This window comes from Aphelocoma coerulescens, chromosome 19 (genome assembly GCF_041296385.1).
Source record: "Aphelocoma coerulescens isolate FSJ_1873_10779 chromosome 19, UR_Acoe_1.0, whole genome shotgun sequence".
NCBI classification, from domain to species: Eukaryota; Metazoa; Chordata; class Aves; order Passeriformes; family Corvidae; genus Aphelocoma; species Aphelocoma coerulescens.
The window spans coordinates 6,695,058-6,808,594 of record NC_091032.1 but is presented as its reverse complement, the minus strand read 5'-3'; the positions used below and the strand labels follow the sequence as shown (position 1 = coordinate 6,808,594).

The following is a 113,537-nucleotide window of genomic DNA, read 5'->3' as shown; positions in this document are numbered from 1 at the left end:
CAGCCCGGGGCCACAGTTGAGCTTCTGAGCGAGGCTGGAGGTGGGATACAGCTCCCAGACCTGCTCCTACCAACAGCAACTCGTGTCCCAGCCATCATTCACAGCAGGACATGGAGGGGCTGCCCTGAGCCCCCCACGCCACAGGCACGGAGGGGACACACGCTCTTGTGGCTTTGTCTTGCTGGGAGCTCACGCCCCAGGCTGCAGCCAACAGCCTCCTTCCAGCCACGGTTTGCAACTGAGCAAGAGCCCGGAGGAGGGAGAATAAAAGCAAATCTGTCTGGCTCCAGCCCCCTCGTCACTCTTTCAGAAATCAGAGCAGCATATGGGAGTATTTGCCCCTTTCCCCAGAGATGGAGCCGAGCAGATGACAGGCTGTGAGCATGTGTTAGTCCCACCAACGCTCACTCCAGCCAGCTTCCCATTAAGGGTGGCAGTTGCTCCAGACCCAAATGTTAGCAGTTTTCAATTAGCAAATGGCAGAGGAGCGGGATTCCTGGGGGACACGCTGAGCAAGTCGAGCTCTATCACTTGTCACTCAAGGAGCTCACGTTACCCTTCTCCCCGAGAGGCTCTGCTTAAAATAAAACCCTGCAGCAGCCCGGGGGGAGGCAGCCTGCTCGCTGCCAGAGCCGCCACGGAGGGGATGGGTGGCTCATTTCTGGGGTTACTCTGAGAGATGTGTTAGGAAAATCCACAAACGCCAGAGGTTTATGTCCAAAAAGGAGACAGAGGAGTCCTTCAACTTTATTCGAATACAGGGAGAAAGGCCACTGGAGCATACGCCTGCGGGGTTTTCTCTCTCTCGAGTTCGGAGGGCACAGCCTCCCTTTTATCCCAGCTCCCGGCCGCACGTTGCCCTCTTCCTTTCCCCATCGGCTGAGGTACCAGGAAGGTACAGCCTTCCCGAACCGCCTACCCCATATCCCCCCTTGAACCTACTGTTTTACCCCAAAGTTCAGAAGTTCAGCCTTGTGCAGACCCTTGCCTGTTTCCGGAGCCAAGCTGTCTGGGCCCGGTAAAGAACCTGCTGCCCGAAGTCAGTAGGGGCATAAAGACCCATTTCAAAGACATTAACACCCATCAAACTGTTTGTAAAGACATCAGCACACACCTTTCCCCTCAGACGGCAGGTCGTTCTGACCTGCACTGAGGCTCCCAAATATCAGGGAACCTTGTACTGGGGTGCACTGTGCATGAGCTGCCATCAGCAGGGGATTTTCTAAGAGAACGTGAGTCGCTGCTCGGATGATGGAGAGCGCTGAGCTAAAGTTTAACCAGCTCCCAGTGATACTGGAAACCCGACAGGTAAAAACAAGTGACAGTGGGCAACTGTACAGGGAGCAGTGGGGAGCCAAAGGCACCTTGAGCCGGGGATGAGGTGCTCCTCGGCTGGGTTTGCTCAGGGCTGTGACCCCCCCAGGGCAGGATCTACCAGCAGCCCCATGGTCCAGCTGGTTCTGCCACTCTGTGCCAGCACAGCCCACAGCCAGGCTGTCTCCAACAAGAGAGTAGGCACTACCCAGACACTGTCCCTGACATGCTGTAACCTGGCCCCGGCTAAAAACTGTCCCCGGATATCACTATGGGACAAGGTTCAGGCCAAAAGGACAGGTCCTTGGTATCCTGGGGGGTGATGGGACTCCAAAGACAGGACACATCAGTCCTGTAAACACAGGCAGCCTGTGACTCCGATGACAGCCACGAAACAGCCGACTTTTATCATTATTTACTGCTTCTCTTTGATGTTTTTAAAATTATTCTTCCCTAACCTCACTGAAGAGCATCTCTGCTAATTAGCCAAGAGCTGACAAAGCCATCAGAAGGTGCTGGCTGTGCCGGCAGGGCGGCTGGGAGGTGTCAGACCCTGCAAACAAAGATCCCTCCTTTTCCCCTCTCCCTAAGCAAAGCCCTCCCCGCACTCAACATCACAGCCAGGCATTTGTCTCACACAAAGGCGACACTCAGGGCAATTCCCTTTGTGGAGGTGATATGTTCCCTGTCCCCCATGATGGGTCACTTCTTGAACCCATCTGGGTTCGGAGAGGCTTCTTCTCCTGTTCCCCAGCCTCTCCCTGCTGCTCCATCCCTCCGCCTTGTATTTAACTTAAACTGGAGGGACAGAAAACCGACGCTCCGGCTTCTAAAGAAGTTAAGGTGGAGCCTTTCGCCCCGGGGAAAGGAGTGGGGAGAGTCCTCTCCCGGCTTCTGGGGCCTCGTGCCCAGGGAGGGCAGGGGTAAGGGATCGAGGCAGACGGACAGAGGGACAGCAGCCGCACCTCCTGCCGAAAGCCTCGTGGGAATGAGGATACGACCTCGGCAGAGGTGCCGGAATCAAATCAGCTCCGGGATCAGCAGGCGGTTTGGGCTGTTTCCTGCTACAGTAATGGCCCCAAGTCAGCAGGATCTTATTTGGAACAGGGACAGCCTTTCCCTGGGTGACAATGGCCAGAGGCGACTCGCACCAGGATGCACAAGCGGGGGGACCAGGCAGCCTCATCCTCACATCACCTCCCCTTCCCACTCCCCTCCGGCCCTGCCTTTCCTTAGCAGGAAGAGCCGCGGGGACACTGATCCACCACCAGCCCCACAGAACACAGGAACAAAACAAGGATAAAGGGAGAAGCCCTGAGACCTGCAGATTTCACCGGGAGCTTCTGCAGGGAAACAAAGCAGCAGACGTGAGGAATGCAAGTGGCCTATTTGCCCGGGCTGCTCTCTGCCTCCGGCAGCGCGGACATGCCTCGGCTTGTCGTTCCAGGAGCTTTTGTTGCTCGGGGCTGGGGGCCTCTTTGTTTCCTTTACCCTTTCGCCAGGCTTGGTCACAGCCCGGTATTAAATTATTCAAATGATCTCGCTGGGCTTCACAGCTGAACTCCTGTGCGGAGAGCCCAGGCTGCAAAATCCCGAGGGCTCCAGCCCTCGCCGGAGCCCCCGGCCCAGGACAAAGCACACTGGTCCACAGTGGTTTCCCCAGTTTGGAGCAAAGGATCCCAATGTTCAAGCTGGTGACACCTCCAGCCCCGTCACGGCAGTGCAAAGGTGTCATAAAGCCATAAAACCATCTACCTAACACCAGCACACCGATAAGAACGGCGGGGCGAGGGCCGCACCCCTGGATTTGGCAGCCCAGCTGGAGCAGGAAGAGCTTGGCTCCTGAAGCAGTGGCATTTTGGTGCCACTGCTGACAAGACAAAGGGTGTCACACCTCTGTCCTGCCTGCTGCTGTCCCAGCCAGCCCTCAGCCCTGGCAAGGCTGCAGGAGGAACACCAGCCCCTTCCTATGGGATGTGTATGAATGTGGTGTGGGGCGAGGGGAGCCCTGAGAGCTCTGCACAACAGAGGTAAGAGAAATCTGATGCTGGAAGGAGCTGGAGCTGCTGCCAGCTCCACACAGGGAGGAGAGGCAGCAGCCCAGAGGGGCTTTGAGGCAATTGAACCCAGCCACCCAGCCCTGCAATCACCCTGGTGCCCAGGCTGGTCTGGGAGGGGAAAGCACCTTCCCCAACACCGGGCTGAGCCGTCCCCTTAACCTGCAGCGCAGGAAAGTGCCAAAGGACTGGCAGAACCTTTGAATTCCAGTCAGCTTCCTGGGATAGCAGGGTGTAATCACTTGAAAAGGCAGCTCCACAAGAAACAAAAAAGGCAGGGAAAAACCCATGCACCCACCCTGCCAGGAGCCAAACAGGGAGGCTGTGTCTGCAGCCAGGGCTGCACACGCCTCTCCCGGCCGGACGGGACCTGCTCCCTTCCCCAGCTGGAGCCTGGGAGGAGAGGGAAGAAAGGGCAGGAGACCTGCAGAAATTCATTACCTTCCACATGACAGAGGGATCAGTTGGCTTTTACCAGAGCCCGTCGAGGTTTCCCTCATTGAAAACAGGAAAGAATCACAAAAATAATTAGAGAGATTTCATCTCAGCCAGCTTATGAAAGCACCGACTTTATACACAACAGATTGGCAACAGCACAAAGATGGATGTGAAAGGCAAGAGCATTTGCAATGTCAGACAGATCAGAGACAGAAGCTCATCAAAAAATGGCCCAGGGCACATGTAAGTTAAAAAAAGAAAAGAAGAGGAAAAAAAATAAAGGAAAGGAAACGACCCTTCTGGAGACAAAAAACGTGACTCCTGTCCGTAACACATGGATGTGCCCCTCCTGCCACAAAGATCCCTGGTGAAAACTCATCAGCTCCCTGGAAAAATCTGGGTTAAAAAACTTCAAGTACTGACAATCCCTGGCTGTGTTTTGCTGCCTTCCCCAGCTCAGCTGGGAGCCAGTGAGCCGGTCAGCAGTAGGACTGAGGGGCCCGAGGACAAATGTCAGCTGGAAGATCCTCCAGCGAGCTCCTGGGGCCAGGGGATGCTGTAATTGGAAAGCTCCAGGCGGCATTTCAGGAGAGCTGTGCAGCACAGGGAGGCTGCTCGTGCAGAGCTCGGCCAGCCGTGCAGGCAGGACCCTCCAAAGTGTGCTCAATAAATGGGTGAAACGTTTTAGAGGGGGGATGGGAAAGGACAGACTTCTCTAATTAGCACAGAGGTTTGCATTTAGTCACCCAGCACAGCGCCTGGGGCCCTGACTCCAGACGCTGCTGTGCAAAGGCTGACAGCTCTCTCTCAGACACGGAGCTGTCAGCCTGGGCTTCATAACCAGAAACAGTTTCCACAGAGGAAAACAACCTCTGTGCTCCTCACCCTTCCACACAGGCACTTCCAGCAGGGAGGGGAAGAGCCACGGTGTGACCCCCCGAAGGCACACAGGAGCTCTGGGGATGTCCACCCCATGGCATGTCCAGGGCAGCGACTCTCAGGCACTGGAGGTTCACAGTGACAATTCAATAAGTGAGACCAGCTCTGGTTCCTTGGGAACCATCGTTAGGAACTCTCTATTTCCAGACTGCTGCCTTCAGAGTGCAGCTGAGGAGCTCTGGAGCCTGGAGTGTGTCTGAGCCAGGCCACCGTGGGCAGCAGGAAGAGCAGGATGTGGCTGCTCTCACTCACTGGGAAGGCGATTCCTCCACAGCAGCTGAAACACAAAGGGTAAAGACCAAGATTTAGCTGGAAGCCCCACTTTGATGAAGCTACAAGAAGCGTTCTGCCCCACACAGGCCTGATACCCAACAGATGGGCACCACAATCCCTGTCCCCTTCCCTACAGGAAGCCATTGCAAGACCTCAGTAGTGGCACAAGGGCAACACCCAGCACACAGAGCCCAAACAGGACGAAATGCAGTCTCTTGAGGCTTGTGCTCTCCTCCTCCTCCTCTCTAGCCTGGCTTCTCCCAGTTATTCTGTGTTTGCAGTGGGATTGAGAAGAGGGTGCAGCAGCAGCTCATGATAACCTGGGCAGCAGCCCAAGCCAGTCAAAAGCAGAGTTATCCCCACAGGAGGAGCAGAACGGCTACTCCAAAGGTGGAGCACAGCTCGCCTGTGCCAGCACCCTCCCAGGCCAGATAACAGCCAGAGCTGACAGCAGCAATGACTTCACATGTGTCACTGGATCTCATGTTTTCGCTGGAGAAATTTCCAGGCAGATTGAGCTGTGTGAAAGTCCAAAGTCAGATCTCAGCTCTTTACAGAGCTCTTGATGCTTTTTTGCACACTGGTTGCTGAGGGATGCTGTGGCAGGCGAGGCTGCTGCCCTCACACCGCTGAGTTTGCACTCCCAGTACTGGGACAGGACAACGTTTCAGGCAGTTGGATAGCAGTGGGGCTACACACTCAGTCCCTGCTCTTACAGTGCTGCAGGTGGGAGCCCATAAACCAGCTGCCACAGAGTGCAGGGCGACTCCAGCAGCGGAAGGGGAGAGCAGCCTGCAGTCTTCCTGTAGAGACAAAACCCTTTTACTCCCATGACAAATGCCCTACTTGTTCCCGAGCCTGGGGACTTGGCCATTCCCGTCCCCTTCACGTGGCAACACACATCACGTGAGAGCTGGGCACTCACAGGGGAGGAACGGGAGCCAGGGCCGATTCCGCTGTGCCTGGGCCATCAGCCGGGCCTCCTCCCCTCTGGGCTGTAATTAGCCTCCTTGAAGTGGGCTGAGACTGGAATCCCTCAGCCCAGGCTGAGGCCATAATCAGCCCAGCAGAGGAGGAAGAAAGGCCCCTGCAGCAGTCTGGGCCAGGCTCCCGTTGTACATCCAGGCAACGGAAGGGCAGGTCACGCCATGGGCACGTTTTAACTGCGCTGCGATGCTGCCTTTGGCCCAAGCAGAGAGGAACCACAAAACCATCGCTATCTTTTCCAAACCACAATGGAAAGGCAGCAGCCAAAATGACGCCTCAAATCTCAGCTTCTATTTCAGCAGCATCAATTAGAGAACTGCTCTTTTTGGATACTCTGTGGGCTGCTGGCACGCCAGCTCCCCGCCGGCCACAGCTTGGCCAGCCTACCTGTCTGGGAGTGCATGAGACAGCCTCTGCCATCCCTTTGCTCCCCTGGCCCAGTGGGAGAGGCAGTGTCACAGAGCTGAAGAGAAGAAGGGGAATTATTTTGGGCTTGAAGTTATTTCCATTCATCTACAGCTCGAGAGGGACTGGAATAACACAGAGCTTACGTGCCAGGGTTACTCGGCACAGCTCCGGTCACAAGGCATTGTGTCTGGCCGGGCCCTCATGGCAGGAATCACAGGGACAAAGCCTTTACTCACGCTTTACTGCCAGCAGTGTGTTCCCGTGGCAGCAGGCTACGGAGGTCACCAGGTATGGATGTGTCTCCTCCAGCTGCACCGGCCTCGGCACTCCCGTTTCCTCGTCCTTCCTGCCCAGGCGTCCCCGGGCTCCTTTCCCCCACGTGCACACCTCGCCGTCTGCAGAGGGATGTAAACACCTCGCTGCACACCTGCCTTGACCACAGCAGAGCCAGAGGCCAGCCAGGGCTTGCTGCAGCTCAGGACATGGTGGCTTCAGCCTCACCTGCTCCAATGGCCACAGTGAAGGCATCCCCACAAGCCACCACGGTGACCTTCATCGTCTCCAGCCCCACAACCAGGTGGGGCACGCGGCTGTTGCGGGAGGAGTTGGTGCCCAGCTGCCCATGCTGGTTGCTCCCAAAGGTGTAACAGTGGCCAGAGGCTGACAGCAGAGAGGAGAGACACAACTGGCTGTCACTTGGGACACACTAAAACCCCTGAAGCTCTTTGCTGTCTCCACACTGAGCATCCTGCTCCACAGAGCTTCAACACTGTGAGCAGGGTGTTTCTTGAGAGACTGCCCATGGGAAACAGGCAGAAGGAAGACAGGGAGAACACAGGTGTCCCCCCTCTCAGAATTTGGGCACACAGCCTCACCTGTGACAGCAGCCGAATGTGCTGTACCGATGTCAGCACACACAATGGGCTCCTGGCTCAAGGGGGCTGACTGGGCACACACAAACACAGTGGCCTCCTCCACCTGGTCCTCTGGGGAGGGCTCCTCTGCTGAGCTGATCCGGTCTAGGCCCAGCTTGTTACACCTGAACAAGGAAAATCTCAGGCTCAACACAGCCTGGCACAGACACCCCAGAGACACGTCCTGCCCTGGAATAACCACACCATCAGCAGCATGATGCTGAGGGGTAGGATCACACAGGGATGTTTTCTGGAGCTCCTTGGTCACAACATGGACAGGCCCAGGAGGGTAAAATGTAGAGCACAGACCCTCACCCCTCTTACCTGTTGCTCCCACAAGCAAGGATCTGGTTCTTCACTGTGAGGACCATGGAGGAATCAATGCCACAGATGACCTTCTGAGCCTCATGCTCTGGAGGGACTGTGACCTGCTGGGGGCAGTTGTGGCACTCCAGGGTGCCCAGCCCAAGGCGACCTGGCAGGAGGAACAGAGCAGGGAACAGCTGATGGCAACACACACCCTGAGCACAGCACTGACACAGCTGCTGCAAAAGCCCAGCCTGGGATCCCAGAAAGCAGCAAAACCCAAAGCACGGGGGCCCTGGTATGCAGCAAAACAGCTGCAGCTCTTCCACACCCACCCACCCTGGCACATCTGGAGGGGACTGAGGGCAAGCAGGGCCAGCAAAGGGAGTGGGAACAGGCACAAGCCCTGTTCTGCAAAACAGACATCTCTTACCATTATCCCCCCTGCCCCAGGCAAACACTTCCCGTTCGTTGGAGACCGCCAGGACGTGAGACGCTCCACAGGCCACCTGCACCATCTCGTAGCCCAGCAGAGCCTCCACAATCTTGGGCTGGCAGGGGAAGAGCAGCAGCCGTTAGCCGAGACCTCCCAGCCTGCCCGGCTGCTCCCATTCCTCCCACCCGGCCCCCCCAGACTCAACACAGCGCTGGCAGCATCCCAGTTTTCATCCAACACAAACAACAGAGAAATTTCTTTTTTTCTTTTTTGTTCCAAACAGTCTTCAAAGGGATAAGAGACTACGTGCATGCAGCACAGAAGATAATGCAAACATCTCTGGGGCGGAAGAAAGCAGCCAGCACAAGAGTTTGGAGAGGGAAGAGGTTCAGCAAGGGTTGGGATTCGCCCCCCTGCCCATGTGGGGAGTGCCAGGGGCTGTGAACGCCTGCTCTGAGCAGGCAGGGGCTTGGTGCAGGATGTGTTGGCTCAAAGGCTCTCAAAAGCTCTCCTACAGAGGAGCTGTGAGTTAACAGCTCAGATTCATTAGGGTGTGGAGGGACCAGGATCTCCACATTTCACCCAGCCCCTGCTGTGACCTGCTGTTAGATCTGACACCTCGCCTCATACTCATTATCCTCCTCAAGTGAAAAGCACCATTTGTTGGGATCTGGCTGCTGCTTCCAACTGGTCTCCCCTCCCCAGCCATAAGCAGGGAGCAGCTCAGCTCTGGGAGGAGCAGGAACAAATGGGCCAGCTGACCACAGTGACAAATGGCACCAGTCCCCGGGCTCGGCTGGAAGCCATCGGCTGCTGCCACATCCGAGGGCAGGCGAGGAAGAAGCTGGAAGGGAGCAATGAGCCCTCAAACCCAGTGTTCTGAGCCAATCGGAAACACACAGCTCTTCTTTAAATACTGGCTCTTTTGAAAAATAACTTTTCTCAGTGAACCCTGGCAGCTGCAGGCCAAGAGTGAAGCAGGCAGGTGTGTGATTGGAGGCAGGCTCCAAGCTGGGAGCCTGCCAACAGCAACCACAAGGCAGCTCTTGACTTCCCCCACGCTCAAAGGGATCATTGTGTAGGGGGGGGGAGAGAAAGAGAGAGGCAGGTTGGGTCTTTTAAAACCCGCAGTGACAGGGAGAGGAGGGGGAGGGGGTCAGATGCCAGAGCATGCCTGGGATGCACATCCCTGGAGCTGGGATGAGCCTGCTCACGTGGGGCAGAAGCCACGATCTATCCTTTACCCTGGAGGAGCAGCACGCCCAGCACCCTTTCCACCAACCTGGCTCACATCCGTGAAGTTTCCGTGCCCCAAACAGCCATTGCTGCCGCTGCCGAAGGTCATGATTATCCCCCTGTCTGGAGAAGCAGAAAGAAGCCTTGTCAGTGGCACACGTGAGGCCCTGCACGGCACACGTGAGGCCCCACGAGGCGACACAGCCGAGGGGTGGCCGTGGCTCCCAGGACATTGGACCCACTCTGACTCAGAACGAGCTGCAGGAGTCACAAGTTTTGAGCGAGCTTCCAAGGAGCTGCAGGAGCTTCCAAGGAGCTGCAGGAGCTTCCAGGGAGCAGCAGCCTCACCATGCTGCAAGGGCTCAATGAACAAACAGCAGTGATAAGAGTGCTGAGATAACACTGCTGCAGCTGTGTACGCAGGAGCTGCAAACCCCACGGTCTGTCAAGGTGTTAAAGTCACAGACGCACTCCCTGAGCAGCTGCCCAGCAGAGGGGTGGCAGGAAACATCACGGGAGGTAGGATAAACACATGCCCATGGAGTTTGCCCACTGCATATCTCTCGTTTGCTGACCCCTGACCCCAGCAGAAGAGCAAACAGAGCTCCCACGGGACCACTGGGAGGGCTTTGCTCCTCAAACATGGCCTTGGACTGGTGTGCGCGCTCCCCTTCCACCCAGAACACTTCCTGGACTGTTCTGAGGGGGCTTCAAACCCTGCTATCCTGCAGTTTGAGCACAACCAGTCTTGCAGCAGCTCACGCTGACTCCTCACTGTGACACCAGTCACTGCTGGTCACTGCGTGTGCCCGTGTCACGCTCACAGAGTATGTGACAGAGATGTTCCTCACACTGCAGTCCCCATTGTCAGTTCTGGTTCCAGGTAACACCAGTGCAACCAGGACAACAAGCACAGGAGATTTCACAGAATCATAGAATAATTTATGAAAAAAAGTAATGGAAAAAGACCTTTAAGATCATCTAAAGTCCAACTGTTTGTAGCCTTCCCCATACCAGGCAGTTTGGGACCAAGTTGACCAGTGTGGCATCACAGGAGAACCATGTCTGCCATTTCTGACCTCCACCTGATGCTACATGAGAGGCCAAGAGGCCCCTGTGTCACCCCAGCCCAGAGCATCTCTCTGGTTCCTCTCTGAGCAGGCTCCCCGGGCAGTCCCACTGGGTTTTAGGGGGTTCTGGGACTCAGGCAGGTGAAGGCAGGAGGCAGCAGCTCACCTGTGAGGCAGGCTGTGAAAAGATCACCACAGGACACGTGTTTGATGGTCACTCCAGACTGGCCTTCCAGAAAGCGGGACACAAACTGAGGCTGGAGCTGCTCGGTGGCTCCTGGGAGAGAAGGGCCCCCAGCAGCACCCATGGGAGGAGCCTGATGGAGAGAAGCCATAGAAGAGCTGGCTTGGAGAACACTGATGAACCCCTTCCCACAGGTTTATCAGCATTACCCACACCCTGGCTGGGACTGAAGTCCTGGAGGAGGCAGTGCCAGGGTCTGTGAGTGAGCAGAAATTCCTCCTTCACAGAAATCACACATCGAGGCCTCCACAGCCACTGCCTGCCCCAGGTTCCCTGCACTCACCTCCCACAGGATGAGCCTCCCGGATTTGGTGACCCCAGCCTTCTGTGTCCTGCCAGCAGAGACCTGCACCACCTCGGTGTTCAGCATGGGTAGGCGGAGAGGGGTGGTGATCCCACTGCCCCACGTGTAGATGGATGACAGTGGAGGTGGGATTCCTGTCCTGGCTGAACCACATCGGACACCTGTGGGGCACACAGAAATCATTAGTGTGGATTCCTGACTCTCCTCCCACAGGAAAAGTGATGGCACCAGCCAGTCCAGGTGCCAGCACAGCTGCCAGAGCCAGACCAGTGCTGGTCCAAGGGGCTGCAGGGCTCCTTCAGGGCTCAAGGAAGGTGACACCTCTTAAGTTCCTCTCTCCAGAACCTTGAGTGCCTCTCTGACTTGTGTCACCCAAAGGAAAGGGTCCTTCCAAACGGAGCTGAGTTGAACACACCATGCCAGAACTCACCCCTTGGCCTGGCACTGCTCGCCCGTCCCCCTGTCCGGCTGTGGGTCACTGTTGGCACTGGAGCCAAGGGTTTTTCAGGCCTGCCAAACCAAAATCCAGCCTTTAATGTCCTGCAGAGCTCTGGATCACAGAACGTCTGGGCAGAGCTACAGCAGAAACCATGGCTGAATCACCCACAGCACTGCTCGGTGCTTTGAGCAACCTGAGAGAGGGAGAGAGTTCACTTCCCCCTGTGCTCACAACTCTCTGTTTGCTGTCACTGTGATGACAGGCCCACACCTGCTGTGGCACCTGCCTGGCTCTGAGCCCCTGGGCGAGGCTCAGCTAGCAGCAGCTGCACATTGGGCAGCACAGCAGAGCTGCATTGGGAAAATGCTCTTTTTGGAGCTCAGAACAGAGGCAGTGAGCTGGTCAGACACGCTGTGGGCTGTGGCAGCCCGTCCCAAGGGACACTGAGGTGGCAGTGTCACTTGCCTCCTCATTTTGACGCTGCCCACGTCTGTGTAGAGGTTCAGGAGGGGCCGAATGCAGATGGCCTGGGCCATGATCTCATTCAGCTGGGGCCGCTTGGAAGGATCCAGGTTGAGCATGCTGAGGATGAGCTGGCGCAGGTCGGGGCTGTATCGATCCGATATCGGGGCAAACGTCCCGCTCATGATCTTCAACACTAAGGCAGGAAGGTTCTGGAGAGAAAACAAGAGACAAACAGTGGCTGGGCAGTCAGGGGCGAGGCCAAGGAGGAAGGAGCTCTCAGCACTGCCCTCTGCCTTCACACTTCCCGGCTCGCTGAGAAGCGATCCCAGCATACATTTGCACCTCTGTGAGGGGCCACAGCTCCCTGGGCTACGTGTAAACCATAACCCTCTTACCGCAGCTTCAAAAGCCCTCTTGAGGCTGGCGAGCTCGTAGAGCACACAGCCCAGGGCCCAGATGTCACTCTTCTGGTTGTAAGGCTTCCCTTCACAGAGCTCTGGGGAGATGTAGCACGGCGTTCCCACCACCTACAAGAGACAAAAATTCACCACAGTGCAGTGAAACTGGGGCAGAGAGGTGGAAAGAGGAAGGCATGGTGCAGAGCTGGCTGGAACACCACCACCTAAAGCTCCACAGAGCTGGGCTTTTGTTCCCTTGGCATCAACAGCTGCCTGACAATCTCAGTGAAAAACATGAGGATTTGCCTTTCCAGTGACACATTCAGTAATTGCCTCTAATTTTGCTTCTATCCACTTGAGAGAATCAGAGCCCAGAGCGCTGAGCGTGATACAAACGTCTGGTCAGATTAGCCCAGGTAGAGAAAGACGCTCAAATGTCAAGCAGAGAAAGGAGATTAAGGCAGGACGGGAGCGCACAGGCAGGAATTTATTTGCCAAGGATGTGTCAGACGAGTCTGCAAACACCACCCCCAGCAGGAGCCACCCTGTCTGCCCTCACCAGTGGGCCCAGACACCCCATCCTCTCCCAGCTTTGGGCAGGTCTTTCTTACCTTTCTGCAGCCCACAGAGCCACAGCAAACTCGGGCATGAAGATAGCAGCCCGTATAAACTCCAAGGAACAAAGCAGCATTGCCTAAAGCCACTTCCAAGAGACTACTGTGAGCCAAATCCAGAGTTTCCAGCCTGCTGCCATGGGATAAGAAGCTCCCCTGCCACTCACCGTGTAGGCTTTGCTCTTGCTGCTCAGGATTTTGGAGATGCCAAAGTCTCCGATCTTGACGATCATGCGATGCTTGTCCAGGAGGATGTTCTGGGTCTTCAGGTCACGGTGCAGGATCTGCTTGGTGTGCACGTGGTGCAAGGCCAGGAGGATCTGTACGAAGAAGTGCAGGATGGTGTCCTCATCCAGCAAGGAATTGCAGCGTTTGTGGATGAACTCTGCCAGAGTGCCCCCTGCAAGGAACAACAAAGGGCTGTGGGTATGGGGGGCTGCACAGGACAGCACAAAGCTGGCCTAAAACTGGGGGGATTTTGCCATTTTGGCATCCTAACAAGCCAAGCATGTGGGAAAAACACATCCTGGTGGCACACACGGCACATCCTCCAATGCTCCTGAACAATGGCAGCACAGCTGGTGGGAGGAAGAAACAGCCAGAGAGAAGTTACTGTTGACATATTATCAAAAGCAGCAGGAAAAGAAACACTAAAATTACAGCTCTTGGAACAGGACATAAACCTCGAAGGCAGAACAAGCTCAGCCTGTTCTGCAGAGGAGAATTCCTGCAGTCCAAGAGGCCACGTGGCACAGAGAGGCCCCTGTCAGGAAGGGGAGGTCCAGATTCAGGGCTCACAAACAGCTTTTAGCAAACCCTCATGCAAATGTGGATTTCATCTGAAACTCCACAAGAAATCTTGTTAGAAATGTGGGGCCAACAGAGTTGAAATGTGCCTGAAACCTCAGCCAAGATGGTAACATGCTGATCAGGGACAGAGGGGTTTGAAATCTCCTTGTTTTGGATATGATTAGCAGGTGTAAAGCATATAATCATGGAATGGCTGGGGTTGGAAGAGACCTTGAGAGGTCACTGCTCAAGCAGGGCCACTGAGATTGTCCAGTTCCAGGACCTCTCTTCTGGGTATCTCCAAGGATGGTGACTCCACAACCTCTCTGGTAAACCTGCACCAATGCTTGGTCACTTGGCTCACAGTCAACTTAGTGTCCACCAGGAACCCCAGATACTTTTCTACAGAAAATATCTGCTCAAGAGAGACATGCTTGGACTCCTGGGGGGCCAAAGCACAGGATCTTTACAAGGAACACAACATGAGGCCACAGCAGCTTGACCCAAAGAGAGCCAAGTGCTTGGCATCCCCTGGACCTGCAGAGGAGCCAGCACTGGGGGACAGCAGGGCCCACCTGGGGCGTATTCCATGGCAATCATGAGCGCCTTGTCCTCCAGGAAGTTCTCGTAGTACTTGATGACGTTGGGGTGGCTGAGCAGCTTGAGGACCTGGCACTCGTTCTGTGCTGCCAGCCGCTCATCCTTGCTCATCTGCTCCACCGGGATCTGCTTCAGGATCACCAGCTTCTGGTCAGCCTTGCGCAGACACAGGTGCACGATGCTGCGGGGACAGGGACGGGGCCTCAGCGCGGGGACGGGGCACACGACGCAGGGCCTGGCCACCACCCTGGGGTGACACAGATGGCCTGCAATCCCCGCGCCCCGGGGTGTCACACGCTCCGTGCCGTGTCCCCCCCGGGTGCCACACCCCGGCCGACCCCCGCATGGCCACAAGCCCTTCGCTGCCAAAGGGGCGCGGCTTAAAGGCCTCCCGCTCTGAGGTAAAAAGGCTGGAGACCTCCCCATCGCCCATCCCCGGCGCCCCTCACCCGAAGGCCCCTCTCCCCACCACCCGGATCCGCTCGTATTTCTCCATCCCTGGGCCCGGCTCCTGTCGTTTCCATGGAGACACTTCCGCGCTGCTACGGCGTCCGCGGGCAGACAAACCGCGCCGTGCGTGTGAGGCCGAGGGGGCTCCGTGTTTCGGCCGGGAGGGGGGGAGGAAACGCCACCCCCCGCTTGGGTGGGCATCCCAGTGCCACCGGGAGCCAGACCCTCTTGGGCAGCACACAGGGAGGGAGGTTTGGGGTGCGCTGGGCTGCCCGCCCCGACTGGGGGATGCCAGCAGGACCCCCCGCACCCCCAGAGAGCGGCGGCGTCCCCAGCAGCCTCCAGCCCCGAGTCTGGAGGGGCACCCATTGCGGGGGGCTACGCTGCTGCACAAGGGGCACGAGTCCTCTCCGTGGCCCCCCCAACCTGCTTTAGACCCTCAGGACCATCAACACTCCCGGGGCCAGCCGTGATAGCTGCTGTAGCACGGAAGGAGGTCCTGCCCTGCACCCAGGAGTGGCAGCCACTGTGCTGGAGTGGGGACAGTGACAGTGGTGGCACTGCCACGTGGCCCTGCTGCCATCTAGCGACAGCCAGCCCGGCTCACCGGGGAGGGGGGTCAGCCCTCCTCGAGCCAGCCAGCGCCCTGCACCGTGAGGCAGCGATGGGGCAGCATTCCCCCACCCAGGAACCAGCACGCCGCCGCGTTTCGGTGCCCACAGAGCCGGCCTCACTCTACTGCCACGCTGGTATTAGGGGGCACCTTTGCGTGCCCCAGCCCACCCCGCCCTGGTTCCCCCCCTTGTCTTCAGGTGAGCGTTTGTGGCTGCTCCCACTACTTTTCCAAACACCACGGTTTCCCCCACACCACGCGCTGCAACCACCGGCGACAACCACACCGTGCCGGCGACACACACACGGCGCAGAACAGATGTGCTTGGGCCCACGCCAGCTGCGCACCACCGTGGCAGATGTGCAGGGCCCAGCACAGATGGGCAACGTCTGCCACTCATACGCTGCACCCACCTTCCCGCGCTGCCCAGCACAACATCCGACACCCACGCGCGCGGTGTCGCGCACACACGTGCAATTCCACGCCCGTTCAGCAAACAAGCGCACAGCCCGCACGGGTGCGAACCCCGCACGGGTGCGGCCCCGGGGCAGCGGCACAGCCCGGGCAGGGGCACACCCGGGGCAGCGGCACAGCCCGGGCCCCGCCGCGCTCCGCACACGTGCGCGCCCCGCCCCGCGCCTACGAGCGCTCACACACGGGCGGGGGGCGTGGCCAGCGCGGGGGGAGTGTCCAATGGGAAGGCGTGGCTCCGCAAGCGCGCGGGGGGGCGTGGCCAGCGCGGGGGGGGGAGCGTCCAATGGGAAGGCGTGGCTCCGCAAGCGCGCGCGCGGGGGCGTGGCCAGCGCTGAGGCGCGGTCGGCGGGGAGGGGGCGCGGCCCCGGGGCTCCGCCCGCCGCCGCCGCGGCCGCGCGCCGCCGGACTGGGCGCGATGGGCCCGGGCTGGCGGGCGGCCTCGGCGGCGTTGGTGGGCGGCAGCGTGGCGATCTTCGGGGCTCTGCGCCGGTTGGCTCTGGCTCTGCCCCAGCCCGCCGCCGTGCGGAGCCGTCCCGGCCGCGTCTGGCGCTGGCGGAACCTCCTCGTTTCTTTCGCACACTCCGTGCTGGCCGGGCTATGGGCCCTCCTTAGGTACCGGGCAGCGCGGCGGGCGCACGCTGCGAACTGGGCACCCTGGGGAGGGGGCTGGGGGTCCTCGTGTTCCCCGTTCCGGAGCCTAGGCTGACCCTCTTCCTTCTCGCCTCACCCCCAGCCTCTGGCACTCTCCGGAGCTGCTCTCCGACATCCAGGACGGCTACAGCGTCTCAGGGCACCTGCTGGTCTGCTTTTCCTCAGGTAAGGAGCCAGGCAGGGCAATGGCCGCAGCCACCCCGCCGGGCTCTGCCCACTCCCTGCTCAGCCTCGCCCGGTATGCTGGCTCGGGATGAGCCCCCGGCTCAAGGGCCGGGCAGCTCCATGCCTCCTGCCTTAATCACGAGCGTGGAGCCCACAGGCTGCCAACCCCCAGGGAATAGCCGTCTCTCCATACCCAGACGGGGTGGAGGTATTTCCAACACCTGGAAAGCAGTCATACCACCTTCCTCCTCCTCGCTGCTCCTCCTTTCCACAATGGGTCACAGTGCACAAGCCAGACCCCTCTAAATGCTCTCCTTCATCCCACAGGCTACTTCATCCACGACACCCTTGACATCATCTTCAACCATCAGTCCCGCTCCTCTTGGGAGTACCTGGTGCACCATGCCATGGTGAGTATGGCCAGCATGGGGGGGCTACCACACATCTCGGGGCTCAGCCCACCCAGGTTTCATGGGCTATGGCAGGGCAAGCTGGAGCCCTTCCCTCTGCCTCACCCTGGCTGCCAGGTAGGCTCTTCATCAACAAGGCAAGGGCGCCTGGCAGGGCAGGACGCCTGCCAGCATCGGTTCCCAGCGCCTGGAGCCAGCCAGGCTGCCGAGCTGGGAGGGGGAAGAGCTGGAGGCTCGTCCCAGTGCAGGGAGGTGTAACTGGTCCTGGGGGATCTGGCTTTCCAGACTGGTTTTCTCTCTAAGCTCAGGTGCCTGGCTGGGATCTCTGGGTGGGGGGAACAGCACTGTGTGCTCTCGCTGAGGAGTGGGGAAGGACTCGCTTTCCCCAGGGCAAGGTGAGCTGACCCTGCTCTGTGTTGTGTGTGTGTGTGTGTGTCCCAGGCCATCTCTGCCTTCGTCTCACTCATCGTCACAGGCCGCTTCTTGGTGGCAGCGGTGCTGCTGCTGCTGGTGGAGGTGAGCAACATCTTCCTCACGGTGCGCATGCTGCTGAAGATGAGCAACGTGCCTTCCCCGGCGCTCTACGAGGCCAACAAGTACATCAACCTGGTGATGTACTTCGCCTTCCGCCTGGCGCCCCAGGCTTACCTCACCTGGTACTTCCTCCGCTACGTGGAGGTGCAGGGCCAGGGTGCCTTCCTCACCGCCAACCTCCTGCTGCTCGACGCCATGATCCTCATGTACTTCTCCCGCCTCCTCCGCTCCGATTTTTTCCCTTCCCTGCGCAAGGGCTCTGCGGGGAGAGACGTAGACGGTGAGAAGTTTCTGATAGACTGAGACGTGCGCGCCGAGAGGGACCCAGGCTCCGGCTCCTGGAAGTTTTGGGCTCTCCAAAGCTGCTCTGATGTGCCTTAGGGCTCGCTCCCTGGCCCCAGGCCCTGCCTTCACCCGCTCTGCTGCCTAAAAGCGCTTCCCTGCTGGACCAGCCCGACAGCTTCACTGAGCTGCAGGGATGCTGCCAAAGCCAGAGGCACGGCCGATGGAGAAGGAGCCCAAGCCGGCTTCCCTGCAGGCAGCTGGAGGGCCAGGGGCGGCTGCGCTTCGCAGTTGATGGCCTGGGAGGGTTGTGAGGGAGGGGACGAGGCCCTCCCGTGGTGATGTTGGGTGTTCTGTGCATTAAAATCGGTCTGTTTACTGCTGCCGCAGCACACCTGGGCTGGCTCTTCTGTGGGGCAGAGCAGGTCGGGGACTCCCCCTGGGCCAGGGCTCTGGGAAAGGATGTGCCCCATTCCCAGAGGAGGGCTGGCAGTTCTTGGGGAGGGAGAGGGCACATTTCTGCTGCCTGCTTTGTTCTAGGGACCCTCGAGCCTGCTGGGTCCTGCCAACCCGGCTGAGCTTTGAACAGCACAACTCCGTCCCTCTCGTGGATGGGTTCCCCTCCTCTTCCTCATTCCTCTGCTCTTCCAGAGACCCAGGGTTGTGCAGGGAACAGTTGAGGGGAAGCAAGAGCGGTACCAAGCCTTGTGGCAGTGCCTGACCTGCCTGTCTCCAGAGGAGCCTGGCTGGGCTGTGTGACTCACCCGGTAGCCACGTGAAGTGGAGCTGGCATGGAAAAGCCTTGTGAGGCCATGAGCTCTTCCTGGAAGATTGCTGCATGCTTGCATCCCCTGGAGCGATCTTCACTGGCACAGTGCAGCTGCAGCCCCGTGAGCATGCTGGCCCCTCTCCTGCAGCCACAGGACCAGGACGGGTCCAGCAGCCCTCCAGAGCAGTGGGAGGAGAAGGGGGGTTCAGGACCCCAGGGGAGCGGGGCCAGAACTGGCCCAGCCGGTTCTGTGGAGTACCAGGGAGGCAAATCCTGCTGACGTGACAGCTCTGGGACCGCACCGGATCAGCACTAGCAGCAGGGCTTAGAAGGACTACTGCCCAGCCCCTGCTCCGGGCAGGACCTGTCCCACCCAGCCCGGCACCTGCCCAGATCAGGCAGAGACAGGCACTGCAGTTGAAATAAGCCGGCGATTAAGGGGAGGCAGTGGGGGATCATCTTTCCACCAGAGAGCCGGGAAACACCCCACAGGATCAGGATCCTGCTGAGACTCCCTGGTGGGCATTGACACCAGTCCCAGGAAGAGCCTGGCAGCTGAACAGAGATGTTCAGCTGGGATACCTGGGACAGTGTGGGCAGGGATCAATGCCAGCTCCAAACCTGCTGCCTCATCCCCTCCTTACTCAAAGCAAAGCTTAGCAGCCCTGGTGGGGCACAGCCTTGCTCTCATGTGTGTCTTCCAGCTGCAGCTTAAGCCCTGTGGCCTCTCTGCAGTTCAGATGACTGCATCTGCAATCACCCCACACCATTAAGCCCGAATGTTGATCTCCCCCTCACCCCTATTGCTGCACATTTCCCCTTGTCTCTCCACACGAAGCAGACACAGCTCTGTCCCAGCAGGTCACAGACTCAAACCACCCCACACTTCCAATGTCCTTATACCAGTGTGGAAGGCCAGGCACGACAAAGCTTCCCAAAGGAGGGAGCACAGCTCCCTGCTGTTCCTCTCCTGGCTTCCAGCAGGAGCATCCCCCAGCAGTGCAGCTGTGGATCAGGCAGGCTGCCAGTCAGGAGCAAGAGGCAAATGACGTGCCAGGGCAGCACCACTGGGCTGAGTTAAGGCCAGGGCTGACTGCAAGTCATGCTGATGTGGAATCCCTCCCAGCCTCTGGCTGCTGCACATCCAGGCTTTCTGTACCCAATCCTTGCCCAGCAGTGACACCGGCTTTGCTACCAGAGGGGCAGCTTCTCCCACATCTTTCTTGGGGCGACTACACGTAAAAAGGTGGCCTGGGGCTCAGGGGACCCTGCTGCTGCTCATCCCCAGGCAGGAGGCTGGGTTGGTGCCAGGGAAGCACACAGGGAAGCAGCACTCCTCCCTCCAGGTAGTTTTTCATCCCTTACAGCAGTCCCCAAGCCCAAATGAGGGGTGTCAAGCCAGGAACACACAGCCCAGCATGAATCTCCACCAGAGTCCTGAGAGCAGCTCCTGCTTTCCATCCACCACCATCCTTCACACTGCAAACCATGATCCTGGGAATCTGCCACCCTCCACAAGAGGCCTGAAGGAACTCTGTGTCCCAAGAGCTCAATTACCTAATCAATATTTGGTCACGGCTTTCATCACCTTTCTCAGTCAAGCCTAAGTATGTACTTAAGCTCAAGTACCCCTGAAGACTTTTTTATAATTCCCCCATTCCCTGCTCAGCCAGTGCACCACATTCTCCTAACTCCAAACGCTCTAAAAGCTGGTTTCATCTACAGACTTACAGCCAAACACTGCAGAAGCAGCAACAGCAGCTTTTGGGAACAGCCCTGAGGACAGCGAACCCTGTGAGGAACAGCAACAGGGAAACTCACGCCACAAGCACATAGAGCAGAGATCATGCCAGAAAAACCCACAAAGCCTCTGCTGCTGGATTAGCAGGAGGGTTCCAAGTGAACCTGCAGCATAAGCAGAGAGCTGATACACAGGGGAAATGGTGTGACAGGTCACCTGGGTCACATCAGAGCCACTGGCAGGTTTTTGTTGTGGCCACCCGTGGTCTGCTCCACATGGAAGCGACGTAGGACACCCAAAACACCGATCACAAACACATCCCAGTTATGCTGTGCAAGAAAATGCAGGACACCAGAGCTCTGGGGGTAAATGCAGAGATATTTGAGATTTGGGTATCACCTCATGTTCACCCACATATTTACATGATCTCAGACACCCTCTGAGCAGGACAGCACCACTCCCATGTGATCCTCTGGTGGAGCAGTCAGCTGTGCCCACCCACTGCCAGGAAGGGAAGGAGGAATCCCTGTAATGAAATGAAGGCCCAAAACTCTGCTGGGCACTCTCTTTCACACGGGCTGTGCTGTCACAAAACACAAGAGCCCTCAGTGGTGTCACAATGTTTATTAGTCTGTACAGTCCTCGGCAGATGCAGTTTAGATGATTCCAATCTGGAAAGAAGCAAAGGATGTTAAAACAGATGTTATGGTGGCAGAAAGGCAGAGCCTCCACCACAGACATCACTGCCATGGCTGCATCTCCCCAGGATTCCTATCCTCCAAGGACTGGCTTCCTCCTCCCAGAACTGCCCAAGAGCCTTACACATCCACTTTGTACATTTATTCCAGAGTGATCCTTGTGCTGTACACTCCCCTACTCCACTTTGTACCGCCTCTGCCTCCTGCCTACCTCAACCACCTCGAGGACTGAACTGACTGAGAACGTGGCTCCTAAACACTCAGATCCTGTCTGGCTACAAGGACATGGAAGTGCCACCACACTTGAAGCACAAGCATCTCAGGAAGAACAATCAGTGCAGGAGACACAACACAAGTTGCAAAAAAGCTTCCAACTTTCAAAGACATCTCACCTTGTTGGCCACATCCAGTGCATCATAATCTGGAGCCAGTCGGACATAAGCCTTCTTCTCTCCATCAGGCCTAGAGAAGAACAGGAGGCATCAGAAGAAGAGGTAACTCCTCTCCCCTGCTCCACATTCCTGCAATTCCCATGTGCATCAGTGGTTCCTTTGGAAACATCACACTGCTCAGTGGAATCGAAATTACATCATTTGCACAGGACTCTCTGGGTGTTAGAAGTGCTCCTTGAGGAGGCAAAGAGCCCCCTGAGGAAGCCAACCCTCTGTTCTGCCAACATTTCCCGCTTCCACCAAGATGTGCTCAGTCAAAAGCTGCACTTCGCTATGCAGCTTTATCCCCCACGCTCCCATTTTCAGCTAAAATGAAGCACCTCACACCCACCAGGGACCTGTTCTCCTCCCCTTTCTCACCTAATCAACGTGTTGACCTTGGCCACATCGATATCGTACAGCTTCTTGACAGCCTGTTTGATCTGGTGCTTGTTTGCCTTGACATCCACGATGAACACCAGAGTGTTGTTATCCTCAATCTTCTTCATCGCTGATTCTGTGGTCAGAGGGAACTTGATAATGGCATAATGGTCCAGCCTGCAAAAGAGGTCCTATGCTTAACAGAGGGCTAGCAGGTGCTCCTCTGCTTTTCAGGAGCTTTCTTTGGGGTGCATCAGTCACCTAAGGTTATAATCACAAACTCTCAGGCTTTGGTCGCTTAAAATCATCACCTGCATCCCAAACCACCAGGTCCCCTAACAGCCCATTCATGGGGCTGCTCCCATCCCCCAAAGCCCCCAGCAGAGCAGAGCCCCACAGCCCACACGCACTTGTTTCTCCGTGGGGCGCTCTTGCGGGGGTATTTGGGCTGCCTCCGCAGCCGCAGCGTCTTGGGCCTGCGGAAAGTGGGTGACGTGCGGATCTTCTTCTTCTTGTGGCTGTGGACCCCCTTCAGGACGGCCTTCTTGGCCTTCAGCGCCTTTGCCTTCGCCTCTGTCTTCGGAGGCACAGCTGTGAGGAGAGCTCAGTCAGCACCGTCAGGATGTGCTCCCCAGCCGGGCATGGCTTCCCCCGGTCAATGAGCAGGACCTCACCCAGCGGCCCGCGCTCACTCATCCATCCAAGATGAGCCCCGAAACGCCCAATGGAGTTAAAAGCCTCCCGTTTCCGTGCGGAAAAAAAAGCACTTATTCCCTCCCCACGCACGAGTCCCAGCATCGAGATGGGAACAATCCCCCCACCTCCCTCACACAACTCGGCAGGCCTGTCCCACCATCTCCACGTGCCCGCGCCCAGCAGCGCGCTGGAACCGTGCGTCATTCCCCACTTCGCTCAGCCCGGCCTCCCCACATACACACGCACCCCGCACGGTCCCACACGCCGCCCCCCGCCCCAAACACGGACCCAGCGCCCCGCGCCCTCACCCTCCTTTTTCGCCTTGGGCGCCATCTTGGCCAGGCGGAAGTCGAAAGGGGTCTCCCACGCCGCGCCGCACGGGCTTATACCCCCAAATCTCGCGAGAGCAAAGAAGAATCCCCCGTTGCCAACTCTCGCGACATCTTCAAAGCATGCCGGTAGTGGTAGTACCCGTTAGCGGACTCGGCTGCGCACGCGCAACGGGCGCTCCATGGGGCATCATGGGAGTTGTAGTCTGGCACGCTACTGTCCCTCCCCGCCGTCGTGGCGGTGCGGGACCGGGGTGAGACCCGGGGTGGCGGGGGATTACCGGGGTTTCGCCGCGGTGGTAGCAGCGCAGTGGCCCAGTCCCGCCGCAACCGGCGTCCTGGCCCCTCCCACGCCCCCGTTCCAGTCCCGCCGCAACCGGCGTCCTGGCCCCTCCCACGCCCCCGAACGGGGGCGTGGGAGGGGCCAGGACGCCGGTTGCGGCGGGACTGGGCGTGAAGCACCGAGCACCGCTACCGGAGCTGGGAGGTTCGCGGTAACGGGGACACCCCGCTTCATTCCCCCGCCGTGGGGACAGGGACGAGGCGGGGAGAACTTGGAGTGGGATGAGGCGAGGGGACGGCGGGGTCTGTGCGCGGCGGACACGCGGGACGGGGCGGGGGGGGACACGCGGGGACCGGTGGGACACGGAGATGAGGATGGGTGGGACATGGGGACAGACACACTGCAGGGCACGGCGACAGCGGATACCCTGGGATGGCCGTGGGGATGGTTGGGACACGGGGATAGATGGAAGATGGGGACAAGTGTGGGAATGCGGGGGTGGTGGGACACGGGGACAGCTGTATCCCGGCGTGTGGGACAGCCACACCTGAGGGCAGCGGGACAGTGGGATGGCACACTGGGGATGTGGGGATGGCCAGGACACGGGGACAGCGGAGATGTGGGGACAGCTGTGCCCCAGGGCGTGAGGACAGCCACAGTCAGGGGGCTCGAGGTGGCAGGGATGTGGGGACAGCCATCCTTGGTGACACGGGGAGAGTCAGGACATAGGGACAATCATATCCCGGGAAAGGGGAGACACTTGGGGTAAGGGGACAGCCCCACCTGAGGACACGGGGACAGCCGTGTTCCAGAATGCTGTTCATGGGGACAACTGTGACACGGGGACATCGCCACTCCTTGCTCTCTCTGTCCCCAGACCTCGCCTCGGCCACCCACGGACCATGAACGTGCTGGCTCCGGTCCGCAGGGACAGGGTCATCACCGCCCTGCCCCCGGTGAGCAGGGGGACACACCAGCCCGGAGGTGCCCTCGCCGAGCCCCGTGGTCACCCTGGTGTCCCTCTTTGTCCCCCCTCACAGTGTTTTCGGAAGGAGGCCGCCCTGCACACCCGCCCCGCCTTCCACCCCACAGTGGTCAGCGCCTGCCAGGAGCAGCGGACGGGCACTGTGGGGTCAGTCTGGGGTGGTTTGGGGTCCCCCACTGTTGGGATGGGGTGGGGGGGGGGGGTCCGCGGTGCCGCCAGCCGCGGGTGGGGGTCCGCAGCGTGGGCGCCGCGTGGCTGCCGGCGCTGCGCGATGCCGAGCCCTGCGTCACGGCGCTGGAATGCGGCGCGGGGGGGACACGGGGGGACACGGGGCGGGGGGGACACGGGGATCCGGGATGAGCCGCGGCGGGCGGGATGCAGAGCCGGGATGTGGAGCTGGGATGCGGAGCGCTGCGGACACGAGGGGCCGTGGGGTGATGCCCGCCCACCCCACCAGCCCCTCTGCCCCCCACCCTGCTGAGCCCCGCGCGTCCCCCTGGCCGCAGGTTCAAGATCTCCAAGATCATCGTGGTGGGCGACCTCTCGGTGGGGAAGACTTGCCTGATCAACCGGTAACGGGACCCCCGGAGAGGCTTGGAGGGGGACGGGGAGCAGGGGAAGCGAACCCCTTTCCCCCAAAGGGCAGCAGCACCTTGGGCTGAGCCCGGCTCCAGCCAGACTCCGGTGCTGGGTACGCCCAGGGTGGGGGGCACTGAGCCCCCAGGGGCTGGGATGGGGGGGTCAGGGGATGCTGATCCCCCCCACACCCCCCAGGTTTTGCAAGGACACTTTTGACAAGAACTACAAGGCGACCATCGGGGTGGATTTCGAGATGGAGCGGTTTGAGGTGCTGGGGGTGCCCTTCAGCCTGCAGCTGTGAGTAGGTGCCAGCCCCCTCCCCACGCACTCCTGCGACCCCCCCTCACCTCCCGCACCCCCCCCCCAGGTGGGACACGGCTGGCCAGGAGCGCTTCAAGTGCATTGCCTCCACCTACTACCGGGGAGCACAGGGTGAGCTCCCCACTGCATCCCAGCTGCCCATCCCGCTGTCCCTGTCCCCGCCTCACTCCTCCTTCCTCCCCCAGCCATCGTGATTGTCTTCGATGTCAACGACGTGGGGTCCCTGGAGCACACACGGTAGGTGACACATGGCCCAGGGGTGGGACCAGGGAGGGGCGTGGGGGCCTTAAGGGCTGGACAGAGAGGGGTTGTGGGGCTGCTGTGGTGTGGTGAGCACGAGTGCAGTGCTCGGCCAGCAGCCGCTGACAGTGGCTCCCACAGGCAGTGGCTGGCTGATGCCCTGAAGGAAAACGACCCGTCCAGCGTGATCCTTTTCTTGGTGGGCTCCAAGAAGGATCTGAGTGTGAGTGTGTCCCCTTCCCCGTGGGCAAACTGTGCCCTGGCTGTCCCTGTCACCCACCCACGCTCAGCTCGGTTGGCAGTCACCAGCACAGTACAGCCTGATGGAGAAGGACGCTCTCAAGGTGGCCCAGGAGATGCAGGCGGAGTACTGGGCTGTCTCCTCACTCACCGGTGAGTCCCAGCTGCGTGGGGGGATGCAGATCCCAGCGTCCAGCCAGGTCAGGAGACACTCAGGGGGGGTCTCTTCCCGTGGAGCAGGGGAGAACGTGCGGGATTTCTTCTTCCGAGTGGCAGCCCTGACCTTTGAGAACAGCGTGCTGGCCGAGCTGGAGCGCGGCAACAACACCCGCCGGATCGGCGACACCGTGCGTGAGTAGCCCTGGCCAGCCCCACACGGGTGTCCCTTTTTGTCCCCCACCCACCCACCAACCCTCCTTCCTCTCTCCCTCAGGGATCAACAGCAACGAGAGCGACCTGTACCTGTCAACGCCCCGCAAGAAACCCAAGTGCTGCCAGTGAGGGGCAGCCTCCAGCCCCCTCCGTGCTCACACCTCTGGACCAAAGAGGGGCGACCCCGGCCGGCCCCGAGGAGCCGTCCCTGCCACCCCTAGCCCCCCCCGGCCCCTCGCCTGCCTGGGCACCCCTGGCTGGGGTGGGCAGGAGCACCCGTGTGGCTCCTGTAGCTATGCAAACCCAGGTACTGCTCGCAGGGGGAGATGGCCTCAGGCTCCCTTTTGTCTTAATAAAACCTTTTTTATGCTTTGTAAGAAAGGTGTGGGGCTGGGGGCAGGGGGCTGGGGCTGGCTGGGTCTCCCTGTCCCTGGGTGCAGCCCCCAGGTTCATGGGCAAACAGGACGATGGAGCCAGGAAGAATGGATGGCTGCCACTGAGGACGAGTTCCTTCTTCCACCCAGGAGCATCCCTGTCCTGCAGAGCCAGCAGCCCTGTGTCCCTCAGGGGGCTTCAGGGGACACACAAGAGGCCAGTCCCACATCAGTCCCAGCCGAACTGGTGCTGGTCAAAGCAGGGCTGCAGGCGGGGGGGGACACAATGGGAGCACTTGTAGCGCTCCTGGATCCACTTCCCTCCCTCGCTGTTCTCAATGCAGATGGCAGCGACACCTGTGGGGACACACAGTGGGGCTCAGCACTGGCCACCACAGGCTATGGGGATGGTGGTCCTCGGGATGCTCTGGTGTCCCCCTCCTACCTGCCACGACCCCCCCCAGCCGCTCCACCAGCTCGATGGCCGCCCTCATGGTGCCGCCAGTTTCAACCCACTGGTCCACGAGAAGGATGCGCAGACCTGGAGGGGGCAGAGGCTGTGGATGAGTGCCCTGGTGCCCACGCTGGCAGCCCCCCAAAACGGGAGCACCCCACAGGCTCACCTGGCGAGATGGCATCAGTGCGGACCTCCATCACCTTCTCCCGGCCCGAGTAGTCGGTGTAGGGTTGTGCCACGGTCTGCACGCAGAGGTGCCCGGCTTTGCGGATGGCCAGGAAGCCTTTCCGCAGTGTGGCCGCGGCTGCAGCACCTGGAGATGGGGACAGCACCATCAGGACCCCCAGGGACAAGGGACAGTGGCCCCACACTCACCCGTGTGCCCGCTCACCCAGGATGAAGCCCATGGCGTCGATGCCGGCCACCATGTCGATGGCATCTCCCTGGAAGGGCTGCAGCAGGTCGGCCACGCAGTCCTGCAAGCCCTGGGGGGAGAGTGGAGGTGCTGGGTGCCCGCAGCCCACCATGGGCCCCCACAGCTGGGTGCCCCGGCAGCCCTGCGGAGATGCAGCCCACCCCGACACCCCCACGGTGCCATCCACCCGGGGCACTGGGTACTTGCGGGTGGCAGTAGAGCCGGGAGGGGTCCAGCCAGGCATAGTTGGGACCTTTGACGTTGGGGGCCATCAGTGCCAGGTACCAGCCCTTCTCCGGGGTGGCAGGGACGTGGCACAGGTCCATGTGTGGGGACTGCAGGTGCTGCGAGCACTGAGTGTGGAAGAGGGGTGAGACTTGCCCACCTGCAGCCTCCACAGGGCTCCCCACGGCCCGGTGCCCCCCACCCACACCCACATGTGGCACCCCAGGGCCCAGAGTGCCCGTTCCGGGTCAGTACCTGGGTGCTGGCGGCGGGGCTGAGCCGAGCGGGACCGTCACAGGAGCGTCACAGACAGCGACAGCTGAGCAGGGGCAGCCCCTGCGGCACTGGGCCAGCGCCCTCGGCCAGCTGGACACTGGGCTGGTGCCAGGCAGGAACCCTTCCCATGGACCAGCAATGTCCCCCACTGGCTCTGCTGTCCCAGCCAGGCAGTGCTGTGGTGGGGAGCAACGGGGCTGTGGTGTTTGCACAGTGCCAGGGCACGGTGTGGGTGGCACAGTGGGGTGGCACCCCGTGGTGCAAGGGTCAGGGAACCAGGGTGGTGCTCAGGGCGATGTCCTGCAGTTTTGGGTGGTCGTGGGCAGCGCAGGGATTTTTTGAGGCCACGCACGTCCCCACACTGGGTAGTCCAGGCGCTGTCCTGCCCTGCTGAGCGCTGGCTCCCACAGCATCCCAGTGAGCCAGGGCTGTGTCCTGACTGTCAATGGGCTCCGAGGGCAGGAGCTGGCCGAGAGGGACAGCCCTGGCAGCGCTCTGGGAATGTCGGTGCGGGCTGCCAGCCCGGCTGGGCAGTGGGCTTGGGCTGTCCTGTCAAAGGCACATCAGCGGGATGGGATGCAGGATCGCAGGGAATGCCTGTGGGATGGGACATGGGGATGCAGTAAGGCATTCATGGGATGGGCTGTGCAGACGTGGGGAGGGAGCATCCACGGGGATGCAGGGAGCATCTGTGGGCTGGGATACGGAGCTGCAGGGATGGTCCCATGGGATGGGACGCAGGGATGCAGGGATGCAGGGATGCAGGGATGCAGGGATGCAGGGACGCAGGGATGCAGGGAGCATCGTTCTCCCGTCGGGGGCCGCTCCAGGGCCGGGGGCTGTGGCGGGGCCGGTGCGTCACGGGGCGGGGGTTTGGGGCCGGCTCGTTACCGGCCCCGGCACATCACCCCACCGGCTGCCACAGCAACGGGGCCGGTCCCACCGGGAGGGGTGACCCCTTCCCCGCGGGCTGCCGGCGCGGGAGCGGCTGCAGCCCCCCGGCTCTGCGGGATCCTCCGCACGGTGCCGGGCCGTGCCAAGCCGTGCCGGGCCGCCCCGCGTGGGCGGGCTGCGCCGCTCTATAAGGCGGCCCCACGGCGGCGAGCGGCGCGGTGCCATGTGCGCCCCGGGGCTGCTCTGCCGCCTCCTCCTCCTCCTGCTGCTGCTCCTGCTGCTCCTGCTGCCACCTGCCCCCGGAGCGGCCCCGCCGGGACGGCCCCGCGCTCGCCGCGGGCTCACCTACCCCGGGACGCTGTGGTGTGGTGCTGGCAGCAACGCGGATAGCTACGAGCAGCTGGGTAAGGGCGGCAGGGATGCTGCTACCTGTATCTTCCCATCCCATCCCATCCCATCCCATCCCATCCCATCCCATCCCATCCCATCCCATCCCATCCCATCCCATCCCATCCCACTCCCTTCCATCCCTCCCTATTCCATTTCTCAAATCCCTTCTCTCTCATCCCATCCCAACCCATCCCATCCCCAACCGAGTGCTGCATCAGTCCCCATCAATCCTAATCCAGTCCCATCCCAGTACTGGTCTACTCCAGCCGCTGTTCCCGGGCTAGTTCAACCCCTGTCTGCCCCAGTTCAGTCCTCACCCAAGCACCAGTCCAATCCCAGTTCATCTCTGCCTAGTCCCTATCACAATCCTTCCCGGTGCTGCTCTGCTCTTGATCCACCCTCTGTCCCCAGCCTGCTCTGTGGTCCATCCTGCTGCCATTCCAGTCCCCATCCCAGTACTGGTCCACTCCCAGTTGCTATCCTGATCCCAGCCTAGACCCTCTCATGGTCCTGCTCCAGTCCTGGTCCCCATCCTGACCCCAGCCTAGTCCCAGTCTCATCCCCAGTGTGGTATTGGTGCAGCCCAGTCCCCATCCCAGTGCCAGCCTTGTCCCCACCCAAGTGCTGATCCAGCTGAGCCCCCACCCATCCATCCTTCCCTATCCCAGTATGATTCCAGGTGTGCATCTGTCCAACCTAATCCTGATCCTAGTTCTAGCCTAGCTCAACCCTAGCCCTGCACGTGGGGCCCCCAGCCCTGCCTGTACCCCACGTTTTCCCTGCAGGGGAGCACCGGGACACGGACCGGTGCTGCCGGGACCATGACCACTGCCAGCACGTCATCCACCCCTTCACCGCCCGCTACGGGTACCGCAACCTGCGCTGGCACACCATCAGCCACTGCGACTGTGACCACAGGTGAGCGTCCCCAAACCTGCCCTAGAGCACCCCAATATCCCCCCGGGGGGTGCCAGCCCCCCTGAGCCCGGCTCTGCCCCGGGGCAGGTTGAAGGAGTGCCTGCGGCGGGTGAACGACACGGCCTCGCGGGTGGTGGGCCAGGCCTTCTTCAACGTCATCCAGGTGCCCTGCTTCGAGTTCACCTACAGGGAGGAGTGTGTGGAGCCGTATCTCTATGTCTGGTGAGTGCCCCCTGCCCTGGGGACTGTCCCCCTGCCCGGGGCTTGTCCCACCCACCCTGTGGTGCCGCCTCAATTTTGGCAGGTGCAAGACGTACAACACGGTGGCCGTGGCGGTGCCCCGGGAGCCAGTGCTGTATGAATTTGGGGGGGAGCTCATCGACCGGGCAGCCAGGCCCAGGGGAGTCCCCCTGAGCCCCCCATGGGGAGGAGCCTTCCCAGGGGATCATCATACCGGGACAGCCCCCAAGGCAGTCAAGAAAGAGAGGAAGAGAAAGAAAGATAAGAAAAATAAGGGGAAAGGTCTGAAAAAGAAAGGCTCTTCCGAAAAGGGGGCGCGGAGACATCCTGAAGCTGCTGTCCCTGCTGATCCCTGGGCCCTGCTGCCATCCTTGGGGGAAGCATCCAACACCATCCTTAGCGATGCTCCAGCACAGGAGGGATTGGGCAGGGAGCCAGCGCCAGCCACTCCCTCCCCAGTCCCCACCGCCAGCGGGAAGAGGAGGAGGAAGGAGAGGAACAGAAAGAAGAGGCTGAAAAGTAAAACTGAGGCTGAGCCGGCACGAGAGCTGCAGCTCTGAGTCCTCCCTGAGCCCTGCGTGGGTCTTGGCTGTGAAATAAATTTACATCTGCTTGAGCAGCCTCGGCTTTGTCTCTGTGGGGGAAAGGATGGCACTGGGCACGGCATCCAGGGGAAACCCTGGGGCTGATCCCGTGGGAGGGTAACACCCAGAGCTGGGTGGGTATCCAGGGGTTTGAGCTGTTCCTCACTGCTCCCATCAGTTCATGTCATTGTCCTGGCACTGGGGACACAGCTCTTGGCCACACACTGGCAGCAGAGCTGAGGCCCAGTTTTAACTCCCCTGCCAGAGGGTTAAATTCCAGCTCCCCAGGCATGTAATTTTCTCTGGAAGTTCTCTGAATTGCACCACCCAAGCTCTCTCATCCTCTTAACCCCTCGCCTTTCCCATGCTCCCACATCAGCACCAACTCCTTCTCCCTTCCTTTGGGAGGAACAGGGTCTTGGCCCTCCCTGAAGGCTCCTCAAATGCCTGCAAAGCTCCTTGGAGTGGGACAATAGATGCTTTTCCAGCCCCTGGGACAAAGGCAGATGCTGCCTGGGAAGAGCTGGGGCAGGGAATGCTGTCCCTTCCTGGTGGGCTCCTGTAGTGAGGAGCAGGGAACAGGGCACTGCCACCAACTCCTGCAAGGTGCTTCCGAGGGTGGAGAGTGGCTCAGCCCAGTGTCCTGGCGAGGTGGTGGAAAAATCTTCCTGCACCAGCACCAAATTCCAGACTCAGGAAAAGCTGGAGCGGCAGGAGCTGGGCAGACAGCAAACCCCACACTGAGGAGCGTGCGGTGCAACCCCAAATCCCTGAAATAAGCGGATCACACGAGTCCAGGGGGGAATACCAAGGGGTGGAGGGAGGCATTGCTTCCTCTCTGGGTGCAAAGCCCCTGTGGCAGCCACGGCATCCTGGCAGGAAGCACGGACGGACGCAGGGCATGGGGACAAGCTTCCCAAAAGTAGAACTTTTATTGACAGCAAGGGAAAACTAAAAACAAAGACAGCCAGAAAGGAGGCAACAACACACAACTAGCCCCCCCTTCCAGGTCCAACCAGTAAGGAGCTGCTCCCAGGCAAATTTCCCATCGTACAGTCCCATGAAATAAGAAAATAGCGCCAGGTTCATCCACCTGCAACCTCGGAGCTGTGGGCTCCAGCCCACGGTTCTCCCCCCTGGCCTGGGTGGCTTTGGGAGGAACAGGACCCTGTCAGCCCCCCAGCACTGCAGAGGGGATGGCATTGAAGCCAGGACCTGCATTTTTCTGTGCAAAGAGCTTTGCTTTGTCTCCCGGGTCGCTGCCATTCTTCGGGAGCATTTACATGCAAAGAAGACCTTTGTTTCCTAAGGTCTGCTGTTCCTGCTCATTTCCTAGCAAAGGAGGCTGACCAGGAGCACTGGGAAGGAACAAAGACTCTGCTTCCATAGAAAATCCCTACTAACAAAGCAGGAGAGGGGAAAGTGTGTGCAGCAGGAACTTTTCCTCTCCGAAATGTCTCTCCCGTCTCTGGCAAGCCCTCAGGGACACCGCACCGAGCTCTTTCTGACACAAGTTATCCACTTTATCCGAGCCCTCCCACTGCCTCTCCCTCTCCAACACCACAGGGAGGTGCCCCGATGTCGGTGTGATGTCTCCATACGGTGCATTATTCTTTAAAAACAGAAACTGGCTTCTCTTCGGAACTTCCAGCACACAGAGGGCAAGACCAAGCAACAAAGGAAGAAGGAGCAGCGACTCCTGCCACGCAACTCTGCTCTGAGCAAATCCTAAGGGGGAAGAGGGCAGGGTGCAGGCAGAAAACCTCTGAGCTAGCATTCAGTAAAAACACTATTTATTCACCCCTCTTGGTTACAGCTGGGCAGGGGAAGCAGGTACAGAGGAGGAGGCCATGCACTCCAGGCTGCTCCATGGTGCTTTATCCCACGTGTCTGTCTCGGGGAAGCTGCCGTAGGCTGGCGCTTTATTTCGCAGTTTGATTAAAAAAAAAAAAAAACCAAAAAAACCCAAAACTAAATAAATATTGTTCCAAAAGAAGCCAGAGGAGAGAGCAAGCCTTTGGTACAACAGCTGCATCTCCAGTAAGACCCCGAGCCGCTGTGCTGGACCGCTCCAGACACAGCTGGGGTTGGCACAGGCTCTGCTGAGCCTGTCACACATGAAAACATGGAGCAAACAACAACAGGAACTTTGTGAGAACTCTGGTTCATTAGTCACGACCCCCCCACGACTTTGCTTTGTGGTCTTGGGACGAGGGGAAGTGACAGTCACAGGGTTTGGGAGAATCCAAAGGAAACAGGCTCACTCCAGGGCGATGCACTTTCAGCTCCGTTTGCTTCCCAGTCTTTGGGGTGAAAGCAGAGTGCTGTGCATGTACAAGGACAGGCTCCTTTGACCTCAAGTTTGCTTTGCTAAGTTTCCAAGGTGCCTCAAAACCAAAGCCTGGAATGCAGAGGCCGATGCAGTGTTCCTTTCTATGATATATTTTTCTTATATATAGTATATATTTTTAAACCAGCCCTGCCAAGTCTATTCTCTCGCTCAGGTGCACATCACCAAGAGTCATTTCCCACCATCCCACGACGTATAAAACGGGAGTTATGTGTCTAAGCGAAGGGAAGTCGCTTCCAATTGTTCCCTCTCCTTCCCCCTTCCTTGGAGAAGAGAGCAGAGGTGTCGGGTGTCAGGTCCTATCGATCCATCTCATCCAGGAGAGGCGTGGCGTCCCCTGCGATGGACATGGGCGTGCTCTCGATCATGGGGCTGGGAGACGGGCGAGGGGTCAACCTCTGCTTCTGTTTCCTCCGCTCAGCCTCCTTCTCCTGCAGCCACTGCTCGGCCATCTTGCCCCAGTCGATGGCAGCGTGGCTGTTGGTCCTGCAAGGACACGGGGACAAGGTGAGATGTGACAGGAGAACTTCCCTGCGCCCCCTCCCTCCCTCCCCACCATGCTGTTCCTACAAAAATCATGAAAAGCAACAGAGACAGGACGTGGATACAAACACCCGGAGCTACTCACTTTGGCTGCTGCCTCTGCCTGGAGCTGGACGATGGCTGCGACTGTGCCTGAGACTGGGTGGACTGGGGTGTGGTGTTGGCCTGGAGCTGGTACTGGGGCGTGGTGATGGGCTGGCTGGGAGTAGTGTAGGAGTAGCTGGGGGTCATCAGAGGGGTGGCCACCGGCTGCTGTGCTGGAGTCGTGAAGACCTGCAGAGAACAGAGGCTGTCAGGGGACAGAGGGTGGACCCTGCTAGGCTGTGGGGGGTCTGCACTGCCCTGCTCACCCAGGAGGGTGCCCACCCTCACTGTGTGCCCCCAGCCCTGCTGAGCACAGCACATTCAGCACAGCCTGCCCTCTTTGTTCACCCCAAGGGGAGATGCTCGAGACAAGCAAAGGCAAGGGGCACAAGAGACACCTGGGGCAAGCCAGCAGCAATGACATCCTGCAGTGGGCACGAAGAACAGATAAATTCTTCCCCTGCAGGCTGCAGAGAAGGTGCAGCAGCTCCCAGGATAGCTCCCTCCCACATCCCAAGCCAGCTGGCTGCTTGTCCCATGGAGAGCTTAGCGTCTTTGCCTGCCGGTGTTCACCTCCCCTTTTCTTCAGATGTCTTGATGATTAACACATCTGGTTATCCACCGTCCCTGCCTATCCCCAGCTCGGCATTTACTGTGCCAAACTTCCTGAAAGCCTCCCAAGGTGCTCTGAAGAAGGAGCACTCCTCCCTGCAAGCCTTGTCTTGCAGCATCTCCTCTTTGGGTACAACAGCTGGGTGTGTTTTTTGTAGCCAGGCTCCTCAGTCCTTCCGCAGCTGGAATTCGCCTTGGTGTCAGCTGGGAGCTTGCAGAGCGGGCTGAGAGCAGGCACACATGCAAGAAGGCTTCAGCATGAGCCAAAACTGTCCAATTCCATCTTACTCCCTGCAAAGCCCCTGGGTGTTGGGTCAGGCTGAGGTGTTCCCCGCCGGTGCAGCTCGGAGATTAGCGCTGAGCTGAAAAGCCCTGCAAACTCAGCGCATACTTTCCCAGCTAATCTCCTCCGCTGGCAGCTCACGTTGCCAATTCAGGGGCACAATCAGAAGGTTGTGTGCCCTCACTGCTGGATCCCACCTCTCCACCCTGCCACATTCCTTGGGGGGGGGGGCCAGACCAGTTTGCTCCTTGCTCCAACTCCTCCCGGAGCAGGGCTGTGTTACGCGCCTCGTTTCTCCACTCACACGAGGCAAAAGGAAACTTGGTTCAAGAATCCAGCCCGTGCAGCACCAGGGGGACAAAACCAGGATTTGGGGACCCCAGGCAATGAGGGATTCCTTATAGGCTCCCAGTGGTTTCTAGCAGCAGGGAGAAGCCAGTGGAAATTTAAGTGACACTTACGTGGTAGGCGCTGCTGCCGCCTCCGCTGCCTCCGTAGCCGTACTGGCTGGAGCCCCACTGTGCCGGGGTGGCATTTGGGTTCTGTCCCTGGCCTGTCACAGCAGCGATGGCACTGAACATCTGGGAGGTCATGTTCTGTGGCAGAGCGTTCACTGCACGCGTCAGGTCTGCAAGGGAGACACATTGCATTAGGAAAAGTGGAGCCTGGAGGAGCAGCTGACATCCCAATTCCAACCGGGAATGGCCTGCACTGACCTGCCAGGTTGATGTTAGCTGGAGTAGCATTAATGGAGGCTGGAGTCCTGGTCCGACTGCTACTGCTGGGGGTAATACCTGTGCAAAATACCAACCAAGAGCTAGATTAACTCTCCTGGAAGAGAGAAACCTGAAACTTGGGATTTGAAAAAATTGAGGGAATGCTGGTTCTGGCACAATGGTTTGCCACCAGGGAATGGTGCGTGCTGGGTTGTATGGTGGGGGAGACAAGGGAGAGGAAAGGGACTGGTCCATGCTTTGCTGCACAGCCCACTTGGTTGAAAGATTAACTCTCAGGAGAGCTCTCAGTGGGTCCACGGAACCAAACACTTGGAACGTTGCTTTGAAACTTCCCACATATAGAAAAATCCTAGGACACATTCTAGGGACAAAGACGACGGAACTGCCCTTTAATAACTGTCCCTGACGATGTGTGATAAACAAACAGCTGAGGCACTCAAGTTTTAGGCTGCTTACCTGGAACAGGGTCCTGATAATGATCCTTAAACCATCGGAAAAGTCCATTCACAGTAGGGAAGACTTGGCCCCGGTAACGGAATCCCTCTGGTGTCACTGTCACATACTCTATCCTGGAGGAGCAGGGAGACCACAACACATCACAGGCTGCTTCAGTCACTCACTGACAAGTGAACAGTCAGGACTAAAAACACAGGCAATGGCTGAACTGATAATGAACAGACAGATCTACCCAAGACACTTTTATCTTCAAACAGTTGCTTCAAAATACCCTGCCTTTCCATGAAAAATCCATCATTCCCTGCCTACAGTCCTGTGACACCCACAGCACAGTGGCAGCCAGATGGTTAAGAAACATGGGAGTCTCCTGGGTGGGATTTACTGCTAGAATTGGGTCCTCCACTGTCAGGAGGCCAAATCCTGGGAAAGAGGTGGTGTGATTCACAGGAATTCTGACAGAGCTGGAAGAAAAACTGGCAGCAGTCAGTTGAGGTTTGGTACTGGCAGTACTCAGTACAGATGCTGGGCTTGCCACTCTCTTACCTTGGTTTGCCTCGAGGCTGATATCCCAAGAGGAATTTACCAGGTAGATCTTTACAGGCACTGATAAAGTATGGAATAAATGTTGGCTTCTCTTTCTTGGTCTTTATCAGCAGTTCTTCCAGCTTCTAATTAAAGAGAGAAAGAAGATAAATGCTCCAGGGGAGCCCACATTTTCAGCAACACACAGAGCCTATGGTATCTTCCTGAGGAGCTACCACATCCTGGGACAGTCTTACCTTCTTGTCTCCACCATTGCAGTCCTGGTAGTATTTGTGGTTCAACAGGTCTCTGGCAAAAGAAGCCATTGGCTGGACATAACGAGCAACAATTTCATCCAGGTCTTCAAACTCCTTTGAACAAACACATTTAAAGAGGTATTTAGGGTGTATTTAGTCATACACTCTGCACAGCAAGGCTTGAGGAAAAAAACCAGAGACAAGTATTGTCTAAAGATCCAGAGAATGTGTTGGAAGTTACTCTCTAAGAGGGTAGAGTGTGAAAGCAGCTGCAAGGACAGAAAGGCTGTGTCAACCTGTCAGATAGGTCCTTCCCCTTCCCAGGCATGCTCTGCAGGGCTTTACCTCTGTGTTAATCCAGAGCATGGAGCCCAGGCTGAAGGCATTCTCCTTGCCCTCTTCTCGGACATCCACGTGCTGGTAAATGCCATCGTTGACCTTCCAGGTGACAGTCAGATGGTTCTCCCCTTTGCTGCTGGGCCGAATAATCACATCCCCTTGGTCCATGGTCTCCATCATCTTCTCTGCTTGCTTGAAGCTGATGTTGTGGAATGATGGGTGAGCAATCACCCTCTTGATGTATGCTGGGGAACAAAGGGAACGTTCAGCCTTCCAAGAGGAAGTGCTTTAATGCAACTGTATCTAATAGTGCTGATTGTCCTGAAGCAGCCTGGGAAGGCTGGAATTACAAGGGAGAGAGAAATTAAGAGACTCACTTGTCCTCTGCTGCTTTCTTTTCATGTCTTCTTCCTGTTTGTGATCTGCTGCTTCAGAGTCGAAGTCATAGTAGGTGTCTTTGGGCAGTTTCCACTCATTGTTCTTGTCCATCAGGTCTGAGGTCCTGCAGGTCAGGTCTGCACTGAATTTCTCAATGTCAATCTTCATGATCCGGCAGTGGACAGTCATTCCCACCTGCAGAGGAGGTGCAGGCCAAGGTGAGCAGCAGGTTTGGCAGATATACCAGAATCCCTGTGCTACAGAACAATCCACGGGGGATCCCGTTGACACTGAGGAGGTACAAACCACCTCACCTACTTCAGACTGATACAACCTTTAAAAGTGATCTTTCTGCACGAACTGAAAGTCAACTGATCCCAAAAATGATCAGAACCAAAGGAGATTAAAGGAAAAATGGGCAGTTCTCCAGCACATCTACTACCTATGACCCACACCACACAGGAAACTGCAAGTCTGGAGGGTGAGGACAATCACCTTTTCTATTTCAAGTACTTTTCACAATGGGAGCAGCAAAACTGAACTTCAAGATGTGCAAGAAGGCAGTTAAGTCTGTTCAGAAGCAGACACCCAAAGGACTGCTCTAATAAAACATGAGACAGAAAATCCCCCCACAAAAACTGCAATGTCTTAGTTCAGTTGACCATGATGAAGTTAATTAATAACTCTTTAAAGAAACGCTGAGACCTCTAAGCTTACAGGATTATCCATCACCTGCACAGGCTGTTGGGAACCCCAAAAGACAGCAAAGACGTTAACCTACTATTTTATTATGTGATAAAAAAGTGTTATTCCATTTCTTTCAGAACCCCAGGACCAGTAACTCTGATGACCTCCACAAATTAATGGAGAGGGAAGAAAAAGCTGTAAGAGGGAAAATGACCCTTGCCTGTCCAAAAGCAGTTCTGTGAACCCTTTAGAAAGCCAGAAACAAGAGGCAGCTCTGCATTAGAATGCCTTCTGGTCTCCTAAACCCAGACTTCAGCCAGACGACAATAAATCCTCCTGCAGCACAACGTGTTAACTGATTAACAGGGTCTCACCAGCTGCCAAGGGAGATTTGCACTGTGGGACAAGGACACTAACCAGAACCTGAACTTCCTGCTGATTTAAAGTCCTTACATGAAAATAAAGCCAGGAAAGTCATTTTACAACAGTGTTATTAACCAAACTCTGAGTCTTTGGTATTGGCTCCAGGTTCTTCCAGCTCGTGCTGGGGGTGTGAAAATCCATTGTTTTCGTACCTTCACCCTTTCTTCTGGCCTCTTGACCACCTTGTCACTAAGAAATTTTGTTGGGATGAAGCCAGCAACACCATTATCCAGACGTGTCTTCACTCCAATGGCCTGACCTGGGCAGGAACCGCTGTCAAAATGGTTCCAAACCTTGAGCAAGGCAAAAGTAAATAAATCATTCAGCATGGAAACAAAATAGCCCCAGCAGTTCATACTCAAAACAAGTCCAAAAGCTGTGTCAGCGAAGTGGTGCAGCCAACAGAGACTTATAGAAGGGCAAGGGACAGAGGACTGCAACAAATGCCACCCAGTAATGCAATCTTCCTCCTCCAGTTCTGCTCAGCTTATGGAACATTGCAACCAGGAAGGTCAGAACGTTTTTAGACCCTGAACACCAGCCTGCAGCCAGGGCTGGTCTCTAATGAACACTATAGGGGTTTAAAGTCACGGATTACCCAGGCTGGAATTCAGTGTTTAGAAGGGACCTAAAGTACAGCTGCATTAAGCAGCAGGTGGTCCAGATAAGTTCTTAAAATTGAGAAGGTGGCACAGCCTTCTGTTCTCAGTGTCACGGGCAATTTCTCTGCGTAGAATACAATCCCAGACCACAAACAAGGATGCTTTATGTATCTGCAAAGAACTGTTCAGCTTAGCCTCAGGTCCATTTCACTCTAAAATCCATAATGTAGCCATAAAACATCTGTCAAATCTATACTGAAGCAATTAGTCAGAAGTGCAACAGATTTTATTTACAGCCAAAGGCCACATCAGAGCTCGGGATCTGTGGACGCAATCTTGGCTCTAATACCTTTCCTCCCAAGAACCCTACACAACACTCCAGCCTGCTGCTAGCAGGCTCCTGACTAAGGCAGGCCTGTCAGGAGAAGCAGCCCCACCTCACTGAGCTCTGGGAAGTTGTCCTGCTGGCAGAAAGGGCACTGCCAAAGGCCAGTTTCGTCGTTCCGTATCGCCTGGTCGTAGCTCTCTCCCTGTGGGCGCCTGTGGGCAATCCCAGTCACGTTGCAGATGATCATTTTACCTGTGGGGTGATGGGAGAGGGGAGGGAAAGACTGAAGAACTGCAGAGCTGGGCAGTTTCCTCCACCTAAGGTTGTTATTCATGCATGAAGGTTTTAGGAGACCACCCAGGTACTTGAAAAGCTGCTTCACACTCCACCACAGCACTGTCCCAGCATCACGCTCACTAAGATCCCTCTGCCCACCTTCACACATCCTGTGTCAACTTAGGAGGACAGAAAGCAGGGATGTGGACAGGGATGTACCTATGTAAAATGTCTCTGGAGTTTCTTTGGTCAGCATATTGAAGACCTCCTCTGTGTTGGGAGAACGGTACGGGGTTCTCAGGTCCTTGTATCTGCAGCTTAGCTCAGCTCGAATGTCATACAAAGTGATGTGCTTGTCACCGTAGCCCTGTGTGGGATTCAGAGGTTATAAAGGCATGAGCAGCAGGAAGAAGGTCAGTAGGGAACCCAGTGTCAGTTATGGAAGAACTCAAGGAACTTATCAAACAGCAAATTTAAAGAAGCGGAATGCAGCAGGTACCTACAAATGGTGAAACTTAGTCACAGGATGTTGAGGAGGTCAAAGGACAAACATATTTACAAAAAAATTCAGGGAGAAGAGCTTAAATGGTCCAATTACTGTCTCCTGCCCCAAGTGCATTTTCTGCAAGCATTTACTACATGCCATTGTCAGACACTGACTGCTCATCATTGCTGTTTATACATTTTACGACGGCACAGCTAATGCCCAGCTCCTAAAAAGGATAAAGGGTCACCAGCTATAAAACATGAGAATGCCAGCTGGGCAGCAGAGCTTCTCCTCTGTTTTTCAGCACCAGGAATCCCCAACACACCTGTCTTTCCAGTTCTTCAGCAAAGGCATCGAGATCCAGGTCTTTCAGGCGCTCGGGGTTTTCCAGGATCTCCTCCAGAGCTCCTGCAGGATTTGCATCCTCAGCTGACTCATCATATTCCAGGGCATCCACTGCCATTTTCCTTGCCCATTCATAGGTTTCAGGATGGACCCTAGAGCCATCTAGGACTTCAATGTAGGAATCAGTGCTGAAACAAAACCAATGCTCAGATCAGGGCTCTGAGGGTTCCAGCTGTTCCTGCAGCTCAATGATCAAGCACAATGTTGAGCACCACCCCTGCCCTCCATGGAACAAAGAGCTCCAAAAAGGACACTATGAATTATTCATTGCTAAGCCAACAGGAGCCAAGGCAAGACCTGGCAAACTCCAGTCTGCAGCTCCAAAGATACAGCCAGGCATTTTGGATGCTGGGTGGATTTGATCCTTGTGTACTACAGCTGCTCTATGAGCACACAGCTCCCTGCAGTTTCTCTCCTCATACAAATCCAGTGCTGCCATCGAGCTGCTTGGATGGGCTACACTTTGCCCCCGGCATCTCTGGGATTTGTATCCTGCAAGAATCAAGGGATCTAGTGGGGTTGGATCACTCAGTGCAGGAATTCAGCCAGGTGTCCTTTCGCAGATTGCTTTTCAAAGGCAAAAAACCCTGGAGAAAGCACCTTTCCAGTAAGTGACCCTTTGTGCAAAGCAGTCAGAGGTTCAGAAACAAGGTCACAGCTGTCCTCAAAACCCCTCTCGTGCAGTCACCAGTAACTTAATGCTCCATAAAAGTCCCAGTATTGCTACTGGTTTAAGAGGAAGCCAAATTGCTGAGTTATTTCTCAAGGTTGAAACTTTAGAAAAATAAAATACTGTCAGAAGGACCAGGCAGAAACTAAGCTGAAGTGCCCATGGGTTACTGACAACTGCATGACAACTATTTGAGGGAAAAACTGGTTTTAGTTTAGTTCCCCTTGACCACAAAGGGTCTTTCACCCCAGAGTAAGCCATATAATTCATGTTCTGCAGCTCACACTGCTGCTGTGCAAGTGTAGCTGCCATTAAGAATCAGATTAATAACCAGCAATAGCTGAACTTGGCTAAAAATCAGAGGGGCCACACGGAAACTCTGGGGAACACTGACTCAGGGAAGGTCACTGCTTCAGCCTGTCACTCACACTAACTCCACACCCCATAGGACATCAAATACAACCCAATACCCACCTATCACCCAGCGATGCTGTGTCAATTTTGATGAAGCCAGCACAGTTGATGAACACTTTGGGTCCCATGTGACACATCGTAACCAGCTGGGTCCTGTTCTCCAGACGGGTGTTGTTTTGTTTTAAGATCTGCAGAGAAAGGTAAGAATATAAACCTTGAGAGAGGCAAGAGCATAAACCCTGCTATTCAAACACAAGATTGCCCACAGAGGCTGTGGACTTCCTATCCCTGGAAGTTGTTCAAAGCCAGGCTGGACGGGGCTCTGAGTAACCTGCTTTAGTGGAAGGTATCCCTGCCCATGGCCAAGGGTTGGAATTACATATTTAAGGTCCCTTCCAACCCAAACCATTGTGATTCTCTGGGAAAAAAGCCGACGATTCACACAGCACACTGCAGTGTTTAAAGCATCTGACACACGCCCATCACAACTCTTTAAGTTGTTGCTCCCTGCCAGTGCCTCAACACTGTGTGAAAGATGATGATTCCACATCATCACGGCTCCAACTCTCAGGAAAAGTGCTGGCTTTTTGCCTGGTGTTTTCTACACTGTGGAGGTGTCTTGACGCTCTGACAGCACATCCATTCCTGTGGGTTTGGGAGCTGGCTGGGATTGACGGATCTGCTGAGCTGTTTGGGTCTGTCAAGGACACAAGTCCACGTGTAGCTTCGGGGCGAGGCACAGCGAGGTAAAAACACACATCAACAGAGCTGTCAGCTGCACCTGGCACACGGGACCCTGAGTCACCTCCTGAGCACTCACACAGTGTTGGTGACGTGCTGTTTTTGTAGGCAGGGCCAGAAGCCTCCTTACCTTCAGCAGGTGAGTGCCTTTGCGTGGTCCCAGGCCACACACGTACTGCAGCAAAGCCTGGCTGTGGGGGTGAGCAATGGCCCTGTTCACATCCACCCCCACCTCGTTCACACGGTTGATGAATTCGCAGTAGAGCGCGTTCAGCAGCTCCTCCTTCACCACGTGCTCCTGGCAGAGAGAAGAGGTGTTAGCCCTGGAAAAGATGGATCTGTGCATCCCTCTGCCATGAGCCAAACACAACACACTGGCTCCCAGGAGCTGTGTTGCACCTCAGTTACCCCTGAGAACAGCCTAAAGGCTGATAAGGAAGAAGCAAAGGGAAAAAAAAAAAGAAAGAAGGGTGCTGTGTAGCCTGAATATGGCACAGAACAGGCAGAACTTGCACAAGTTTAACTTGGAAACCTTTTCTTTGAAAGCAAACCCTCACAGGCCGCTTTCTCTTGTGGAGAAGGATCTCCCTTGCCCAAGGAAAATTTACCTGCAGAGGGTGGAGTTTCAGGCAGAGAATATCCTCATCAGAGCTGCAGACCTGGGCGAACTCAACGAGGGGGTCCTGGATGCGGCGAGCGAGGGACACGGCCTGACGCAGCAGGGGCGGGTAATCCCGGAATTCATTCTGCAACAGGACACACAATCAGGCAAAACCCTCGTGGTGTTTCCACACTTTGTACCGCAAGCAGCAAAGGACACATCAGACAGGGACTGGAGCAAGGACGCACTTGGTACTCAGGGCAAAGAAAGCTGAGGTCAAAGGCTCCCAGGAGCTCTTAATGCAATCAGTAATGGAACAATCTCACTCATTTCCAACTACATCAATATCCACTTTGTGCATCTGCTGGTGCTGATCTCTTCAGGGAAGCCTAAGATGTTTTGCCTTGATCCAAAGATCAGTATGTGACTGTCCAGATGGATCATATGAGACAGAGGATGATGCAAGGCCAGCACAACAAATGGAGGATGACACAGCACGAATGAGCAACAGACTAAGGGAGAGCTGGAGTAGCAGAAGGTTCACCTCAGACTTCTTGCTGTTCATGTAGAGGATGGCCAGTTCATTGTCCACCAGCTCCACTCCGATCGAGGACAGCTGCTGCCCTTGGTCCAGCTCATGAACAATTCTCTTCACATCCTCCATCAGCATCTGAGCATCCCTAGGGAGAGACAGCCAAAGGGACTGATGGGACAGCACAGAGCTGGGTCCTGGAGACAGTAAAATGTAGACAGACACAAGGAAAGGATTGCAAAGAGACTGGGAAGTGGAAGGAACACAAAGACTGACCTGTTCTCGCCTGCAATTGTCACCACGTGAGGCTTCTTGTTCAGGAGGAATTTTTTCAAGGTTTCAATATCCTGGGCCTGGAAAGCAAAGTAGAAAATCAGAGTAGAAAAGCTAGAGGGTTTCTGTCCTGAGCTACCTACGTTCATCTCAGTGACAGCTGCACCAAGGCTCACCTTCTTTTCCCTCTCTTCCTCACGCCAGGCATTCCTTCTCTTTGTGAAATGTGGCAGTCGGAGGAAATCTGTCACCTCACCCTCACCATTAACGAGGGCACAAAACACGGGGTGGTCCCTGTCAAACAGAGATCACTCAGACATGGAGGACTGCTAAAGCTGGACATGCATACAGAGGCCACTCCCTGCCTCCTACCTGGCTGATGAAAAAGCAATGCCCAGCACCCGGATCCCTTTCCCTTGGTTTTCATCCATGAAATCATCGTCTTCCTCCACTTGCTGATCTGGCCTGTAGGCAGCAACCTTTAGCCAGTTGTACAGTTTGCGGCTGCAAGCCTGGGAGAGCAGAGAAAGGACAAAGAGGAGTGAGAAAATCCACTGCAGGGGCCTTGGCACAGCCCTTCTCTGGAGTTGAAGTCAAACCAGACTCAATCCCTGCCTCCTCCTCCTTCCCAAGAACCTGTGGATGACCTGTCAGCAGCTATCCCCAGAACTGTCAGCATTTGCAAGCCCAGCTCTGTCTCAAACTTGTGCCCCATCTCACCTTGAGGACGTACTCCTTGGCCTCCACCAACAGCTTGTTCTTTAACTCTTTGGCCATCTGCACGTAGAGGAACTGGTTGAGGGAGCGCTCGATGGCCATGGTGCGCTGCCGATTCCACTCCTGCACCTGGTGGCTGAACTCATCCCGGTAATAGAACTGCTTGATTTCCTCAAAGTATGTCTGGTCACTGCCATAACTGCAAGAAAGGACAAGAGGAGATAGAGAAAGACTCCAAACACCTGCATGGACACCATCACTGGCAGGTTCCTGCACAGGGATGCAGTAGCAGCGCCTCAGATTCAGGTAGCTGCTTGAAAAAAATTAGGGAAGAGCCAACCCTCCCATCAAATGCTGCTGTAGCTGCAGAAGAGATGTTGTAGACAGAGCTCAGACACCCCAGCACACCCATATTGCACAGTGTGGCCACTCAGATGTGCAGGGAAGGAACCAAGTTGGTTGGGAAACAAGCTCCATCTTCCACAAAAATCCCAAAGGTTTTAGAGTTTGCCTTCAAGTGAGGAAGACAGATGTCTGCTAAAGTTTTCAACAAGACAATAAAAGAATTTTGAAAGGCTGCTTGACTTGGAGGTGCAGGAAACTGACTGAGGCCATGACTTGCAGGAGTAGTTTGGGTTACAGAGGAGCATTAAGAGCACAGCAGCACTGGATGAATGAGCTGTGCCACGCCAGGGATGGCACAGCCAGTGGGAACTCACCCCTCCACTCCTTTCATGTCAATGCTGATATCTATGGTGAGCAGCGCCTCGTCCTCTGCCAGGCTCATTTTCAGGAACTGGTCATCTCGCAGCTCCTTCACAGGCTTGTTCTTCATGTATTTAAAGGAATAGGCATAGTGGGCTTCATCAATATCCTGGGAAAGAGGAGAGACAGTCAGCATGCACACAGGGCATTCATGAAGAAAGATCCTTCTGTATGCCACAGCAGACAATGGTTTTTATTCAATACCCCCTCAGCCCTATGCCTGCCAGTCTGCATTTCCTTCCCCAGCAGGACACAGTGGAATTGCTTCCCAGTCCCAGAGAAACAGAGACTGTTCCAATAATTGAAGGCAACATCTCATCTGGTAAAATGCTGAGACTAAAAATGCAGCATGCTGCTGAGCTGGGCTCTGAGATTTATTCAGAGCTGCCACTGACATGGGAGAACAAGTATTTGTGTGTTATTTGGATCCTTCCCTGAATTCAGCCGTGGAGTCAGAGCTCCCTTCCTTACCTTCTTCCCCTTTTTGGTTGGTGAAATGTTGATTTTAGCTCGTTCTTGGAAAGTCTGTCTCAGGACCTGTCTGACCAAGGGCTCCCTGGCGATCTGCAAAGCTACCATGTACCGAGCTCCTTCCAGCACAGCTTCTGGGCTTGGGAATTGACTACAAGCAAAAATGCAACGTGAAGGCTTAGAAAAATGTCCCCAGATCCCCTCACTTGCATTACATCCACAGTTAACTCCACAAGGAACCCCACATACTGACCTACACACATAATCCTTGGCCAGCTCCAGGGGCTCTGCAGGGAACTGCTCTGTCTCGTGACGCTGGTAACTGTCTCGGAGATTCTCTCCAAACTGCTCAGGTGTCAGACCAAATTTCTTAGCCAGACCATCTGGTAAAAGAAAAAAAAACCAAAAAACCAATGAGGACAAGGGTATTGCAAGCCAATAGTGAGCAAAACTACCAGTCTTCCTCGCACAGGTAAGTCACAGCACCCAGCAGAGCATGTGGGCCAGGCCACTGCACGCTCAGCAGGACAGAGCAGAGCCTTACCCAGCCCAGCTGCCTGGCAGATGGTGTACATATCCCTTCGGGAAGCCTGCTTCAGCTCAGGCCCCTTCTGCTCATCATCCTCTGCATCCTCCCCTTCACCTGTAGGAAGGATACATTAGAAAGGCATCCAGACAGCTGGAGCACGTCAGAAGCACAATAAAGAGATAAAACACAACCTGCAACAGAGCCCCTAAATCTCACAAAGGCATCTCAAAGGTCACAGTGGCCTTAAAATTATTCAGGGTTGGAAAAAGACCCTGGAAACACTATCTTCAGTGTCACTATGTTCAGTTTTAATAGGAGTATCTCTGGGTTGCACATTAAAACACACATCAAGATGGCTGATTCTTGCTTGCTGATCCCTGACACAAGAGGTGACATTCATATTCCATTGGAAAGCACCTTGTGTGGCAAACCCTAAACATTTTCAGAGGTGCCTGAAAGACCTGGGACTAACTTGAGACAGAAATGACCAGCAGAGATGCTCTGTGCAAACACATGGGCTTTTCACCAAACCTTCATCCTGCTCTTCTGAACCAGGGTTTTCAAGCAGCCCACAAGGAGAAAATTATCAAACGTGGGGAGACAAACCTTCCTCCTCTTCACCATCCTCCCGGATACGCTTCTGCTTTTTGCGAGCAGCCTTGGCAGCGTTCTGCATCTTGGGGATGTCTCTGCCATAGTACAGCAGGAAGTGATTGTACACATCCTTCAGCTCATCCATGGACTGCACGTCCTTCAGCCTATGGAAAACCAGCACGTTACACCCTGCCTGCAGCTGGGCCGTGCTCAGAGCACTCAAGGAACCTGCTCTGACTCAGGTTAGGCAGCAGAGGAGCCCTTGGACTCATGTTGCAAAAGAATTTTAAGTATTTCTCATTATTAGCTTTTTTGGTGCTCTGCAGTGGCCAGAGTGCTTGTGCTGTTTGGGTAATTCAATGCACATTTTAAGTCATTTTAGGATGAATATAAAAGTCATGGCACTCTACCTCTCCATGTCAGTAGTATCTAGGGCCCTTATTCCATCAGCCAAGGGCTTGTCTGGGTCAGCAGAGATTTGTTCATACTGGTAGGCCTGCATCTTCTCAAACAGTCGTGTCAGGTTCTGCTTGCGGATCTTCAGTTGGGTCCACTGACATGAGAACAAAAGAATTCCAGTGAAACACCTCATTGCAGTGTGTCACCTGTCTCCTCCCTTCCCAAACAGGGACTTGCAGCATTTTGGGATATTTGTCATATAAAAATAATCATTAAAATCTTCATCCACAGCCAAAGCCAAACGTGACATGTGGCAGGTCTCATCTCAAAGATATTAATAGAAAAAAAACAACAAAAAAAATCAAGGTTTGGATCTGATAGTAGAGAAACAACCTGCATTGCTGGCAGGAAATGTCACTGCACAAAAGGAACTCAGTGAAGGGGAAGGATTTTTTTTGAATCCCTTTACCACCACATGTCAGCAAACATGCAAAAAGACATGGGTAAAAAACCCAAACATGGCCAAAACGAACTCTGCTGAAAGTATCAGGTGGGAAGACAAAGATGGATGGGACAAACAGCAATGAAAATATTCCTCACCTTCTCATCCCACTGCCAGACCCTCCACAGGTCGTTGATGTGCAGCTCTGGCTCCACATACTCCTTTCTGTAGAAGGCGATGAACGGCACCTGGGTCAGAAATGAAACTCATCACCCCTGTGCAGGGGACTGGGCTGTTCCTGGCAGCCAGGAGCCCACACAGAGCTCCTGTTCCATGTGGGAGAACAAGCTAATGAGGCAAGTTCTTACTCCACCAAAGAATACACCACATAGGCTAAAAAACTTCTGCAACATCAGGCAACACCTCAGAGAACAGACTGGATGGACCAAGCCAGGCTCAAGAGAAATTCCCTCACCTCATTCAGCCTCAATTTGTCCAGAATTAGGGAAAGACAATGACAGCAGCTCTGTCAAACAGGCCTTAAAAACCTGCATAGCCACAGCTCACATAGGACGAGTTGCAGTTCCCAAAGGAGCATCATTTTGTCACAGGAGAGGCAACCAGGGATCTCAGCCCCTTCTATGTGCCCTAAATGTTTCCAGCAGCCCTGCTAATCCTGTCAGGATAAGTAGACAGACCTTGGTAATGAAGAGAAGTTGCAGATTACCTCAAAATGCTGATTTCTCATGAAATTCAGGGCTTCTTTAATCTTCTGGATGGTGCTGGGTCCCTTGCGGCTGAAGCTGCTGGCCTGCCCACGGTCAAGGTAGTCAGAACTCTCCTAAAAAGGAGAAACACATGGTGTTTATTCACTCTGTTCCTGAGCTGACCCCCTAAAAGAGTAGCCCCAAGTTAAGGCTGAGAAACTGTGGTTCTTTCAACTTCCTTGTGTTCCTTTTTGTCCTGTTTCATGGATGCAAAAAGGAAGACACACATGTTAAATGACCTGCTCAAAACCAGAAATGAAGGTGGTACTGGGCATCACATTCCTATCAGCAGGGAATGTGCCTGGGAACAAATCCCAAGCACAGTCCTTTACCTGCAAGGAGATGGTGGGCGTTGCAAATGCATTCCTGTAAATCCAGTCAGCTTCTTCCTCCAGCTCATCATCTTCAGCACTCTTCACTGGGATGGATCTCAGCTGGGAAAAGACAACAGCATGAGCAGAGGCACGTGCAGCACCAGGGCTTGCACTGCCACGTTTCCAAGAAGCCTGGAAATCATTGGTTTGAGCTGCGGGTTACCTCTGGGGACCCCCCACCTACGGGGTGCCAAGGATATCACTTCAATGGCTGCACCTTCTGAGCACACAGGAAACTGCAGCAGCTTTACACTAGATAAAGGCAGCTACAATCCTGTCAAAGGCTTGTGGAAAGGCCTGCAATAGTGCAAAGTCTGCTGTGAAAATCAAGGGAGGATATCTCCACTTCCCACCAGACTCCCAAATTTTCTGCAGTTACATCCTCTGTTCCAATCTATCTGTGCCCTGCTACCACTTTTCTTGCTGCAGCCACAGAGTAACAGAACATAAAGCAGCTCCAAAGCCTCTCTGGGCACTCAGTCTCAGCCACTTCTCTTTCAGAGGTGCTGCTCTAATCACCACTGACATCCATGAAGATGACAAATGTGTGAACAGGCCACCTACAGCCAGAAGACACTACAGACAGCATTCCCTCCCTTCTTTGGCACAGGCTGGATTAGGAAAAAAGGTCCTTTGGAAAACTGAGAAGGGTAACAAACCTCTGCACAGAGTTATACTAACATACACTAAAGGGAGATGGATTATTCAGTGAAAATCTGAATACAGGGTAAAATTAAGACAAAAATATGAGACACCAGAGGGATTCCTCACAGCACAAATAGCACTTTGTATGGAGAGCAGCGTAAGTCCCATCACTCTGAGTGAAGTGGGTTACAGCAGTTATGTGTTGGCTGGCACACAGGTAGGCTAGAAGCCTTCCCAAGCCTTCCCTGGCACTGCATCCTGCTCTCCATATGTCCAACATCATCCAGCACAAAGCCACCTCAGCAGAGCCCAAACCCTGCACTTCAGCAGTGCAACACTGGCACCCAGTGGCCACAGGGAAGCTGTGACTGAAGCCAAACCCAGACTCAACAGGTTCAACAGCTCCAAAGTCACTGATATTTTAACCTGTGCATTTGACAGGTAGGGTCGTCCAAGAATGAAAAAGAGATTCCAAAATCCAGCCAGCCTGCATGTCCCAGGCCTGGGAGCCAAAATGCTTTCTGCCTGCAGAGCTGCAGCCCCTTCCCTCACCTGGAACCTCTCAGGCATGTCTGTCATGCGGATCTCGTTGTCCTGGTCCGTGAGGTGGCTGCTCTCCAGCTCACTGGGCTCGTACATCTCGAAGATGCTGCGGCGACTGACGCGTTTCTTGGTCGTCTTTTTGGGCCGCACACGGGTCTCCCCTTCGGTTTCCTCATCCTCATATTCATACTCCTCCTCCATCTCCTCATCGTACTCGTTGTACTTCTCAAATTCATCGTAGTCAAAGTCCACGCCAAAGATTTCCTGGGCTTCCTGCAAAGCACTGGAAGGCAAAAAACCCCCTGTTGTTCAGCCCCACAGTGCGGTTCACAGAACATCTTTACAGCCACACAGAGAAGGCCAGGGGTGCCCAAATCTAAGCTTCAGTTTCCCACCCAGGCCAAAAAATCACGGACAGGTACAAACTCTGAGCTTTGCTGCAAATATTTCTCTTAAGGGCCTGGTTTTGGTATCCCTTTAAAAAAATCCAGGGGAAAAAAGGAGTCACACATTTGAGAAATCACACACTAAAAGCTCTATGTCTAAATTTACCAGGTTTCTTCTGGGAAAAAGACCAGCAGAATCCAACCACAAGCTGAATCACTCTGCAGTTGCAAGAACCGAGTGAGCTGAGCAGTATTTTCAAGGCTCCAGGCCAACTTCCAATCAATACTTACGCGTCTGTGTATCCTGGAAGCTTCTTTCTCCATTTTGGCTTCTTCAGAGGTTGTCCATCATCATCCACAATGAAGTCATCAATGTCTGGACATTGAGAAGCAATTCAGTGGTCAGGGAACTTGGATATAGAACTGGTACCTCTGACAAAGCTCAGCCAGTGCAACTGTGAGCCTCCACCACAGACTTAGGCTGCTGCTGGCTGTCAGTCTGCCCAGCTCCCCACAGCATCTCCTACACCAATCTCACACACTCCAGGAGCCTGAACCACAGTAACAAGCTGGAACAAACTTCCAGACACAGGCAAAGCCATTTGGCAATTAGTTGCAGCTCAGTGCGCTGAAAATACAGTCAGGAAAGGCCTGGCTGCTTTGGACAGTGGAAAGAATTCTTGAAACCTTTTTGGTATGGTAATAGCAGCAGGGACAGGCTGATGCTGAAGGGGTAGGGCAGGCATGCACTGTGCTATGAGGTACTAACAGTGCCTTGAATGCCTTCCTCTGAAGCATTTTCATTTTTGAGGCAGCTTAGGGGAGGTGTTCAAGACCTCAGCACACAAAACGTGCTCCTGCACGAAGTGGTTCAGACAGACAAACAAAACCTGTCACTCAGAAATGTTTAATTCTAAGAATTGTACTAATCAGACCAACAAGAGCTTTGCCACGACAGGGTCACAGCTTTTGGACACTGCTAGCTCACAGAAAGTCTGAACTTTGCTCCTGTGCTTTAATCCTAGGACAAATCCTAGGACCACCCACACTCACCAGATTCATCTTCCTCCTCCTCCTCTTCCTCTTCCTGTGGAGCAACAGGAGCTTCCACAGCTTCCCCTCCTTCCTCGCCTTCACCATCCTGAAAGATTTCTTCAGCAATGGCTTCCTTCTCATGCTCTTCCTTTCCATAATCTTCTGCTTCATCGTCCTCATCATCAGACATTTTTCGCACACGCCTGAATTTTTGCTGCAAGAAAAATGTCCTGCTAGTGCTCACAATTCCTGGCTCAGCACTGCACTTCCTCTGCAGGCACCTGGGAGGGAGCAGGATGGAGCCCAGCACGACACAGGCACACAGGGCAGAAGAGCCACCCCCTCAGGAGGTGTGCCTGTGCCACTTGTGTGCTGTCACCACCAGTGCTGGCCTGGCTGACGTGACTCTAATGTTAGAGAAAGAGCTTTAGAGTCTGTAACAGCCTGTGCTGACCTTGAGGTTAGCACCACACAGGAATGGAAGACTGTCCTCAAGAGGTGGAAAGGGAGGAGCACAACAGACTTTGGGAAGCAGAAAAAAGTGCTTTGCAAACTCCAGGCAGCCAGGTCCCAGTTGCTTGGGCAAGGAGAGATCCTGCTTCCTTCAAGCACTCAGCTCTCCCTTTCCCAGAGGGCAGGAGCTGATGGGAGGCACTGTCTGCTCATGCCAGGCTGGAGCCCACCCTCCTCCGTGCTAAAACACACCACACCATTAACTGCAGCATGGGAACACAACTCACTCTTTTAACTTTAACGCCCAAGTTTTCTTCAATGAGGTCGAAGTCATCATCCTCCAGGCGGTCATCAAAAGCTGAAGAAGAGACCAGAGATCAGTTACACTCTCCCTTTACTAATCTGGGAATGCACTAAGCCCAGAAGGGCACAGCTTACCCAGCTCATGCAGACACCCAGGGCAGAGGATGCTCTCTGCCAGCATTACACCTACTAGTAACAATCATCACAAAACTTACTGCGCTTTCTCTTTTTGTGCCCAACATCATCCTCGGAGTCTCCAGAGTCACTGGCTTCCTCCTCCTCTTCCTCATCGTCATCATCGTTAATGAATCCTTTCAGGTTCCCCTGCTCATCCTGATCATCGAGGTTCAGCTCCTCCTCTTCCTCATCTGGGATGGAGAGCAGCACGTGTTAGACACTTCCTGCTTATCCACTGAGACCTGGCTCTGTGCAAGCAGCATCTTCCTCCACACCATCCACACAGAGTTTTAACTGAACACTTTTACTGACACGGAACCCAGCCAGCTGCTCCTGCCAGATCCCCACTTCTTGTCTCGTGCTCTCTCTGCAGAGGGAACAGGTGGAGTGGTCACACTGGAAGAATTCCTCTGCTTTCACCATTTACTACCAAACTGTGCGACTACAAGTCCCACGGGGGTGAAGTAGCATATATTTTATTGCCAATTATAAAAACCTCTTGGAGCACTTGGAAGAAAGGAAGCACTCAAACAGCTGAGATTATTGACTACAGATGGCCCTGCTATTATAGCCCAGTTATTGCTCCATCTGCAGAGTCACAGGATGCAGAACAGAACAGCAACAAACACAGACAATTCAGCAAACTCACCATCCTCATCTTCCTCTACAAACTTCTTGGTCACTCTGGGTACAACCTCCCCATCCTGGTTGTACTCCTCCTCCGACTCCTCTGCTTCACTCTCCACGAAGTCAGACATGGCTGCAGCCTCTCACACAGCAGCTGGGGAAAGAGGAAACATCCCTGGCATCAGCTGAGCAAGCAGAACACCAGCACTTCCCCCTTCAGGTTTTGGAGAGAAAGCAGCTAAAGCAAGAAGCATTTCAAATTAGCTACAGAGGCCCTGAATTACCCAGTGTCCACCTTGCCTGGACATCCCTGTCACCAGATATTAGGCAGGAGAAAGCAGCAGCCAAGAGCTGCCAGCTCCTGCCAACCCGTGTCTGGGTGAGGAGGGCAGGAGCTGCCACAGCAACACTCGCGGCTCCTGCGGCTGAAAGGCACACGCAGCCAGAGCCTTCATCCCATCCACACCCTCCCACTGATGCTGCACCATGTCAGGCACACGGCCCAGCTAATTAGGATCTTAATACGATTAATCCTGGCTCAGTTGATGAAGCCAGAGTGACCCTGAAAAGGGCCTCAATTGAGCTGCGATCGCCGGCTGCGAGTGAGACTCTGCAGAGCCCACGGAGCAAACTGGAGAGAGGTCTGGGGGTCCTGGGTTGGGGCTGGGGGTTTGGGGCTACCCACAAGCCAGAGCCAGGATATCCCATGCCTCAATCCAGAGTTGAGGAAGCAACAGGAAAACTACAAAACCAGCGCATTTTCTATATCCAGAACCTTTTGTTTGATGCTTTTCCCAACTGGGGTTTCTGGAAACAATATAAATCAAGCTTGGCACAAAGGAAAGTGTTTGCCAAGTTCTGTTTCTCTGAGCCTTCCACTTCTGGTGGTTACAAACTCATTGATATTTTTGAAATTTTCAAAGGAAGTTTTTTAATCTCCTTTTTACGTATATCAAAACAACTGAAGCTTGCAAGACTCAGCTATGAGGAAAACCAAATCAACTCCTCAAACGGCTGTGAGGATGAAAATGCCAGCCCAGGAAGAAGTAACATGCCTTTGGGAAGGTACAAAAAGCAGCTCAGAGGTGTCAGATCTAAAGCCAAAACCTCCATGTTAAATTACATCTGACGTAACTCAACACACAAACACGCAAAAACAACAGAGGAAGAAAAAGATGAGAAAAGAATCCCGTATGGTAAGGAATGATACCTAAACAAACACGCTTCAAAACATTCCCATAATCATTTCCCCACTGCAAACAACCCACTGAAGGAAATCAGTCCCATATGGGACAACCTGATCAAGGCTTTGCCATGACGCTTCTCGTGTGCAGGATTTCTTGTTCTGCCCTGAGATCCACACATCTGCTGCACAAACACAACAACTTGGGAGAAAAACAGGGACTTAGTGCTCAGTTAGAGTTAAAAGGTGCAAGGCTGATCTTGGATGATCTTTTAAGTCTTAAAATACGAGCAGCTCGGAAGGAACGCGTCATCCGTATCTCATTAAAGAAAACCCACAACAAAGATGAGGGAAAGACCTCTGCCAGACTTCAGACATGAGTGGAGAGCAGCTCCTAATCCTTGGCTGCAGAATATATGGCTGTGGCCAACGCAGGATGCTCCAGACAGGCAGAAATCACAGCAGGCCAAGGCTACTGCTCGGCATCCAGACAGGACTGCTCTGGTTCAGTGTGGGATCCCTATTCTCAAGAGGACACTTTAGAAGTCACACACTTGTATTTAAGCATCCCTCTCAGAAACAATGCCTCAGAGGGCAGCACTGATGCCAGTTAAATGGGTGTTCCTGATACAAATGCCACTGATGAATCGTGTGACTACACACAGTAGAGCAACAGGGATTCTGTTTACCCGCCTGTGTATGAATATTCTGCCAACTTCACACTTTCTCACCAATCTCCTGCTACAGGTATTCACCAGGGTGCATTAACATACACAAACCTGCAGGCTGAGTGGCTTTCCCTAGAGCATTTCCAAGTCTAATAACCTCGTTTTTCTCCTGCCCATGATCAATACACAAACCCATCTCATCAAAGCACCACATCCAATTTCACCGTTCTCTGCCAGTGAAGTGTTCAGCCCACAATTCCAACTTTCTTCCTCATCACTTGTTCTAAAATTTCCTGGCAATTTCACTCCATGTCAACTCAAATTTGTCTGGACACAGGGAACAAATGGGACTTGAGAAAGCCATCTTATTTAAATGATCCAGCCAAGCAGGTTCCACACAAGCCAACCACCCACAAACCCGGGTGCTTTCAGCTCCAGAAAAATTCATCTCAGGACAGCAGGGATGTTACTTAGCACGGAAAACAGAAACAAGATGTTGAACCAGACATGGATTAAAGGTGCCTCTCCCATCCTCTGTGCCAGGGAGGCCCTAATTTGAAACAGAACAAGCCAGGGAAGTGAGCAGAGGTGCACAGACAGAACTTGGTGTGGTCACACAGGGAGAGACCTGAGGAGGTTCAAAGACTCTGGATCAAGGAGTGTTGGGCCAGCCCAGCTGTTTTGATCAGGAGTGTCTGCACTTTGCTCAGCTCAAGGGCACAGTGGCACTGATCCAGAGTCCACAAGCTCCTTTTAACTGGGACCGTTGAGTTCTGATCAGGTCAGGACCAGGATGGACATCAGCCGCAGGCTCCGTGAGGTGAGGCAGGGCCCTTAGGGCAAGTGCTGCTTTGTGAGAACCTGAGGATTTCAGAAATCATTCACACATCCAGATATCTGCTGGCTGCTCAGGACATTGGGAACGGCAGAGTCCCTCACGAGCTTCACAGCCTGAGCAGGTGTGGAGTGAGAGAAAGCAGAAACATCCGATACTCTCCCAGCTACAAGGATGCCACCTAAGGCAGGAGACTTCAGTGGTGCTCACAGAATAACCAAGCAGTGTCCTCAGAGCAAGAAATATTTATTATTCAGCAATCAACCTCAGGACAGCAGTGTGAATACACAAACCAGCAAAGCCAAGTGCTCACCTCGGCTTTAGGACACCATGGGTGCAGCAAAGACAGTCCTTTGTGGGAGAAATGACATCAATCCCACATTAATACTGGTTCTGTGGGGTTTTTTGGGGGGGGGAGAGGGCTTGGGCAGGGATGGTTCTAACCTCTGCCACTTCATGGTTCAACTCACAGTCCATTTAGGATCACACAGATCCGTGGAACCACACTGCCGAAGTCACCACTGAACATCTCGCTCAGTTCTCATGGCCACACTTCAAAGAGCCAAACTGCAGAGGATTCAGAAAGCTCTGTGACAGTAAGAGAGCTGGGGAACTCGACTCAAAATGCAGAGCCAAATCTATTAATTTTGTCAATTAAATGCTCGTGAAATTAATTTTAGCACAGTCCAAGTGCATCCACAGGAGTTCAAGACTGACAACAAATGTCTTGACTAGGAAAAACCCAAATGAACTGCAAAGATAATGCCACTGTTTCACTCCCTGAAGCTCTCAGTGAAATCAGTATCAGTTTTCTTAAAATAAAAAAAAACCAAAACCCAAGCCATAGTTGAGTTGGAACGTGTGGATTTAACACTTAAGTAACGATCTTCAGGCTGTGTTCCACCACAGAACTCAGACAAAATCATCTTGGCATCTTTTAATTTGAAGCTTAAGAGCCTAACAAAAACATCCCTGTGAAGCACTGCAAGGCACCCACACCATGAGGAACCACCCTCACGGGCACCCCCTCGATGCTGAGCTCTTCCTCAGAGGCACTCTGGTATCCACATGGACTTCTGATGACAGCCCTGACATCGGCAATACATAATTTTATATTTAGCTTTTAAAGCTGTTTTACAGATTTCTGAAGTTGGCATCTAAACCAGACACTCCCACCCTGCTTGGTGGAACACAGGGGGAAGTGATGACTGGGGACAAGGAAAGTCCAGGCAGCCACCACAGCTCAGGAACTTCCCATACCTGCTTTGTTGGTTTTAATGCTCCCGTCGGTCCCACCGCCCCCGATGCTATCAGGTGGCAGCACGTCCTGTGGCAGGGTGACACATTTAATAGCATGTTGTGCGAAAAAGCACATCCGCCTGTTTATTTTAGCCCTGCTGCATCATAATTTCCGGTCAGAAACAGAAAACTGATGCTCCCTCCTCGCTTTCTCTGACCTGCCCATGACTTCACGCACCTGGATCGTATCTCCCCGTCAGCAAGGTTCTCCCCTAAGGTGAGGGCATGAGGGCTTTGATTACCCAAAAACCTGCTCTGCTCCTGCCCCTGCCTTTTCCAGCGCTCTCCTTTTGGGATGGTCTAACCAGAATTGCCAGGGCACAAACTGCCAACCACTTACTCAGCAGCATGACAATGTTTTCTATTTCATTCTCTCCTCCTTTAAAGCAATTTCAAAATATCCCTCTCAGGCTACAACGAGGTGTTGAAGTTGTTTTAAAAGAAACAATTGCTCAGACACCTACTGCTCTTCCCTGAATTACAAGAGCTGATGTAGGGCCAGTTTTGTGGTGTTTGTTATCTTCCTTACACCTTCTGTCATATCTCATTTACCACACCAGCACTCCCACCGGGTGTTATCTGGTCTCTGCAACTCCCCACAGTTTAGTTACCCTAAATAATTTAGGAGTAACCTTCCTTCTCCGCATCATCGTATTCAGAAAAGAAAAAAAAACAGCAGAGGAGATGACTCTGAAACTCCACAACAACCTCACTCCCCCGTGACCACCAATCGTTTGCCACCTTTTAGTCATTTATTAAACCCAAAAGGGCTTTCCCAGGCCCTTGGCTTTTCAGGGAGGACATCGCCAGAAGTTTGGAAAGCCCAACGCAGCGGTTTGGGAATCACACTTGCGGAGCGGAGATCCGGGAATCACACCGGCATTGTGGGGGTGTCCGGGACCACCAGCGTGCTGAGAAACGAAGGTCAGACCCTTTCTCCCTCTCCAAGAAAGGCATCCCGATGCTCCGCCACGCCATCACCTCACACCCACAGCCACGCCATCACCGCTTCCCACCGTGCCAGCGCTACCCCGCAGCCGCGGCGGGCGGGGGCTGCGGCACCTCCCGGCCCCGGGGGAGCCGCCCCCGGCCCCGGCCACCGCCTCGCCTCCCTGGCCCTGCCCGCCGCCCCGGGAGGCTCCTGCTGCCGCCAGCCCCACCCACGGCCGCCACCGGGGCCGCACCGGGGCGGCCGCCGCCGCTTCATCCCCGCACCGGGGCCCGCGGCGCAGCCCGACACCAACCTCGGGGACGTCCCTGCCGCCTTCACCGGGGCTCGGAGCCGCCGCGGCACCGGGCCGGGACTGACGCCCGGGCCGGGACAAACGCGGGTGCGCCCTTCCCCCGGTAAAAGACCCCCGCTCCCCGCCACCGCCGCCCCGCCGGGCCCGGCGCGGCCTTACCCGAGGGGCCGAGGGAAAATGGAGGCGGCGGCGGCGGCGGCGAGCGCGGGGGGCGGAGCGGGCGAGCGGCGACCTCCCGGCGGGCGGAGCGGCCGCGCTTCCGCTTCCTGCGGGATGGAGGCGGCGCGGCGGCCGCCGGTGCTGCTCCCGCTGCTGCTCCCGCTGCTGGTGGCGGTGCTGGGCGCGGCGGGGCGCGGCGGCCCCGGGCCCGTCACCTGCGGCTCCGTGGTGAAGCTGCTCAACGTGCGGCACAACGTGCGGCTGCACTCGCACGATGTGCGCTACGGCTCCGGTAACGGGACGCGCCCCCTCCCCCTTCCTCCGCGCTTTCCCCCCGGCTCCCGCGTTGGGCTGAGCTGGGTGTGATGGTGGTACTCCCTCCTCCGCAGGCAGCGGGCAGCAATCGGTGACCGGGGTGTCGGCGGCGGATGACGGGAACAGCTACTGGCGGGTGCGGGGCCGCACGGCCGCCGTGTGCCAGCGGGGCACGCCGGTGCGCTGCGGGCAGGCCATCCGCCTCACGCACCTGGGCACCGGCCGCAACCTGCACAGCCACCGCTTCACCTCGCCGCTCTCCGGGAACCAGGTACCGGCCGGGGGTCACCACCCCTGCGCCCCGAGCTCGGCATCTTTCCCCGGGCACGACCGGGCCCGCCTTGTCACTCGGGTCTTTGCGCGTCCCCTGAGTCGCTGCTGGGTTCTCCCTGTCCCTACGCATCTCACCTGGGTCCCCCTCGTCCCCCACGGTACTGCCAGCCCCATCTTATTCCCCAGTCAGAATCCTGGGTTCTCCCAGCCAGATCCTCCCATATGTCTACTAGCGTTTCGTAATTCTTGGCCCCAGATGTATCCCTACTGGTCCCATTTTGTTTCCCAGTTCAGACTCTTCAGGCTGGGTTCCTACCAGCACTATATTTTTCCCTGGTCCCAGCTGGGTCCCTGCCAGCCCTGCCTAGTTCCCCACTCCCTCCCAGCTCTCTGTGCCCCGCCAGTGCCTGAATCCCAACCAGACCTTCCAAGTCCCAACAAAGCCTCAGTCACAACCAGGTCCCTCCTCCCCCCTAGGCCCAGCCCCTTTCTCTGCCCACCTCAACCCTCCCCTTTTTTCATGCTGGCCCCCAAACGAGCTCTTCTTCACCCCCAGGAGGTGAGTGCCTTCGGGGAGGCCGGCGAGGGTGACTACCTGGACGACTGGACAGTGGTGTGCAGTGGGACATACTGGGTGCGGGACGATGAGGTGCGCTTCCAGCACACCTCCACCGACGTCTTCCTCTCGGTGACCGGGGAGCAGTACGGGCGGCCCATCCACGGGCAGAAGGAGGTGCATGGCATGGCCACGTCCAGCCAGAATAACTACTGGAAGGTGATGGAAGGCATCTTCATGCAGCCCAGCGAGGCCTTCCAAACGGAGCAGTACCACGCCGAGTTGTGAGGGACAGACAGACTGATGCTGAGCCTCCGGGCGCTGCCCTGCCGTGTTTGGGACTGCTGAACCCAGGGGGATGGCTCCTGTCCCCACCTGGGACTGACACACACCACTGACACAGGGCCCCAACACAAAGCAGATCCCAGTGTCCTGAAGTTGATGCAGAGCAGATTCCACTGTCCCAAATCTGACACTAAGCAGGTCCCAGCGTCCAGACCTGACCCAAAGCAGCTCCCAACATCCTAAAACCACTACAAAGCAGATCCCAATGTCCAGACCTGACCCACAGCAGAGCCCAACATCCTAGATCAGCACAAAGCAGGTCCCAACATCCCAAATCTAGCACGAAGCCAAGCCCAACATCCAGGTTTGACCCAAAACAAATTCCCAAACTCCCTCCCTGTCCCTTTCCAGCCCACTCTGTCCAAGGACCACCCCCCCCCCTTAAAGGACTACTGTCTCTAGGAGCTGTGCCCTTTGCTGTACCCCAAACTGCTCCTTGTGCCCTGCAAGGACCTGGGGCTATAAAAGTGCTGAACCCTGCCCTGTGGTGTGGCTGTTTGTGCAGGGCACGCACGGGACATCTGGCACTGGGGGCCAGACCTGGTGTCATCTGCCCTTGCCCCATCTTGGTGCTGCCCCTGGTGTCACCCACTTGCCCCATCCAGTGCCAGACCCGGTATCAACCCCCTGTCTGAACCCGGAGCTGCACTGGTGTCACCCCCCCTGCTCCTCGCTCCATTTCACTGCCGGACCTGCTGTCACCCCCATCACTCCACCCCAGAGTCCGGAGTCACTCATCTCCCCACCCCGTGCCGCCCCACTGTCATCCTTCTCCCCATCCCGCTGCCGGACCCGGTGTCACCCCCTCGTTCTATCGCAGTGCCGCCCCGGTGTCACCCCTCTCCCCATCCCCGCGTTCCCCCTGTCTCCTCCACCTCGGTGCCGCCCCGGTGTCACCCCTCTCCCCACCCCCGTGTCACCCATGTCCCCATCCCCGCGTTCCCCCCGTCTCCACCCCGGTGCCGCCCTGCAGTCAGCCCTGTCCCCATCGCGGTGTCCCGTTCCGGTGCGGCCCCGGCGGGGCGCTGCGGCCGCCGCTGTCCCCGGCAAGGCCCCGCCCCGTCCCGCCCCTCCCAGCGGCCACTCGGGGTGCGCGGGCGGCCCCACGGGCGGCGGCGGCGGCGGCGGGGCCGGGGCAGGGGCGGGCGGGAGGGAGGGAGGGGGTCTCACCGGGGGCCGGGGGCCGCACCGGGGCCGTGCCCGCCATGCCGCCGCCGCTGCCCGCCGCTCTCCTCGGCCTCGTCCTCGTCGCGCTGCTCGCCGGGCTGCTGGCGCGGTCAGGGCCCGCCGGGCGGGTCTGGGGGCGTGGGGGGCCCCGCGGGGGCTCGGGGGGTGTGGCAGGGGTGGGGAGGGGGCACGGCGGTGGCAGTGGGGGGACAGCGGGTTGGGGGGGGGGGGCGGGTGGCAGCGCGGCGGGTGGGGCTCTGCTGGGGTGGGAGGAGCTCGCCGGGGTCAAGGGGAGGCCCGAGGGGCTGGCAGTGGGGGGTGAGGGGGTTTGGGGGGGCCCACGGGAGTTTTAGGGGTGAGGTGAGGCTGGTTGGAGTAGTGTCAGGAGTGGAGGGAGCCCGCGGGGTTGAGGGTGAGGTGTTGGGGGTCTGGGAGGAGGGGAGTAGAGGGTAAGGGGGTCACAGAGGGCTTGGGGAGGGGTGTCAGGGATTTGGGGCGCTCGCAGAGCTGGGGGAGAGTTGGGGGGAGCCTGCAGGGGATTGGGAGGTTGTAGAGCTGGGTGTCAGAGGCTTGGAGACTTAGAGAAGTTCAGGGGAGCCCACAAGGGTGGGCATGGGGTGTCAGAGGGGTGTGGAGGTCAAAGGGAGCTCTCAGGGCTTGGGAGGGGGGGATCAGGGATTGTTGGGGGTGGTCCTGCAGGGTCTCTTCCCCAGTCTGGGAGCTCCTGTCCAGATGCAGGTGCTGGAGCTGGTGCTCAAAGGGCAAAGAGCATCCCTGGTCCCCAGCTGCAGCTGGGAGACTGACCCTGGCCTTCCCCCTGTCCCCACAGATGGCTGGCATGTCGCCTGGCCGTCACCTGGTGCCGGCAAAAGCTTCATGCAGAGCTGAAGATCGGCTCCTTTGGCTTCTTCTGGGCCCAGAACATCAGCCTCAAGTTCCAGCGGGAGCAGCAGACTGTGGTGGGTACCTGGGTGAGGGGTGGTCACTGGCAGACAGGTAGGGAAGGGGGTTCCAGTCACTTCCAGTCTGGCAGCAAATCCATGGAGCCACTCTTCTACTGAACATCCCCATGGCTGGTACCAGGCCCTTCCTCCCATGGCCATACTTGGGGGTTTGGCTGCTCCTTGCATGATCCCAGGCCTTGGGGGTGGAGTGGGAATGTTGAGATGAGCATCACAAGGCAGAGCCAAGTTTTTTCTTCTCTGACCTACCTGTGTGTCCTTACAGGAGATAGACAACATCTGGATCTCCAGCAAACTGAGCCGGGAGCTGCCGTATGTACCCCCACCCCAGCTCCCTGCCTGCTCCCTTTGGGGGTCTGTGTCACCCCTGGCCCTGCTGGCTGTGCCCCGCTGCCTTTACACCTTTCTGCCATCCTTATTTCCCCGTGGTCAGCTCTGTGAGGGAGTGACCCACGCTTGGATGTTGCAGTGTCTTGTGGGTGCCCTTGTGGCGATCCTGCACATCCCTGGGGTGGGGGAAATCCCTGGTGATGAGGACAGGTGTGCCAAGTGCGAGCTCTTGTCAGAGCTGCCTGTGTGGCTGATCCCCAGGCGCTACTTCGAGCTGTGTTTTGGCGAGGTGCGAATCCGCACGGATCTCCAGAAAGGCCCTGGGTTCCAGCCGTCCGTCCCGGAGACTCCCAGAGAAGCTGATGGAAATGAAAGCAGAACAGACCTGACCCTTAAACCCTCCCTGCTGAGGCTCCTTAGCCAGGTGAGGCACTGGCTCAGTGAGAGGCCGCTGTGGGCTGCGCCGCTGTCGGATATCCCTCACAGCAGCACCTTCCTCCCAGCTCTTTTCCATCCATATGGATTCCATCAACATCATGGTTCTGCACGTGGCCACCTCAGAGTCTCTCTGGCACATCCAGGCCAGCCAGACACGTCTCCTCCTGAATGGCAATGGGAAGAGGTAATGCTGTGCTCATACCCCACTCTGCTTCCAGGGCAGGGAGCTCCTCTGACCCCAGCCTGGTGTCTCTCGTCTCTCTGTCCTGCTCAGCAGCATCCCGTGTCACCTGTGATGTGACACATTAACCTCCTCTGAGGCTGGCCTGGTTCCTTTTCCTGTCACAGGAAGCTAGGGTTGTGCATTCTCCAAATAACGTAGTGCGCCTGGAGTTAGGACATGCTCTGCTTTTGGGAGCACTTGGAGCAGGAACTTGGGGTCCCTATGTCCCACAGGAAAGAGGGCAGGGACTTGTTTTGGCAGCAGCAAGACCCACATCCTCCTTCTGTTCTCTGCTCTCCCCAGCCTGACGTGCGAGGTGAGCCTGACAAAGGTGAACAGCAAAGTCCTCCGGAGCAGCCAGCTGGTGAGTGCTGCGGGAGGGAGAAATTCCACACTTGGAGCCTGGGCACTGGCTCTGTGGAGCACTGAGGACCTGTTCCAGGGTGTCCCTGATGGACAGGATGATGCTGCCAGGTGCTGGGCACTGTGCTGTGCCCAGCTCTCCTCCTGCAGCAGCCACTGGGAGGGCACTGTGTGACTCCCTGTGTGCTCCTTGCCGTGTCCCCTGTGCACAGGATGACACGTGCCTGGCAGAGCTGGCCCTGGCGCTCTCCCTCTCCCTGGAGATCAGCAGCAAGCGGCGGCTGGTGGGCGTCTGGCTCTGCGTCCGGACACTGCAGGCAGAGCTGCACGAGGGGCTTTTCTGCAGCCCCCTCCTGCACCACATCACTGCTGGGGCCCAGCACAGCAGCATGGGGGAAGAGCCCAGCACAGGTCAGGATGGGCAGGGGCAAGCTCTGGGCAGGGCAGGGGCTGGTGGCCCCCATAGCTGCACTGGAGCCAGAGGGATTTGGCTGGGGGATCCCTCCCTGCCACTCCAGGGTGTGGGGGTTAGGGCAAGTCCTTCCCGTGACTCTCTCTGTCCTTCTCCAGGCCCAGGGGAGCCCTCAAAGTCCCTGTCTGTGCTGAGCAGGGACACACTGAAGCTCATCCCCAGGAGGGTGGAGATGAAGCTGGAGAACACTAGCATGGTGCTGTCCATGAACAGCCAGAAGAGGTAAAGGAGGCAGGTGGAGGGGGAGGCTGTCCGAGTCCAAATTAAAGCTGGGGACATGGACCTGGGGACAAGTGTGCCATTCTTTGCTCATCCTTTAGCTCTGACAGACTGCAGAGAGCGTGTCCTAGAGTCCACTCCAGTGGGAAGGACTGAGCTTGGCCTGGGGCTGGGCTCTTGGGGAGGCAGGAAGGCACGTGAGCTGGTTCTCCAGTAGGACAGCTGAGAGGATCCTCAGGCGATGGGATGAGAGCGCTGGGCTGGGCTGCAGCTGGGCACTGGCTGCTGTGTTTGTCTATGCCAGCGTGCTGGTCAGCTGGTGATGAGAGACAGGGAGATGGAGGACGTGACAGTGCAGTTCCCTCCTGGCAGTGACTCTGTGTGTCTTCCAGGCACCTCACCTGGAGCCTGAAGCTGCTGCAGTTTCTATATCAGCGTGAAGAGGAGCAAATCCCGCTGCGCAACTTCACGCCCACCTCAGACCTGGACCAAATGAGTGTAGACCTCCAGCTGGAGGGCAAGTAGCCAGGAGGGCACCCATGGGACAGGGCTGCCATCACTGCCCTCTGCCACCCCTCATTTGTGCTCCTCTGTCCCCCCAGATGGTCTTCTCCTGTCCCAGAGCCGCCAACGCATCGTGTGCCTCAACTCCCTGAAGACCAGTGTGCAGGTGAGCTAGCACTGGGCACACTCTGTCCCCTGAGGGTGGCTGGTTTGGCTCCTGGCATGAGTTTTTTGCCACCTGGCCCTTTTCCTGCTCTAGGTCACAGCCATTGACCTCTCGGCTGCTGTGCTGCTCAACACCTGCATCATCCACTACCGTCACCAAGAGTTTTCGCACTGGCTGGGCCTGTTGGCACAGGAATACAGGTGCCGGGTGGTGCCTGTCCCCAGCCAAGGGCACAAGGGAAGGTAAACTTGGCCTCAGTGCAGCTGCTGGTATCACAGCTTGTTTCCTCTTGCTGTCCACACTCTGGCACGGTGCCTGGGCACTCAGCACCTTATCTGCACAGCCTGTGGGATGGAGAGGCTGGTCAGGAGGCCATGTCCCTGCAGAGAGGACATCCCTCTGGGCCTGCTCCCTGCCAGGCTCCGTGGCACACAGCTCCCATTAACAGCCCATCCCTGCTTGTCCCGTGCAGGAGCTATCCCCAAATCCTAGCGCCCATCATCCTGAGTGCCTCACTGTCCAACGTCAATGTGTCCGTGCAGCTGGGGGACACTCCACCCTTCGCCTTGGGCTTCAACTCCATCTCTGCAGGTACAGGCTGGATCAGGGAGGTGCTGGGCTCTTCTTGGGGTCTGCCAGAGAGGCACAAGGATGGGAATGGGGAGGGCCATGTTGCCGCTGTGCTTGCCTGTGTGTGTGTGGCCAAGGGCTGTGGATCCCTGCCTGGCTGTGTCTGAGGTGCCCAGGTTTGGGTGAGCCCTGCCTGTGCTTCCCCCCTCCTCTGTGCCCACAGACTACCAGCACCTGCGGCCACAGAGCGTGCACCAGCGAGCAGTGCTGGCTGTGGACCACCTGTGCTGGCGGGTGGGCAATGACTCCCACATCCAGCGTGCCCCACATCCCCCCAACATGCACGTGTGGGGAGAAGCCCTCATCCTCGACTCCTTCAACCTCCAGGTGAGGGGCGAGCCGAGGGGACAAGGGGTGGCTTTCAGTCTCAGACTCCATGGGGGTGGCACAGGGATGTGTGGTGGCACAGGGATGTCCTGCAGCCTGAGAGTGATTGTCCTGTTTGTCCTGCAGGGCAGCTACAACCAGCCCCTAGGCATGTCCAGCGCCCAGTCAGATACGCTCTTCCTGGATTGCACCATCCGGGGGTTGCAAGTGGAGTCATCTGATACCTGCACTGAGTGCCTGGCCAGGGTCCTGCCCCTGTTCTGCCCACGGCCTGGTGGGGCTGAGCTTGCCAAGCAGCCGCCCTCTGTCTCCAGCGAGCCCTGGGGGCTGCTCTGGAAGGTGGATCTGAAGGTGGAAGACGTGAACCTTTTCACGCTCTCGGCCGTAGTGGGTAAGTAGCATCCAAGCTGATCCCAGATGTCTGTCCTGGAATAGTCCTGCAGTCAGAGGAACCTGGCATGTTGTGGTGTGCCTCCTCTGTGCCTCCAGCACTAACATGCTGTCTCTCCAGGTGCTCTGGAGCTGCGGCTGGACACGCTGACCGTCCTGGGAAGTGCTGAGAGCTGCACGGTCAGCGTCCAGGGCATGGTGCTGGCCTTGGTCAAGAGCATCACTGAGAAGATGCAGCCGTGCTGCAAAGCTCCTGCCATCCCCAACCCAGTGGCCAACCTCTCCATGCTCTCTGTCACCTACCACAGCAGCATCCGCTCTCTGGAGGTTGGTTTGGCTATCGGGCCACTGCTTTATCCTGTTGTTGGGTAGGATGGGACAGGGGGAGGATTGGCTGGCGTGAAAGGTGCTGGGGGAAGAACAGGGTTGTGCTGTGCTTGCCCTGGCAGTGACGTGGTGCCTGCTCACTCTCTCCGGTGCAGGTGCAGTGCGGCGAGGGGCTGGCGGTGCTGTGGAGCCCACCTGACCACATGCACCTGTACCATCACACCCTGGCCACCCTGCAGTGCCACGAAACCTTGCGGAGCGCCCTCGGCCACAGGACGCTTCCCTCTGTGCCCCCAGACAGCCCCACGTCAAACCCAGCCACCCCTACTGAGTCACCGGGGCCCCTGCAGCCAAAAGGACCCTCTCCCAAAAGATTCCTGTCCCTGTCCCTGGAGCTGAGCTCTGCCAAGCTCACAGCCTTTGTCTCTGAGGCCAACTACATCAGCCTGGCTGCGGAACGGACCTCGGTGAGCTGGCACGGCGGTGTTCTGCACGGCTACTGCCCCGAGCTGGCCGCCGGCTTTGATGGACACAGCATCTTCAGCTTCAAGGAGGTGGAGGTGAAGCTGCTGCCGGAGCTGGAGGAGGTCGTCCGGCACCGCGACGCCTTCCCCACCCTGCGCACCCTCCGCAACCGCGGCTGGGCCTTCTCCTTCGCCAGTGTGACCATCGAGTTCCCCTACCAGTACGACTTCTCCCGCACGCTGGACGCTGCCGTGGGCGTGCAGAAGTGGCTGAAGGGCTTGCACCGGCCCAGGTGCCCCGCCAGCACAGCCTTGCCCCCCGATTTCCTGCTCAAAGTCACCCACTTCTCCTGGGTCTTCCTGGATGATGTCTTCGAGGTCAAGTTGCGAGACAACTACGAGCTGATGAAGGATGAGAGCAAGGAGAGCGCCAAGCGCCTGCAGCTGCTGGACGCCAAGGTGGCCGCGCTGCGCAAGCAGCACGGGGAGCTGCTGCCTGCCCGCAAGATCGAGGAGCTCTACGCTGCTCTGGAGAAGAAGAACATCGAGATCTACATCCAGCGCTCGCGGCGCCTCTACGCCAACACGCCCATGCGGAGGGCCCTCCTCACCTGGACGTTGGCCCACCTGGAGCTGGTGGCCATGGCTGATGAGTCCTTCCACGGCACAGAGCGTGTGTTGGAGCAGATGAGGGACCTGGATGATGTCAGCCCGTTCCCCCCTGAGGGTCTGGAGATGGTCACCCAGTGGTGCCGCATGATGAAGGGCAGAGTTGGCAGCTTCTTTGGTGAGTTGCTTCGTGGGAGGGTGCCCTTGGAGGACAGCATGATGGCTGCGTGGCCTGGGATGGCACCACGTGGTGTGTAACCAAGCAGGGAAAAGAATTTTTGGAGGTTCAAGGGAGGGGGAAGGAAGCAGAGATGTGACAGGACGTCGGCTCCTACTGTGGCCGGAGTGGGGGACTGCCTGTCTCTTTGCTGCCGCATCCCTCAGCCCTTCCTCCGCCCGCAGTGCGGATCCGTGACTACCCCCGGTACCTGTTTGAGATCCGGAACTGGCAGCTGTCCGGCCGGCTGATCGGAGCCGAGCAGTGCGGCCAGGCCTGCTCCCGGCGTCGCCAGGTCCTGAAGCTGGGGCTGCCCTGGGGGGATGCCACAGTGGAGAGGAACATGCCACCCTTGAAGTTCTACCACGACTTTCACTGTAAGAGCTGGAGGAATGGGGGGCTCTGTGGTGGTGTAGGGACAGGGCAAATGTCCAAGCCAACCTCTGTGTCCCCAGCTGTGATTTCCCAGTACACCATTGTGTGGGGGCCCTGCTGGGACCCAGCCTGGACCCTGATCGGCCAGTGTGTGGATCTCCTCACCAAGCCCTCAGAGGACCCCAGTGCCCCATTGCCCTGGTGGGACAAGAGCCGCCTTCTCTTCCACGGAGACTGGCACATGGACATTGAACAGGCCAACCTGCACCAGCTGGCCACCGAGGTGGGTGCCACTGGACTGGGGAACAGCGTGGTGTGGGGTCAGCTCACACCGGTCTCTCCTCACCCCTGTCCCTGCAGGACCCCTACAACACCACGGAGAACATGCACTGGGAGTGGAGCCAACTCTCCTTCCACTGGAAGCCCGGACAGTTTGTCTTCAAGGGCAACCTGGATATCAACGTCCGGACAGCCTCCAAGTGAGTGTGGGGCCACAAGCACGGGGGCCCCCCACCAGTGCTGCGGGGTGACTGGGGTCTCTTTCTGCATTCAGATATGACGACTGCTGCTTCCTGCACCTGCCTGACCTGTGCATGACACTGGACCTGCAGTGGCTGTGCCATGGGAACCCCCACGACCACCATGGTGTGGTGCTGCGCTCCCCTGAGTTCCTGCCTGAGGTGCCAGTGGGGCAGCAGTACGACTCCTACCGTGCCTTCCGCTCCGAGAACCTCAACCTCTCCATCCGCATGGACCTGACACAGCCCAGTAAAGGTGGCTGACAGCATCCTGGGGATCCCCTGGGAGCAAGGGGGATGGGGCAGGGCACGCTGGTTGTGGGTTAGGTGCTGCCATGTCCCAGCCCCATGGTGCTGGCTGATGATGAGTATATTCTCAGAGCACTCCCAGCCCCGGATCCTGCTCTACAGCAGCACCCTCCGCTGGATGCAGAATTTTTGGGCCACGTGGACCAGCGTGACAAGGCCCATCTGCCGTGGGAAGCTCTTCAACAACATGAAACCCAGCAAGAAGAAGCTGGGGCAGCATTACAAGCAGTTGTCCTATACTGCGCTCTTCCCCCGGCTGCAGGTAATTCCCAGGGCTGGGAATCCAGTGTTTCTTCCCTGCTCTGCCTGTGCTGGACTCTCAGCCGCTGCTCTCTGCTCCCTCTCAGGTGCATTACTGGGCCTCCTTTGCCCAGCAGCGGGGGATCCAGGTGGAATGCTGCCAGGGACACATCTTCACACGGGGCACGCAGCGGCTCATCCCGCAAGGTGAGTGGGAATCCTGCCAGCAGCACTTGCAGGTGCAGCAGGGCCCTGGCTGAGCCCTGTCGCTGTCCCCCAGCTGGCACGGTGATGCGACGGCTCATTTCGGAGTGGAGCATCACGCAGATGGTGAGTGACCTGAGCCAGGTCACCGTGCACCTCATGGCCTCCACTTGTGACGAGAACGCCGACCACCAGCTCGACACCCTGGTGAAGAAAACCCACCTGCTGAGCCTGTCCTCCCTCACCTACCAGCGGCACAGCAACCGCACGGCTGAGGAGGTACTGCTGCAAGCAGGGCACGGCAGCCTGTGCTGGCCTGGTGGCATCTCCGGGACGAGGGGATGTTGGTTGTTGTGGGTGCATTGGGGAAGGGATTTGGCTGAGGAAGAGACAGAACTTCAGGGCCTCCAAGCTACCAAGCACCTGACTTTGTCCCATCCCTGGCATGGGCCCGTGCTGGGGTCTCTGGGGTGGTCCCCTGGGCTTCAGTCCCCACACTCTGCCTGCAGGGCCTGGCAGGGCTACAGTGCATGAGGCCACTGGGCAGAGCTGGGGATGGCTTTGCTGTGCTGAGGCTCTGACCCTCTGTGCCCAGGAGCTGCCCCTGCGTGATGGGGACGATGGTTTCCACACACACCAGCTGCACTTGGTGGACCTGCGGGCATCCTGGACCACCACAAACCGGGACATCGCCTTCGGCCTCTACGATGGCTACAAGAAAGCGGCAGTGCTCAAGCGTAACCTGTCCACCGAGGCCCTGAAGGGGCTGAAGATTGATACACAGCTGCAGGCCAAGAAGCTGAAGCGTGGCCCTCTCTCTGCTCACTCCATCCCTGCCAGAGTGACCGCTCCCATCACCAGTGGCCGTCCCGAGAGAGCCTCCTCGGGGGGTGAGCACGGCAGGGAGGGGAGCAAGGGGAAAGTCACAGCACAAAGCCATGCCTGCCTTCACCCTGTACGTTTGAGTTATCCCCCCACAGCTTTGCACTGACCCTTTCTCCTTCCCCAGGGGCCTACATGCTGCAGAAGCTCATTGAGGAGACGGACAAGTTTGTGGTTTTCACAGAGGAGGAGTCAGGGGCCAGCGAGCAGCTCTGCGGCATCGCCGCCTGCCAGACCGACGACATCTACAACCGCAACTGCCTCATCGAGCTGGTGAACTGCCAGGTACCTGCCTGTCCCCACGGCCTGGCTGTGACAGGGGCTGTGCCTGCCCCAGAAAGGTCCATCAGACCCCTGGGGTCTCTCCCTCTACAGATGGTTCTGCGTGGTGCAGAGACGGAGGGTTGTGTGATTGTGTCTGCCGCGAAGGCACAGCTGCTGCAGTGCCAGCACCACCCCGCCTGGTACGGGGACACTCTGAAGCAGAAGACATCCTGGACATGCTTGCTGGATGGCATGCAGTACTTTGCCACGACAGAGAGCAGCCCCTCTGAGGGGGAGCATGGCCAGCTCTGGCTGGAGGTGAGTGTGTGGTGGGTGAGCTGCGTGGGGGACAGGCAGTGCTGTCAGTGCCCTGGCCAAGGCAGGGAGAATGGGGACAGCCAGCGGTGCCTCCTTGCCTCCCCAGGTGAAAAATATTGAGGAGCATCGGCAGAGGAGCCTGGACTCTGTGCAGGAGCTGATGGAGAGCGGGCAGGCAGTGGGGGGCATGGTCAGCACCACCACAGGTACTGCCCACAGCCCTGGCTGCTGTGCCTATCCCAGTCCCACTCGGATGTGACCCCAAGGCTGGTAGAGCTGAGAGCACCTGGCCTGGCCCTGTGTGGCTCCAGGAGGTGGCTGATGCTCCAAGCCTTGCACTGTGCAGTCTCCAATGTGCCAGGACATGGCACTCTGACTATGGTCCCTCTGCCTGTCCCCAGACTGGAATCAGCCCTCGGAAGCCCAGCAGACCCAGCAGGTGCAGAGGATCATCTCTCGCTGCAGCTGCCGCATGTACTACATCAGCTACAGCCATGACATCGACCCCGAGCTGGCCACGCAGATAAAGCCCCCTGAGACCCCTGCCAACCAGGAGAAGGAGGATCTGCTGAAGAAGCAGGAGGGTGGGTGCATGCAGGCAGTGTGCCTTGGTGGGTGGAGCTCTGGGCTGACCCACGGTTGGAGGCTAACTCCAGGGGTGGTCTCTTTTGGCCCTGCTGAGGTCAGAGGGCTGCATGCAGGAGGAGTCCCCAGCACATTTCTGGCCATGCTGAGGCCCCACTTGCCCTTTGTGTCCCTGCAGGAGCTGTGGACACCTTCACCCTGATCCACCATGACCTGGAGATCTCCACCAACCCTGCACAGTATGCCATGATCCTCGACATAGTCAACAACCTGCTGCTGCACGTGGAACCCAAACGCAAGGTACCCACAGGGCTCCAGGTGTCCGTGCCACTCAGTGCACCCAGGCTGTCCTAACCTTGCCCTATCCCTGTGTCCAGGAGCACAGTGAGAAGAAGCAGCGGGTGCGTTTCCAGCTGGAAATCTCCAGCAACCCTGAGGAGCAGCGCAGCAGTATCCTACATCTGCAAGAGGCTGTGAGGCAGCACGTGGCCCAGATCCGGCAGCTGGAGAAACAGATGTACTCCAACATGAAGGTGAGCCCACATCCCTGGTTCCCTGGGATCCCCACTCCAGGGCAGAGGGTGCTAAGGGTTGTCTGTCCTTCAGTCCTTGAAGGATGACAGCAAAAACGAGATCCTGCTCGACCTGAACCATCGGCTGCAGCAGCAGCTGAGCCAGGAGAAAGCTGACCTGCAGCTGGAGAGCGAGGAGCTGAACATACTGATCAGGTAGGACAAGGGGGAATGGCTTTAAACGGAGGGTGGGTTTGGATTGGATATTAGGAAGAAATTCTTCCTGGTGAGGTCCTGGCACAGGTTGCCCAGAGAAGCTGTTGCTGCCCCATGCCTGGAAGTGTTCCAGGACAGGCTGAACAGGGCTTGGAGCAACCTGGGATAGTGGGAGGTGTCCAACCCAAACCGTTCTATGATTCTATGATCTCAGCCTTCCGGAGCATTGTGTCCCCCTTACCCCAGGGCTCCCACATCCCAGCTCCCTCCTCTGTGCTGCAGGTGCTTCAAGGACTTCCAGCTGCAGCGAGCCAACAAGATGGAGCTGCGAAAGCAGCCGGAGGACGTGAGCGTGGCACGGAGGACCGAGTTCTACTTTGCCCAGGCACGCTGGCGCCTGACGGAGGAGGATGGGCAGCTGGGCATCGCCGAGCTGGAGCTCCAGCGCTTCCTCTACAGCAAGGTGTGGAGTTGGACAGTGCCACCCACAGCCCCTGAGCTGGGGACAGGGATTTTGGGAGCTGATGGCTTTGTCTGCACAGGTCAACAAGTCCGATGACACGGCTGAGCATCTGCTGGAACTGGGCTGGGTGACCATGAACAACCTCCTGCCCAATGCTGTGTACAAGGCAAGCGGCAGCTGGGGGAGCAGCCCTGCATCCTGGGGACCCATGGGTGGCCTGGGTTGAGTGGCCTGTCCTCACCCCAACCACCCGTCCTCTTCCCTGCAGGTGGTGCTGCGTCCCCAGAGCTCCTGCCAGTCCGGCCGGCAGCTGGCACTGAGGATTTTCAGCAAGGTCCGGCCGCCCGTGGGAGGCATCTCCATCAAGGAGCATTTTGAGGTGCCAGGGCTGGGCCAGGAGGTGCCAGGGTCTCCGTGGGGCACAGGCAGTGTGTGCCTGGCTCTGACATGTCTCCTTCCCACAGGTGAATGTGGTACCTCTCACCATCCAGCTCACCCACCAGTTCTTCCACAGAATGATGGGTTTCTTCTTCCCCGGCCGTAATGTGGAGGAGGAGGAGGTGGGGGATGAGGAAGATAAGTCCAAGCTGGTGACAACAGGTGAGAGGCTCGTGATCACCCTCCCCTCTGGATGTCCTTGAACAGCTCTAGCTGTGTGTCCAGGATATGTTTGTGGGCAGCTGCTGTCCAGCCATGAGTTGAGGAACAGGGATTTGTGGTCTCCCCTGTGGACAGGGAGATGGTTGGAGGGTCTGGGTCATGGCTAATCCCTGGCTGGACACCACCACCACCTCCTGCCCTGTTTGCCCCAGGGATCCCCGTGGTGAAGCCACGGCAGCTGATCGTGGCCGATGACTCACTGGGCCCAGGGAAGGGAGTTGCTCAGGGACTGAACCGGACATCAGGGGTCAGAAGATCATTCCGAAAAGCACCCGAGGTACCTCCTGCTGCTGTGAGGGGGGAATCTGTGAGAGCCCTGCCGTGGTGCCAGTCTGTTTTCCCTTGACTGCAGGGCTGCATAGCCATGTCCTCCCACACTTCCCTCCCACACTTGTCTGTTTTCTCCTGCTCCCTCCCACCATGAGGATTTGCATCCTTTACAACCAGGCGCCTGCACGCTTGATGTGATCCCTGTATCTCATTTTTCTAACACCCTGCCAGTGCAGCTCTCACCTCTCCCTGGTGAAGCAATGCCGTGGCCTAGTGCCCGGCCGTCCCTTCCCTGCTGGTTCCTGGCTGTGTCCCCCCTCCTTCCCTTCTGCTCATGGCTTCTGCTCTGTCCCCAGCATCCCGTGGATGACATCGACAAGATGAAGGAGCGTGCAGCCATGAACAACTCCTTCATCTACATTAAGATCCCGCAGGTGCCACTCTGTGTCAGCTACAAGGTGTGGGATCAGTGGGACAGGGCGTGCCTGGGGGTGGCTTGGGGCATCGTCCCACACTGCCTGACACCTCTGTCACACAGGGGGAGAAGAACAGCGTGGACTGGGGTGACCTGAACCTGGTGCTGCCATGCCTGGAGTACCACAACAACACATGGACATGGCTGGACTTTGCCATGGCGGTGAAGAGGGACAGCCGCAAAGCCTTGGTGGCACAGGTACGTGGGACCACATCCCTCTTCCCACTCTGGAGGCTGCCAGAGCTGCTCTGCCCAGGATGGAGATGGTAACCCCAGGGGGTGGGTGTCACGTTCCCCAGAGCGGGAAGCAGCTGCACTGGCTCAGCAGCTCAGGCTGTCACCCATGCCAAGGGCCCGGGATGTGGCCATGGGGGGTGCTGAGCCCCCTGACTCCCGGGACAGGTGATAAAGGAGAAGCTGCGCCTGAAGCCGGCGGCGGGAGCGGAGGCCCGGGGGAAGCTGGAGAACAAATCCGACGGGACCATCCAGCAGCAGGAGGAGGACGAGAAGGCTCGACTGCTCATCGGGCTGAGCGTGGGCGAGAAGAACCCCAGCAAGAAGTCGATCTTCGGCAGGCGCAAATGACGGCAGCACCCGGCAGGCCGGGAAGGGGCTTGGGGTGCCCCGTGCTCCCCCCTTGGGGGGGCACCCCGAAGGCGGAGAGGGGGCTGCGCTGCCCGAGGAGGGCTGAGCCACATGCAGGCCCTCGGCAGCCCCGTCGCTGTGGGGCAGGGGTGGAGCAGCAGCACGGGGATGTGGGGCACAGGGTGCTCCGGGACCGCTTTGTGGGGTGCAGAACCCTCGTGCCAAGGGTTCCTCCTGTGAGCTTCCCCCTCTCCCTGCTGTGCGGGTGCTGGGCCCAGCCCCTGGGCCTGGTGAAGCAGCAGGATCGCTCCAGGCTGGGAAAAAGGGGAGCAAGGAGAGAGTTTAAATAAAGAGTTTTTAATTTGGAACAGGCGCAGGCCAGTGGCTTGTTTCTTGCGTCACCCTGCAGTGCTCAGCACCATGCCCCACCTCAGCCCGGCAGCACCACATCACGGGGGCTTCACCTCTGGGCTTATCCAGGAGTTGCTCAGGGACCCCGTTTTGGGACTCAGGGCACCCCTGCATTGCCCTGGGCTCAGCTGTCCATTTACCTTTTTCCGGTCTCCTCCGTGAGCCCAGGGCCGTGCCGGGACTCAGCAGGGACTGCAGGCACCCCCTCAGGGCTGCAGTACGTGGGGTGCAAAGAGAGGAGGAAAGGTTGAAGGGGGAATGGCAGAGTGTGTAGGGAGGGGATCCTGGAGAGGGGCTGGGATCAGTCCCGGGGGGGGAAGGTGAGTAACCCCCGAGTGTGTAGGGAGGGGATCCTGGAGAGGGGCTGGGATCAGTCCCGGGGGGGAAGGTGAGTAACCCCCGAGTGTGTAGTGGGGGTCCCGGGTGGGGGGGATCGGTCCCGGGTGGGTGTCGAGGTGCTAGGGGCAGCCCCGCCGCCGAGCCCCGGGGCGGGGGGTGGTCGCGGCGGGCGGGGCGGGGCGGGGCGGTGGGGTTATGTAAGGCGGTGATTACCGGGGACCGGGCCCGGGGCGCGGCCGGGCGGCGCCGCGATGGGAGCGACGAGCAGCGGCCCCGACCCGGCCCCGGCTCCGGTGCGGCCCCCCCAGGTGCGTTTGGCGGCATCAGCCCCGGGGATCCCCCTGGGCATCCCCCGCCCCGGGGTCCCCTCGCTGACGCTGTCCCCGGTTCCGCAGGGCCGCGCCGTGGGGTCGTGGGTGCGGGCGCTGCTGAGCCGAGCAGGGTCGGTGCCGGTATCGGTACCGGTGCCGGTACCGGGGCTCGCCCTGGCCCCGCGGGGCCCCGCCGAGGAGCCGCCGCTGCCCGGGTGGCCGCTGCCGCAGCTCGTCTCGTTGTTCCTGCCGGAGTTCCCCGTCCGCCCCTCCGCCCGCCAGCAGCAGCTCAAGGTGCCGTCCCGGGGCCCCCACCCTCCGAACGGGGTCCTGGTGCATCCCAACGGGGTCCCCGATCGTCCTCCCGGGGCGCCCGCGCATCCAGCCCCGGCAGCCCCGGGCGCCCTAGCGGGTCCCCTCGCACCCTGTACCGGTGTCCCTGCTCGTCCTACCGCCGTTCCTGCACGTTCCTACCGGGGTCCCCCAGCGCTCTGAGCATCCTCCCGCGCCGTCCGTGCATCCCGTGCCACCATCGCGGCATCGCCGACTGCCTTACCGAGCTCTCCTCGCACGCTCTGCCGGGTCCCTGCGTATCCTACCGGCGTCCCCGGCCGTTCCACCGGCTCCCCTTCTATCCCCGCCGGATCCCCGTGTCGGGTCTCGGTGTGTTCTGCCGGGGCTCCTCTGCACCACACCGGAGCTTGCTGTCCCACCGAGGTCCCGCGAGTACTCCCGGGGGTCCTGTGCATTCTGTCAACACCCACCGCTGCCGTGCTGGGGTCCCTATAGTGTCCCCGTCCCCCGTGTCCCTGTGCCCCATACCGGGTCCCCATGTACCCTGCTGGGGTCTCTATCGGGTCCTCCAGGTCCCCATGTGTCCCCACCGTCTGCTTTGAGTGCTCTGTGCCCCTCACGTTACCCCACGCAGGAGCCCCAACCTGAGCACCCCAAATCCATCTCCGTGGAGAGCTCAGCTCCTGTTCCTCCCCTCAGATCCTGGGTTTCGTGGCCAAAGGCTCCTTCGGGACCATCCTCAAAGTGCTGGACTGTGGGCGGGAGAAGGTCTGCGCCGTGAAGGTGGGTGCTGACCCCCGGGGCCCATGGGTGCCCCCACCTGCCCTTGTCCCCCCCCCTTGACAGTGCCTCACTCCCCCCGCCCCCCCAGGTGGTGCCCAAGGTGGAGGTGCTGCGCCGTGACACCCTCAAACAGTGCAAAGAAGAAGTCAGCATCCAGGTGAGGGGGAGCCCAGGAGGGACCCCGGCCCGTGAAGGGGTTCAGGGTGGCCATGGGGACATCAGGAAGCCGTGAGAGCTGCGGATGGAAGACGACAGAAGCGGGGTCCCCGGCCCCTCGTGACCCCCCTACCCCGGGGGCCGCTCACCCTCTTGTGCTTTTGTGTCCCCAGAGACAGGTCAGGCACCCGTTCGTCCACGGGCTGGGGGACAGCTGGCAGGGCCAGCGCCACCTCTTCATCAGTGAGTGACCATCTGCCCGCGGGCTCGCCCCGGCCCCCCCTGCCCGCGCACGTGTCCCCGCCGCCCGCACACGTGTCCCCGCACACGCGCGCGCTCCCCCCGCGCCGCCGCTGCCCCGCGGGGATCCGGGCGCTGCGGCCGCCGCTCCCACCCCGCACCCTCCGCGGGGATGCGGATGGGGGACAGGGATGGACACAAGCCACGGCGGGACAGGGGCCGGTGTGGGGGTGGAAAAAGCACCCCAGCGCTGGTGCCTGCCCGGCCTTGATGGCTGCGTCGCCTCGGCCGCTGCGGTTTGTGTGTTCGCGGTGCCTGTGTGACCACCAAGGACCACGTCATTTTAATACCTCATGTGGCCCTGGGTGCTTGTGTGTTCCCAGTGCCCACAGGGCTCTGTTGCCGATGTCACCGTGGTACTTGCATGCTCTCATGCCACCTTACTCATGCCCGTGTCACCTTAACCTGGTGCCCATATTGCCCTGGTGCTTGTGCCACCTCACTGCCTACAACCCCAGTGCTTCCACCACCTCGATGACCAGTGACCCCTCCTGCACCCCTGTGCCCGTGCCACCCCAGTGTCCCTCGTGCCAACCCGGTCAGTAAGGCATGTCACCTGTCCCGGCAGTGTGCACCTACTGCAGCACCGGGGACCTGCACGCGCTGTGGCGCACGGCTGGCTGCTTGGCTGAGGCCACCGTCCGCCTCTTCGCCGCCGAACTGGTGCTGGTGCTGGGTGAGTAACCCGCCATGCTCGGGACAGCCACCACTGTCCCCACCAACGGGGACCTGCAGGGACCCCAGGGGTGGCAATGGGCACCGTGCTGGGAGGGGACACACGGCACTGACTGCTCTGTCTTGTCCCCAGTGTACCTCCACGACCTGGGCATCATGCACAGAGATGTCAAGGTGGGTGGCAGTGGGGCTGGGTGGCTGGAGGATGGGGTGGGGGGGGTCTCTGAACCCCCAGCACGGAGAGGCCACCCCAGTGCCTGTCTGATTTCAGATGGAGAACATCCTCCTGGATGAGAGAGGTAAGAGCCTGGTGGCACTGCCTTGGGGACACGCCATCCGTGGGGACACCCCGTCCATGGGGACACCCTCTCTATGGGTTCCCACGTGGTGTCTGGCCCCACAGGACACCTCAAGCTCACCGACTTTGGCCTCTCCCGGTACCTGCAGTGGGGCGAGCGAGCCCACACAATCTGTGGCACCCTGCAGTACATGGGTAAGGGGGACTGTGCTGGGGGGGCTGTGGTGGAGGGCACAGACCCCCGGGTGCTCACTCACTCTCCCCACAGCCCCAGAGGTGCTGAGCGGGGGGCCCTACAGCCACGCGGCCGACTGGTGGTCCCTGGGAGTCCTGCTCTTCGCCCTGGCCAGTGGGGAGGTGAGGACCACAGGGTGGAGGGACAGGGACACCTCAGGGAGACCCTGAATTCACTGTCTGTCCCCCCAGTTCCCTGTGGCGCCAGCGGGGGACCATGTGGCCATGCTGGAACGTGTCAAACAGAGCAGCTATGAGAGCCCACCTGAGTTCAGCCCTGAGCTGGCCCGGCTGCTCGCCGAGGTAACCCTCCTGCCTGGATTTTGGGGTTCCCACTGGCCCCAGGGCCGGATGTTGGGATTTCCATTCTCACTGTCCTCTCTCTGTCCGCAGCTGCTGTGCCACAACCCCCTGTACCGCCTGCGCTACCTCCACCACTTCCAGGGCCACCCCTTCTTCCGCGGGGTGGCCTTCGATGCGGACCTGCTGCAGAAGGACCCGGTGGTGGTGGCGGTGGCCCCGCGACCTCCTGAGCAGCCCCCACCCGACCCCGCCACTTTTGCCGACTTTGACTACGACCTCGCCGCCCCCCCGGACCGGCCCTGGCCTGGCTGAGCCACCACGGCTGGGACCCTCGGCATCGCTCAGGGACATCCCCCTACCCCAGCAGCGGGTCAGACCCAGCTGGGCCGGGTCCCCCAAGGGGTTACCCGGGTACCCCCCAATCTCATCCCCGGGTATCTCAACTCTGTACCTCTCCCCGCGGGAGCAATAAACCCGAGAGCCGCGGACACTGCTGCGGCTGCTGCCGTGACTCGTGGTGGGGAAAGCGGGACGGGGCGGGGGCTGGGCCCTCCTCCCTCGGGGCGGGCTTGGGGCAGGTCTGGGGGCTGTGTGGGGTGGTTTCCCCGGGACAGGCGATGCGGGGTTCCCCAGGGTCGGGGGTTGCTGGGTCCGTCTGTCCATCCCGGTGTCCGTCCGTCAGTCCGTTCCCCCGGCGCCTCACACCGCGGCAGGGGGCGCGGCCATCGGGTAAAGCCACGCCCACTCCCCCGCCCGCCGCCCCAACGGTCGCCCCGCGCGGTGACGCGCGCGCGGCGCAGCCAATCAGAGCCGCGCGTGGTTTTCAAACCGGCGGCGCGCGGGCGGCGGCGGCCCCGGGGCTCGAACCCGAACCGGCGGGCCCAGGGCCCAGACCGGGAGCGGGGCCGCGACTGAGAGCGACCGGAGTCGAGACCGCGAGCAATCCCGGACCATGCAGCGCGCCAAGACCCCCGCCGTGAGTGCGGGCCGGGGCTGGGGTTCGGTTTGGATGTTCCGGCGGGGCCGGTTGGTCCCCGAGGGGGAGGCGGGTCCGGTGCGGCCCGCAGCGCTCCCGGTATCTCTATGTGTATGTATGTGTGTGTGGTGGTGGGGAGCTGCCGGTGCTGCCGCCGGTGACCCCCCCGGTGCCCCCCCCAGGCGCAGAAGCGGCCCCGGCGCACCCCACTGCAGGAGCTGCAGCTGGGCGCGGACCGGACCAGCCTGACCCCCCTGCTCCGCCGGCTGCGGCTCAAGGTCGGTGTGCGGGGGATAACGGGGAGGGCTGCGGTGTACCGGAACCGGGGATCTTGCGGGGGTTAGATGGTACCGGGGCAAGGGGAGGGCGGGCGTTTTTACTGGAGTGGGGGAAATGGGGAGACCGGGGCAAAAGGCTGCGGGGTGCAACGGGAAAGGGCAGCGCTGTCTTGACTCCCTTTTCCTCCTAAAATGTCCTGTAGGACCATGACTGCGCCACCCCAGCGTCCTGCGCCCGGGGCTCCCGCAGCAGCGTCACCGCACATTGCACCCCAGGACTCCCGCGAAGTGCTACCCTGGGCCCTCCCAGCAGCATCTCCCCAATGCCTTGCATCCCGGGGACCCCCAGCAGCACCACTTGGGAGCCCTCCAGGACCTCCACCCGTGGCCTCAGGACTCCCACCCTTAAGCCTGGTGCCTCTGAGGCCCCCAGCAATCCCACCCTTACGCCTGGTGCCTTGGAGACCTCCAGCAGCACCAGCCCAGAGGCCCCTGGCAGTCCTATCTCAGTGTCCAGCATGCCAGAGCTCCCTGACAACACCATCTCAGCCCCTCTGTGCAGCCCAGTCCTAGGTCCCAGCACCTTGGAGCCCCCCAGCAGCACAGTGCCAGCTTCTCTGTGCAGCTCCATCCCTGTCCCCAGCACTCTAGAGCCCCTCAACAGCACAGTGCCAGTCTCCCTGTGTAGCTCCATCCCGGTCCCCAGCACCCCAGAGCCCTCCAGCAGCGCTGTGCCAGCCTCCCTGTGCAGCCCCATCCCAGTCCCCAGCACCCCAGAGCCCCCCAGAAGCGCTGTGCCACCCTCCCTGTGCAGTTCCATACCGATGCCTAGCACTCCAGAGCCCTCCAGCAGCATCCTTCCAGTCCCCTTGTGCAGTTCCATCCCAGTGTCCAGCACCCCAGAGCCCTCCAGCAGCATCATTCCAGTCCCCTTGTGCAGCTCCATCCCAGTGTCCAGCACCCCAGAGCCCTCCAGCAGCATCCTTCCAGTCCCCCTGTGCAGGTCCATCCTAGGATCCAGCACCCCAGAGAGCCCCGGTAACACCGTGCCAGTCTCTCCACGCAGCTCCATCCCAGTGCCCAGCACCTTGGAGTCCCCTGGCAGCACCATGTGCAGCCTTGTCCTGGGACCCTGCACCCTGGAGTCCCCTGGCAGCACCACGCCAGGGCTCCCCAACCTCATTAGCTCAGCGTCTTGCAACCCAAAGTCTCCTTGCAGCCCTGCTCTACCACCCTGCAGCTCTGGGTCCCCTGGCAATGCCAGCACAGCCTCCTGCACCCCAGGGCCCCCTGGCACCAGCTCCACCCCACAGAAAGCTCCTTTCCACGGGTGGCGAGCAGCACCTGCAGACTTTTCTTGCAGCCCTCTGGCCTCCGAGCCCCTGTCTGCAGATGGGAGTGCTGGTCCTCTGCATTGCCAAGGCACCCCTGAGGGAGCTGAGTCCCCCGCCCCTGTCCCCCCAGAGCAGAGCCCACCCGACCTCCCTCCCATCGAGGCAAGTGGGTTGGAACCTGCTGGGTCAGAAGCCACTGTCACCCCTGTCCCCTCGCCTGAATTGACCCTGGGTGCTGTGTCCTGGATGTTGCCGCTGGTGTGGCTGGAGAAGACCCTCAACACCTCATTCCTGGTGGAATCCCTGCGGCACAGCCTGCCCCTCCGCAAGCCACAGCAGGATGCCAGCTGCAGTGTCACCCCCGTGCCCACCACAGTTGCTAGCACCAGCACAAGCCCAGTGCCCACAGTGGTCACTGGCACCAGCATGACCTCTATGTCTGTGGTCACTGGCACCAACACGACCCCTGTGCCCACCGTGGTCACTGGCACCAGCATGACCCCTGTGCCCACTGCAGTTGCTGGCACCAGCACAACTCCAGTGCCCACCATGGTCACTGGCACCAGCATGACCCCTGTGCCCACTGCAGTTGCTGGCACCAGCACAACCCCAGTGCCCACCACAGCCATTGGAACCAGCATGACCCCGGCGCCCACTATGGCCACAGGCACCAGCATGACCCCGGTGCTCTCCATGGCCACCGGCACCTTCATGACACCTCGGGACGTGTGGGAGAGGAGCATGAACACATCCAGGGGAAGCATCCCCTGTGCCAAGGACAGCGCTGCCGAAACAGACTCACTGCTCTGGCAGTAAGTATGAGGACGTGCCCCCCTGGATGGGGCTGTGGCACCTGTGAGCTGTCCTTGCCCTAAGCCCTGTCTCTGTCCCCAGCTGTCCCCGGGAGCAGCTGAAGACCCTGCCGCGGGCAGAGCTGGAGGGGCGGCTGGAGAGCACCCTCATCATCATCGAAGCCCTCTCGCTGCAGCTGCGTGACTGGCAGGAGAGCCAGCGGCTGCGGCCTGGCGTGGGGCCGGCCAAGCAGAGGGACGCGCTCACACAGACGGACATCACCCACCCTGAAGGGGTAAGAGTCCTCTCTGAGGTGATGCCACCCTGTTCCCCGCAGCCTCGGTGCCGTGACAGTGTCCTTGTGCCGCTGGCAAGACGGTGACCCCGTCTGGGTTGGTGGAGCGGAAGTAAAGCAGGGCTGCTGCATCACGGCATCACGCGCCCGGTACTGCATTGTCATGCCTGGATCAACCCGCTGAGTTTGCTGGATTTGAACCCTCGTGGGGGGAAACATCCCTGGTACTCGTGGGGGGAGGATAGGAGGTGACGTGGCTGACCAGCTCTCGCTGGCCCCAGGGTGGAGCGGGGCTGGTGTGAAGCCCCCTCTGCTCTGATGGATGCCCTTGGGAGGAGGAGATCTACTGGCAGCTCTACCTCGAGCTGTGGAGGAAAACGGAGGCTGTGCAGTGGCAATGGGGAGCGGAATGGGATCTGGAGCTGGGTGCCGTGGGCACAGTGGCTGTCACTGGTGATGAGTGTGCCAGGTCTCAGCCACGCAGGGCCCACGCATGTGCCCGGTGCTGCCTGTGGCAGCTGCCGTAACGCCGGTGTCCTTGTCCCTTCCCCAGAGCACCTGGAGCAGCCAGTGCCCCCTGTTCCAGGGCCTCGCGGATGCCGCCTTTCGGAGCTTGCAGGACGAGCAGGGAGCCCTCGTGCAGGAGGTGAGCTCCTGCACATCCCTCTGCTTCTTCTCCTTTCCCCCTGGGTTTTGGGAGACCTGTTGGCACACATGGCAGCTGTACCTGGTGCCTCATGGTGCTGTTTGCTCCCGCAGCAGGAGCAGGAGAGGGCCCTGGTGTCCCAGTGCCAGGCTGTACCTGAGAGTGCTCCCAGCAAGTTGCAGAGCTGCCTGGAAGAGCGGGATGCCATCAGGCAGCGAGTGGATGAAGCCCTACGAGCCAAGGAGCAGGTAAGGGGACAGCTGTTGTGGGATCGAGGCAGTCTCAGCTGTCCTCATGCCTTTGGCAGGACATCCTGCATCTCTGCCCATCTCTGGAGGTGAGGATCTCCCTGGCACCCCAGAGGAAGAAAATCCCAATGTGGAAGGCAAGAAGTGCTGTGTGATGGAGCTCTCTGGATGTTTTTTTTGGCACGGGCTGTGCACCCCTGGGAGCAGGAGTCCCAGGCTGATGCAGCATGCAGGGATGGCTCCTGGGAGTTTCCCCCTTGTGTGACAGCATGGCTGGAGCAGCATCCTTTCCTCTGCAGGGATATCTCTTCCTGGAGGCTTTCTGTGCCCATGCCAGTGCCCAGATCTGTGCCCGTGACCAGAGCCTGGCCTCCCAGCAAGAGCTGAGCATGCTGCTGGCCCGTGCCATCAACCTGCAGGTACTGAGTGGAGTGCTACCCCCAGCCACCCCACACTGGATCAGGGGCTAGAAGGGCATCCCCACGTCCTGAGCTTGGGTGATGCTCTGCGATGGGCTTGGGTGCACCAGAGGTTTCCTGGTGCTGCTGCTGAGAAGCTTCTGCAAATTCGGCCTCAGGGCTGGCACTTGCCTCCCTTCATGGCCATTAAATGTGGTTTTTCCACCACGGCAGTGCTGACTCATCCCTCCTACCCTACAGACATCCCTGTCTGCTGAGGCGCAGACTTTCCGGGAATTCTTAGATGTCACCTTTGAAAATCTGGAGAAGGAAAGGAGAGCCCTGGATGAGGAGGTGAGCGGTGTCCCATGGGGGGGGGGGGGCTCAGCCCCTCAGTGCCTTGTGCCCTGGGTGCTGTGACCTATCCCTGGTGCCATGTGCAGAGTGCCACGCTGAGCTCTGCCTGGTGCTGTCTCCCTTCCCAGCGAGAGCAGACGAGGGCCCTGGTGTACCAGTCCCATGCCATGTTGGAGCGTGTGCCTGGCAAGCTGCGGAGCTGCCTGGAGGAGCTGGCTGCCACACAGGAGCGAGCAGAGGAAGCTCTTCGAGCCAAGGAGGAGGTACAGGGGTGCCCAGTGCTATGAGATGTCTGAGGCACAGGGTGATTTGGGGCACCCCTTGGTGCGAGAACACCCTATGGAGAAGAGTTGCCCCAGAGCAAGCACCGTGTCTCCACAGGCATCCTGCCAGCTGCAGAAGACCGTGGTGGCTCTGCAGGACACAGAGGCTCAGCTGGAGCAGCTGACAGTGGCCAACTCTCGCCTGGGCAAAGGTGGGGGTGGGTGACATGGGGGCTGGAGCTGCCTCATCCCCACTGCCCCTGTCCCCCCTGGCTGACAGCTCTGTCCCTCGCAGACCTGAGCTCCGTGATGGTAAATCTGGCCAGCGTGGAGCAGGAGCGGGATGCGCTGCAGCAGGAGAACGAGAAGCAGTGGGAGGAGATGGCCCAGTGGGTTTGAGCTCTGATATCCTGAGCCCCCTCCCCACCTCTTGACCCCCAAAACACAGCACGCCCTGATCCCATCCCATCCCCACAGGCTGGCACGGGAGAGGAACTCCCTGCAGCAGGAGTGCAAGGAGCTGTGCCAGGAGCTGCGGGAGGCCACCGAGTGCCGGGAGGTAGGAGCTGCCTGACCTTGCCCGTGCTGCCGGCCCCCATCACGGCCTCTCCAGGAAAGCTGGCAGATGGCCAGGAGCGGGATTAGCCCTCCTGTGGAGGGGGGATGAGCTTGTGAGGGCGGGTGGGTTGACATCCCGCACGTAGCGCAGCTTTTAGCTTTTCATCCTGCCCGGCAGGGATTCCCAGGGAGGGGGCTGGGCAGCTCTTGGAGATAATTTTCCCCTGCAGGCATGGAGCCATCCCCCAGCCTGTCCTGTGTCCCTAGTAAACTGGTTTGTAGGGTTTGGTCTGCTGGGATAAAGCTGCCCCTGATTAGAAACAGCACCCTGGGGCATGGGAGGGTCTGTGCTGAGGGTCCCGGTGAGCCCCCTGGGATCTGTTTGACTGCTCACAGCTGTGTCCCCCCACCCTCTTACAGTTCCTGGATCAGGAGAACCAAATGTGCCGCACGCAGCTGCTGGAGGTGGAGGCCAGGCTGAACTCCACGCTGGCCACGCTGCAGGAGCGTGTCCTGCAGCACGAGGAGCTGATGGAGTCCCACCAACGCCTGCGGTACCGCCCCACTCACCAGCTCCACTCAAACCCCTCTGGTTTTGGGAAATCAAGCCCTTGCTGGGTGTCAGAGGGGACATTGTGACCATGGTCACTGCTGCCCCAGCCAAGTGTGGTGGTCTGGGTGGGTGGGAGAGGCTGTGGGGAAGCCCAGCAGATCCCATCTTGAGGGAAGCTGACTAAATCTGTGGGATTTGCACCGTTGCTGGTTCACGATGAGAGGCAGGCATTGAAAATGTCCCCATCCCACATCAAGGAGGGGAAATGCTGCTCCTGCTGAGGCTGATGCTATCCCACAGGGAAGAGCAGGCTGCCCTCAGCAAGGAGCTGAACAGCACCAAGGCTGAGCTCAACAGCTTGCAGAAAAAGAGGAACAAAGTTTCTTGGTGCTCCAAGGACATTATGGAGAGCAAGATGCGGTTGCAGGAGCTCGCTGACTGCCTCAAGGCTGCTCTGGAAGAGCAGGTAGGAGCCCTGTGCTGGAGACAAGGACAACAGGGTGGCCCAGGGGGTCACATACCCGTGACTCTCCATGGCACGGCTTTGAGACACTGTGCTTGCTGGGGCAGTCACAAGCTGCACTCTGGTGCTCTGCTCTCCTTCCCCTCTGAAGGATGATGATGATGCTCCATCGAGAAGCAAAGCCTGGACCCCGGGCCCCCGGACCCCGGGCTGGCAGACACCGCGCCGTGCCTGGACCCCGGCCTTCCGCACCCCGGCGTGCTGCACCCCGCACCACGCCAGCAGCTCCTCTGTGGGCAGTGTCCTGAAAGCTGAGGCAGGGAAAGGTGAGCTGGCACTTGCTGCTCTGGGTTTTGGGGAGTCCCAGGATGGGGATCATTCCCTCCCATGCTGGGGGATGTGCAGGGCTGGGCACAGCTGCTGTCCTCTCTTCTCGTAGATGCCGATGAAACCACCAGGAGTGGGAGTAGAGTTGCCAAGGACAAACTTGCATCCACACCAAAGCCAATAGGTATTGGGGCTGTCACCCTGTGTGGGACCCTGCTCTGAAGCTGCAGGGCTGCTGTGCAGAGGGATGAGCAGGCACACCTTCCTCTGTGTTCCCTGGGGCTGATGTTCCCTCTGTGTTGTTCACGAGACTCTTTCCTACTTGCAGACCCTGAGGACACTCTGCTGGACAGCGTGAAGGAGCTGAGAGCTGTGGTTTCCAACCTCGCCATGCTGAGCTGCCGCATCCAGGAACTGGAGCAGAGCGAGTTCAGGGCACTGCAGACGGAGATGTGAGTTCAGTGGGGGCTCATGTCAAGGGCTGGGCAGGGGCATCACTCTCCTGGGCATGGCCTTTCCTGCAGGCAGCCTGCCTGGGTCTGCCTCTTGCCCCAGCCCTGGATTAGACTTCTCCTGCCATGGCAAGATGGGTTTTTTTCCATCTGGCTGGGCTGGACCAGGTGTCTTCTCTCACCACAGGCTGAGTGGGATGGCCAGGAGGGGGTTTGGTGCTGTGCTCGCCTGTGATCCCCACCTGCTCACCACCACTGTCCTTTCCCAGCTCTGACCTGCAGCTCCGCCTGGAGACGGTGACAGCCGAGAGCCAGGAGAAGGTGGATGCCCAGGCTGCCACCATCGCCAAGCTGAACAAGGCGCTGAGGACCAAGCTTGAGGTGAGCCAGAAGTGGGCCAGAGCTCACCCCAGGGCAGAGACGAACTGGGACGGGCGCTGATCTAGGACACAGAGAAATCTGGTGATGCCCCATGGGTGCTCCTGGCTTGTCTGACCTCCTCAAACATGAGAAAACCTGCTCCAGGGTGCTGGGGGTGGCCAGGGCTGGGCACTGCCTGACCCTGCTTCTTCTTCCCTGGCAGAATGAGAAGGAGCTGCAGGACGTGGTGAAACAGCAGGAAGAGAAGATGTTTCAACTCATCGACAAGAGTGGGGAAGTCACGGTGTGTGATGGGGGCAGGGGCTGGGCAGCACCCTTGGGGGGGCTGCCAGCCACAGGACCCCTCTCAGCATCCCCTCTTCCCCCGTAGAGGCTGAAGGCAGAGGTCTCCCAGCTGAAGCGCTCGCTCCAGCATGCAGAGACGGAGGCCAGGGTGCTGTGGGAGGAGATGCGGGGCAAGGAGCACCAGGTGGACACTGCCTACGTCCAGGAGCGGGTCATGCTGCGGCGGGAGGTGAGGCCGGGGAGCTGCCGGGCTGAGGGCTCCTCATGTCACCCCACCATGGACAAGGAAACCTCTTCAGACCTTGCTCCTCGCACCCTGCCCCCCACTTCAGAGCTTTACCCCACAGGGATCTCAGCCGGGCTTGCTCCTTTTGCAGGTGGATAAACTGCGGCTGCTGCTCCTGGAAAAAAAGGATGAGAATCTGCAGCTCACTGACAAGTACCTGGAGGAGGTATGGGGAGCCCCAAGGGGCTGCCCTGGCTCCACTCATAGAATCAGAATGGTTTGGGTTGGAAGGGCCCATAAAGATCACAGAGTTCCAACACTCCTGATGTGGGCAGGTCCCCTTTCCCTTCTGGCCTGGTCCCTGTCCAAGTTTGGAGCACAGTCCTGACAGGCATCTCCCACCACCACAGGTCCGCGGGCTGGAGATGAAGCTCCATCATACCCAGAAAGTGCTGAGGACCCACGAGAAGATGCAGGAGAAGATGAAAGAGGTGAGATTTACGGTTCATCGCTCACCCTTGCTGTGACTGCAACAACACCAACCCAAACACTATTGCTGCTGCTGTCCCCAGGTCCTGTCGGCTGTCCCTGAGGTGGCTCTGGGCTGCCAGGAGCTCCAGAGCCTGCTGCGCTACCTGGGCCTGAAGCCAGCCAGCAAGGAAGCTGCCGAGCCGCTATAGCCTGTAGCCTGAAACCTTTCCTGTTGTTAATGTTGTAATTATTTACTGAATAAAGTCGTGTTGGCTTTTACCCCGCCTGGTGTGTGCATTCAGGAAGCTCCTGGTGCTGTGGGTGGGGACAACTTGTCCAGCCTGTGCCGGTTGCTCCTGTTCCGTCACGGGGCTGTGGGCACAGCTCCCTGCCACCCCCAGGGCCTCTCCTTATTGGGGGATACGTCCCTCCCCCCTGCCAGTGCTTGCTCACAATAAGGGACCGCGTTCCCCAGGCTCCCACCCTGCGGCCTCAGCAGCAGCCGGAGTGCCCGGGCTGAGCCAGCTTCCCTCCCCTGCTCCCCGCTCCTCCTCCTGCCCTAGATTCCCTCTGTGCCCTGCTCCACAGGGGCTCGTCTGGATCCTGCACCCCATCCGTGGGGCTGTGGGCACACACCTGTTGCGTGGGAATTGTTCCATAGGCTGGATCCCGCATTTTATTGCAGGGGTGGTTCCAGAGGCTGGATCCTGCACCCCCATCACGGGGCTGTGGGCACATGCCTGTTGCACGGGGATGTTTCCCCCTCCCAGCCTGGCTCCAGCACGCAGCATCCCATGGCTCAGCCAGCGCCGGGAGCTCTGCCAGCTCCTGCTCCCAACCCCCCCCCCCTTGCTTGGTCCCCGCTGCTGCATGGAGGAGGGGGCTCCCTTAGGGGCTCCTCGGCCTCCCAGAACAGCTCCAACCTCACCTCCCTCCTTCCCTGCTGAGGCAGCTCCTGCGGGATCTCCCTCCCGGTGTTCCTGACCCCAAGGATGCTCCCCACCGCCACGGGGACCACGCGGCACCTCCCTCCCCTGCGCTGGCCCAAAATAGCAGCGCTCCAACAAGTGCTCTGGTTTTTAATGGCCTCTTTCTCCTGCCCAAGGGGGGGGAAATCACCTTCCCCTGCCCTCTGCCACAGCCCTGCCGCTCTGTTTGGGGCGGGTGCCGTGACACGCCGGGCGCTGGCACCGATTTACCCGGACAATGTTTGGGGCTGTGCTTCCATGTCCTGGGTGCGTGGGTGGTTCGTGGAGAAGCAGCACTCGCTGCTCCCTGGCATTACCTCCCTCCCTTCTCTGTGACCCCGCTGGGTCGGGTACAGCCCTCCGAGGTTGTGGGGGGCCCCCGGCTCTGGGATGCAGGGAAATGTGCTCCCTTCCTTGGATTAGGGCCACGCAGGGTGGCTGAGCCTCCTTTTACGGCGGGATTCAGCACAGCGGGGCCCTGGCAGCCGTCCCCGTGGGGCGAGTGGGGACACTGGCATTGTCCCTGTGCCGGCTGTGGGTGGTTTTTTAGGGAAGTTGCTCTCCTTTGAGTGTCCCCACCCTGTCCTGGATGGTCTGGGGCTCAGTGCTGCTGGTCCCTGGGCACAGAGGTGACCCAGATGGGGTATCCTGCACAGTAACAGGGATCCCAGCCTGGGGGTGGGAAAAGGGGGTCCCTGGTCCAGAGGTGATGAGGGGAAAGTCTCTGTTCCTAACTGGTAGTAGGAATAGGGGGGCACAGCGCGGGGGTGGCATGGAGGGGATCTCTGTCCTTAGCTGGCAGTGGCAACAGGGGGGCACAGCAGCGTCCCCAGCAGCAGCAGGGGGCTGTCAGAGGTCTCTGCCCATAACCAAGCAGAGGGGTGGTGGGCCAGAGGGGTCTCCAGCAGCAACTGGAGATGGCACAGCGGAGTGCCTGGATGGCATGGGGGGCCCTGCCCATGACAAGGGGTGACTCAGCTGTGTCCTTGGGCGGTGGCGGGGGGGTGGAACAGAGGGGTCCCCATCACCAGCAAGGCGCTGCCAAGGGGCGGCACAGCGGGGTCTCCAGCCTGGGATTGTCACCTTAGGGTCACCAGGAGCGCGCGGGTTGTCGCCGGCGGAGGGGCACGACCCCGACGGGGGTGTTGTGGCCGGCGGGGGGGCGCGGGCGGTGGCGGGGGCGGGCCGGGGCGGGGCGGGAGGCCGGTCCTGCCCGGTGCCGCCCCACCGGTCACGTAGCTCTGCGGCACCGCAGCCACATTTACCGCGGGGCCGGAGCGCGCAGCCCGCAGTCCGTGCTCGCCGCCGCCGCCCTACACGGTACGGGGGAGCCGGGGGTCAGGGAGAGCCGGGGGGAGCTGCCGGGGGGGGGGCAGCCGGGGGGTCCCGGCAGCCGGGGGGTCCCGGCGGCGGGAGGCGGCAGCCCCGCCGAGCCTGCCGGGTGTCTCCGTGCGGCATCCCGGGGGTCGGTCCGCGCTGGGGGGCTCCAGGGCAAAGGGACCCCCGGGCATGGGGGTATGGGGGGTTTGGGGGAGCCAGGATACTCCTCCTGCGCTGGCGGAGCTGAAGCCGCGATGGTGCCGGCCGGGGGATCGAGCGCCCCGGCTCCTGGGGGCATCACCGGCCCCGCGACGGCGCCAGCCCCGGGGTATCGCCATCCTCGGAGTACCCCAGACTTTGGGTACCTCCATCCCCGGCTTGTGCCGCCCTGGGGCGGCTCCGTCCCCCATTCCTGGGCTATTTCCGTCCCCCCGGTATTCTCATTCTTGTGTTATCGTCATCGCCCGGGTAATCTCCCCGCGGGCTATTCCCGGCTATGGAGTACTCCATCTCCGGGGTACCCCAAACCCCGGGTAACTCCAGACTCGGGTAGCGCCTCCCTGGGCTCTGTCTATCCCCTTTTCCTGGAGTATTTCCGCCCCTCCGGTATCCCCATCCCCGGGCTGTTTCCATTCCCCGCGAGGGATTCCAATGCCCAGGGCACCCCCATCCCGGTCCCCTCGTGTCCTGCGCGGGTCCCCGCGGAGCTGCGCTCCCTCAAGATGGCTGGGCTGGGGGCGGGCTGGCAGGCAGCAAAATGGCTGGGAGCTGCCCGGCATCCTCCACGATCCCTGCCACGAGGCTTACACAACGTGCCCTGGCCGGTGGGGCCGGGCTATCAGCCCCGTGGGGGTCCCCGCTCCCCTTGGAAGGGGCTAGGTGTGGTTTCGGGGTGTCGCCCCGGTGGTGCGTGACTCAGTCCCCGTCCGCTCGCAGCCACCGCCACCATGACGCACCAACATCCCGCGCTGACGGCCGAGCAGAAGAAGGAGCTGTCGGACATCGCGCTGCGGATCGTGGCCCCGGGGAAGGGTATCCTGGCAGCCGATGAGTCCGTAGGTCAGTTTTGGGGGGGGGAAATGTGTCCCGCCACCCCTTTTCCCCACGCTGGATGGAGGCTGATGAGGGTGCTGGGTGCCCGCAGGGAGCATGGCCAAGCGCCTCAACCAGATTGGGGTGGAGAACACGGAGGAGAACCGCCGGCTGTACCGCCAGATCCTCTTCAGCGCCGACAGCCGGGTGAAGAAATGCATCGGGGGCGTCATCTTCTTCCACGAGACCATGTACCAGAAGGCTGATGATGGCACCCCCTTCGTGCAGATGATCAAGGACAAGGGCATTGTCGTGGGCATCAAGGTGTGGGGTGTGCCTGGAGGGTTTGTGGGGTGCTGAGGGTGCTTGGAGGGTGCTGGTGGGGCTCAGCGCCGCCTTCCCCTCATTCCACAGGTGGACAAGGGTGTTGTTCCTCTGGCCGGGACTGATGGCGAGACCACCACGCAGGGTAGGTGTAGCAGGGGCTGTGGGGTTCGGGGCAGTGGGGTTTGGGGCTGTGGGGCTGACACGCTGCCCCGCAGGTCTGGATGGGCTGTGGGAGCGCTGTGCCCAGTACAAGAAGGATGGGGCAGACTTTGCCAAGTGGCGCTGCGTGCTGAAGATCAGCGAGCACACCCCCTCTGCGCTTGCCATCATGGAGAACGCCAACGTCCTGGCCCGCTACGCCAGCATCTGCCAGCAGGTACCTGCCTGCTGCCATCGCCCCACGGGGTGGGCAGTGACCTGGAGGATGGTATTGACCTGTGTGGGCAGGTATTGCCCCACGGGGGTGGGCACAGATCTGTGAGGCTCAGCACTGCGCCTGTGCAGTGATGATGATCCTTGGGGATCATGCCCAGCAGCTGGACATGACCCCTGTGTTGGGTAACACCTCACATGGGTGGACATGTCTTGTGGCATGGGCATCACCCATAGGGTCAGGTGTCAATCCATGGGGCCTGGCATTGCTGTGTGCACCTCACAAACATGGATATTACTCCATGGGGCCGAGAACTGACCCTCCCAGGTTAGGCATCCCCCCATGGGGCTGGGCATCTCTGCCAAGGAGGGCATTGAGCTTCGGGGCTGAACATCGCTCCCCAGGTCTGGGCATTGTCCCATGTAGCCATGAGGCTGGGGGATGCCCAGGGGCATCACTGTGATGCCTGCTGTTTGCAGAATGGCATCGTGCCCATCGTGGAGCCGGAGATCCTGCCTGATGGTGACCACGATCTCAAGCGATGCCAGTATGTGACGGAGAAGGTGAGTGCTGGGGTGGCAGCAGGGTGGGCACTGTGCTGTGCCATGCCATGCCATGCCATGCCATGCCATGCCATGCCATGCCATGCCATGCCATGGGACTCCATCATGCTGCCTGTCCTCCCCAGGTGCTGGCAGCTGTCTACAAAGCACTGAGTGACCACCACGTTTACCTGGAGGGGACCTTGCTGAAGCCCAACATGGTGACCCCCGGGCACTCCTGCCCCACCAAGTACAGCCCCGAGGAGATCGCCATGGCCACTGTCACCGCTCTGCGCCGCACCGTGCCCCCAGCTGTGCCAGGTACCAGCTGTGGCATGTGGCAGAGACCAGGAGGGCAATCCCCTGTGTCCCCTCCTGTGCCATAACCCTACTCTCCACAGGTGTCACCTTCTTGTCTGGGGGTCAGAGTGAGGAGGAGGCTTCCATCAACCTCAACGCTATCAACACGTGCCCGCTGGTGCGGCCATGGGCCCTCACCTTCTCCTACGGGCGGGCGCTGCAGGCGTCGGCGCTCAGCGCCTGGCGTGGGCAGAGGGACAACGCTGATGCTGCCACCGAGGAGTTTGTCAAGCGTGCAGAGGTGATGGGGGTGGCCCTCCTGCATACCCTGGGGTAGTGGGGACACCGAGGACTGTGTACCCATGGGAGGAGGGCTGGCTGAGGACTGTGTCCCACAGGGTGAGAGAAAACACCAAGGGCTGTGCCCCTTGGGACGAGCGATGCCAAGGACCATGGTCCCCATGGAAGGGACACAGTACTGTCTCTGTGGGGGGACAGTGAAGAATGAGGGGTGCCAAAGGCCACATCCCTGGGCTCTGCTCCCCAAGCACTGTGTCCCCATGAGCTGGGGGACCCTGAAGGCTGTATCCCCAGTGACTTGGAGCCCTTGAGTGACACCCCAGAGCGGCCACTGACCTTTCCTTCCCCTGCAGGTGAACGGGCTGGCAGCGCTGGGCAAGTACGAGGGCAGCGGGGACGACTCGGGGGCCGCCGGGCAGTCCCTCTACGTGGCCAACCACGCCTACTGAGCCCCGGCCGGGCACCCCACCGGCCCCGGCCCCTGTCCCGGCCCCCTCCCCGCCACTGCTCACACCCCGCTTCCACCCCAGCCGCCCAGGGGAGCCGCCACGCGGGGAGGGGAAGGGGGGAGCGCCCCACGGGCCGGCCCCACGCCGTGTCCGCTGATGGAGTGAGGGGTCCGGGTCAGCCGGGCCCCGGGGGGAGCCACCCGGGTGCCCCTTTGGCCGGGGGCTCCAGCCGGGCCGTGAGGGGAGGAGGGCAGGCCGCGTGGGAGGCAGGAGGGGAGGCCTGGGGGTGCCCCTGCCCTGCCGTAGCTTTGCAGTCCTGGTCGCTGCCGCCCTTGGGGCGCCTGTGTTGTGTTCGCCATGTGCACCCCGTGTACCAAATAGCCTAACAACGAATAAATGGTAGAGACAGCGCCGTGCCGCTTTTTTTCCTCGCCGCGGGGCACCCGGGAGCTCTGTGCCCGCCCCATCCCGGGCTGCCCCGTCCCTCCCGCCCGCTCCGGGCATCACCGGCAGCGTGTTGTGCTCACTTATGCAATGAGCTGTGTTGGGTCTCAGCCCTCCCACACACATCGTGAGGCTCCGTGAGCTTGGAAGAGGGTGGGTGGGCTCCCCATAAGAGACACGAGGCGGGTGAGGAGCTCCTGTCCCCGCCTCTCCGCGTCCCTGTCCCGGTACTCGGCACTACCCCGGTATCTACCGCGCTCCCACGCCGCCACATGTCCCTCCGCGGCACTCGTAGATTTTAAAGCCCGCCTCCTCAGGGCCGACACGCGTTCTGATTGGTTCTTCTGGCCGCCCGTCTGTTCGGCCGCGCGGCGCACGCCGCGCCTATTGGCTGTCTTAGGCGTTGTGAGCTCTGATTGGCTGGGCTGGGCGCAGGGCACGCTGCCCGGCTGGGCCAGGAAGTGAAGATGGTGGCGGCGACAGCGGCGGCGGCCATAGCGGCGGATGAAGCAGGTACTGGTGGGTTTGGATGCCCGGTGCTTGTTCGGTGTCTCTCGGCCCTCTGGCCCCGGTCCCCGGGGAGCCGGGCCGGTGCTGAGCGCTGTCCCCGCAGAGCGGGCGCGGGGGCGGCGCGCCGCCCTGTCCTTCGCGACCATCGCCGTGGTGCTGGGGCTGCCGCTATGGTGGAAAACGACCGAGACCTACCGCGCCGCCCTGCCCTACGCGGACATCGATGGGCTCGGCCAGCAGCCGGTGAGCGCCGGGCGGGCCCGGGGGCGGCGCGTCTGGGGGCTCGGGAGCCCGGGCTGACGCTGCCCCTGTGCAGGTTCAGCTGGTGGTGCCCATCGCCGTGGTCTTCGGCCCGGGGTCGGTGCCCGCGGACCTGCCGAGGCCGCTGCCCTTCAGGGACGTGCAGGAGATGGAGATTTCCGTGAACCGTGAGAGATCTCCTTGTCTGTCCCTGCCCCGTCTGCTCCTCTTGGGTGGCCTCGTCCTTTCCCGAGGGGTCCCAACGTGCCCGGGACCCCAAACCCCCTTTCACCAGTGCCATCCTGCCCTGAGCTGGCGGTGCAGGGAGCACTGGGGAGACAACAAAGTCGCGGGGTGCTACAGAGAAGGGACCAGCCCCATTGCCTGGGGATGATGGAGGGTGAGATGTGTCTGGCTGGTGTGGGGCTGCCCAACTACCAGTGTGGACCAGTGATGCTACATGCCATAGTGGTTCACCCCGCTGGCACCTCGCACTGTGTGTCCCCCTGGGGCTGTCCCTTGTTCCTGTGAGCACCAGGCTCCTGGAGGGGCCTGGGATCAGCAGATTCACTCAGGTTTTCTGCCCTTGCAGTGAGAACCAGCGTCACGTCCCGCTATGAGATGCTCTATCGCAGCACCACGGGTCAGGAGGAGGCAGCGCTGGCTGCGGCGACTGCACGAGGTATTGGAGCAGGGAAATTGCTGGGGAGCTCCTCTTCCCGAGGCTGGCTGAGCAGAGAACACTGCTTTGTCTCAGAATGAGGATTGGAGTCAAATTCCCAACCCTGCCAGTGCTTCCATCTTCCCCAGACGCTGATGCTGCTCTGCACCCACTGCAGGACACCACGTTGGGCTCTCTAACCATGTATGTGGTCCCTGAAACCTCCTCTCTCCTGCCTCAGGTAGGGAGCAGCACCCTGTGGTGCCAGTCTCTGCGTGCTTCACCCCTGGGAGGTGGCATGTGTCACAGGTGGCACTGTGCCATTCTCAGGGTGCTGCTCCCAGCCCTCACCCCATCCCATCCCCAGGGTGCCAATGTCTACGTGGGGAAGCACCGCAGCGCCCTGGTGAGGGCTGGGGGGAGCCTGGCTGCCCTGCAGGCCCGGCTCCGGGAGGTGACACAGGTGATGTCCTTCACGGCCAGCTCCATCGCCGCCGCCCTCTCGGACCGTGTGCCCGATGGTCAGCTCCGCCCTGATGCACGGCGGTACCTGAAATCCAGCCTGGGTATGGATGTGCCCTCCATCCCTGTTCCCTGGCCTCGGGAAAACCTTCTGTCCCTGGGGAAGATCCCATTCCTGCTCTGCTTGTAGCATCCCTGGATGTCTTCTGGGCTAACAGACCCCTTTGCCTGTAGCAGTTGCTCTGGGCCAGGGTTGTGCTGTGGTTGCTCTGTTGGTGTGACCCCACACTGGCGTGGGCCAGGGAGGAGGGGACAGGCCCTGCTGCTCTTGGGAGCTCTGTCACGGCCTCGGTGCCTCATAGGCTGCAGGTCCTTGCAGGGTATGAGATCACCTTCAGCCTGCTGAACCCTGACCCCAAGTCCCACACCGTGGACTGGGACATTGAGGGGGCTGTGAACCGCTACGTGAAGCCCGTCCTGGACAAGCTGAGCTTGGTGGCCAACTTTTCTGTGGATTCACAGGTGAGGGCTGGGAGAGATGGTGGGGAAAGCCCAGCCCTGACCTCCCTGAGATGCGCTCCTCTGCTGGCAACGTGTCTCTTGTGTGCCTGCAGATCCTGTACTACGCTGTCCTAGGAGTGACACCACGCTATGACAAGGAGTCCTCCAGCTTCCTCCTGAGTGCTCACAGCCTCCCACACGTCATCAACCCCGTGGAGGCCCGGCTGGGTGAGCACCGTGCTCATGGCTCGCTGGGATCTGTCTCATGGGACCAGGCTCTGCTGAGGGAGAGGGGACAGCTGTGCCTGTGTCCCTTTCCCCCCCAGCCCATGTGAGAGCTGCCGGGGGTGCTGAGAAGGAGGAGCTGAGCTGTGGGCTGCTCTTGCTGTCCCTGTCAGCCACAAGAGTTCTGTGACTCTGTGCCACTGCAGGCTCCAGTGCTGCCTCACTCTACCCCGTGCTGAACTTCCTGCTGTACGTGCCAGAGCGCTCCCACTCCCCCCTGTACATCCAGGACAAGGATGGAGCCCCAGTGAGCACCAACGCCTTCCACAGCCCCCGCTGGGGCGGCATCATGGTACGGGAGCCATGGGGGTGCTGGCAATGCTGGGACAAGGTGGTGGCTCCCCATTCCCAGCTGGTGACCCTGCAGGCCCTGAGGCCCCAGCTGTGCCTCGCTGACACGTTCTCCTGCAGGTTTACAACGTTGAAGCCCCTGCTTCCCCCCAAGCCTCCCTCCCTCTGCATGTGGATGTGGACATGGCACGAGTGATGGAAGTTTTCCTGGCCCAGCTCCGGTGAGGATGCTCTCTTCTGTCCCCAGGCCTCTGTGGAAATCAGTGGGGTCAGAACAGGCTGTACCCAAACAGCTTGTTCATGCCTCCCTCCGTGGGCTCTGGGAGACTGAGGGTGGTTCTTTGTGGCCTTTTGAGGTGCTGGCTACTGGCCATCGCTGCTCTGTGGCCAGGGGTGCTGGCACATCTCCCGTCTCCTTGGGTAGGAGGCTTGGCTTATCCTGCCACACATCCAGGAGGCAATTAGGCAGGACTGGGACTAAATGCAGCAGGGAAAAAGAGCAGGGAGCTCATGGGAATGCAGGCCTGTGATGTGGGCTGGGACCATCCCTTTACTCCCAGGTTACTCTTTGGGCTGTCTCGGGAAGAGGTACCCCCCGAGTTCCTGCTGGAAAGCCCAGGGAATGAGGGGCTGGCTGACTGGGAGCTGGACCACCTGCTCTGGGCCCACACTGTGGAGAACATCGCCACCGTGTCCACCACCCTGACCTCGCTGGCCCAGCTCCTGGACAAGATTGGGAACATTGTCATCAAGGATGACGTTGCCTCTGAGGTAGGGCTGGGGCACCCTGAGCTGGGGAGCAGAGGGGGCTGAGTGTCCCTGTGGTGCTCCCTGGCCAGGGACTGACCCTTGGTGTTGTTCCCACACAGGTGTACCGGGCAGTGGCCTCAGTCCAGAGCGCTGTGACCGAGCTGTCCCTGGGCCACCTGCACGCAGCTTTCCAGGCCAGCAAGGAGGCCGTCACCTCCTCAGAGAGGGCCTTCTTTGACCCATCTCTCCTCCATCTCCTCTACTTCCCTGATGACCAGAAATTTGCCATCTACATCCCGCTCTTCCTGCCCATGGCTGTCCCAATTCTCCTGTCCCTGGCCAAGATTGTCCGGGAGACCAGGCAGCGTACGAAGGAGCCCACCAAGATGGACTGAGCCATGGTGCCCTGGCTTGGGGCTGTCCCCACCTCGTGGGGTGGTGTTGTCACAGACTCATGGCCCAGGAAGGCACCCCAGGGCCAGGCCTGGCTGCTTGGCTTGGGTGTGCCAGGGCCAGGATGCAGGAGTGGGAAGAGAGGCTCCTTTGGGAGGTGGGAAATGGTCTCAGTTTGGGTGCTGAGCCTTCCTACACCCACAGAGAGGGGAGGGAAGGGGCTGCTTGTGTGCACCCCCAGCCTGGTGCTGTATTCAGAACAAGCTGCTGTGTAAATAAAGAACTCCCCGTTCTGTGGGGGGCTGATGTGGGGCTGTGTGAACGTCCTTTAGCCTTCTGGGGGGTACCTATTGCCTTGCCTTCCCCTGGCCCAGCTTTCCTGCCCCCCCTCCCACTGCTTTATGGGGTCTGGCTCCTGTTTTATGGGTATTTAGCCAAAAATACTTGGCTGGGGAGGGGGGACAGCTCCTGAGGGGCAGTTACTGGCGTCCATCTCCTCCATGGGTGCAGAGCCCCCAGGGGCAGCCCCACCTTAGTTGGGTCCAGCTCCTCCATTGTGTGTCGGTCTGAGGCAGGTTAGGGGCGGGTGTGGGGTCTGTCCCCACCTCACCTGCGCTCCTGGGGGGGCTGACCCCTATGGCGGGGGGGGGGGGGGTCGCAGGAGGGGGGAGCCCTATCTCCTCCAGCAGAAAAGGTTTGCCCTGAGCCCCTGGGAGCAGCGTGAGGGGCCGCTTTCCTTCTCTCCCCTCGTTCCTCCCCCTTCCCCGGAGCCGGGCGGTGCTGTGCGGGCGGGGGCGGGCCGGGGGCGGTGATGGCGATGCCCCTCCCGGTGCGGCGGCGCGCAGCGGGGCCGGGGCCGCTCACACCGGCGGCGGCGGCGGGGCCATGAAGGTGAAGAAGAGCGGCGGGGCCGGGGCGGCGGCGGCCAGGACCGAGGAGGAGCTGGGCCGAAAGGCGCTGATCGGGCCCGACGACGTGCTGGGGCTGCAGCGGGTCACCAGCGGTGCGTACCGGGGATGGCGGGGGGGGGTCCGGGCAGCGCAGTGGGCGGAGAGGATGGGGAACGTGTCCCCGTGCGGGGAAAAAGGGGAGCCGGTCGCCCTCTCCGAGGGGGCTAACCCGGAGGGAAAAGGGGAGCCGTTCCCCCTTCCCAGGGGATAGGGAGTGGGGATGGAGCACCACAGGGACAGAGTCCGTGCCGGGATGTTGCACCCCGGGGGGCTGGGTACCATCGAAGGAATAGGGGAATGGCTGGAGCTGGGGATGCAGCCCCCCAGCTCTGGTCGAAGGTCGGTGTTGGGATGCTCCTCGCTGCTCTCCCCATCACCCGTTCCCTGTGTCTGCACCCCAGAGTGGAGCCCCTCACCCTGTGCCCACGGCAATGGGACGGGCTGGATCTCTGGCCACAGCATGAGGGGGCTTCACAGCAGCCCCCCCTCCCAGTTTCCCCCTCTCCAGTATAGGTCCCGTGGTGTTGAGGGCATCTTGGGGGATGGTGGGTGGGAGTTTATGGCTGGAGGGGCTGTTGTGCTTGGCAGAAGAGCTCGGGACAGCAGCACATGGAGCTGGGGAAAAGCCAGGACAGGAGGGAATGGCTTCACACTGACAGAGGGCAGGTTTAGATTAGATATTAGGGAGAAATTCCTCTCTGGGAGAGTGGTGGGGCCCTGGCACAGAGAAGCTGTGACTGCTCTATCACTGGAAGTGTTCAAGATGAGGTTGGATGGGGCTTGGAGCAACCTGGGCTAGTGGAAGGTGTCCCTGCCCCTGGCAGGCGGTTGGAACCAGATGCTCTTTAAAATCCCTTCCAACCCAAACCATTCCATGGTAATGCGTGTGCCTCGGGCCAGCCTGGCCTCAGGGGCAATCTGCCCTGGTGTCCCAAAAAGTCCTTTCTCCATGTCCTAGTACCTTTGGGTTGTCTCGCTGTGCTGGCAGGGCAGAGGGGCTGGCCTGGGGGCTGGTCGTGCTCCCTGTGCCATGCAGCGCTCTGCGACGTGGCCTCAGAGCCAGCTCTGTGTCACAGGCTGGGGCTGTGACGAGCCCTGGAGAGGAAGGATGCGGCTGTGGGTGCTGGTGCGTGCAGGCAGCCCCGTGGGGCTGCTTTGGAAGCAGGATGGGAGGAGGACAGCTTGGCAGGGACTCGTGTCAGCCCTCAGGAAGGGCTTACAGAGGCTCCTCTGAGAGGGGCTGCTACTGCTTGGGGCCCTTGGGTCCCTTTCTCTGAGCTGAGCCGCTCTGCTGGTGCAGCTGCATGATTCACTGCCCAGGCCCAGAAATCCCCTGCCTGCAGCAGCACTGAAGCATCCTGCCAGCGTCCTCAGTTGGGTGGTGAATCCAAGTGATGGCCGTGTGAAGCACTGCGTGCTCACTTCATGGCAGCCTGCGTGTCCCTGTCCTCACCAGCGCTGTCTGGAGGGGACAGGGCCACCCCACTCCCTCGCTCTCACCTCGTGTGGCATCAGTGTGGATGGATGGTGCACGCTCTTGGTAAGCTCCTGCCTTCCCAGGGAGCAGGGAAGGCTAAGCTGGTCACCCCGGCTTTGGAGCCTGGCTTGAGGCAGAGCTGGTTGTTGTCTGCCTCTTCCAACCCCGGTCAAAGTGCTCTGGAGCACAGGGAGGATGTGAAATGCATGAAAATGTTGGGTTCCCCTCCTGCCATGAGACTTGCTGGTACCAGGGGTGCAGATGGGTCATGCTAAACAGAGCCAGGCACTGTGATGATGTCCCAGGCTTACCATGGGAAGTGCTTCCTGTCCTGCTGGATGTGTGGGGGCCAGGAAATCCTGAAATCCTCAGCAAGTTTGGGGATACAGGTAAGCAATACATCCACGTTGAGCATATTGTGTTTTATCACCCAGGAACACTTGCAGCTCCCCTTCTCAAGCTCAGTTTTCCTCCTGGTGGGTTTAACAGAGCACAAAGATTTTTTTTTTCAGATCTTTAACACCTAATGGTTATTTTTGGGGCATTCTGTGGCCTTTGCTCATGTCTACACCCTTAAAAACAGATGGCCAAAAATATCAATGTGAAACTGTTCCACTCTTCTGCTTCAGGCAGGGGAGGAGGAAGGACCAGGCTGTGGGAGAGAAGTTCACAGCTGCCCCAGCCTTTTGGACGTGCTGAGTGTCAGGGCAGACACCACACCCTGTCGCAGCACTTCTGTCTTTGACAGTCTGAAGTTGAAGGAGAAGTTGGTGGTGGGGCTGCAACAGAAACGTCCTGGTGCCCTGGATGTCCTTTGTTGTTCTAGAGAGAGGATAATCCATCTTTAGCCAACCTCACGGACCAGTGGCACAGCAGCTCACGCTGTCGAGGGACTGCACTCAGCTGTGTCCTGCCCAGGGACCTGGGGAGGGCTGGCCATGTTTTAGGGTTGCTTCATCAACCAAAGCCCAGCAGGGCTTGGTACCACAGGAAGGTGTGTTTTAGGAGTGCTCACACCAGGAGTAGGCTGTGTGTTTCTGAGCACTGTTTGTTTCTGAGCAGCCTTCCAGGTTATGCAGGGAGAGGTGAAATTCTGGCTATAGCACAGAATGGTTTGGGTTGGAGGGGACCTTAAAAACCACCTTGTTCCAGCTCCCTCACCAAGAACAGGGACACTTTCTACTAGATGAGGTTGTTCCAAGCCTTATCCAACCTTTCCTTGAACACTTTCAGGGATGGGGCAGCCACAGCTTCTCTGTCCAACCTGCGCCAGGGCCTCACCAGCCTGACAGGGAAGAATTCCTCCCTAATAATCTTTCCACCAGGCAGCACAGCTGGGCTTTGCTCTCCCAGTAGGTGCAGCTGACTGAATGTGAGCTGGCTGGGCTGGGAGGGTGGTGAGGCAGGATGTGGCTCTGTGGGCAGCCACAGGAACCAGCTGGACCCTGAACCTAATGTGCTTCTAATAAGCTTAACTGGGGAGTTGTGTGACCTGTCCTGCACATTCTGCATCCTTCCAGTGTTTAATTCCCCAGCAGCTCCGGGCCCACAACGTTTCTGGGCACGCTGGGGTCCAGCCTGATGGATCTGGGATGCTGCCCTGGGATATCTGGGCCTTTTGGCCAGGCTGGCTCTGGCGCTGCTCCAGCTGGATCAGGTGTAAGGCGAGAGAACCATTTCCTTTGCAATTAGCGAGATTTGTCACTCGCTCGCACAACTGTGGTTGGGAAAAGCGGAAAAAGCTCATGACGTGATTAATTTAAGATTAGCAAAGGAGTGGGGCAGAGCTCAGTTCAAATTGCAATTAATTACTGAAGCAGCCAGAGGATCAGAGCAGTCAGATGTGTAACAAAAGACAAGCTCCAGCCTCTGAGGCTGCCCTGCTTATTACCTGCACACTTTGCCTGTAATACCAGATAAAGCCTTACATTTTAAGTTTTATTCTGAAGCTGATTTCATTTTAGCAAACCAAGGGGTTAAATCATTGATTACATGCTTGGGAACAGTTTCAAAACAAACCCTAAAAATAAGGAACACACACGTAATCATTTCTGAAAGTAATCTCTTCCTTGAGCTGTCACTTGGGATTTCTCTGAGACTTCTCTAGGCAGCTTTAGCTAAAGGCCAGCTTGGCAAAGGGCTGCCTCAGTGGGTTAGGCGGGGCAGACCCTTCTTGAGGGACTTTAATACCAGTTTCTTGCAGTCAATTAAAGAAAAAAAAAGCCAAATTTCCAATTTTCCTGCCCTCTGCCTCAGCAGTTCAAGTCCTGTAAAGCTAAACCATCCAGGATCCATGTTCAAATCCATTTCTAAATCCATGGGGTTTGGATAGGCAAGGAGAGAGGGAGGCACTAACAGGAATGTGAGGCAGATGTGCATGAATCCATCTTCAAAGCTGCTCCTGGACCATGACTTCCCTCCCCAGTTAATTGGGAGAAAGCATTTTATTAGGAGCTCTGAGGAGCTGTGGCTATCTGCGAGGAGGCTGATGAATCCCTGTTCTGCCCTGTCCAGGGCTGCGATGTGTGGATGTGTTTTGAGGTGCTGATTTCTTGTTGCAGAGCCATATCCCAGAGCTGTGCCGAGCTGCTCTCCCCACGACCCTTTCCTCAGCATCCCACACAGGCTGTGAGCTTTTCCAGGGCTCCGTGGTGCCGCGAGGCTCAGGGTGTTGTGTGGATGGATGGTGTTTCCAAAAGTCTCACAGTACAATATGAGCTGTCAGGATTCCCAGGGGCAGCACACATGGTGTGTGTGTGTGGTGTGGGATTCCTCCTTCTCTTGGAGTTGTGGGTTTGGCCCATCCCTGGTGGAAATGGCAAAGGTAAGAGGAAAGCTGAGGGAGTCAGCCTGGGGGTCTTGGCTTTGACTCAGCCCTGTGTAAGTCCAAAAATAGCTGATTTAGTTGATATTGTGCACGTGGTTTCAGACTTTGAATGCAATCAGTGTGAAAAGGGGGCAGGAGAAAGTGTTTGGATGCCTTGGAAATGGGGGAAGAGCAGCTCCATCCACAGGCTGCAGGGCTGTGATCAAATGAATTGTGAGAGGGTGAAGTCTGGAAAGCTCTAGCTAAAATGAAAAAAAAAAAGAAAAAAAGAGATGAGCAGGCTGCCCCAAAAATCAGAGCCTGGTGAGCTGAGCTGTCGGACTTGGCAACTGAGGGGCTCTGGGGACCTTGGGAAGTGCCTCAGCCTGGAGCCTCCCAGCCTAAGTCCCTCTGCTTCCTTGACAGTAAATGTACTGCTGTGGAAAAACCCCTGTGGGATCCTTCTGGTGCAAGATTTTCCCTCTGGGCCATTGCAGCAGCCTAATTCCTGAGCTAGGTCAGAGGGCAGCTGCTTCCCTCCCTGTGCAACCCCCCTGGCCTTTGGTTATCCAAGCCCCCCATGGTTTGGGTTGGAGGGATCTATTTTACACGAGTGGATCCTATTTCCTGGCTGGCTTGGTTTCACAGGACTTGAACTGCTGAGGCAGAGGGCAGGGAAATGGTTTATTTTTTTCTTTAACTGAGCCCAGGTTGCCTGGGCAGGTGTATCAGTAGCACCTGAAACCTGCCCTGCCTTCCCCTCAGGTCCTGCTCCGTGTCCTGCGTCACCGCTTGGCCTCTTCGCGGGGTCTGGGCTATTTTTGCTTCCTCCTGAGACTCTTCAATCTGATAATCTCCTAATCTCCGGCTCCTGGCAATTCCTCTGCAGTTGTCTTGGCTTTATACCTGGCTTATGTCTTGGGAGTTGGCTTCAAAACAGCTCCTGACCTTGTTGGTTAATGCACGTTGGGAAATAGGCCTGCGTAACTACAGGAGCCTTCTCATCCATTCCCTAAATTGTTGTTGTTGTCTGTGTTGGGGAGAGAGATTCCTGTTACAAGTCACTGCTGTTGCATCAGTCTCTTGTACAGCATCCTCCTGATTTACACCCATTTCCAGGACCAAATTTTCAGTTCTTTCTTAGCCTGGGTGTGCTCTGCTTTCCTTTGTGGGCTCTTAAGGCCTTAAAATAGGAGCTGCCCCATCTGAGATTAGACTCAGATGAGCACAGAAATATCCCTGGTGTCTGTGAGAGGGGACACGTGCTTCCTCCTGATTGCAGAGATGGGGAAGGGATCTTGAAAGGAGCACAACAAAGAATGTGAATCCTATTGCCCATGAACTCCTTGTGATAAAATGTGCCTGGTGGGGTGGTTGCAAAGGAAATTTGGAAATATAGGATCACATTTTAGCTTCCTGTGGTGAGGATCAAACCTGATCTCATCCATTTAAATAACAGGGAGAGGTCCAGAGGAGAAAGTGCCTTTGTTTGCTTTCTTGTGTTATTTAGCCCTGTATTATCCCTCACCTTTTGTGCTCTTCTGTAACACCAGCTGCTAAAATACACACCTGGAATTAAGCACCTGGGTTCAGGACATGCCAGTGTTCACAAGTAGTGCCTGCTGGCATTGTCCAGGCTGCTCTGCTGGTTTATTTTGTAATCTTGGCTGGGTTTGGGAGAGCAGGAAGGTTTCCTGGATAAAAACTGGCTCTTCCCTGGATTAGGCAGTGGAGGTACCACCTCAGAACTGTACCAGGGGAAGGAGCACCTGCTGCTTCTGAGAGCAAAGCTAGAGACCACTGAATTGTTTCGGGTCTCTTTGGAATCACTTTTTGCTACAAAGGGAATAGGAGAATTCATGAAGGAATTAATTGAGCCAGGCTCAGGAAGCCAATCACCTCTGCTGCTTCCTCAGGCCACCACAGTGGTGTTAGTTGTGATCCAAACTCTCCAAAACCGTGGTAGGCCTTAAGGTAGAAGTTGTCTCTAAGAGTTGCAGATCTTTGGGCATGATCCAGAGGTTATGGGAAAGAAGCTGGAGAAGCACCATCAGGAATGGTGATGTGTGAGTGAGAAGTGGCTGCTAATACCAGGTGGATTCTTTTCAACAAGAGTTTGGGGAGGGAGGTCTGGGATATGGCAATTCCCTGAGCTTTAGGAAAGGGTAGGAAGTACTTCTCTTTTGTGACCTTTTTTTTGTGGGTACTTTGAGATAAAATCCAGTCTGATGGGTTTACCATGTCCATGGAAAACATTAGGGATTCATCCCTAAATCAGGTGAGCACTGACGGCTCAGGAACAAACCATGGTTGTTCAGTTATTAACAGGGAAACAGCACAACCTGTTTCCCAGGGGAAGTGGAAGAAACAAGAAAAAATTCTGTCCTGAGAGACCAACCCACCATTCTCTGTAACAATCCCCTCCGTGGAGGTTTGATCTGCCTCATTCCCAGCTAAAAAAGCCACGGATGCTGCCTTCCTTCCCCAATCGTGGTGACGGTGAATTAGGATAAGGGAAGCAGATGATACATTTAAGTGAGTCACGGAAGTGTGGGCAACTGGGCCCTACAGTAATTTAAAAATAAGTGTGTATGGGATGAGATTAGCAAATCTGACAGTGCTCAGCTAAGCAGAAGGATCTGCCAATTGCAAGCAGCCCATTCCCAATAAGACCTTCCAGTGCAGCCGCAGGCTCCTGTTACTTGTGGGGGAAAAAACCAGCACGTGGCTACTTTGATTGATTTTTGAACAGGAATAGCAGAAACAAATGTAATACAGAGTGAGAGGAATATGTATTCCTCTGGGTTCTTTTTTTTTCCTTTCTAGGAGACTGGGCACTGCCAGAGGAGGAAAAAAACCCGCTTGATTGCAGTATTCTGGCAGCTGATCTTCCCCAATGTCATCCAGTTGTATATTGGCAAGCTGATTTTAAAAAAAACCAACCGAAAGAAGGGTTTAAAATATTATCAGGGCAAAAAGAGTTGGGAAAGAACAGTGCGGGGGTGCAAACATCAATGAGCAGGAGCCTGGTGGGGATTCTACCCGGGGTTTACTCCTCTTTGGAGGCTCTGCTTGGCTCTCCTCTGCTCCAGATGAGTCATGGACACTGTTACTGCAGCAACGCTGCTGCCAAGGAGGCGGATAAAGCTGTTGCCATGGTGCTGGATGGGCAGGAATTCTGCAGGAGTAGAAACACTTAATAATTAACTTGCAGACAAACGCGGCTTCAGATTTGCCGGCATGCTCCAGGGAAGATGTCCCGGGCTCCCGGGCGACTGCTGCCTGTTCCCAACAGCCTTCCCAGGGAAGAGCCAGGGGCCAAGGGAGGCGAAGCTGGGCTGTGGGAAGCTGTGCCTGCTTCCATCTGTTTGTGTTTTGCACGCTGGTGCTCGGAGCTGGGAAGTTGTGGGACGGGTTAGGAATTGGGGTGGCTGATGGGTCAGAGCCTAAAATCACGGTGTAATTGCAGGACATCTCCCTGAGGAATGCTAAACATCAGGGCTTAAGGCAAGGGCTGGGTTCAAATTCCTGTCCTGTCTTCTTTGGCTACTGTTTAAGACACGAAAGAAGATTTTTGTGCAGTTCTTGAGGTATTTGGCCAAACACAGGCTTGTGTGTTCTTGTGGCAGTAAAAAGGTCGAGCTTTTAGCTTGTTCTTCCTGACAGCATGAGTGCTGGTGTCAGTTTTTCCTTGTGCTGTGTTGATAGGGAAGGGAAAATCCCTGCCAAATGCCAGGGATGCTTCAAACACTGTCCTCTCTCTGAACGCCCATTTATAGAATTGTAGAATCTCAGAGTGTTTTGGTTTAAGAGGGACCTTAAAGATCATCCAGTCCCATCCCCTCTTGCCATGCAGGGACCCACTAGACTAGGTTGCTCCAAGCCCCCTCCAACCTAGCCTTGAGCACTTCCAGGGATGGGGCATCCACAAATTCTCTGGCACTCCTTTGAGCATTCACCATATGGGGTTGTTGGAGAGCAGTAAAACCGTCCAGGGAGAACATTTAACACCTCTGTTCCTTGTACTGAGTTTACTTGGACAGTTCTCCAAGTTATGGAGATTTGGAAGGAATAAAAGGCTTCTAGGAAAGTGCTGGTGCCAGGTGTTCATGCCCAGGAGCTCAGAAGTCTCTCACAGTGGTCCTGGATTTCTCAGACCTGGTGTCTGAGGTTGTAATGGGCAGGCCTGAGCTCTGAGCACTTGCAACTTGTTTTTATGTAGTCAATGACTAAGCCTCAGGTGGATGAATTTGCTGGAGTTTCAGAATAAGAAAGCAGACAGAAATAAGTGATTAGCTCAGATTAACAGCAGGAATTAGTAGCTGAGAAAGTGCTTCGAATTAGAATGTTAAAGTATTGTTTTCACCTTGGAACCTCCAAAACCAGTCTCCTACATCAGGCAGATGTGCTGTTGTTTGAAAGCTGTTCTGACTTGTCTACACAGAGCATTTCTTTAGATTTGTCAGGGTAAAGTAAGTTATTGGAGCTGCTTTCAATCTGTGCTGCATGTACTCCTTCCCCAGGGAGGAGGATGATCCCTGTGCCAGGAGCTGGCTCAGGGCACAGCAAGGCTGAAGGCCAAAACCGTGGGGGTTTTAATAGTGGAATCCTCATCCCTGGGAGTGTTCAAGAGGCCTGTGGATGTGGCACCTGGGACATGGTTTAGTGGTGAACGCAGCGCTGCTGGGTTAGTGGTTGGACTTGATGATCTTAGAGGGCTTTTCCAACCTTAATGATTCCATGATTCCATGACTTGCCCTCAAAGATAGAGCAGGGAAGGGCTCTGCTCCCTGTTTTCCTAACACAGGGAAAGGCTTCAACATCATTTTCAGTGCTCAGGAAAACAAGCCCTGGTGTGGGACGAGCAGCAGTGGAGAGAAGAGGCCACCCTTTGTCTGCAGAGGGCTGGAGCAGGGAGGTGGCACAGGGGAGGACACTCCTGTTCCAGTTAAGTGCAGTCGGCTTAGTGCTCCCAAAGCTGCTTAGCCCTTGCATTCTGCCACAGGGCAGTTTTTAAAACAGGCAAAGCCTCTTATACTGGAAAGGCTGGGATTTGATGGAGGTGCTGACCAGTCTCAATATGCCACGGGAAATGGATGCAAGAGTTGCTGGCACAGGGTTGGGAAAAGGTGATGACCTCTGTGTGTTGGGGGAGAGAATTCTTTCCCCTGTCCTGTCCAAACAGGGCAGTGTGAGCCTCCAGAAGTGATTCTGTCTTCAGAGACATCAGTTTTGAATTCAAACAGGCAGTAGTGGAGGTGCATTTGGGCTGCTCTCACTCCTGGTGTGGCCTCCAGAGAACAGCCAGAAATTCCTGGTATTTCAGGGCAGCCTTCATTTAAATTTGCTTCCCCCTGCAGATTATTTGTGCACTCCAGAGGAAAATGTTTACAAGATAGACTTCACCAGGTTCAAAATCCGGGACATGGAATCTGGCACAGTCTTGTTTGAAATCACCAAGCCAGCAGCTTCAGGTGAGTGCACACACAAAATAAGGTTTCCACGAACAAATGCTTTCTTTTGCCTTTCCCCACTCCTTTTACTCCATACATTTTCCAAAAATAGGAGAATCTCTAAACTGCAGGAGGGCTGGAGCCCCATCTTGCAGCAGGAATGTTTTTCAGGTGTCTCTTTGTACCAACAGGGTGAGCAGAGCTGGCTGCTGCTGTGCTCTTACTGTTGCCATCTGTGATGGCAAGGGACAGATGGATGTTGTAAACAAGAGCTGGGGAGGAGGAGGAGATCACCGGGTGGTTGTTTCTTGGCTGTTCATCAGCTTGTGCCCCCTGCACATAGTTTAGCTCTTAGTTTAACATCTCTCACTGAGGAGTCAGGAAAATGGTATTTTCAGAAGGGAGAAACTGCCAACGGGCGAATTAAACAAACTGAACATTTGCCTTTTTTTTTTTGTTTCATTAATTTTTAGGTGTTACTTGTAAGCATCCAAGTGTTGCCTGTTGCCAGTGGTGATAAAAACCCGGGGCAACTGTTCTTTTCCTGGCCAGGCACTTTTAACCCTTCCCCACCTCCCTGCAGGTGAGAGGATGTTTTCTGTAGCTTACAGGTAGCAAGGCAGGCATTCTAAGGGGAAATGGCTTGTGCAGAGTCACTCTGCAGTCCTGATGTGAGGCAGGAGCAGTAGATGAGGAACAGAAACCCAGAAGATAAGAAATGGCTCAAACCAAAGGGCCATGTTGCAACATTCCATGTCTGAGTGACCAGTGGTGGACACCTCAGGAAAGGAGGAGGGTGATCTCAGCATCAGAGCAGTTTCCCAGCTCATGTGGCACAAGAACACCACCACAAGTATTTTCCCTGAGTTTCTGGTTTTCAGGAGGCTCTGACAGAGTTTTCTTTGGGCTTTTGCAGAGCGGGAGCACAATGACAGGAAGGACGTGGACCCCAACGCCGGACGCTTCGTGCGCTATCAGTTCACCCCAGCCTTTCTCAGACTGCGGCAAGTGGGAGCCACGTGAGTAACTCCCCCTCTGCTCCTTGGCCTAGCACAGGAAACAACTGAAATCTTAGGAAAAAAACCCCATCTCTCCCATGTTGATCCTGCTAGGAAGTTGATTTAACAGGGGGCTTTTTCTTTTGTTATGAGGGTCTCCAAATCTCTTGCCTTCTCCGTCACTTTAGGTTGTTTAGTCAGGGATAGGCCTGGTGCTGAAGAGATTGATGCTAAAAGGGGTAAAATAAGGTGGGAAGACTATCCAGAGAAGAGAAGGCTCTGGGGAGACCATAGAGCACCTTCCAGTGCCTAAAGGGGTTCCAAGAGAACTGAAGAGGGGCTTTGGACAAGGGGCTGGAGTGACAGAACAAGGGGGAACAGCTTCACAGTGTCAGAGGGCAGGGTTAGATGGGATATTAAGAATAAATTCTTACCTGTGAGGGTGGTGAGGTCTTGGCATAGGCTGCCCAGAGAAGCTGTGTCTGCCCCTGAATCCCTGGAAGTGTCCAAAGCCAGGTTGGATGGGGCTTGGAACAACCTGGAATAGTGGAAGGTGTCCCTGCCCGTGGTAAGGGTGGAACTTGTCGATTATTAAGATGTTTTTCTAATGCTGTGTTGTGTCCCTGTAGAATGCTTTAAGGAAAAGAGGAAACAATAATTTGATGTTGCTTTATATTTTTATAAAGCTGTTGCTTTATGTTTTTGGCTTTTTTGGGTTCTTTTCAGAGTTCTCTTCTGCCTTTCAGGAAGGGTGCAAGTGTTATTTAAGCATGAAAGCTCACATGGGTCTTACCCTTCTTTTTCAGGGTGGAATTCACAGTCGGGGACAAACCCATCAATAATTTCCGTATGATTGAGAGGCACTACTTCCGTGACCAGCTGCTGAAAAGTTTTGATTTTGAATTTGGCTTCTGCATCCCCAGCAGTAAAAATACTTGTGAGCACATCTATGAATTCCCTCAGCTCTCAGAGGATCTCAGTAAGCTCTTTTTTATAAACTTTCATTTCTGAGTTGTCACACCATGATGTTCATCTGAGGTGGTTTGGGGGAGCCCTTTCTTAAAAGCTGTCTCTAGAGAGTGGGTTGGGTAGAATAATTCATACTTTTATGTCTGTGTTAACACTGATTTTGTTTTCTGGTAGGGTGTATCTCATCACACACCAGGCAGTTGCTTGGGTTTGGTTTTTTTTAATTCATAAAAAGGAAGCTTCGGTATCAGGGAGAAAAAAGATAATTGTGTTATAAAACAATGAAAAAACAAGATTAAAAAGACATCCAATAAATGGATAACTTAAATATTATGATCTGGTTTAATGTTTGATGTGCTATATTGCGAGCTTGAGAGGTTTTAGTATGAACATAACTTTTATTTTCTCTCCTCTCTCCCAAGACACAGTAGCACAAGCACTAAATCTCTGTGATCTTACTCTTTACAACCCCTAATTGTGTGTGTCAGCACTAATATTACAGTCTGTGGAAAATACAGTGAGGCACTGCTGTCAGGCCAGAACAAATTTACTTTGAGTTTGCTGTTTTATCACTATTTTTAAAAACAAAACAAAAAAAACCCTAACCCAAAATGTAATGAGTTCTTGTTCTGAGGTCCCCTTTATATGGTGCCTGAATATATTTGGATTAGGAACATGAAAGTGTGCAAAGGAAGTGTGGATGTGGCACAAGGGTTCAGTGAACATGGCGGTGCTGCGTTAACAGTTGGATTTTAAGGCCTTAGAGGGCTTTCCCAACATAAAAATTCCATTATTATGCTTGAATTGTTTAAAAGATACCGACAGGGAATGGTTTGGCCAATTCCCATTTGGGTTTTGGTTTTTCACCTGACTTTGCAGCTGCCTGAGTGACACTGCAAAGTGCCTGAGCCCAGCGCGGGACGCTGCTGAAATTAATTCAACATTAATTGTGTTGGGCTTTTTTTTCCCCCATTTCCCCCTCACAGTTCGAGAGATGATCCTGCATCCCTACGAGACACAGTCGGACAGTTTCTACTTTGTAGACAACAAGCTGGTGATGCACAACAAGGCAGATTATTCATACAGTGGAGGACCTTGAGCGCAGGCTGGATGGGCCCCACCTGTGCTGGCCTCCCCTTTCCTCTGGAAGTCGTCAGGGATCCCAACACCTCCAGCTCCGCTGCCTGCAATGTCACCTGGACAAGGATCCACCAACCAAGGACTCTTTGCCACAGTAGGAGTTTCATGACATCTCTTTTGAGCTTTGAAGCAGACCCGGTTCTTCAGAACTTTTAAGCTAAAATGATCTTTGGATACCACTTCCCTGAGTTCTTTAAGTGTCTGCTTTGATAAATGGCCTTGTGGGACCTGAGGGGTTTTGCCCTAATTCTGTGAATTTATGTTCTTGCCCTCGAGTATCTTTTAGGATTGCTTTCCCAAAGAATGTGATCAGAGAAACTGTGGGAGTGGATGGATGCAAAGGCAGAGGTTTGGGTGGTTGTTTCTCTTTGTGTATGCTTCAAAGGCCAATTTAACTTGTCCAGCCAGTTGAAAATATCGAGCAAAACATCTCACAAAGGCAAGTTTCCTCTTTAGATTGGCTCTCCCCATGAATATTTCATCCTTCAGTTTCGGTCCTTCTGTGTAATGTTCTGTTTAACCTTGGAAACACCAAAACTTGCAATGAAGAGCAGTAGTTCAGTGGCAGAGCTGTGTTGATCAGGTGTTTTTACATTTACATTCCTTTTACATTTCAGATGAAGGTAAAATGGCATTGTGGGTCTGTGAACCTCCATAAGTACATTCCATGGATTTCAGTTTTTTGCAGAATAATCAGGAAAAACGGAAGGATTTTAGCTTTATTTAACATTTTTGCTTTATTTAACATTCAGCCTGTTCATGCCACACATTTCCCATGTCTATTTTCTTTCATCTCTGCTCGATGCCAAGATAAGGGCTTCAGCACTGCTTGTTAGAACAACGTTTTAATTGTCTAGGGCAGCTGGAGAATGTGGAATTTCCAATTTTGTATTTGTGTCTGCATTTAAAGGAGCTTAAGACAGCGTTTTCCCTTTGTTAAAAATGTTTCTCCTCCGATACTAATACAGGTGAAAGTAAATCTAATAATCTACAACTTTAACACACAGCAAAACATTTAGCAAAAGTTCTCTCTTCAGACTCTGGAAGAAGTTTAACACCAGTTTAGCTCAAGAAATAGCAACACCAAGAATAAACTAGTGTGGGGTGACCTGTTGTCATGAAACCCTTACTCTGAAGGTCAGTTCACTGATACTTAAAAAAAAAACAAAAACCAACACAAAAACAAAAGACAGTTGCAGTTTGTAGATATTTCTATAAATACTTGATGTCTCCATGTCTAATTCTGTGAGTTGAAGTGGAACATTCTATGTTAGCCTCAGATAGGTGTAATAATTGTAATAATTTTTATAAAAAATATCATTTCTGGTCGTGATGAGCATCTCTGTAGTCGCAGCCTACGTCAGACAGGACTACAAACATTTCCAAGTGTAGCCTAAGGCCAGGGAGGTTTTTGTGCTCTTGTTGGGGTTGTGGTCACTTTTCAACGTTGTCACCATTTGTATTTGGCTTGGCTTTCTCGACTGCTGAGAGAGGAGGCAGCTTTTTTAAACCAAACCACAGTGATTTTAGGTTACAGCACAGTTTTTATTAAGCTTGGTAGCTACAAAAGTGTGTCAAGTTCACTGATTCTACACAAGTAGTAGCTTGTAGTGATTCTTATCACGGTGGGACTTGTATTTATCACTATTTTTTGTCTCTATTGTGTTAAGTCATACAAGTAGCCTACGGCTGACTGATCAGTTTGAGAGATACAAAGAATTTCCTCATTATTTGTGCAGTGCTTTGAGCTACT

General features: G+C 57.5%; 14 protein-coding genes and 2 non-coding genes across 25 annotated transcripts; 10 read left to right on the top strand and 6 right to left on the bottom strand.

Moving 5' to 3' along the window:
- Nucleotides 1-3,908: 3,908 nt before the first annotated feature.
- On the bottom strand, nucleotides 3,909-15,870 carry NEK8 (NIMA related kinase 8). Of its 3 annotated transcripts, none has more exons than XM_069033377.1 (15): nucleotides 15,708-15,870; nucleotides 14,207-14,412; nucleotides 13,010-13,242; nucleotides 12,226-12,357; nucleotides 11,831-12,039; nucleotides 11,357-11,436; nucleotides 10,906-11,087; nucleotides 10,545-10,695; nucleotides 9,355-9,431; nucleotides 8,070-8,187; nucleotides 7,655-7,805; nucleotides 7,292-7,455; nucleotides 6,918-7,076; nucleotides 6,653-6,811; nucleotides 3,909-5,025 (listed from the first exon to the last, which is right to left on the bottom strand). In XM_069033377.1, the coding sequence occupies exons 2-15, from the start codon at nucleotides 14,340-14,342 to the stop codon at nucleotides 4,997-4,999; spliced, it is 1,980 nt and encodes a 659-aa protein (XP_068889478.1). In that variant the 5' UTR covers nucleotides 14,343-14,412; nucleotides 15,708-15,870; the 3' UTR covers nucleotides 3,909-4,996. The 3 variants fall into 3 exon arrangements, with proteins under 3 accessions (XP_068889478.1, XP_068889476.1, XP_068889477.1); XM_069033375.1 differs by lacking the exon at nucleotides 15,708-15,870 and adding an exon at nucleotides 14,681-14,764; XM_069033376.1 differs by lacking the exon at nucleotides 15,708-15,870 and adding an exon at nucleotides 14,701-14,721.
- A 281-nt stretch (nucleotides 15,871-16,151) lies between these two features.
- TLCD1 (TLC domain containing 1) lies at nucleotides 16,152-18,202 on the top strand. The gene is made up of 4 exons (XM_069033272.1): nucleotides 16,152-16,380; nucleotides 16,502-16,584; nucleotides 16,912-16,994; nucleotides 17,436-18,202. Exons 1-4 carry the CDS (start codon nucleotides 16,184-16,186, stop codon nucleotides 17,829-17,831), a joined length of 759 nt encoding a protein of 252 aa, XP_068889373.1. The 5' UTR covers nucleotides 16,152-16,183; the 3' UTR covers nucleotides 17,832-18,202.
- A 2,727-nt stretch (nucleotides 18,203-20,929) lies between these two features.
- On the bottom strand, nucleotides 20,930-22,936 carry RPL23A (ribosomal protein L23a). The gene is made up of 5 exons (XM_069033202.1): nucleotides 22,835-22,936; nucleotides 22,241-22,421; nucleotides 21,831-22,007; nucleotides 21,411-21,480; nucleotides 20,930-20,991 (listed from the first exon to the last, which is right to left on the bottom strand). The coding sequence occupies exons 1-5, from the start codon at nucleotides 22,857-22,859 to the stop codon at nucleotides 20,977-20,979; spliced, it is 468 nt and encodes a 155-aa protein (XP_068889303.1). The 5' UTR covers nucleotides 22,860-22,936; the 3' UTR covers nucleotides 20,930-20,976.
- Nucleotides 21,553-21,617, bottom strand: LOC138120790 (small nucleolar RNA SNORD42). Its single transcript, XR_011155962.1, has one exon. It is a non-coding gene; the product is annotated as a small nucleolar RNA SNORD42 (small nucleolar RNA).
- LOC138120791 (small nucleolar RNA Z17) lies at nucleotides 22,078-22,148 on the bottom strand. The gene has a single exon (XR_011155963.1). It is a non-coding gene; the product is annotated as a small nucleolar RNA Z17 (small nucleolar RNA).
- A 333-nt stretch (nucleotides 22,937-23,269) lies between the features above and the next one.
- On the top strand, nucleotides 23,270-26,090 carry RAB34 (RAB34, member RAS oncogene family). The gene is made up of 11 exons (XM_069033277.1): nucleotides 23,270-23,342; nucleotides 24,016-24,094; nucleotides 24,179-24,270; nucleotides 24,630-24,695; nucleotides 24,898-24,999; nucleotides 25,070-25,134; nucleotides 25,209-25,260; nucleotides 25,405-25,486; nucleotides 25,566-25,656; nucleotides 25,744-25,854; nucleotides 25,937-26,090. The coding sequence occupies exons 2-11, from the start codon at nucleotides 24,041-24,043 to the stop codon at nucleotides 26,002-26,004; spliced, it is 783 nt and encodes a 260-aa protein (XP_068889378.1). The 5' UTR covers nucleotides 23,270-23,342; nucleotides 24,016-24,040; the 3' UTR covers nucleotides 26,005-26,090.
- Nucleotides 26,091-26,452: 362 nt separating this feature from the next.
- On the bottom strand, nucleotides 26,453-27,447 carry LOC138120779 (adenine phosphoribosyltransferase-like). Its single transcript, XM_069033754.1, has 5 exons — nucleotides 27,325-27,447; nucleotides 27,098-27,191; nucleotides 26,873-27,019; nucleotides 26,695-26,790; nucleotides 26,453-26,606 (listed from the first exon to the last, which is right to left on the bottom strand). The coding sequence occupies exons 1-5, from the start codon at nucleotides 27,445-27,447 to the stop codon at nucleotides 26,479-26,481; spliced, it is 588 nt and encodes a 195-aa protein (XP_068889855.1). The 3' UTR covers nucleotides 26,453-26,478.
- Nucleotides 27,448-28,739: 1,292 nt separating this feature from the next.
- PROCA1 (protein interacting with cyclin A1) lies at nucleotides 28,740-30,624 on the top strand. Its single transcript, XM_069033749.1, has 4 exons — nucleotides 28,740-28,920; nucleotides 29,692-29,824; nucleotides 29,912-30,046; nucleotides 30,129-30,624. Exons 1-4 carry the CDS (start codon nucleotides 28,740-28,742, stop codon nucleotides 30,622-30,624), a joined length of 945 nt encoding a protein of 314 aa, XP_068889850.1.
- A 937-nt stretch (nucleotides 30,625-31,561) lies between these two features.
- Nucleotides 31,562-58,347, bottom strand: SUPT6H (SPT6 homolog, histone chaperone and transcription elongation factor). 5 transcript variants are annotated; one of them, XM_069033245.1, is made up of 38 exons: nucleotides 58,264-58,323; nucleotides 56,822-57,771; nucleotides 52,898-53,029; nucleotides 52,287-52,439; nucleotides 52,056-52,126; nucleotides 51,334-51,529; nucleotides 50,572-50,656; nucleotides 49,904-50,177; nucleotides 48,665-48,766; nucleotides 48,293-48,406; nucleotides 47,724-47,813; nucleotides 47,135-47,277; nucleotides 46,737-46,888; nucleotides 46,146-46,244; nucleotides 45,855-45,984; nucleotides 45,602-45,752; nucleotides 45,085-45,239; nucleotides 44,369-44,564; nucleotides 44,021-44,160; nucleotides 43,825-43,942; nucleotides 43,652-43,728; nucleotides 43,388-43,523; nucleotides 42,851-42,988; nucleotides 42,373-42,540; nucleotides 41,562-41,689; nucleotides 40,338-40,545; nucleotides 39,745-39,892; nucleotides 39,359-39,501; nucleotides 38,472-38,612; nucleotides 37,209-37,404; nucleotides 36,838-37,076; nucleotides 36,493-36,606; nucleotides 36,257-36,381; nucleotides 35,714-35,826; nucleotides 35,237-35,314; nucleotides 34,982-35,148; nucleotides 33,627-33,814; nucleotides 31,562-33,484 (listed from the first exon to the last, which is right to left on the bottom strand). In XM_069033245.1, the coding sequence occupies exons 3-38, from the start codon at nucleotides 53,004-53,006 to the stop codon at nucleotides 33,298-33,300; spliced, it is 5,172 nt and encodes a 1,723-aa protein (XP_068889346.1). In that variant the 5' UTR covers nucleotides 53,007-53,029; nucleotides 56,822-57,771; nucleotides 58,264-58,323; the 3' UTR covers nucleotides 31,562-33,297. The 5 variants fall into 5 exon arrangements, with proteins under 5 accessions (XP_068889346.1, XP_068889348.1, XP_068889343.1 ...); XM_069033247.1 differs by lacking the exon at nucleotides 58,264-58,323 and adding an exon at nucleotides 58,105-58,240; XM_069033242.1 differs by lacking the exon at nucleotides 56,822-57,771 and having other exon boundaries at nucleotides 58,264-58,347.
- Nucleotides 58,282-60,556, top strand: SDF2 (stromal cell derived factor 2). Its single transcript, XM_069033248.1, has 3 exons — nucleotides 58,282-58,555; nucleotides 58,653-58,849; nucleotides 59,408-60,556. The coding sequence occupies exons 1-3, from the start codon at nucleotides 58,282-58,284 to the stop codon at nucleotides 59,693-59,695; spliced, it is 759 nt and encodes a 252-aa protein (XP_068889349.1). The 3' UTR covers nucleotides 59,696-60,556.
- A 390-nt stretch (nucleotides 60,557-60,946) lies between these two features.
- On the top strand, nucleotides 60,947-74,804 carry BLTP2 (bridge-like lipid transfer protein family member 2). The gene is made up of 39 exons (XM_069033241.1): nucleotides 60,947-61,028; nucleotides 61,749-61,878; nucleotides 62,147-62,193; nucleotides 62,473-62,635; nucleotides 62,715-62,833; nucleotides 63,176-63,236; nucleotides 63,448-63,646; nucleotides 63,806-63,929; nucleotides 64,319-64,443; nucleotides 64,529-64,596; nucleotides 64,690-64,838; nucleotides 65,069-65,187; nucleotides 65,390-65,553; nucleotides 65,680-65,944; nucleotides 66,065-66,270; nucleotides 66,426-67,521; nucleotides 67,746-67,937; nucleotides 68,016-68,218; nucleotides 68,296-68,414; nucleotides 68,489-68,709; nucleotides 68,834-69,024; nucleotides 69,110-69,209; nucleotides 69,283-69,485; nucleotides 69,802-70,096; nucleotides 70,216-70,373; nucleotides 70,464-70,670; nucleotides 70,777-70,876; nucleotides 71,072-71,254; nucleotides 71,434-71,555; nucleotides 71,633-71,788; nucleotides 71,862-71,983; nucleotides 72,266-72,446; nucleotides 72,526-72,612; nucleotides 72,715-72,825; nucleotides 72,911-73,046; nucleotides 73,259-73,383; nucleotides 73,733-73,834; nucleotides 73,915-74,049; nucleotides 74,254-74,804. The coding sequence occupies exons 1-39, from the start codon at nucleotides 60,958-60,960 to the stop codon at nucleotides 74,434-74,436; spliced, it is 6,738 nt and encodes a 2,245-aa protein (XP_068889342.1). The 5' UTR covers nucleotides 60,947-60,957; the 3' UTR covers nucleotides 74,437-74,804.
- A 623-nt stretch (nucleotides 74,805-75,427) lies between these two features.
- On the top strand, nucleotides 75,428-79,019 carry RSKR (ribosomal protein S6 kinase related). 2 transcript variants are annotated; one of them, XM_069033351.1, is made up of 12 exons: nucleotides 75,428-75,494; nucleotides 75,582-75,791; nucleotides 76,491-76,574; nucleotides 76,663-76,731; nucleotides 76,904-76,973; nucleotides 77,599-77,706; nucleotides 77,839-77,879; nucleotides 77,977-78,004; nucleotides 78,109-78,198; nucleotides 78,272-78,360; nucleotides 78,430-78,540; nucleotides 78,631-78,931. In XM_069033351.1, exons 1-12 carry the CDS (start codon nucleotides 75,438-75,440, stop codon nucleotides 78,850-78,852), a joined length of 1,179 nt encoding a protein of 392 aa, XP_068889452.1. In that variant the 5' UTR covers nucleotides 75,428-75,437; the 3' UTR covers nucleotides 78,853-78,931. The 2 variants fall into 2 exon arrangements, with proteins under 2 accessions (XP_068889452.1, XP_068889451.1); XM_069033350.1 differs by lacking the exon at nucleotides 78,272-78,360 and having other exon boundaries at nucleotides 78,153-78,198; nucleotides 78,631-79,019.
- Nucleotides 79,020-79,408: 389 nt separating this feature from the next.
- Nucleotides 79,409-88,079, top strand: SPAG5 (sperm associated antigen 5). Its single transcript, XM_069033304.1, has 23 exons — nucleotides 79,409-79,516; nucleotides 79,699-79,794; nucleotides 79,998-81,940; nucleotides 82,023-82,215; nucleotides 82,769-82,861; nucleotides 82,975-83,109; nucleotides 83,409-83,528; nucleotides 83,769-83,861; nucleotides 83,993-84,127; nucleotides 84,246-84,339; nucleotides 84,423-84,516; nucleotides 84,605-84,686; nucleotides 85,106-85,239; nucleotides 85,539-85,704; nucleotides 85,853-86,027; nucleotides 86,141-86,212; nucleotides 86,357-86,480; nucleotides 86,750-86,861; nucleotides 87,064-87,144; nucleotides 87,232-87,375; nucleotides 87,524-87,598; nucleotides 87,783-87,863; nucleotides 87,945-88,079. The coding sequence occupies exons 1-23, from the start codon at nucleotides 79,493-79,495 to the stop codon at nucleotides 88,050-88,052; spliced, it is 4,374 nt and encodes a 1,457-aa protein (XP_068889405.1). The 5' UTR covers nucleotides 79,409-79,492; the 3' UTR covers nucleotides 88,053-88,079.
- A 1,970-nt stretch (nucleotides 88,080-90,049) lies between these two features.
- On the top strand, nucleotides 90,050-93,863 carry ALDOC (aldolase, fructose-bisphosphate C). Its single transcript, XM_069033407.1, has 9 exons — nucleotides 90,050-90,131; nucleotides 91,068-91,190; nucleotides 91,276-91,487; nucleotides 91,578-91,632; nucleotides 91,706-91,866; nucleotides 92,343-92,426; nucleotides 92,552-92,726; nucleotides 92,807-93,006; nucleotides 93,359-93,863. Exons 2-9 carry the CDS (start codon nucleotides 91,079-91,081, stop codon nucleotides 93,452-93,454), a joined length of 1,095 nt encoding a protein of 364 aa, XP_068889508.1. The 5' UTR covers nucleotides 90,050-90,131; nucleotides 91,068-91,078; the 3' UTR covers nucleotides 93,455-93,863.
- Nucleotides 93,864-94,343: 480 nt separating this feature from the next.
- Nucleotides 94,344-98,303, top strand: PIGS (phosphatidylinositol glycan anchor biosynthesis class S). 3 transcript variants are annotated; one of them, XM_069033471.1, is made up of 12 exons: nucleotides 94,344-94,411; nucleotides 94,512-94,651; nucleotides 94,725-94,836; nucleotides 95,241-95,330; nucleotides 95,459-95,550; nucleotides 95,677-95,875; nucleotides 96,151-96,293; nucleotides 96,386-96,500; nucleotides 96,704-96,849; nucleotides 96,969-97,069; nucleotides 97,409-97,619; nucleotides 97,718-98,303. In XM_069033471.1, exons 1-12 carry the CDS (start codon nucleotides 94,366-94,368, stop codon nucleotides 97,991-97,993), a joined length of 1,671 nt encoding a protein of 556 aa, XP_068889572.1. In that variant the 5' UTR covers nucleotides 94,344-94,365; the 3' UTR covers nucleotides 97,994-98,303. The 3 variants fall into 3 exon arrangements, with proteins under 3 accessions (XP_068889572.1, XP_068889571.1, XP_068889573.1); XM_069033470.1 differs by having other exon boundaries at nucleotides 95,441-95,550; XM_069033472.1 differs by lacking the exons at nucleotides 94,512-94,651; nucleotides 94,725-94,836 and having other exon boundaries at nucleotides 95,441-95,550.
- Nucleotides 98,304-98,876: 573 nt separating this feature from the next.
- On the top strand, nucleotides 98,877-111,751 carry UNC119 (unc-119 lipid binding chaperone). Its single transcript, XM_069033588.1, has 5 exons — nucleotides 98,877-98,994; nucleotides 108,585-108,698; nucleotides 109,594-109,696; nucleotides 110,482-110,654; nucleotides 111,631-111,751. The coding sequence occupies exons 1-5, from the start codon at nucleotides 98,877-98,879 to the stop codon at nucleotides 111,741-111,743; spliced, it is 621 nt and encodes a 206-aa protein (XP_068889689.1). The 3' UTR covers nucleotides 111,744-111,751.
- Nucleotides 111,752-113,537: the final 1,786 nt, after the last annotated feature.

Coding starts and splice junctions, on each gene's coding strand:
- NEK8 (XM_069033375.1), bottom strand. CDS start 14,727: ATGGAGAAATACGAGCGGATCCGGGTGGTGGGGAGAGGGGCCTTCGG. Junction 7,077..7,291: donor ACATTCGGCTGCTGTCACAG/GTGAGGCTGTGT, acceptor CTCTGCTGTCAG/CCTCTGGCCACTGTTACACC. Junction 5,026..6,652: donor CACACTGCTGGCAGTAAAGC/GTGAGTAAAGGC, acceptor TTTGTGTTTCAG/CTGCTGTGGAGGAATCGCCT.
- TLCD1 (XM_069033272.1), top strand. CDS start 16,184: ATGGGCCCGGGCTGGCGGGCGGCCTCGGCGGCGTTGGTGGGCGGCAGC. Junction 16,381..16,501: donor GGGCTATGGGCCCTCCTTAG/GTACCGGGCAGC, acceptor CCTCACCCCCAG/CCTCTGGCACTCTCCGGAGC. Junction 16,585..16,911: donor GCTGGTCTGCTTTTCCTCAG/GTAAGGAGCCAG, acceptor TTCATCCCACAG/GCTACTTCATCCACGACACC.
- RPL23A (XM_069033202.1), bottom strand. CDS start 22,859: ATGGCGCCCAAGGCGAAAAAGGAGG. Junction 22,422..22,834: donor GCCCAAGGCGAAAAAGGAGG/GTGAGGGCGCGG, acceptor CTCTCCTCACAG/CTGTGCCTCCGAAGACAGAG. Junction 22,008..22,240: donor AGCGCCCCACGGAGAAACAA/GTGCGTGTGGGC, acceptor CCTCTTTTGCAG/GCTGGACCATTATGCCATTA.
- RAB34 (XM_069033277.1), top strand. CDS start 24,041: ATGAACGTGCTGGCTCCGGTCCGCAGGGACAGGGTCATCACCGCCCTG. Junction 24,696..24,897: donor AAGACTTGCCTGATCAACCG/GTAACGGGACCC, acceptor CACACCCCCCAG/GTTTTGCAAGGACACTTTTG. Junction 25,657..25,743: donor GGCTGTCTCCTCACTCACCG/GTGAGTCCCAGC, acceptor CCCGTGGAGCAG/GGGAGAACGTGCGGGATTTC.
- LOC138120779 (XM_069033754.1), bottom strand. CDS start 27,447: ATGGACCTGTGCCACGTCCCTGCCACCCCGGAGAAGGGCTGGTACCTG. Junction 27,020..27,097: donor CGCCATGGGCTTCATCCTGG/GTGAGCGGGCAC, acceptor CCCCATCTCCAG/GTGCTGCAGCCGCGGCCACA. Junction 26,791..26,872: donor CACTGATGCCATCTCGCCAG/GTGAGCCTGTGG, acceptor TGCCCCCTCCAG/GTCTGCGCATCCTTCTCGTG.
- PROCA1 (XM_069033749.1), top strand. CDS start 28,740: ATGTGCGCCCCGGGGCTGCTCTGCCGCCTCCTCCTCCTCCTGCTGCTG. Junction 29,825..29,911: donor CACTGCGACTGTGACCACAG/GTGAGCGTCCCC, acceptor GCCCCGGGGCAG/GTTGAAGGAGTGCCTGCGGC. Junction 30,047..30,128: donor GAGCCGTATCTCTATGTCTG/GTGAGTGCCCCC, acceptor CAATTTTGGCAG/GTGCAAGACGTACAACACGG.
- SUPT6H (XM_069033242.1), bottom strand. CDS start 53,006: ATGTCTGACTTCGTGGAGAGTGAAGCAGAGGAGTCGGAGGAGGAGTAC. Junction 45,985..46,145: donor CTGCCAGGCAGCTGGGCTGG/GTAAGGCTCTGC, acceptor TTCTTTTACCAG/ATGGTCTGGCTAAGAAATTT. Junction 45,240..45,601: donor CAACCAAAAAGGGGAAGAAG/GTAAGGAAGGGA, acceptor CCTCTTTCCCAG/GATATTGATGAAGCCCACTA.
- SDF2 (XM_069033248.1), top strand. CDS start 58,282: ATGGAGGCGGCGGCGGCGGCGGCGAGCGCGGGGGGCGGAGCGGGCGAG. Junction 58,556..58,652: donor CGATGTGCGCTACGGCTCCG/GTAACGGGACGC, acceptor CCTCCTCCGCAG/GCAGCGGGCAGCAATCGGTG. Junction 58,850..59,407: donor CGCCGCTCTCCGGGAACCAG/GTACCGGCCGGG, acceptor CTTCACCCCCAG/GAGGTGAGTGCCTTCGGGGA.
- BLTP2 (XM_069033241.1), top strand. CDS start 60,958: ATGCCGCCGCCGCTGCCCGCCGCTCTCCTCGGCCTCGTCCTCGTCGCG. Junction 68,219..68,295: donor TGCACCAGCTGGCCACCGAG/GTGGGTGCCACT, acceptor CTGTCCCTGCAG/GACCCCTACAACACCACGGA. Junction 72,613..72,714: donor TGCCCAATGCTGTGTACAAG/GCAAGCGGCAGC, acceptor TCTTCCCTGCAG/GTGGTGCTGCGTCCCCAGAG.
- RSKR (XM_069033350.1), top strand. CDS start 75,438: ATGGGAGCGACGAGCAGCGGCCCCGACCCGGCCCCGGCTCCGGTGCGG. Junction 77,880..77,976: donor TCATGCACAGAGATGTCAAG/GTGGGTGGCAGT, acceptor GTCTGATTTCAG/ATGGAGAACATCCTCCTGGA. Junction 78,199..78,429: donor TGGCACCCTGCAGTACATGG/GTAAGGGGGACT, acceptor CTGTCCCCCCAG/TTCCCTGTGGCGCCAGCGGG.
- SPAG5 (XM_069033304.1), top strand. CDS start 79,493: ATGCAGCGCGCCAAGACCCCCGCC. Junction 84,517..84,604: donor CAGTGGGAGGAGATGGCCCA/GTGGGTTTGAGC, acceptor CCATCCCCACAG/GCTGGCACGGGAGAGGAACT. Junction 85,705..85,852: donor AGGCTGCTCTGGAAGAGCAG/GTAGGAGCCCTG, acceptor TCCCCTCTGAAG/GATGATGATGATGCTCCATC.
- ALDOC (XM_069033407.1), top strand. CDS start 91,079: ATGACGCACCAACATCCCGCGCTGACGGCCGAGCAGAAGAAGGAGCTG. Junction 92,427..92,551: donor GCCAGTATGTGACGGAGAAG/GTGAGTGCTGGG, acceptor TGTCCTCCCCAG/GTGCTGGCAGCTGTCTACAA. Junction 93,007..93,358: donor AGTTTGTCAAGCGTGCAGAG/GTGATGGGGGTG, acceptor CTTCCCCTGCAG/GTGAACGGGCTGGCAGCGCT.
- PIGS (XM_069033470.1), top strand. CDS start 94,366: ATGGTGGCGGCGACAGCGGCGGCGGCCATAGCGGCGGATGAAGCAG. Junction 94,652..94,724: donor ATGGGCTCGGCCAGCAGCCG/GTGAGCGCCGGG, acceptor GCCCCTGTGCAG/GTTCAGCTGGTGGTGCCCAT. Junction 94,837..95,240: donor GATGGAGATTTCCGTGAACC/GTGAGAGATCTC, acceptor CTGCCCTTGCAG/TGAGAACCAGCGTCACGTCC.
- UNC119 (XM_069033588.1), top strand. CDS start 98,877: ATGAAGGTGAAGAAGAGCGGCGGGGCCGGGGCGGCGGCGGCCAGGACC. Junction 108,699..109,593: donor CACCAAGCCAGCAGCTTCAG/GTGAGTGCACAC, acceptor GGGCTTTTGCAG/AGCGGGAGCACAATGACAGG. Junction 109,697..110,481: donor CTGCGGCAAGTGGGAGCCAC/GTGAGTAACTCC, acceptor CTTCTTTTTCAG/GGTGGAATTCACAGTCGGGG.